This window comes from Dermochelys coriacea, chromosome 6 (genome assembly GCF_009764565.3).
Source record: "Dermochelys coriacea isolate rDerCor1 chromosome 6, rDerCor1.pri.v4, whole genome shotgun sequence".
NCBI lineage: Eukaryota > Metazoa > Chordata > Testudines > Dermochelyidae > Dermochelys > Dermochelys coriacea.
The window spans coordinates 103,816,823-103,961,001 of NC_050073.1; the positions used below are offsets into that span (position 1 = coordinate 103,816,823).

The following is a 144,179-nucleotide window of genomic DNA, read 5'->3' on the forward strand; positions in this document are numbered from 1 at the left end:
ACCTGGAGCCTGTTTGGGTCTTTGGACAGATCTGATACAGCTTGTGAGTTTTGAAAGGATTTGGTTCTAAAACAGACAGATTTTTTAAGTGTGATTATGGATGGAAAAGTGACTTTGTGAAAGGAGCCAAAAATAGAGAGGATCAAGCCAGATCTTGTTCTGCCTCATCAGCATCAGTTAAGATCTGATTGCATCATGTTTCATGATGTCTGAAGACTTATTATTTATTTATTAAGTGGTCTAGGCGAAGTCAAGATGCACTTACAAAAAAGTAGCACAAACAATACAAAACTCACAAGAGCGTGGCCTTGCTGACTCACAGTAATAATTGCCCCCAAATAATTATTTTAACAACCCATCCTCCCACCAGCCAGTAGAAATTAGGAAACTCATAGGAAGAGTTCATAAATACAAGCCCAGTTTAAATTCATGGGCCAAATTCCTGATTAAAGCAACCAAAGAAAGCCACAAAAATGTTACTGAGGCTGGAGAAAGACTTCTGGCCCTAAGAAAACTGGAGTGCTAGTAAAGAAAGCTTCTTGGAACAGCAGCAGTAAGTGGTCCTGATGAACCAACGGGGATATCCCGGATCATACAGATACAATCCAGAGTGACTGTGGCAGAAGTTATTTTTTTCATGCCCGGAGAAGGTACAATATGGACATATGGTTCTGTTACTGAAAACAAGCTCAAGCTTTACTCAGTACTCACTCAAACCACAACCTGAGTTGTCTGGGTTTGTCCATTGTTAGGAGGAGTGGGGGTAGACTGGTAGATATTGAAAAAAATCTGAATGATCTCAAGCTGTGAAACATGAAGAGAGAAGTGACTGGGCTAAAGCGTTTCCAGAGGGATGCGTGAACTTATTTTGCACCAACTCAAAAACTGAGGGCACAACAGAACTTATTAGGTTGGGATTCTGATTGGCTCTGGCACTACACAAGTTCAAAGTTGCGGGCACTGCTCACTCTTCCCCATACTCCCGCACAGACCTAGATACAAGGAAAATAAAGAGAAGGAGAGAGCACAGACTTCAATGTAGCTAGAAAGGACATATATTTTAAAAATAAATTGAAAAATAATGGGTTAAAGTTAGGAAGAGGAATTGTTTCATGAAACACAAAACTATAAATATTATCAAGGTGGCATAAGTCCCCCAGACACCACTGTGTTCTCCCAGATATGATGAAATCTAAGCTTTGAATCCTAACTGAGATCCTGTACTGGTAAACATGCTGCTGGATTTTCTAGAAGTCACTGAACTTTAAATCTACAGTAATATTTAGGTATGTTGCTATTCTCATATGAAGAACTGAAAAACAATGAAATATTCTCAGTGGTGAAAAGTTAAGCTTTTAACTATAAAAAATGATCTGAAAGGGCACAGAAGGGGAAAATATCAGTCTGAATTTAGAGTAAAGTTGACTTAGTGAGGGAAAATAAGAGGCCAGGGAAGCAACAACATCGTGGTTAACCCACATACTAAATATGTTGCATATGTTGCATCCGATGAAGTGAGCTGTAGCTCACGAAAGCTTATGCTCTAATAAATTTGTTAGTCTCTAAGGTGCCACAAGTACTCCTTTTTTTTTTTCCACATACTAAAGAAAACTCTCTGAGCACTCTGGTTAATTACAGAGAAGACATTTGTTTCTGGTGAATTTAGTACAAGATAGCTCATTATTTAACTGGATGCAGAAAATGGTTAATTGATTTACTTAATCAACTGTACTTTTATGTAGTCTTATTCTTTGTCCTATCGATATCATTAAACACATTTTACTTACTCCATTCAATTTGATTCATTTTCTGTTAATTTCGTTTCACAGTATCAATGTGAATCATTTAACTAGGTCTTTCTCTTTTGGGTGAAAAATCATTAAAGGAAAGAAACCATAGTTTAATTTAGTCTCAGTAAGCAGCAAGCTGATGTTTACAATAAAATCAGCCACTATCACTGGCCTTAATAATTGTGACCCAAGCAGTTTAAACAGATGTGGACATATCTTTTGCTTTTTATTCCTTACACTTTAGGGCCTGATTCTCATTAACATTAAGGCCCCTTTGCACATTCTTAGAACGGGTAGATAAAGGGGCCATAGAGTAAAGGAAAATCAGGACTTTAGTCTTTTTGCATTTGTTTAAAAAAAATTCAAGTGAAGACTGCAGTTTACATGAGCTATTTTAAAAGAAATGACAGCATATTAACAAGATAAAAAGTGAAACCCCAGGCTGGCAAAGGGAAAAAAAGACCTTAATATTTAAGCTGTCTTTATTCCCCTTTTTGAAATACCCTTAAATAATTTATATTCTGTATCCTTACAGCACAAATGTGACCTTGCAAACCTTTAGTTTTCAGCTCAATAAAGACATTTGCACTTCTTTATTTTCTGCACAACTTACTCGAGATTAAAAGCAGACTGTTGTAAACCATTTCAGAAAAACACATAAGCATGAATACAGCATTTAATCTTTTGGTCATATGGGAGATGCTACCTACACTTAGCTAACTTGTATGTACTGAAGGTCTGATTCATGGAAGTTGGAGACAGAGAAATGGAAAGCAGGTTGAGCGGGAAACGTCATTATTTTTTACTATCATCTGCACCAGAATATTCAAAATTCACCATATGTTCATGTAAGATTCTTGGCCAGATTCATTCCCAGAGTAACTCCATCAATTTCAGTAGAATTATGTCAGGGATGAATTTTTTCTTCTGTATATTTTTAGAAAGTTTTAAAAGAGGGGAGAAAAGCATAAAGAAATCCAAAATATTATATTGCTTTGCAGGCAACCAATTTCACAATGAATACTCTGAGGAAGGGGTTGGATAGCAAGCATGCATGCTGACACAGAGTACTTATAATCTACAAAGCACTTTTCATCCAAGGATCTCAAAGCCCTTTACAAAAGTGGGTATTTGTTAACTCCATTTTAGAGATAGGGAAACTGAAGTGAAAGATAATTAAGCAGTTTTCCTAAAGCTACCCAGCAAGGAGAGCAATACAGAGAACTCAGGTCTTCCAATTCTCATTCCTGGATTCTATCCACTGGACTGCATTATACTCCGGTTAACATTAACTGCTATGAAGAAGGACTTCTGTTTGATTAATCTTTAGTCCTTTAAGGGAAGCAATACCCTTTGCAAAGCTATAGTTCAAGGTCTGCTGGTGTTTACATTACATATCACCACCTATTTTTGAGGTTTATATAACTCAGCCATAAAAAATTTGCTCCAGGGTGAATGTTGGCACATCACATCTCAATCCAGGAGCATAGCTTGTTTTTTATGCTAACTCTGAAAAAAAAGAAAAAGGTTTGGCCATTTTATGATAGTTAGTGACGCTCAAAACAGTGAGAAGATGGTTTGATTCAAACTAGTATACCCAGCCCTAATCATGCTAAGGACTGACCCAGATCTTAACGTAATCTGAAGCACTGGTCGTTAACATTTCTGGAAGTCTCTACTTTTCCTGGATTCACTGGGACTGGAAGGAGAAATATTGTTGAAGCAGGTTGTTTTTAAAAGTATTTTGACTGATCCAAACTCAAAGTCCTAGACATTTTGTGAGAGAGCTTGAAGCCACTAGGAATTCCAGACCAAAGAGATTTGACTCAGATTTGGATAAAGAGACAAACTTTTGGCTTATCTGAATCAACCTTTCAAGACGGGCTGGCTTTAGCGTGAGTTCATGGGTTCACGCACAGAAATCATGAAACCAAGGATGGAAAAACAGGAAAGCATACATTTCTCCAAGCCAGTGCAGAGGGGAGGTTGTGGAGAAAGGGGGGTTGGAGAGTGAGACCCCCCACCCCCCAATTCACACTGCAGTGGTGGTTTCTGTTCCATGGGACTGGGACTGACTCCTTTATCTGGGCATTGTGACTGGGCACACAGGGTCACAGAGCCACTCAGGTTTGGCTTGGCCACCCCCTGTTGTGACAGGGGGGCAGTTGTGCCAAACTTGAGTGGTGCTGTATCAGATCACAACGGCTGGAGCAGGGAGCTAGGACTGTCCTTCAGGACAGGAGCCTCTGCTGCAGGATGAGTGTGGAGCAGGCTCAGTTTCCAGCCCCACCCTCTCCTACCAGGGCCTCCCCGGGCTGGGATTAGGGGTGCGGTGCTAAAACATAAACTGCTTCTGAGGATGGCTGGTGTCCCCTCTCAGCAGTTTAGTATACATTAAATCAGGCAGCTAGCTCGGCCCAGGCTTTCAAGTCTTTTAAAGTCCACCTATCATTAGTAGTAGTGGTAGCCCCAACCCAAATAGTTAGTTGGGACACTGTAATTGGCCTTAGTTGCATGTGTACTGTAAGTAAACATGCAACTGAAAAGTCATGGTTTGGGCGTTGCTGCAGCAGTTAGGTTGTTAATTAAGTGCTGCTGCTGTTGCTTGGGAGCCTCCTGCTGGAATGTGCTGTTCCATGTTCACTATATGCATCATGGAGCAGCTGCCATCAAGGACCTTCCCTGGAAAAGCGACTCCATTCACCTGCCGGCTGTGTGCACTGCATAGAAGTGGGCTCAACATACAATTATTTTTTGCTCTGATTACATTTGCTCATGTTTTTGAGTGACCAGTGGCTCAGATGCCCCAAATTCACAACCACCATTAACTGAGAGATTTCAGACGCTTCTTCCATCACCCCCACTTCTGCAGTATCCCAGTGGAAGGGCTGAGACATGGCTCAGATGTGATGAATATAAAGGGGATTCTTCTCTGAGGCTGCTGGAGATGGAAAACACCCTGAAGTCCCTCTCATTCTTTATATCACTGAGTAAACATGTCCTTTGTTATTACTAATGTATAGCACCCAATGAGTATGGCACTTCACAAAGAAAAACAATCCCTGTCCCAAAAATGATTACAATCTTACTTATCAAATCTGCATTATCTATCAGCAACACACAAGTCTCTCTCAGTCCTGGCCTAGACTAAACAATCATGAAATGGAGTAACTCCACTATACCGTCATAATGGAAAAAAGGACTTTTTCAGTGGGAATGGATTGCATGGCATTAATCCAGGCAAACCTGATTTTAATAAGGACTCAGGGGGACTTGCAAAACCATCAGAATATCAGGATTTCACACCAATGAATTTTGCCTTCAGTCTTAATTTTGGATACTGGACCAGGAAGGAATTTCAGGTTTCATAGGAATTTGGATACTTAGGGGTTTGGAAAATAGGGTTTTTATCTTTTTTTTAACCAAATAATCTCTTTGTTTTTGTCAGTCTCATAATATCCCATTTCTACAGTGTATGGAAACTAGGACCCATGTAAAACATATGGAAAGGGCTCAGAGGTGTCAGTGAAGTCAAGAGAGGACTTTGTTCACGAGGACTCTCAGCCCACTTCACTTGAGCTTTAAGATTTGCTACTCTTGAGGAATCTATGGAAAAAATTAAGATCGCTTTTTCCCACAAACACATCTTGCTACTCTCAGCAAGGCATGCAACCCTCATTTTCCCTCCTATAGTTCCTAGACAGGAAGGCTCAATATCCTCCTCTTACCTTAAATTGTCTTCTGAAAGGCCTTGTGTTGATATGCATCCCCACAATGCCCTTTCTCTCACACAAATCTTTTATCCTTTCTTTCATAGATCCATAGGACTGGAAGGGATCTCAAGAGGTCATTTAGTCCAGTCCCCTGCACTCATGGCAGGACTAAATATTATCTACACATTCCTGACAGGTGTTTGTCTAGCCTGCTCTTTAAAATCTCCAGTGATGAAGATTCCACAACCTCCCTAGGCAATTTATTCCAGTGCTAAACCACCCTGACAGGAAGTTTTTCCTAATGTTCAACCTAAACCACCCTTACTGCAATTTAAGCCCATTGCTTCTTGTCATATTCTCAGAGAATAAAACAAACACTTTTTCTCTCTCCTCCTTGTAACAACCTTCTATATACTTGAAAACTGTCATGATGTCCCCTCTCAATCTTCTCTTCTCCAGACTAAACAAACCCAATTTTTTCAATCTTCCCTTCTAGGTCATGTTTTCTAGACCTTTAATCATTTTTTGTTGATCTTCTCTAGACTTTCTCCAATTTGTCCTCATCTTTCCTGAAATATGGCACCCAGAACTGAACACAATACTCCAGTTAAGGCCTAATCAGAGCGGAGTAGAGCAGAATTACTTCCTGTGTCTTGCTTACAACTTCCTGTTAATACATTCCAGAGTTATGTTTGCTTCTTTTTTTTTTTTTGCAACAGTGTTTTACTGTTGATTCATATTTATCTGGTGATCCACTATGACCCCCAGATGCTTTTCTGTAGTACTCCTTCCTAGGTAATGATTTCCCATTTGGTATGTGTACAACTGATTGCTCCTTCGTAAGAGGAATACTCTGCATTCATCCTTATTGAATTTCATCCTATTTACTTCAGACCATTTCTCCAATTTGTCCAGATCATTTTGAATTTTAATCCTATCTTCCAAAGCACTTGCAACCCTCCCACTCACACCCCAGCTTGGTATTGTCCGCAAACTTTTTAAGTGTACTCTCTATGACATTATCTAAATCACTGATGAAGATATTGAACAAAACTGATCCCTGTGGAACCCCACTTGATATGCCTTCTAGCTTGACTGTGAATCACTGATAACTACCCTTTGGGAACAGTTTTCCAACCAGTTATGCACCCAGCTTGTAGTAGCTCCATCTGGATTGTATTTCCCTAGTTTGTTTACGAGTAGGTCATGTGAAACCGTATCAAAAGCCTTACTAAAGTCAAGATATACCACATCTACTGCTTTCCCCTCATGCACAAGGCTTGTTACCCTGTCAAAGAAAGCTGTTAGGTTGGTTTGACATGGATTTGTTCTTGACAAATCCATGCTGACTGTTACTTAGCACCGTATTATCTTCTAGGTATTTGCAAATTGATTGCTTAGTTATTTGTTCCATTATCTTTATTTCCATTATCTTTTAAGCTGACTGTCTAATTCCCCGGATTGTCTTTATTTCCCTCTTTATAGATTGGCACTCTATATGCCCTTTTCCAATCCTCTGGAATCTCTCCCATCTTCCATAACTATGTCTGAAGGCTGTCCTACTTCCTTATCCTAGAGGAGCAATTAGTAGACTTTTGGCCTCCAAATATCACAGAAAATATCTTCAGAGAACTAGGGATATATTAGGCTATGTTAATTGGTCGGGGAATAAGAGGGCAGTTTGAACTGGCTTCAGTGGCATAAGAAGCCAGCAGTGGGGGAGGTTTTTGAGATATGGGGTGTCTCTATTGAAGTCAATGAGCACTTTGACATTGATTTCAGTGGATCCAGGGTTTCACTGAAGCTCTCCTCTCACTTCTTGGAGCGAGAGTTTTGCAGTTATTCATTTTTCTCCTTTTACAAATGATGAAAACAAAGCTCTTTAGTATGTATGTTTATAATTCTCAGCATCAGGAAACAACAACAAAAAGATCCTTGAGATGTTGTCAGCTTTGCAATGTAAATGCTACAGGCTCCTTTGTATTTTTCCTGCCTAATAACTTTGGATAACTTCCTGTTTACTGTCAGTGCATCTAATGCATATGTCAGACTGGTGCAGCACTGACATGATATAGCCATTAGACACACATTGATAGCAAAGAGGAAGTTACTTGATTCTGACAGAAAAAGACAATTACCCACAAGTAGTAACAACTAAGGATGTCATGTGACTGCTCTGCTTCAAAACCATGTATCACATGGTGATAACACAACGTTTAAGAAATCTTGGGAGATGCTGGGACTGTAGATCTTGTCCTCATGCCCACAAGCTTTCTGCATTAACATGCACACCTGCTTCAGTCCCATCTACATCTGAGCATGCTGCTGAGCTATGTTTTACTGTTACTCTGGATTATATTCCACAGTATTCAGTGTGATTGCTACACCCCAAGATCATCATGTTATTTTTCCTTGCAGGATTAAGTGAGTGCATGCTACTCACATTTAATCTATTTTAATGTCTTTTCAAGACCCAAAAAATCACTCTTGGTACATTTTCCCCCACACACTTTTCTGTTGTTTTTGCCCACCGTGCCATAACTACCCATAGAGCTGAAGTCATAAGAACTACCATGTTACATGGTAAAAAGAGAATTCACAAAACAGAAAAGCAGAACAATTTATTATACATGTCACGTGTTCATCAGCCTTCCCTTAAAATGCAAGAGTGCAGTGGATTAAGAATGGGAGCTACATAAATTGCTGTTGATGATGTTTTTAAGTACAGCACAAAAGTATCAAAGGGCATCAGATCTTTGAAATTAAGGAAGAGCAAAAAATGTCATTTGGCAATGAAACAATACAATTTAATTTGGGCCTTAAAGTGAGTTTTGTGAATCTGTTTGCTAGTTTGTAAACTAGCCCTTACACTGGTATACTGTATCTGAGGTATCAAAAGGTAAGGAATCAGTCAAAGTCCTATACATATGTTCTTGCCTTTACTAAGATTTGCATAAATGCCGACTGTGCTACCTGAAAGCGTTCTTGTCTTGATTTATGGGTGTGTTTGTATTGCTCATATCATAAATCTTCTCCTCCAAGACACTTCTGTTCTGGTATTTATTGACCAAAGACAATTTGCTTTAAGAATATTTTGAGATCTTGCCAGATATGCACTAGGGGATATTTGAGAAAACATACAGTACTCAGATGAATGAATATAGGCAAGTGCATGCGCTCACTACCTGGCTAAACATTTTACCATAATATTTGAGTGCCCTATTTTATTAAGAGAAATCTATGTCTTCATATGCATCTATTTACTATAGTCAATTCATTAAGGCCAAATCAAAATAAGTGCTATAAGAAGATAATTCAGGCTTGCAATCTAAGGCTGGTAATTGTGGTTTAGTGGACAAATGCTTAGGTATAGATCCTGTGTTCCTAAATCCAGCTCAGGTCCTAGCATTGCAGCCTCTTAATGTCAAGACAGGATGCCAAAAGTTACCCTGTAAAGGCCCACATTTCTAAATGTCATCCATGCTCTGCTCTGCTTCTGAGGAGGTTGTTTATTTATTAATTATTATTATTGTTGTTGTTGTTTGTTGTTCTCAAAGCATATATATGGTTCAGATTGATGTCAGAGATCCATTGGGCTAGGTGTTATACGTACAAATAGTAAGCCAGTCTAGGTTACAATCTAAATAATCAAGACAGACAAGGTTGGAAGAAAAAGTATTATCCTTGTTTTATAGATGGGGAACTGAGGCACAGAGACTAAATGACTTGCTCCAGACCCGCCCTTCTCCCCCCCCCCCAAGAGTCTGTGGAGGAACCAGAAATTGAAACTCCATTCTCCCAAGTCAAAGCTTAGCCTCTGACAACAAGAGCCTCCTCCCTCTGTTATGAAATTGTCTATATAATTTCAGACTGACAAGAAAATGGAGCGAGGGTGGAAGAGAGAGACTGTTCATCACCCAGAGCGATCACAGTTAACAACTCTGCCATTACCAGTGGATACATGTAATTAACAAACCATTCAGTAGACAACCCTGAATGAAAAGCACAAATAAAGCTGGAGAGTTCCTGGTATAACAATTTAGTTTTCTTTCCAGAGCAAAACAATGTGGCTGTGTGTAACCTTTTAACTTTTTTCCCCTCCTTTCTTCCTCTCACTCTTATACCGGATAATTATTTATTCTGTAACTTAATTAGCTAATTAGACATATGTTGTGGTACTTTTAAGAAGGAAGACACTTTATTTAGTTGCTGCTAGCACGTGGGTTTGGTTTGGCTTCTATGATGTGGGTTTGTAATATAATAATTTTTCCTTATAGTGGTCTTAGGCTGTATAATATATTTAACTAATGCTAATTGATATTTTAATTATTAGGGATAGATAATCAAGCTGCTTTCCTTCAGAGTAGTTTTGTACAAACTTTCCTAAGAATGTATTTAAAGTGTATCTGTTAATTAAGAATATCAGACACCTGTATGATTCCTACAATGCTGCAAAAACGTGGGTGCTGTTTTTCATGGCAGACACTACAAGTATGCCTACACTGTGATAAAAAAAAAACCATGGCATCAAGTCTCAGAGCCAGGGCTAAGTGGGCTTGGGCTGAAGTGCTAAAAATAACAGTGTAGACAGACAGTCTTGGGTTGGAGCCCAAGCCTGAACAACGGTAAATCTGAGAGTCCAGGCTCCAGCCCAACCCCGAACATCTACCCTGCAATTTTGTAGCCCTGTAGCATAAGCCCTGTGAGCCCAAGTCAACTACCCCAGGCCACCTAAGGCCATGCCACGAGTCTTTATTGTAGTGTCGACATAGCCTGGTTGTCTTTTCAAAAGCATGAGGACTTGCCAGACGCCGCCCGTTAACTCAGCAGTATCCAAATCTAGTTCTGGAACAGCCTTCCAAGGGAAGCAGTGGGAGCAAAAGACTTATCTGGCTTCAAGATTAAACTTGATAAGTTTATGGAGGAGAAGGTATGATGGGATAACATGATTTTGTCAATTAATTGATCTTTAACTATTCATGGTAAATAGGCCCAATGGTCTGTGATGGAATGTTAGATGGGGTGGGATCTGAGTTACTACAGAGAATTCTTTCCTGGGTATCTGGCTGGTGAATCTTGCTCACATGCTCAGGGTTCAGCTGATCACCATATTTGGGGACGGGAAGGAATTTTCCTCCAGGGTAGATTGGAAGAGGCCCTGGGGGGTTTTCGCCTTCCTCTGTAGCATGGGGCATGGGTCACTTGCTGGAGGATTCTCTGCTCCTTGAAGTCTTTAAACCATGATTTGAGGACTTCAATAGCTCAAACATAGGTGAGAGGTTTATTGCAGGAGTGGGTGGGTGAGATTCGGTGGCCTGCATTGTGCAGGAGGTCAGACTAGATTATCATAATGGTCCCTTCTGACCTTAATATCTATGAAAATAATATCTAGTTTGCACCTTTGAGGCACAACCCTTCACTGAGGAGTGCAGATAGAACATTGCAGTGAGAGCCCCAGGAGGAATTCTGGCGTGTTTCTGGGACCTCACACTACAGCACAAACTCTACCACTCTTTAAATAAGTGCAGTGTGGGGTCCCCATTGAACCAGGCCAAATCCAATGGCTGATGTGGGGGGCGGGTTTGAGGTGTGCTGGGCTGGCTAATGACACTGGCACATGGATCAGTTTTCAGAGTAGCAGCCGTGTTAGTCTGTATTCGCAAAAAGAAAAGGAGTACTTGTGGCACCTTAGAGACTAACAAATTTATTAGAGCATAAGCTTTCGTGAGCTACAGCTCACTTCATCGGATGCATTTGGTGGAAAAAATAAAAACTTTGCTCCCTAGCCACACTGTAGCTAGTCTTGTGTAGAGGTGCATGGGGAGGTGTCTCCTCACACCTTCTAAACACTCATGCAAAGCCCTAGATGCTAATTTTAGCTGAACCCATTCATAGGTCAAACTGTACATGTCCATGGGAGTACCCTAATATTTGTCCCTTCTTTAAGTTCCAGATAGTGAAGCTGAAATCTAAATTTATACACATTAATACTCTCTATATTAATACACTCAAAACACACATTCCAAGCTAGCCATTTTTGTATTCACTAGAATCTATGCCCCATACCTGAAGAATACAGAAGAAAAAAAGGAGGGCCTTTAAATACCTCTCAGAAACCTTAACAGTTACAGCAGTTCCTACACAGTCAGCTGAAAAGTTGCTCTGTGCTTTTCAGCTTCCTGACAGTTTTGAGATTTAAAGGAATTTTTCTGCCTCTTTTTCACCCTCCCATTCATATATTCTTCATGGTGGTGGCTGTGAAAAACAAACCCCTTTCCCTAAGGGATCAAGGAAGGAAATTCAACAAGTCACTGCCTCTCCCCTTTCATTTTTTGTTTAGTTTGGATGGTCTCTGAAATAGGCTGGAATGCAAATGGAAGATGTTTGGCAGGTTGACATTTGTCTGCAAAACTGGGCAACGTGCCAGCTACATGGAGAAAGCTGGAGTGGGTATATATACAGCAGAGGCAATGATGCCAGAGCACTTCAAACACATTCTCGCGTGAGAATTGTATGCTGTCCACTCCATTCCTCCCTATGGGTGAAATCCAGCCCTCTGCAAAGGGCCATGGCACAACATCAATTCATCACTTAAGCCCTGGGTTTAAGAAGTGCAAAATCCTTGTGCTGGTCTCTACTGCACAGGACTGGATTTCACCCTAAATAAGAGTCTTGTGCTGTATAACAGGTGTCATTACCAAGATTATAGCCACCTATTGTGAGGAGAGCAGAACATTGGCATTTAGTTAGGTGGACTACAGTTCCTGCAGTGCATAGTTGTCTTTTATTCTGCATATCTGTGAAGAATCCACACATGTGAGGAGGAATTCTTAACTTGGGAAGAGATCAGGGCTGACCCTCCTTTCATCCTTGGAACGGTAACTATGAACACACAGTACTGGCAACCTAATTACTGACCTGATGGGTGATTAAGAAGTTCCACAGATGTATCTGGCTTGGTGTGCTGATGGCAATGTTTTTATTATATACAAGCACAGTAATCTGATATACTTTGATTAGAATAGACAATTTTTAGATGGAGAGGTTATCATTTATTATTATTATCTACATTTCTAAAGCAGGCATTTAGTAGCTCTCCACTGGAGTAGGAAGTGATTCCTAGATGGAGGATGCAAAAAGAAAAGGAGTACCCGTGGCACCTTAGAGACTAACAAATTTATTAGAGCATAAGCTTTCGTGAGCTACAGCTCACTTCATCGGATGCATTTGGTGGAAAAAGCAGAGGAGAGATTTATATACACACACACAGAGAACATGAAACAATGGGTTTATCATACACACTGTAAGGAGAGTGATCACTTAAGATAAGCCATCACCAGCAGCAGGGGGGGGAAAGGAGGAAAACCTTTCATGGTGACAAGCAAGGTAGGCTAATTCCAGCTAATTCTAGATGGAGGATGTCTTTGTTAACAAGGTCAACACCATTATTTTGTATTGTTTGCATTAATGCTTGTTGGTTCGCATGCAGTGCAGGGTACACTGCATGTTTTAACTTCAAAACAATCGTGTGGCACTGGGTCAAAGAAAAGCAGAGGGACTAGGAGAGCATGGGGGTGCCTGAATGTGAATATTACCACTATAAAATCTCAGTTTTCATAGCAAACTACTGATACTATGAGCAAACGGTCTCCATAACATGAACCAGTGCAAGGTCACTTTGAGTCTGTGGTTTAGCTTCCTTCAGAGGGCATCTGCTCCATAAATAAATCTCTTTGCATAGTGCATTAAATTAAAATGTAGTGCAGCGTGCTGAATGCAGGAAATATGGTTTTCAATTAAAAACCTCTTCACAGTATGCGTTTTAGTGCAAAGTTGCTGAGTGCTGGGATAGGGACTTACCAAACAATTTGTGAGATCATCCCACCAACTGTATATTATCCTCTTGACGCACACACCTCCTGTTAGCTGCAGTGAGTGCAACAAGACTGTGCTAGTGGAGAGAATTGACAAACTGAGATGCTTCCCATTGAAATTAAGGTGATTTTAAGAATGTGGGGTTAACAAAAATACAGTTACTTTTCTACGCAAAGAAAGTGAATCAAATGTTTACATTATATAATTGCTTTTTCTTGCTTTGATAAGGAAAATTATCTCTGTAAAGTGCCAATTCTAAAACACATACTTGTATACACTTGATGAGCATAAGATCTCTGCACAACTAAGGCTAGATTGATTTTTTTTAAAATCATATATGCAATTGAGCTGAATATTTTCCCCCCTTGCAGTTGCTGTCAGGAGCCTTTGAGATGAGGAGTTAACTCTGTCAATTGTGAAAGAAAGCATCAAATGAAAGCAAGTATGTTTCAGTATGTGAACAGGATGTATCCAGCAAGAGGTTTATTGGAGGAAATAATTTAGGGAGCTCAGGAGACAGGTCTCCCTCCTTTCCACCTCCCCCCCCCCAACTCCCAACATTTGTCTGGTCAAATCACAGTTCATAGATCACAGAAAGAACCATTGTGTTAATCTAGTCTGGCCTCCTGCATAATACAGGACCTAAGACTTCCATGACTTCATTCCTGCTTCATATTTAAGAGCTGTGGGTTGAACTACAGCATCTCTTTCAGGAAAAATAATCCAATCTTAATTTAAAGATTTATATTGATGGAGAAACCACCACAGCCATTTGTAAATTGTTCCAATGGTTAATTATTGTTAAAATTTTGCACCCTATTTCTAGTTGGAATTTGTCTGGTTTCAACTTCCAGCCACTGGATCTTGTTCTATCTTTGCACACAGCTGTAAATCTGTTAATAGAGGACTCTTTAATCAAGCATACTGGATGGTACTGTGGTATTTAGGTAACCCCAAACATAATCTGTTTGGTGGTAAAACCTGGATTAGAGACCAAAACAAAAGAGCAACCTTCTGCATTTCCGAGTATGCTGCCCTTGTTCAAATCATTTACAACAAGTAAGTTGGGACCTAAGAACAAACAGAAAATAACAGAAGCAAGACGACTTAGATTAACTCTCTGAGACAGATTCTGAGCTAATAGTAAAGTGATGTAGCTTGTTTAAAGTTAATGGAGCTATGCCAATTCACACCATTGCCTCATATCTTATTACCTCCTTATTGGTCAGACTCATCATCCCTTCCTCATCTCTCTTCTCTTGGGTACCCATTTTACAAGCATCTTTTAGAAGTGTCATCAGGCTGATGGGGAAAAAAATCACATTTCAAAACTATCATGAAAATTTTCGACATTTTTCAACCGGTTCTCCTGGCAGAGTCATGTTAACTCTTCAGGAGCAGGGGAAATGCTAGTCCTGAAAGGTGTAAGGTTCACGTCTCAGCTCAGGTACTGGTTTGTAATGAACTTTGATCAGATGAATATAGACACCAATTGTCAGCAAGGATTGAACCTGACAATATCAGAAAAGAAAATGTTCCTGTCATTTAAGCTAATGGGATAACAATTTCCTGACCGAAAAGCTCATTAAACCCCCCAAAAATTTTGACTGAATTTTGTCTCAAAAATGTTTAGGGGGGGGTTTTGGGTCAAAAAATCAAATTTTCAATGAACATTTTCATCAAAAAGTCAATATTCATATTTTTTTTCACTAATTCTAGCTGTCAGTAATAACCGATTCTTACACTTGCAGGATCCAGCCACTAGGGGAGACGTAATCATACTAAGGCCTAGTCTACACTACCACGGTAAATCGATCTAACTTATGCAATTTCAGTTAGATGACAAACGTAATTGAAGTTGACATAGTTAAGATCTACTTACCGTGTTGCCTACACTGCACTGTGTCAACAGGAGAGCATCTCCCATCGACTTCCTTTATGCTTCTCGGGGAGGTGGAGTACACAAATCGATGGGAGAGTGCTCTCCCATTGATTTAGTGTGTCTTCACCAGACCTGCTAAATCGACACTCGCTGCATCAATTGCAGCAGTGTCGATCTACCAGTAAATGTAGACATGCCCTAAGCCAATACATTGTAAAACCATCCACTGTCACATGGAGACAACTTCCGCAACAATTAAGGTTTTCAGTGGTAGTTGTTTCTGTTGATAAGCTACGGGCTAGGTGGGGAGATTTGCTGTTGACTTCAGTGAGGGCTAGGTCCTTTCCCAAAAATCTTCCTTTCTTTGCTTACGGTAAGTTTTGTGTTTCCTTTTTGTCTTTTATCTCCCCAGCCTTACCAACCACCAATAATCTCTCTTTATGTCTCCTTAATTTATCTGCTTCCTCCCCCACTCCCCCCAATCTTTCTTTCTCTGCTTCTCTCTCACACTTTACCTGCATTCCTATAATCTCCCCATTATGGCTCTCACACTATCTCTATCCCTTCTCCTGAGTCTTCCTGCTTGCCCCATCTTTTACTCTCTTCCAAGTTACCCTATTTGGAAACACACTCTTTTCCCTCCCACATATCTTCCTCTCCTCCACTGTCACTTTTCCTCTGTTGGTCCCTCTCTCACATCATCTTTCCTCTGTCTTTCACTGAGTTCTCCACACCACAGACCATTTCTCTCCTTTTCCCAACACCTCACAGACCTCTCAAGTGGAAGGGTTTTCAGGAGTCAGAGCCCCATTTCCCTCTCCTGCAAACTCTTAAATATTCAAGGCTGACCACCCCACCCCCTCCAGTTTGGCCCCTCTCGGGATTTGTTGCCAAGTGAGCAATGGAATGTGTAAGGTCCATGAACCCTTTCTGCTGTCCTATGCCTTTCTCCTTCAGGTCAACTCTCTTTCCACACTCCCCACGCTGTTGATACTACCCCTAACCCTTCTTGATTCTGACAGCATAAGACTTTATAATAAATCTGTCCTGGTATAACAATATTGCATTTTAAATCACCTTTATTTTTATAACTCTATCCCTGCCCTCTTTTTGTGACACACAAACCACATGTGCACTACTCAGATGACTAGTAAAGAGAACAAGTTAAAGACTGCAAAACAGAAACTCACTGCATGTAATAAATGCATTTGAGCCTGATCCTGTTGATTTGACAATATGTTTTGGAAGCTACTCAGCGCCATGCAGGAATGGGTCTTCATGGAACAGAACATGAGAATCATGCACTGACAAACTAAACTCTCTTTGTCTTATATGTGCAATTGTATTCTAAATTGGACAAGCCTTTTCAACAAACCAAAGCTGAGGGGAGGGAAAAAAATGTGAAATGAGTTCTGTAAAATTTCACTATGAGGGCTTTGTTTCACAGTCATGCAGTGTCTTAATTTCTACGGCATCCTACAACTTCTGACACAAACAGTAAAAACTGAAAACAATGAGTGGGAGAAGTGTGCACACAACCTACTGTATTTTCTTCACAGATTTTGTGTGTGCACTTTTCCCCCCCACAGTGTTGTGTGAAAGCGCTCGCTGAGGTGCTACAACCTGAATATTAGCTGTAGCTTTGTTTCAGTATATTTCCTGAGAAACATTGGAAGTGATTTTAAATAAAAATAGTAAATAATAAATAGATAGATACATAAATAAATAAGGAGGTTGGCTGGGCCAAACAACTCTCTTAGACCCACAGGCCAAAATATTGAACTGTGATGCCTGCGAAACTCATTTGCATTTGAGATTGCACTGATGCAAATGAGATAAGAAGTGAGCCATACAACATTTGTTTAATTTTTGGTAGATAATGTTTGCCTAGTACCTTGTAACAGCAGCAAGATACACTCATGCCACTTTTCTTATCAAATTATGGTCAACGTTATTTCCAACACGGATACTGAAAGTTGGCAATTAAATAAGTGGCGTGATTTCCAGAGTGACTTCATACCTATAGCTGCCTTTGCCTATTTTTGTATGTGTAAAATTTAAAACTCATTGGGTTTCAATGAAATACAGAGATGAACTAACTCTCTATATCATAACATTCATCAGTGGTCCACGTCTCCAAAATAAGGTGTAGTAGCTCTTATCTATTAACAATTCAGCAGCCACAGAGTGGTCAAGAGTAAGGATGGGGAGGTCAGAGTTGTGTTGCAGAATAATGAGGCTCTTTGAATCACCAAGAAACTTAACAGACCAGAAGAAGCTGCACAGGAGGCTTTCAGCTGGGTCAGGCCAACAGCAAAGGAGAGACCCAAAGAGTCTTCATAGCTGGGGGGAGAGGAGGGAGGAAGGAACAGATCCCAGATAGGGGACATACAGTCCCAAGGCATTTCAGCAGAAACAAGAATTCACATACACAGTAGATGTCATAAGACATAGAGCAGGGCAAAACATGTTGAGGCAATGAGATATAATACTTCAAGGCATTAGAGTGCATGGACAGTAGGGTGCGTGAAGGAATGGTTGAGATCACTATGTAGTCTAAAAACTAAGTAAAAGAAAACCTGAAAGCAAAAGACAAAACCTTGAAACCCTGAAGCTTGAGTAACTATGCACACAAAAAATTCACAATAAAGTGAAGGCATAAAAACCAAATGCTACCAAGCCCACCCCAGTCAGCATAGGTGCCGACTCCATGGGTGCTCCAGGGCTGGAGCACCCACAGAAAAAAATTATCAGGTGCTTAGTACCCACTGGCAGCAAGCTCCCCCCAGCAACACCTGCCCATTGGTGTCCCCACCGATCAACTCCTCTCCCTCCCAGGTCATCTGTGGGGACTGGATTTCTGGATCTAATAGCTTTATTCTCTATTGTTCCAGCTAAGAACTAGGTTCATTAGCTCAATGGCAATAGCAGACACATAAGCATCTATTATGTGATTTGATCACTGATGAGGACAAAAGAATGTGGATTACACACTCTTGGTAGCCAAGGGAGCTTCAGAGGTTCACAGTCTCTCAAATACCTGCAGACAACCAAATTAGGGATGTCATAACACCAACACAATTATAAATCCTGAAAAATATGAAGGAATAAACCCCCACAAGGGATAGACAATGAAAGAATCATTATAGTAAATCAGACTTGAGAAAGGAACAAAAATCAATATGGAAAGAAAAGACTGGAAAGATAGATTTTAAATGCAATTGGTTACTCCATGTGGATATGTGAATGTCAAGATTTTCATTGTATAGATGAGTTTTATACTACTTAATGCTAAGGCATTTTACTATTCAGGTCTAAATCCTACTCACTTTACTTATGCAAGTCAATGTAATTACTTACATCAGTGAGGCATGAAGGGTTTGGCCTCAAAAGTCAACAAATCTTTTATTGGACCAACTTCTGTTGGCGATAGAGACAAAGTTGGTCCAATAAAAGATATTGCCTCCCCATCTTGTCTCTCTAATATCCTGGGAGCGACACAACTACACTACACACATGGTCTATACTTGACCTTTGGTAGTCTCTGCTAGACTAACACATGCCTTTGAACGCATGGTGATAATAGGCCTATCATGATAGAATGAAGTCTCTTGAGTATGCTATTTCGCAAAGTAATACATGGGAGGATGGACCTAATTGTGAGCTCAACTGTGAAAAGTGAGAATAAGTTCATAGGATATCACAGTAACCTATTACAACACATGTTGATGGGGAAAGGTGCAAAAGTGAGACAGAAAGGCTGACTTAGTCCAAACGAAAAGGCCAATTGATATAACTCAAGGACTGTATTAAGCATGCTTGATAAACAAGAAAAGTGCGGAAGCAGAAATCAGTGAATCAAAATCAGTGTGTCAGAAACTGGGGCTAACTGGTGAACAAAATAATGAGAGGATGTGGTATTTTAGTATTTTGGGGTCCTCAAAAAGAGACTTTAGGAAGAAAATCTAGCTACCGTATGCTCGTTGACTGAAAGACAAGAGAAACAGCTGTCTGCCAGCCAATGCTGCAACAAGCTTTGTTATTATGACTGACTGTCAGGGGCCACAAATCTTGAACATTGGTCCATATGACTCGTAGACATTAGTAAGCTCCAACTGCTATCCTTGTAACAGTTTGATAAGGCAGAAACCGAACCCCAACAGAGGACTCTAGTCCTGGAACCTGATTGGTAGAATGCTGGGGGTCCTGACTGGTCCACACCTTCACATAGATCTACCACAGGAACAGGATGTTGCCTGTGCAACTGGGATTCACCCTGCTCTGGACTGTGTATCTCCTGCTCCTGAAGCTGGACTTTCTGGCATCCCAACCTAGCTTGACTCTTTCGTCTGACTTGTGGTTCCGATCTCTGGTTTATCTCCTGCCTCTGACCTCCTGATCTAACCTGACTCTGATTACCAATTCATGATTCTGTTCTCAAGTTTGTCTCCTGTTTCCGATCTCCCGGTATCCTGGGACTCCAGACCTTTTTCACCCTAATCCTGAGCGATGTCCTGATCTGACCAGACCAGGTCAGAAGGAGGGAGCCTCCACCTCTACCAGCTCCGGCTGAATCCCAACCACCATCTGGGATGTGACACTTCATCTCACCCCTAAACACCCATCCCTTGTGACCTTTTCCTTCCCCCACTTTATTATTTTCTTTCTTTCCTCTCTCTCTCTTTGCCTTCTATTAATAAGAGTCTGGTTTAGCTTGCCAAGATTGCATATTTTGCACCACTGCTGTAAGCCTGTGACCAGAGAGGTACCTAAAAGCAGTGCCCTAAGTAACCCAATGCTGATACAATTTTCCAGGTCTGGAGTGGCTTATAAAAGAACTGTGTGCAGGGCCTATTTTTTCAGCAGTGAGGTTCCAAGTGAAAAAAATCAGCACCAGAGACAGAAGTTGCATTTTCTATCTTTGCTCTCCCCTTTTGTGTGTGTGTATATTGTTTCATCTTCTTAGGAAATGGGATCAGACTTTTAACAACAACAACTCCAGCGCATCTCCAGCACATCATAATTAATAGGCAGCAGGTTTAAAACAAATAAAAAGAACAATCAACCTGTGGAACTCCTTGCCAGAGGATGTTGTGAAGGCCAAGACTATAACAGGGTTTGAAAAAGAACTAAATAAATTCATGGAGGATAAGTCCATCAATGGCTATTAGTCAGAATGGCAGGAATTGTGTCCCTAGCCTCTGTTTGCCAGAAGTTGGGAATGAGTAACAGGGGATGGATCACTTGATGATTACCTGTTCTGTTCATTCCCTCTGGGGCACGAAGAACTGGCCACTGTCGGAAGACAGGATACTGGGCTAGATGGACCTTTGGTCTGATCCAGTAGGGCCATTCTTATGTTCTTCTTATGTTCTTATCTCAACTAGCTTCTTCTCTTTTCCCCAAAAGGACAGTTATTACCATCTTTGATACCATCTAAAAGATTGCCAAACAAGGAGTTTTTTCCTTCTAAAAATTCTCTCCAACTAATGAAAAAGGGGTCTTGTTAAAATGATAGCTTTGTTTAATACTTAACATTTGAAATGCTGTAATTTTTCTTCTTTTTGTCTGAATCTTTAATAAAAGGTTAAAAGGATTTTTAATGGTGTGTTTGCCATGATAGTAAACAGGTTAAGGTCTCTGTATACCAAACCTTCTTTAAAACTGTTTAATGAACAGTGACTGGGTTATGTTAACACCTTTGACTCTTTGGGCCCATATATTCCATCTAAATTAACACAACAGCACCAAGCAAGAAGCAGGGAAATGTTTTCCTCTGGAAGAGATTAACACTGGTCACTGCTCTAATTTAGTGCATTTAGTGGTAAATGAGGGAGAAAGACTCTTAACAGTTTAAATAAGCAGGTCCAGATAACTTTCATCCAAGAGTTGTAAAAGAGCTTGCTGAGAAGCTTCTGGACCATTACTGATGATTTTCAATAAGTCTGGGAACATCAGGGAAGTTTCAGAAAACTGGAAGTTGCGCCAATATTTAAGAAGAGTAAACAGGATGATGCAGGTAATTCACAGAAATATAGGGCTGGAAGGGACCTCGAAAAGTAATCAATTCCAGCCCCCTGTACTGAGGCAAAACCTAATAATTATAGGCCAGCCAGGATCCATAGATCCTGAACAAGATAATGGAGCAGCTTATACAGGACTTGATTAATAAAGAATGAAAGGAGGGTAATATGTTTAATGCCAATCAACACAGGTTTATGGAAAATAGATCCCGTCAAACTTTTTTTGATGGAATTACAAGTTTGGATGATAAAAGTAATACTGTTGATGTAACATACTCAGACTTCTGTAAGGTGTTTGACCTGGTATCACATGACATTTTGATTTTAAAAAATCAGAACAATATAAAATTAACATGGTGCACGCATTAAATGAATTAAAAGCTGGTAGGTCTCAAAATTTAACTGTAAATGGGGAATTACCATCAAGCAGGTATGTTTTAGTGGAGCCCGGATGGATCTGTCCTTGGCCCTTTGCTATTTAACATTTTTATGAATGACATTTTACCACTGGTAAAGTCTGCAGATGACACACAAATTATAAATAACAAAGACCACAGGTCACTAATACAGAGAGATCCAGATCTCTTGGTAAACTGGGAATATGCAAACAATTTAATACGGGTAAATGTATACATCTAGGAACAAAGAATTAGAGCCATACTTACAGATTGGGGGACTATATCCTGGGAACAGTGACCCTGAAAAAGATTTGGGGGGGGATTTTGTTGTGTTGTGGTGGATAATCAGATAAACATGAGCTCCCAATGCAATGCTGTGACCCAAAGGGCTAATGCAATCCTTGGATGCATATAAACAGGTGAATCTCTAGTAGGACTAGAGAGGTTATTTTATCTCTGAGTTTGGCACTGGTGTGACTGCTTCTAGAATACTGTGTTGAGTTCTGGTGTCCACAGTTCAAGAAGGATTTTGATAACTTAGAGAGCTTGAGAGAAGAGCCACAAGAATGATTAAAGGATTAGCAAATTTCCAATGATAGACGCAAGGAGCTTAATTTAATTTATTTAACAAAGAGAAGGTTAAAGGGTGACTTAATTACAGTCTACAAGAACCTACATGGGAAGCAAATATTTGATAGTGCGCTCTTCAATCTTGCAGGGAAAGATATAACATGATTCAATGGCTGGAAGTTGAAGCTAGACAAATTCAGCCTGGAAATAAGGCATATATTTTTAACAATGAAGAAATTAACCATTGGAACAATTTACTTAGGGTTGTGGTGGATTCTCCATTGCTAACCATTTTTAAACCAAGATTGGCTGTTTTTTTTAAAAGATCTGCTTTAGAAACTATTTTGGGGCAGTTATATGGTTTGTGTTATATAGGAGGTCAGACTAGGTGATCACAATGCTCCCTTCTGGCCTTGGATTCTATGAATCTGTGAACAGTCATGCAAATAGGGCAACTGATGCATAAAGGTTAATATTTCTGCAGCTCTGTACTATATATGGTATTTCAGTATTTACACTGATAACTCATATTTGCTAAATTTGAGTCCAAAGCATATTTTACAGATCTTCTTTTCCTTATAAATTTACTGCATGAAACACCAATAATGAAAGCCTACAGACACAGATACAGTTTTCCTTTGAGGATGCTGTGGGTGTTAAAACATTACATTTTGGGTATGTACCTTTGAAAGATCTGAACTCAATTTTACATTAATCTAGAACTTTTACAAAGCCTAGAAGTCATGGCAGGAATAAGGGAGAAGTAACTGGACTCCCCTTTACTTTAGATTTCTATGGAAACTTCTTTTCATTGCCAGACCAGGTCCTGGTCTTGCACTCTTTTGCTAAGACACCAAGGTCAAACCACAATTAAAGTTTAATCATCTGTGCTGTTCTTTTTATTTTAAAATATAATCCCTATGGTTAAAAAAAGACAGAGTAAAGAGTTGACTAACATATATTTATGAGTATTTAATACCTTCAGATCTAACACAATAATGACAATTTCTATTTGGCAAAGTTATGCATGCTAAATACATTACTGATCCAGTCCATGTTTAGACTGCTGACGTTACAATTATTTCTATATCCGAGCATATTTGAAATTTAAACCTGGAAGAATTTGAAATATTAAGCATGCATAATCAAGGTTTAATGCATCAGGCATTTGTGGTGAAGGCATTTTTTTCTTCTCCTAACTCTCCTGTAACACTGTTAAATAATTCTTTTACTAGGTCTTTACTACTGTTTGGCTTCATACAATTGATGGATAAAATAATCAACATACTTTAAGCTCCTGACACATTTGATTCACAGATACATTTCATTATCTTTCCCTTACAGGTAGGCCACTTTTATATCTCTCTTTTCACAAAATAATGGTACATTAGGCATTATTCAATTTAACATGTTGTTTTACCTGGTTCAAAAACTAATTAGCTCTGCCTTCACAAATAGGAGCCTCAGTGAAAAACAAATAGGCTAGGTCTGTTCTCTTCTAAAGAACTAATAAAAAGTTAAATTAAACATACTGTAATCAAAGAAAGAACATGTCAGGTCTCTTCAAGGACTGAGTAGTTTGTGGGTTTGTTTGGATTTTTTTTATATTGGGGGATTGTTTTGTTTTGGGGTTTTTTTCCAATTCTAATTTTTAATAGCTTCAGCTTTTAAACACAGAAAATGTGACTTCTTTTGCTAGATGAAAAAAAATGGGCAGGATTCTCAACTGGTGTAAATCAGCATAGCTTCTTTAAAATCAGTAGAGATATATTGGTTTATACCAGCTGAGGATCTAGCCCAACTTGTATGTAATCTAGCCAGGGAACCTTCATGGTTTTACAAATTATGCAGTCTTGTATCTAATGTCTTTCATGATTAACAGAGTTGTCTCATATTGTAAATGTTGCTGTTTTTCTAGTCTAAGAATATATTGGTTAAAGTCATCATATGGAAAAAAACCCCAATGTCTTGATATAAAAGAGTTCACTTAATTTTCTTCATAACTATTAAAGAATCCAGCGGTGGTACAGTGCTCAGAAACCACAGAGTCCAAATGATATTACTGTGCAGAGGTGGGAAATGAACATCAAGTTACCCAAAATCAACACTGTCCAGGAAGAAAACTTGCATCTCACAAAATAAATTACTTGTAACACTAAATGTCTATATGAAATATTAAAGTTTTAAACTGTTCTGTGTTACCCATTTTAAATACAGTCACCCAACTTATGCTGCTACTTCTCGAACCATATCTGAAAGTGAACAGGCACACTGCATCACTCAGATGAAGACTGCAGTGAGAAAAATAATCTACCATCAAAGCAAAACACACAAATACATAAATAAGGACAGTGTTACATAAAATATCAGCAGTACTGGAAAGTATGTAAACGAGTAGTTAAATACGTAAAGGTATTTTTCTCTTCCCCCTTTCCAAACTGTGCTCGGTTTTATTTGGTAATTTAAGAGTCTGGTTCATTAGGCAAATATTTATGAACTTGTCTTTAACCAAAATCCCATCCATAGCTGCACCTGAGAGTTACTCCAACCTCAAATTGGAATAACTCTCGGGGATCAGCAAATTGTTTGCATAGCCACGGAGGGGGAATTAAAAATCTTGTTGAATCAGGATTAACAGTCCACAGGAGGACGAGGAAGAGAGCTCATTTCCATAAACTCTGCATCTCCCAGGCTTCTCAACTCTCCATGGCCTCCAGACATGTGTGATGCCACCCCACACACACACCCCACCCCACACACACTAAGAAAGCATTACTGGAGACTGCAAGAACTGGATCCTAGCTAAATCTGCTGGGATGGGGCACAGCCAGCTTCAGCATCAACCCCAGCCTCATGGAAGGTGGCAACTAATATTGACAAGACACATCCTTTCATCACAGCTACACCTTTGCCTGTGTCATAAACGACATTGTCAAACAGGCTGAATGTTGCTGAGAAAACATGCCACATTTATTTTCTCCTCCTGATTAAAGGTAGAGCATATGTTTACACTGTGTGATTTTCACACTGTGCATCGACATTGAGCTATCTACCTGCACTTATTGTGGTCTACGCAAACCTTCTCATCAATGACACACAAACTTTGCAACTCCAAGAACTTCACCGGCAAGTGAGTTAAGTACATCTAATTTTCATACTCATGGACTTAAATCCCCACCAAAACATTCACAGCCATTATATCTGCTTGTGTTTGTGTCTTCCATGCTAGATGAATGGATAATGCCGGTTGGGTTTAAAAGCAATTAATACTGTAAGGTGACCCTCACAGCACTGTAACTTCCAAGGAAAGACAGACTAGGGCTGCATTAACTTTGCTGCAGAGTCCTTTTGGATTGTGAATCGCCAACCCACACCCACTGAGAGGATTCCAAACTGGCTACAGACATAATGTGTCCCCAGCAGCATGGCTGCAATAGAGCTGTATTGCCAGGGGCACCAGAGCCAAGGTAGAGATACAGGGTCTAAGCCTCCACCAGATCCCCAAGCACCTGGTCTTCCAGGAACAAACTACATGACTCCTTGATGGGGAGAGAAGGGGGGGGAATCAAACAGCCCACTCTCAACTGGAGTGCTTGGAAGAAACGCCTTGTTGCGAAACTTGTCATGGCTCCATCATTCCCTTAAGGCTCTCCTCTTCCAGGTTTTACTGTAGAAGGGACCAACCAATCTGGGTCTTATTTTAACTTGTGACAAATTAACCTACAACCCAAATGCAAATGTTGTGAGTAATGCCTGGGTCCTATCCCCAGATTTATTACTCTGGTGCTGGATTCTACACCTTACTCACAGTGAGTAGTATCCTGGTATGTAAGTAGTCCTATTGATTTCAGAAGGACTGCTCACAAAGTAGTATAGGGAAGCATGGCAGAATCAGGTCCAAGCAACTGGAGATCCAGGGGATGGAAGCTAATATTGTATTGTATTGTATTGTACATGTTTCTGGTAATTGTATTTATGATCTTTGGGGAATCAGGAGCACAACATCCATCAGCATTAATTGTGGTTATACAGCTAAATCTCTACAGCATCGTGTAGAGATGTCCCATACTGTACTTCCCTGTGTACTTGCATTTGTTATAAGATCTGTTGTTGGATGGATTATAAATGGAATCAGCTGTAGAAATCAATGTTTGAAATGCTCAAAAAAACAAAAATGCAGAACACAGCTGTGGGTGTCTCATTTGAGACTCTGGCTAAAAGTTAACCAGCTTGAGTTCATTTCTCTTGGAGATCCTGCGATTATTCACCAGAGCATCTTTGGAATTTTTGGAATGAAAAATGTATGAGAAAATCTGGCCCATTTTTAAAAAACGGAAATTTGTTGCTAACATGTTCTAATTTTCTTGCAATTTTTGACAGAATTTTAATTTGGGGGGTGTTGGTTTTTCATGTTTCTGTATTGCCAATTGTGGTTGATCATATCAGTCATTTGGGCCTCAAGATTGCCAACATTTACACAGGTGTTTTATTTTAAGCACCTGTGTAGTCTTTATCCTCCAAATAGAACACCTTGGTTGAGATTCTGTGATGCACTTTTTAGAGACTTTAAGCTCCCTTTGTACCCTCTGGATTCTGGGCTGCTCCAGAGAGTGGAGAGGCTCTTAGTGTAATTTAGATAAATAACCCTCAAGGCCTGTCTAAACTACAGCACATCCTCAGACTTATGGATGTCTGCCATATCATCTGCATTTGGGGAGTTCTTCCTGAGCTAAATCTGCGACTTTTATGCCCCTTCATGCCAATCTAGCCCTTTTACCAGTCATAAAGAGGATGAAGCTGGGATGATGATCTCACCGCTTGTGTTTATTGTACCTGTCCCCCAGGCCCATCTCCTCCTTCAATTTCCTTCCCAAAACCTACCTCTGTAAGCTTGTTTATTAAGAAGGGGCGAGATCCTTAGGCCCTGCTCCATTGCATTTCCACCCCCCCTCCCACCCTTATATGGCCCTTGCATTGGGATGAAGATGGCCAGATTCACACAGACCCTCCCAGTCCTTCCATAGACTCCTCATTCCCAAATCCCACCTGCTTTTTGCTTGGTGCTTCTCAGGAGGGTCCTATGGAGGTGAGCTTGATGCTGAGCAAAGGATATGCACCCCCTGTATATCCTATAAAATCTCTGCTCCCCACTCCCTTGCAGCAAATGCAGGAAGGGCAACTGTGTAATTTCAGAAGAATGGTCATATTCGGTCAGACCAATGGTCCATCTAGCCCATCATGTCTTCCAACAGTGGACAATGCCAAATGCTTCAAGAGGGAATGAACAGAACAGGGCAGCTATCGAGTGATCCATCCCCTGTCATCCACTCCCAGAACCAATGCATATAAGTCTATGAGCCCAAATGTCATTCAGCAGCCTACATTACCTTCCCAGCATTAGCACCACGATACCAGGGTGACTGGTTCTCTCCATATATATCTAAAATTGCTAGACTGATGATGATGTGTAATAGGTTATATACTCTTCATAGCACCAGTCTTTTAGGACATTTTTTGCAGATATTTCCTTTGTTGTCTTTAGAAACTGTGCAGTGGCATATGGCATTAGTGCAAACTGGTGCTGATACTCGGAGGCCATGCCCACTGTGTCAGGATTTTAAATATTACCACAATCAGCAAGTAAGAAATAAGATATGACAAGGAGTGTGATACTGTAACATAACAATGTTATGTCGAGGGACACCTGTGAGAGAGGAGGTGAAACTGAGTGTATTCAACTGCCCAAGGTGTGATTTTTATCTCAAACTATAATGTATTAATGTGATAATAAAAAGGCACAAGACTGAAACAAACCAGGTCTTTTTTTAAAATGTCAACATGTTTATGCTGTAAGAAATGTGCAGTTTCCTGCCTCCTAAACAGAATAGTTTTAAAGTTAGTGGCTGTAATTTAACATCTCTCTCTTTCTTAACCAATCCATTAGCAGTTGATTCCATTTTCCTCAGCTGGATTGTGAATCCAACATTCTTTTAGCACCAAAACCTGCCTTGTTGACCTCCAAAACTGCAGGACTGTGTCTGATTTTGGTTTTTTTGTTTTGTTTAAAACATCAAATATTAAGAAATGTTTTAAAGAACAAATACAGTATACAGCTAGCTACATATTCTCATGACCCTTTACCTCAGATATGATCATAGGCGAATTATTAACAATCCCCTAAGCTTCCCTGACCATACAAAAACTAAACAGATTGAAACAAAAATAAAACAATATTCACTAGACTTTAAAAAGCACTGTCACTTCGCTACATGTGTGTACAATGCCGAGTACAATGATCCCTAAAATAGGGTCTCTGTCTCACTACCATAGAAACAATATATGCAACACAACAGATACTTAATGAATTAAAGAAAGAAAACCCATCATGGCCCTAATTCTGAAGGTGCTGAGCACCCTTTATTCCCAGGGACTTTAATTTAACCTCATAGGAGATGTCTGAACATTTGATGATCAGGCCATTAAAATCAAATCTTCCTTCTTTAGCAGTTCTTCCAACAAACCTCACAGTATTGCTTATTTTCATACGTTCATTCAAGACTCCTCAAGATAATCCATTCATGTCTTATAAAATATGTTTGGAGAATATGAACAAGCATGATATAGATATTGTCACAAATGGCTTTCAAGAACATGCTCAGTTCTGATGTCCACTTTTGGTGCGGACTGGAATCTCTCTATTTCAGGGTTATGAATAGAAAAACCAGGCAAACCCTGATCCTTGTTTTCCCTGAAACATGCCGTAAGTGTCTCCTAGGTCATGTAGACAAGATAACGAGTCGTAACAATTTTGGCACATACAGTCCAATTAGCACCAAATGAAAAAACTGAAGCAAGAGGACAGAAGGATGTGGAAACAAACAAATGCTAAATGCCATGCTATGATTATTGCATTATTTATTTAACCATTCACATCCCATTGAGATGACACATCTCAGTTCTAAAGCCATTCTGCTGCTGTCATCAGCAGTGCTTGAGCAAGGGTCTTAGCACATGCTTAACTTTAAGCATGTGAATAGTTCCACAATGGGACTACTCACATACTTAAAGTTAGACACATGCTTAAATATGTTGCTGAATTAGGGCCATAGTCTTTAAGCTACACATTAAACCCTGCCTGTTTATTTAAGCTTGTGATGGACTCTGAAGCCTGCTCAACATGAGGCATTCTTCCATCAGCCCCTTTTTGTGGCTAGCATGCAAAAATGTTAATTGACACCTTTACTCCTTATCATTTCAGCTTGATTTATTTTCCTTGTCTCTCTCCCACACTGGGTTGTCCTACTTCATGTCTTGTCTGTGTAAGATTCACTGAACCTGAAGCTCTGTAAGGCATTATTTCCCTGCTTTCCTTCCCTTCATAAAGCATTCAGTTATCAGGACTCATAAGCTGGGTTTGATCAGTGCTTAGATGGAAGACCTTTACTAGAAAAAACAGGAAGAGGTGTTTGTGACCCAGTAAGTGGTACTATTCTTCTGCATCAGTATTAAACTCATGCTGCAACTTGGTAGTCAGAAGAGACTGTGCTGTTGGAGGTGCTGTATTTTGGATGAAGCATAAACCTGAGTTTCTGACTACTTTAGTGCATTAAAGACCACATAGTAAAATTCACAATAGAAAGATTATTGTCCCCAGTGTTCTGTCTACTTTCCAATTTGGATAATTAAATCCTGTGTACCTACATTTCCTCTGTAGTTTCAACTAGATACATTTATTTCTTGCTTCCTGACTTATATTTTTGTGGCACAATGCACTGATAAACAATTGTCATACTCCTCTCCAGAGACAGGTGCATGGGAGTTTAGATACTACAATGGTGAGAATTGTAACATTATATATATATAAATAAATTTCAGTCATGGGTGAAGCGATTCATAGATACATATGGGACACTTCAGGATGAGAGGCAGTTAATAAACATAAGAGTGATGTTATCATGCTTTGTATGAAGGATGCTATGTAAGATATTAATGTATTTCATTAAAATGACTCTTAATGTCAATATATAGTGTGACTGCTCCATGATTTCTTACTTTAGTAGGTGCTTTACTAGAAGTTATAACTTTACATTATTCAACCACAACATTCTCCATAGTAAATGTTTTGTCTCTGTTATCAACTTACTTATGCCCCATGAAAAACCATTGCTATGGTGATGAGTATTTTATGGTACAGTATTCACTTAATTATAAAACTGTTGAGCAGATGAACTAATGTTGCTTTCAACTGCAGAATTCATTTTTGAAATTAAAATATATGCAAATAAATGTGCCATAACCCATTCTCAACAGACAGCATCTCAGATTGATAATTATTTTTGTGTATTAAAAATGTTAGAGTTAAATGTAAAAGTTATTGCAGTTGATATTTAAGAGGGCTTATTTTTATAACTCTAAGGTAATATATACCTCTGTTATATACTGAAGTACTGTGTGGTGTTAAAATGAAAAGTTACAATAGAAATAAAATGCTTTCTATTTCTAGACTGAGCATAAGATCATGCAGAAGAAAAATGTAAGATGTGGCTTTATTAAGCATTTATTTGTAAATAGCATCATCCTAGGAAAAATGACATATTTAGTTTTCTCACTTTATTACCACTTCCACGGAGTTCAATGTTTTTCTTCAAATCATTATGATTATTATACTCAGTCTGAGCATTTGACACCTGCTGTTTCTAAACTTGATCATAAATGTTTCTGCATATATATCAGTACACATACGAGGAAAAAAATCCTGACTACGATAATGTAAGGAGATTATTTTTTTTAAAAATGCTTTTCTCAATAAGCAAAATCAGCTAAACCAGAGGGATCTGGAATCTGGAAAGAACAGGATATGTGCATTCAAATTAGTAACAAGAAAATTATGCTTGTTAAAAAGAGAAAAAAAATCCTGCTACCAGAGGAAGTGAGAGTGGTTGAATCACCTCAATTAACTCTCTACAGTCTGAAAGAAAAGCAATGAGACTAACACGAAGAAGACGAATAGTAAAATTGTAAAAAAAGTTCAGAAATGCTTGACTGAAAAAAGCTTTACATAACATGAGTAAGAACAATATGTGTAATGTTGTAGTTTAATTTTTATTCATTATTTCAATGGGAAAAAGAAAAGGGATCAGATACTGTTTAATATCTACTAGGTTCTAACCACCAGAGCTTTGCATTTAAAATTATCTGAAAGCTCTTCTCTCTTGCCTATTCCTCTTAATTTGCCTCTTCTTTTCCTTTTTATTTATAATTGGATAATATAATATTGGAACTGTATGATTAACTTTGTAAGGCCTTTTGAGATACATGCTTTATGGAAGATGCTATAGTATATAAAACAAGGCAGTATGGTGCCTTTTCTGATCACTAATTAAAATAGACAGTGTGATCTTTTTTTTTTTCTGTGTTTCCTAAAAGTGAGAGTCTGTGTTTCCTTTAAGTTAACCATGGACTCCATTCAGCAAAGCATGTAAGCACAAGCTTAATTTCAATCATGCTCTCAAGTTCATCGCTATTCAGCGAAACACTTAAGCACATGCTTAGTTAAATAGGCGGCATCCTGAATCAGGGCCACAGATCCCAAAACTATGGGCCTGGTCTTGTGAGTTACTAAGGGCTCTCAACTCTCACTGGATTTCAGCACTTTTGTACTGAGACCAGAGATGCAATAATAAATGATGCGGTAACCTACCCAGGGAGGTTTAGATACATTCCCTAAAATTGATGGCTATTCATTGAGCCAAGGGTAAGACACATCTGTTTGCTTTGATTAGAGGCAGGAGAAAATTTATCTCTTGAATTTGCCAAAATTTGGGGGCAAGGAAGAGGAGATCAATTTTTGGTGCCTGGATCTGGAAAGGGTACTAGTGGTTCATCCATTTCCATAGCCAACCCCCAATTTCTGTTTCCTGTCTTGGGTTAATGGATGGTGGCTTACTGCAGGTAAGTGTTGGTAGAATGAGGCAAGGTTTACTGCATGCTTATATAGAATTTTGCTTTGTGGAGGACAGTTGCCTTCATGTTTTCCTACGTTTGCCTGCAATATGAATGCTGTTGTTTGCATTTTATTTTATATTATCCCCCTGACATGGGAAAAAGCAGGGACAAGAATTATTTAGAAGAGAAAGGGAAGTTATGTTAGTAAAAATCTGTTACAAGGAAGCAGGGGAAATTTGGAAAGTTACCAAAGAGAAACTTGAAACCCCTCACCCCATTTTTCAAAAAGAGGAGATACCCTGCATGCATGAGGCCTCTCCCTTCTCTACACGCAGATCCCAAGGGTATGTTTTGTCTCAAATGTTTTAATTTGATATTACATTTTAAATATATTACATTTTTAAACCTCCAATTAAAACGAATATGATTCTTTATTAAGATTTCTAGTAAAACCAAAACCTCTATTGAAATTTCAGGACATCCAAACTATAAGGTGAGGCTAACACCCCTTACATTTTAACTCACATTTGTTGTTTTGATTTAAATCTTCTCAAATGTGTTCTTTTAAAAAAATTATTCCGCAAAGGATTGTGAGGAGCTTCAGCACTATGGGCAGAAGGTGATATTAAAAGATAAAATATTTGTGTTTTCCCTGGTACAGTCCTGAAAAATAAATAAAGGGTAATTAAAAAAATGCAATATATCAACTTGAAACACTCAGTAGGGACTTAACCTGCAGGTTTGCTAATGCCAGGTTTCCTATAGGTGCACACTGCAAGCTGGAAAGTTATTTGCATCCAACTTTGTTCAAGTGAAGATCACAGAAATACACTGTTATAAAAGTCTAAAGATCCTGATAGGATGCTGCCAATCTTTAAGGATATCTACCAGATAAATAAGCTTGTCACTCTGAAATCTTATTTTTTTATCGGGTTGTTGGTGAATACTGTAGAGTTGTTTCTACTTCTGAAACATAGGGAAGGGGAAAAAATCCCATAAATAATAAACATTATATATGCCTAATACTATTGATTTCAGCTGGAGCTGAGAGCACTCAGCCCCATGCAGGAGGCTCTTGGAATGGCAGAATATGCCCGTAAGCAAAAGGAAATACCTCACTGATTGCTCTTAACTATAAATGCTATCATTTCAGGGGACATAGCACAGAATGTCAAATATGTCCAATTCAAGCCCCCATTCTTGCAAACACTTATGCATGTGAGTAAATTTATGCAGGCAAGTAGCCTTATTGAATTCAATGGAGCTACTTGTGTGAATAAAGCTACTCGTGTGTGTAGGTTTTTGCAGGGATGGATCTTTAGTGTGAATATTTTCCTCAAGCCCTTGTTTCCCTGCACTAGCCACTTTCAGGCATGTGAACTGGATGTACACACATATTCCCTCATTCGCAAGCTTGCAAATGTTTCCACTCTGTGCCTTTCTAAGTCATTTTCACTTTATTTCCTTTTAGTAGCATGAACTTTTCAGTACGCCCAGCACCTGTCCCTTTAATATAGCACACAGGGTTCTTTGCTCCATACTGTACATTATCCTCATTAACACATATCAGTCAAAAGCACTGTTAATTAAACTGGCAAGATGATTACACACGCCTCCATGTGCCCCCTCAGAGCATCCGCTTGCCAAGATTTTTTCCTCCCTCATCTAAAGTGGGTGGAGAAGGCCCTCCGTAAAGCAGGATGTAATGTTTAAAAAATATCGAGGCACATTGTTTTCTTTGAGCAAAATGCCCTACACTTCATTACCAGTGCTGCAAATAAATAAATGCAGCACTGACACCAATCTGTAAAACTAACACATGCATATTTGATCTGTACAAACACTGCATATGATATGACATTTCCTTTCAAAACGCCCTTACAGATACAAAATTCAAATTAGAATGCACTATCCTTGGACTAATGAGTGTGTCATAAATAATTGATTAAAACTGGGCAAAACCCTGTGGGATTTTGTTTTTTCAAAAATTTCATGGCAAAAAGCTCAGTCATTGTCCAAATTTTCTGCCCAATTTCATTTCATCCGGCAATTTGGGCTGGAAACTTCATTGGCATCCATCCAACTTTTCCATCAGTTTTCAAAAGTTATAGTTATTTCCGCAACAGTTGAAGGAAACCTGTAAGGAATCTTGCCATTTCAATGGGCTTTGGATTCCTAAACAAGTATTGGGAAAGCAGAGCTGGAGGCTGGGGAAATGGATATTTCCGCACTGGAGGATAAATAAAAGCAGGCAATGGTGAGCCCTGAAGTAATGATAACTTATTTTTCTGGTACACACACAGTGGTCTGATAGCTACAAGATAAAACATCCAACAATCTTGCTAGCAGAGTGCAATTCAAGGGAGCGACAGGAAAATACTGGCTTCTGGGGAAAGCAATGAATTTACAGGAATCCCACACCAAGATTAAAAATATGTTTGTTTACTTCATAGAGAACATGCATGCTTAAACTCATGGGAAACTGGACCAGTATTCAACTGATGGCCAATAGCCATCGTCTCAGACAAAAGAGACATCTTTGAACACTGAAGAGGCAAATTATCAGCAAGCTCCTAAAAATTAGAACTGTGTAGGAAAATGGTTTTGCAGGTCAGCAAGAATTTGAGATTTTGAAAATTTTCCCCTCCCAAATCAGGATGAAAAATCAAAAATCTCAGTAATTGTTGTGACTCAATAAGCTGAAATTTTGGGGGAACTGAAATGAAACATTGCAATTGATCCTATCATTTTGAAATAATTCATTTCAGTTTACTTTTTCAAGGATTTTGGGGGGAAAGGGTTGTTTGTTTTTAGTATAAATTAAAGAAAAATCATTTCAAACCAAAAAATGAAATGTTACATTTCAAAAACATTAAAATAGAATATTTTTTAAAAATTTCAACTCTTTTTCTAATAGGGAGATTTGTTGAAATCCATCCTTTCATTTCAGCTAGCCAGCATTTTCTGATGAAAAATATTTTGTTGGAGAATTCCCAACCTGCTCTACTGAGAATGTTTTAAAAAGCTACCAGTTCATTAGAGATAATCACTCTCATCTCATTACTAAATAACAGCAGAGTTGATGCCTTAACCAATTTCAGAATGGGAAAAAGAATTTTGGCAGAAAGCAAAGAAAACCCTCTACCCCTAAAAATTTCTAAAATTGAGCCTTTTTTTGGTGTAGGTTTTGTTTTTTTAAACTTCAGAGATGCTCAGTTCAAGGAACAAGCATAGCAGCTCTCATATTGAAGGAACCAGATTCCTCAGCTCTAGTGCCAACATAGGCTGCTGAGAAGGACTGCCTCATCCTCATGTTGTCCACATTGCTTCATAATATTTAACAAAAGCGATATCATTATTAGTAGTAGTTATTATTATTTGTATTATCATAGCACCTGGGAGCCCCAGTCATGGACCAGGACCCCATCGTGCTAGGCACTGTACAGAGACAGATAAAAAAGACACTCCCTGGCCCTAAAGGATTACAATCTAAGGCCTTGTCTACACTACAGGGAAAAATCGATCTAAGCTACACAATATGAGTTACTTGAATAGCATAACTCAAGTCGACGTAGCTGAGATCTACTTACCGCGGGGTCCACACTACACATTGTCAGTGGAAGATGCTCTTCTGTCGACTCCCCTTACTTTTCTCGATCTGGTGGAATATAGGAGTCAACAGGAGAGCGATCTGCAGCCGATTTAGCCATCTGCACTAGCGCTAAATCGACTACCGATACATCGATTGCCGTGCATCGATCCCCCGGTAAGTGTAAACAAGCCCTCAGTAGAAGACAAGACACCACAGACTGACAGGGGAGTACAAGGAAATAATGAGACAATATTGATCAGCATGATAGGCTGTGATCTCAGCAAACCAGCAGCTGACTAATACTGGGCTAAATCCTCAGCTAATGTAAATCAGTGGAGCTCCACTGAAGTCAATTTACACCTGCTGAGGATCTGGCCCACTGGCTTTTGTATTTTAATATTAGATATCTATAAAATGCAACATTAAGGATTGACTGTTAATTTCCTTTTAAAGATAAAATTTACTGGACTTTTAATTATTTGAAATTTGGTTGAGAGCTCAGTTTACATGATAAGTTTTAAACAGTGGAGCTCTGCCAGGTTTGAATAATCTATGTGAGAGAAAAAAAACCTAGCATGTGTGTGCATGCACACACACACACACATACAAGTATTAAAAGGCATTATCATGTGTGATGAAGATAATGAAAGCTACTTGCAAAATGGATCACTGTTTTGCATCAGTGCAAAATTTATCACTTGACTTTTGTACTGCTTTAAACCTATATGCCTGGCTGAAAGGATAGATTGTAGCAGGGACACCTTCTCCAGGTGATCTTGGATTATTTTTATAATGCAGGCAGAGGCCGCCAACCATTCCTTTCAGTTTTGTTATTAAAATTACTATCTTAATATTTTCAACATATTTGCAAGCAGTGATCAAGACCAAAGCTGTCCTATGAACTAAAATCACTGCTGGGCCTGATTCTATCCCCTTTGCAAGCAATAATAATTTTGACACTGAATTAAACAGAAGCAGACCTATTGTATAAGGCAGGGGTAGTCAATAGGCAGATGATGGGCCAAATCTGGACCACCATGTGCTTTCGGACAGACCATAAAATCTTTTTATTTACTTATCATCATCATTATTGTTTATTATTAATTATTATTATTATTATTTTCTCTGGAGTCTGCACCTTGACGAAGAAATTTGGACTTTGACAAAAAATAACTGACTACCCCTGATCTACAGTCAGAGTTCTGCAATTGACTACAGGCTAGTACAGTGCTGCACCCACGCACAGTTGCAGACTCAAAGCCCACTTCAATACCTAAATTCTGAGAGAAGGGTTTAAACTCTTTTTACTAAATCAATCCCCTTCATGTAGGCAGAACTGTCTCCTTGATGACTCCTCCTCATACCATATGTGCAGAACCATGTGTGTGGACTTCAGACACAAAGGATAATTGAGGCCAAAGCATATGAATAATAATAGCTACGTCTTATGTTTTGTTTTTTATCTTTAGATCTGAAAACGCTCTGCAAAGGAAGTCACTATCAATATCTCAATTTACAGATGGGGAAACTGAGGCACAGAGCATGACTTGCCCTGGGTCAACCGGCAGGCCAGTGCCAGAACTGGAAATTGAACCAGATCTCCTAAAGTCCAGCCCATGGCTTTATCTGCTAGTCAACACTGCTTGAACATGTATCTTTGTCATTATCGGTGAGTAATAATTAGTTATCATTATAGGGATTATTATTACATTAGTGAATGTTTTGAATATTGTGTTTTATATTATTATGAAGGTGCTTAAAGCATCAAAACCCATAAAAAATGGCTAAGGAAACAAATTATATTATGTATCACTAGGCTGTGTGATGTAATGGAAGCAATAGGTTTGATATAAGCACAGATCACATTGAAAATGATTTATAATTCTCTGAAGTGTATTGCCAGGGATACAAGTCTTAGCAAGACCTGTTATTCTTCCTTTGAAACCTACTATAAATATATGTCTACATGGACATAGAAAGTCTTAATTTCTCTAAATTACAACTGAGAAAAAGCAAGCTGGAGAAGGAAATGTAGCAAGCCAACCCAATGGGAATTTTCCAATGAATTCCAAGGGAAAGCACATTGGAATAGTAGCGATGGAAAACAGAGCAGAGTGGTGTGAAGGGACTTCAGGCACAGAGGCCATATCTGCCATCTGTTAGTTTTTTCCATTTTTACAAGGCTTGAAAAAGACACTCGCCCACTTGCCAGGAGCGAGTGGGAAACATTCTCTGGTGAGCACAGGCAGCCGCAGCAGCAGTAAAGTGAAGTTTACAAGAATGTGATCCATTTTACTAGGAATGCTTAGAGGCTGCTGCTGTTGAGGAAGAAGAGCTGAGGATAGAACGGACAAGAGGAGAAGAGAGACCCTCTTTTCTCCCCATTACTCTAAGGGTGGGTACCAAATTACTAGTATGAGAGCGACTGTAATAAACCAACAGATGGGGTTTAGAAAGAAATTCTCCTCATTCCTTCCTCTGGAAGCATCTGGCCCTGGGCACTGGTAGAGACGGGACACAAAGCTTGCTGCACCATGGTTCTGATTTAGTATGGCAATCCCCATGCTCCTATATTCCAAATGAGTTAAAATCATATTAACATGGGAGTGACTATGCTAATAGTGGTGGTAAGGCTCTGAGCATGCCCGCTGTGAATGACATCCTCCCAAAAGCCAGGACCGACTCAGGCTGAGCTGAGTCCTTTTGTAGTTTATTTTTAAAAATTCTCTGCTTTTTCTTCTGACAAGCTTGGCTTTTGAGTGTTTATTAATCAATACAACTCAAACGCTGGTATTAGGTGTAGCATTCACATCCTGAATAGAACAAAGTATAGAACACGATCATATCACACTGCTACTCCATGCCAGTGGTGCAACTTCAGAAAAATGTGGGGGGGGGCAAAGTTGTATAGAACATTTTATGCAATTTTATTATATCCTGCAAAGTCAGGGATGAGGAGTGGAAGACATGCAGACCTATGAAAAGTCAGAGGAGGGCAAACCAAGATCTGTGGGGGACACCTGCTTCCTTACCCCATAGCAAATGAAGCCTCTGCTCTGTGCCTTACAATGACTCCCAATGCAATTCCAGAGAACGTTTATGGTTCCATCTCCAATCCTCAAAACCCTCAGATCTAGTCTCGGATCTAGCAATCTCCAGGAGTTCTTCACTTTGCACTCCCCAGAAATGGGATGCTGTGACTAACAGGACCCAGGTAAAGGTTTCTGGGGCAATATATTCTCAAGGAAGGGCCCCAACAATGGCACCTCTTGTAACAAGAGATCAGAATGAGTTCAAGTTTTACTGCCTTTGCAACACAATGCAAGGCTCTCCTACTTGCACAAACCTTGCCATGATTCTATGGTGAGGGTTCAATAGAAACTCATATAATGAAAAATGGAGTGATGGTGAGAGGGGAAAACCAAAAGAAATAACAGAGGGTGAGAAAAGAAACAGCGTTTAGGGAATTTGAAAAGCCAGGATGATCTGGGAAGAAAGAGAACACCTCTGAATTGCATCAGAGCTCTCATCTTAGTTGGACACCAATCAAGCAGTGGTGGGGCAGCCTCTTGGCAGGGCTATGTGAGAGCTGATGCTTTGGCAAGGAAGAATAACACGGAGGGGCTCTCAATTACGTATATCACAGAAACAAACACTGGCTACACGACCTGCATTGGAGCAATAGACTGAAAGGGAATATCCTGAGTACTGAGAAACCCTAATCTTCTTTGGACTTTCCTTTAAGGATCAATTGAGTATACTAATCTAATGTTCAATTGGTGCGCCTAGGGTTTTTATGACATTTTCAGAGAGCCCTAGCTATTTCAGACTGGAAATAAGGCATATATATTTAACTGTGAAGGTAATTAACCATTGAAATAATTTACCAAGAGATGTGGTGGATTCTTTATCACATTACATTTTTAAATCAAGATTGGGATTTTTGGGTTTCTAAATGCTATGACAGAAATTATAGGATTGATGTAGGAATCACTGGGTGAAATATTATGGCCTGTGTGATGCAAGTCAGACTAAACCAGGGGTTTGTGGCTTGTTCAGGGTAAACAGGCATGGCCGCTAGCAGTTCCCAGTGGCGTCGGTTCACCGATCCCAGCCAATGGGCGCTACGGGAAGTGATGGCCTGGCCCACACTGCTTCCCGTAGCTCCCATTGGCCAGGAATGGTGAACTGCAGCCACTGGGAGCTGCAAGGGCAGTACCTGTGAACGCTCAGGTAAACAAAGTGTCTCGCAGCCCGCCAGGAGTTTACCTTGAACAAGTTGTGAACCATGTTTGGGAACCTCTGGACTAAACGATCATGGTAGTGGTCTGGCCTTAACATCTGTGAATCATCTTTCAGTTTGATCCATTTGTTAGAGTGTATGTTGGAACCCACCAAATGGTAGCAATCAATGGATCTAGCAGATTGCGCACCTTCAGCTCTTGCCTGTTATCAGTGGCACTGCACACCTGATGTGCTGCCAAATAAAATAACTGAAAATTGCTGATGTACCCCCACAATATTTCAGCCATTGCACTGGTTACTGGGAATGAAAGTGCTGGAAAATTCACCAGAAAACCTATCCTTGCAAATGACCCAGGCTGAATTTACACAGTCAAAAAGTTGAGAAAAGCTTGTGAACTTTGATTTTAGCTAAATTTGAACTCCGAACCATTTAAAGTTCTTCCTACATCCCACCTCCCCAGGTCACACACTTACGAAGAGATACTGAAAATGTTGCAAAGCACCCAGGTTATCTAGGAAATTAAAATGGTTGTCATTTTCAGTAGACCTTAATCCCACCCCCTACCCCCCAATTAAATATGATGGGCTGTGATATCATCACTTTGAACTAAATTCTACACCCCTCTGCAATTTAAATGGCTCAACCACATATGGTACATTGGTTAGACACATTCATTTCTTACAAAACCTGCCAAGTCTCAATATTATACAATTATCTGCTGTACGGATAGAGGCACCTATAGACACAGATTTTTTTTCCAATGTATGCACACAGCCAATTTTACGGTAGAGTCACTAATATCTCTGGATCATTAAAATATTTTTCACTCAGTATATTCATAACTATAACTAAATTTGTGGATTCAATGACATTGGGTTGTTCCAGAAAGCAGCCTAGCAGTTTTCATGACAGACAGAAATAAAAAGCAATGAAATTATGCTGATTTTTAAACATAATTTTCCAGTAGTTTAAAAAGAATAAGTTTTTCATTTAAAAAAGCCAGCAGGATCAGCAGGCAACTAAGTTCTGTTTTAGTTGAAAATCAGTGGGAGGGAATATAAAGCCATATTTTTTCCCCCTAAACGGAACTGAAGCTGCAGTTGTAATCAGCCAAGATTCTTTTTTAAACATATTGCAAAAGAGGTAGTTTTTAAAAATCCATATAGCAACATATCAATTGCAAATTTGCTTTTAGTAGCTCTTCTTGCCATACAAAGAAAGCTATATATTTGGGAAGGCAGAAAGGGGGGTGGGATGTGTAAGTATAATTGTGTTTATTCATTTAGATTTATAAAAATCTCTATAGACAACCATCTTACACCAGGGCCATCCCAAAACTAAATGTAAAGTACTGCTTATCCCTCCTTGAAGATAAAGAAATGTCCACCCGCTAAGTGAGAATAATAAAACAAAACCAAATTCCTCCAACCCTCAGCTCGACCTTTCCTTAAAAGGACAGGGCGGTGGGGTGGAATGAGCTTTGCAACTTGCTATGAAGGGTAACAAATAAGGACTATGGTGGAACAAATGTGGGAGAGAGCAAAGGACCCACCATAAGGAACGTTCTTGCAGAACCTTCTTCCTGTTTATAAGGCCTGATCCAAAGTCCGTTAAAATCAGTTGGCATTCTTCCATGAACTTCACTGGGATTGGACCAGGCCCACAATGAAGAAGTTTCACTCTGAAAGCCTCTACTGATCTCAGCTGAGGAAGCATTACATGGAAAAAGGGGTAAATTTTCAGGTAGGCAGGTCCCAGGCCACTTAAGACTTCATAGGCTAACATCAGCATCTTGGAATCCATCCAGAAATTTACTAGTGCATATTCTAGAGCACTGGTGTAATATACTCTTTAGTTGAAATATCATTTTAAGCAGATATTGTGCACTAGCCTCAGTTTCTGAGTGGACTCAAGTGTGTAAGATATAGAGACTTTCCCAAAGCCATAGAGGAAGTCAGTGGCAGAGTGAGAATAAGAATTCAGGGGTTCCTGACTCCTATTGCATTAGATTACATTGCCTGTCTAAAACACAAGAATTGTTTATGCAGACTGGAGATATAAAAATCCACAGGCACAAAAAACTGGAAGCCTCTTGAAATATGTCTCTTTCTATGCTTTTTTTTGTTATTAACATTCTGATTTTAAATGTTTTTTAAACGCTGTTAATATAACAGATGTAAAGTTTTATGATAGTCAAGCCACTTGCTGCAGGCCTTCTATGAAAATATGCTGGGCCACTAAACAATAAGGCTAGGGATGCCTCCTAGAAAAGAAAAAAAAACAAGGAAGGAATAAAAGGGCATCCTTCACACTTTCAAAATGAAATTAAAGGGCTAATTATCTCAAAAATTCATAATGATATAAGATAGAGCTGTTTGAGGTTGTTACTTTTTTTATAAGCATCCTGGAAATCTTATTAATAGATATATTATTCACAAGGTTTAATTTAAAGCAATTTTATCTATTGCTTGAAGGGATTTTAACCCCAGTGAAGCAGGGGGACAGGATTCCTGAGATACCGGAATTTTTAGCATTTCCACATATTTAGTTGATGTGTGGAAGCTCTGATACCTATCACACAGAAGCACTGAGCTGTTTTTAGATCAGGCTGGAAGACATGTAGGGTTTAGAGAACATATTGAAAACTAGAGAAGAGCCTGAACTTGATATGCACCCTCACTACGATTATACTTCTGGTCAGATTTGAATCCAGATTCCTAATTTTAAAAAGATTGTACCATGCAAGAAGAACCAATTTTAAACTTGGAGATAGCTCTGATATAGACTGAGATCTGCATGTGAATTTTGCATATTAGGCCCATCTCTATTTTAAACCAACTTTAAAGAAAAATATGTATTTTGAGCTTTAGCCACACCATTGGTTGATTTCCGGGTTGCTGTGTTTGTCTATGCTGGTCTGAATAATAATATATTATTTTGAATCCATGATTTTGGTTATGAAAAAGGCAAGTTTATCAAAGACAGTAAGCATGATACTTACTAAAAGTAATTCCTGTTAAGGTTTGGTCACAGAAAGGTAAAAAAAGAGACAGATGGCCTCCAGGTTTGACACTTAATTGACCTGCAACTGTTCTATAGTCCAGGGAATAATTGCCATGTAAAAAAAAGCATTAAACTATAGACACTGCGATTCCCTCACCCTGACAATAGCATTTGACATCATTAAGGTGTAAGCGTGTCCTGCATGGCTGACCAAACCAAGCCTTGGGTCACTTTAATAATTAAAGAGATGAGTAAAATCAATAACTCCAAGCTGTAGCAGTTTACAGCACAATAACTGGTATCATGTGGTATAAAGGGCAGTAACAACCTCCTACTTATTAAGGCTGGATGAAATTGATTGGTAAAATTGTTCACTAGTTTGTTTTCAAGCTCTTCCCAGTCAACTTTTCATGAAATTTCAATAACTTAATGATTTCTTTTTTAAAGTATTGGGTGTGAAATCTACTTATGCTTTGAAATGTCAGAGATTTCCCATGGCAGCTATCTTTGGCAATTTCTGGTTTGTGGAGGAAAGACAGGGACAGCCAGATCAATCCACAAACAGTGCTTCATTCAGACACATTGATAATAGTACTATACACACAGGCAAAGTAAGCCAGAAACCATGCATTCTGGTTCCACATCCAGAAGAGAAATGGAAAAATGTGCACTCCTACTCAAAACAGAAGGATATATAAATCTAATGGAAAACTTTAAAACAAGGTTCACAGCACAGAGACTCATCCATCCTATCAAATCCAGAAGCTCTCCTTGTTACTCGCCCTTCGGCCCACTGGAGTAGCACAGGCGCAACCAATCATGGAACCGGAAAGAGTTCTATGTTACATTTAAGACCAATTAAAATCAATTAGCCCTATCATACATTCAAACAAGTATATGTGGAAATGTTCCTCTGAATTTTCCAGGGTCATCCTACTGGGATGTGAAAATCTCTCATCACAGAACTTGCCTGAAAATTTTCAATTTTTTGTAAAATTTCACCAATTTGATTGAAGGTTCTGGAATCTCAAAAACAGACACATTAAAATCGAGGGAAGGAGGGAAACAAACACAAACAACCAAAAATCATTGTGAATATTCTGATCACCTCTAATACTTACATGTTTGGAAAAATGAACCTCTAATTTATTATTCTCTGCATCAAAGTTACTCAGGTGTATAGCTAACTAGCTAAATTTTCAGCTCATGTAAATTGGCACGAGCTCCACAAAAATATGAAGATTTAAACCACCTGAGATTCTGTCTCCTTATTTCACATTTGAAAGGCAAAAGGTAATTCAGTGGACAGAGCCAGGGGCCAAGGTCTCAGGGTCACCAAGAAACACAGCAACCTGATTGTTTTTTGGTGATTTCCTCCTACTATCCTGTTTTTAGGGCTCATGTTCAACTTGTCAAAGTTGTCATAACAGTAACCTTTTGCCATCAATTTAAACTGAGCTTTTAAAGTTGCTTGTTGTTGAGTAAAGAATCATTGCAGGCCTGTAAATGATAACCCTCAAACCCTAGCTTTTGTTGGCTCACAGACCTCTTAAATGAAATAGAGTGTGCAGCAAAACTGCATCAAGATTAAAGAGCCTAACTGGTGATAACTTTGAATGATTTTATCTTAATAAACTTTCTGTACTTGATTAGCCTGGATAAACAAGATATAGATCACTCATGATAAGTGGAAAACTACAGATAAACTGGTCATCATTTCAAGATTAAAATGCCCTTCTATTCAAAGATTGTAATCCAGAATCCTGTGCTGATTTTTAGTCTATTTTCATATGGCCTCTAGCTCATGAAGTACAAAAATGAATTTCAGAGTTAATGCTTTTGCTTTTTCTTTAACTCACTCCATAGTACCTACTCTATGCATTGTAGACGTCCCAGAATACTGCCTAATCTTATGGTGCTCTAATGTAAGGGTTGCTTCGGCCTAGTCATCTATGGCTCTCATAGTGTGCTAACAGTAGGCTGGCAACAGAGGTCAGAATTCTTTTGGGGTGCAGAGATTGATGAAAATTAGAGAGATGTCCATGATATGCAACTGAATTCAGATTTCTCTCTACTTCAGGGAGTGGGGATGGTTGCATCTGGGGTCCAAGTTTGGGTCCACTTTTCTTAAATTAGAACCTTTCCATTGCCAACATTGCCTTCATTTAGCACCCTCTGTATTTTCAGTGTTATAAAGTTTGTTTTGTTTTTTTCAGTGTCGGGAAGAGGTATTAGCAACACACCACTCCCCCTCATGGTAGACCTTTCAATTCTGCCAAACGTAGCTAGAGTATGGAAAGCTGTCCTGCGAGTGACAAGTGGCAAAGCAGCAGGTTCAGATGGCATTCCTGCAGAGATCTTCAAATGTGGGGGCCATGGGCTGATCAGGAAACTCAAAGGCCTCTACTTAAGGTTTTGGGAACAGGAGGCAGTGCTAGAGGAACTTAAAGATGTCAACATTATTCACCTTTACAAGATAAAAGGCAATCTTGCTTCTTGAGACTGCAAGAAAGACACTTGCCCGAGTCACACTAAACCAGCTTTTGGAGAAGATACTGCTTGAAAACCAGGGTGGGCATGGTACTTAATACATGATCTTTGCATCTAGCAAATTCAGGAGAAATGATGTGAGCAGAATCCAGACATATATAATTTTTTCGCACTTTTATTAAGTTTTTCACTCTGTAAATAGAGATGGCCTGCGGACAGTGCTCTTCAATAAGTTTGTCAATATTGTTAAATCTTTTCATGCAGGATTGACCAAAGCCGCTTCTCAGATCTCTTTGTAAACATGAATGGAGTAAAACAAGGGTGTGTTCTTGCTCCAATATTATTCAGCATTGTGTTTGCAGCTGTCCTAATAGATGCATGTAGGGACACTGATTGTGGCATTTATATGCAGAAACATCTGGCTGGATGCGTCTTGAATCTACATCGCCTGAATGTGAAGACAAAAGTAATGAAGAAAGTTATTTGCAAATTACTGTTCACTGATGATTATGCTTTATTGGCCCATAACCTCAGGGACATTTAGGTGCTCACTGACTGTTTTGCGAGTGCAGGAAAACATTTTGGCTTAATGATCTGCCTAAAAAAAGCCAGAAATCATGGTCTAGCCTTGACTGGAAAGTATTGCAACTACTCCATTTGTGTCCATTGACAATGTACTGTTGTTGAAAATTTTGCTACCTAGGCAGTGTCATTTCACGAGATGTAATGATTGACGATGACATTACAAAGTGCATTGGTGCAGCTAGGGATGACTTCAGAAAACTTCAGCATTGTCTCAGAAATGAACAGACTGCAAACAAAAATTAATGCTTAGCTCACCATCATCATCACTACACTTCTCTATATGGGGATTACTGACCAACGACACATAACACACTTCAATCTATGATGTCTACAGCAGCTAACAGGAATTCATGGCAAAATTTGATTTCAAACACAAAGGTCCTTGAGTGCTGCAACATCACAGACATTGATGATTTCATAGTTGTGCAGTCATACCGTCTGACAGTAGAATACTAAAGGCCATCTCTTATGGAGAATTGTAGAATAGAACTCGTTTTAGGGGCAAACCAAGAAAATATTATGAAGAGACTCTTCAATGTCAACCTCCAATCTTCCAAATTGCCCACAACACCAGTGAGCTCTTAGCCCATGATAAGATCCAATGGCAGCAGCTCTGCTATATCAGACTGAAAGATTTTGAGAGCTCTCAGATTACTGCAACCAAAGAGCAGTTTGAAGCATAAAGCTAAAAGCAGCACACATTCATCTACAATTGTCTTCATTTGTGCCACTTGCAGATGGGCATGCCGGTCTGAAATTCATCTTTGGTCTCATCTCAGGACCCACAATAAGTGACTGTAGCTCATTCATTGAATGCAACGGGAGATTCAGCCACTTACCCAGAACTGTAAATTAATAAGAATTAGGATTGGAAGGGATTAGGGCTGGAGGTGATTCTAATCCAATCCTTTCTACTTCATTGCAGGGATCGAATAGAATGAATTATGGCAAAGTAGTAGTCTCTCTGTACTTAAAGTTGCAGGTAGTGCTGATGGAATCTATATTGCTCTTCTTCAATTCCTCTATCATGGAGTTGGTTTTGGAGTATTCCTAGATAACTATTTTTTTTGTTTCTTACATTCAACCCATGTCTATCTATTTGTGCATTTAGAGCGACCTCACCCTTGTAGTATCGGGATTCTCCAGTTCAGACCTTACACTCTTCTGTCCCATTAGTTAATATTTATACTGTGATTGGAACATGGAAATACTATATGAAATGTGTTACTATTAAAACTATTATTATGATAGTTCCTTCCTACAATACTTATTCATGTAATACCTTATATTTCCATCTCAACTATACACTATTTATTACCTATGCATTAGTTCCTAATTTTTAAACCCTTATCACTTAGCCCACAAACCATTTCCAATTAAATATGTCCCAATAAAAAGATCAAATCCCATATTTGCTCCAGAAGAAAACTATGATTAAATTTCTTTGCCTCCTCCGGAAAACATGTAATTCTTCACTCCAAAATATACTACTGCTTCTTCTGCGACACCATCCACTTCTGCTTCTTCAAGACTAGACGGACAGATTCTTTCTTCTTGACAAAAAGAAAAGGAGTACTTGTGGCACCTTAGAGACTAACAAATTTAGTCTCTAAGGTGCCACAAGTACTCCTTTTCTTTTTGCGAATACAGACTAACACGGCTGCTACTCTGAAACCTGTTTCTTCTTGACATATCAGATCCTGTTCTAGCATAAATTCCTGGGTTATCAGCTGGTTCCTGCCCCAGTGGCTGTTCTAACAAACTTGACAAAGCTCTGATGTCTGATCTAGAGTCCTTGGCATTGCAGTGTTCCATCACTTCTTACTTCTCAGTCTTTAATATAAATGTCTTCCTCACAGAGTAGTAAGCTCTAGTAATTCATGCCCTCATAATTATTCCAGAAACTTCACTGCTTGGTCCATTAGGCATCTTACAACAAATGGTGTCACCATACATGAGCTTTAGATCCCAGTATCACGTACTTATTTAAGTCCCATATCATCTCTGTACTAACAGCTTTCAAACACATCTGTGCTGTACACACGGAACCAGGAGATTCTAGTTGTGCTTCACTACACTGCCTTTCTCTGTGGTGGCTATTTATCTCAGTCTCTGGTATACCAGGTGTCCTATTCAAATTAGCTCCAAACCTTCCAGGCATACAAGTTTCTGTTTGTCCATCTTCTTTTGGGGGGGTGGGGCAATTTCCATGCAATCCTTTACATCTTATTTATATTACCCCAGAGGTAAGCAGACCTCTAACACAGCTCCAGGAGCTTTATAAATCCTTCATCTCCTCCTTCCTTTCTCTCAGCAGCCAACCCAGGCTTAGCATCCCTTCCTCTTTTATCTTGATTTCCTCTACCAGCTATTTTCTTTCTGACCTCTTCTATGCCTCTGTCTTCTCATACCAATTTCCTTTCTAACTCTAATCCACAGTCTCAAAATCACCATCATCAAATTTCACACAAAACTTCTTTTTAATTCATTAGCATCTGTGAGAGCACAGTAACATAAATTAACCTTAAAACTTCCCAGTCTACCTTTTCAAAATTTTAGTCCCGTCTGAGTTCTCTCCCACACACACTATTTATTGTGACATCATTTATGGGGTTTATCTTTACAGAAGAAAAGAATGAAGCAATGACCATATATCATTTTAAATTGCTTTGGTTTGGTAGTTCTACATTTTATGAATATCAAGAGATACACACACTAACAGGAAAACTAGACGGAATATGACAGAATTTCAAGTTGCTAAAGATGATAAAGAAATTGCAATACCAGATGTGTCCAGTTGCCATTTAGCGGCTCAGGTAGTCTATTTCAAGCAATGGGTGGTAGGTCAGAAATTAATCTACTGGAGACAAATTGAACCTGCCAATTCTGTCCCTCCACATATTCAGTCACTCTCATTGTTATTTTGGATTCAATGTTGAAATACCCCTTGATGGGCTTTTTTACTGAAATGCTAGAGTAAGAGCCATGTGTTATCCCTTCTTTCTTATGTATAGTAATGCAGGTTTTCTCCTTGCATAACAAAAACTACCATTGACTCCGATGTGAGCAAAGTTGGGACAATGCTGAACATCAATGAAAAATCCAACCTGGAGACACTATACTGTTCAAGATAATGTTTTTATATGCCCTGCATTAGTTATGGCATATGAATATGAGCAATTATCTTTAATAACTAAAAGGGTGTGGTTCAGTTGGACAGGCATTCACCAAACCTCCCTAAATGTGAATTTAATATCTTTCCTAATTTACATTTGTTGAAAGGTTTCTCAACCAACAATTAGTGTCTTCGGGGGGGAGGAAGCATGTTTGGTCTATGTAACTTAGGGTATGTGTACATGAACATTTAGTTTGCACCAAGTTGGAGTGTAATCTACCCTGCACTAGTCTGCTGTGCACTAACTGTCTGTGAAGATCCTACTGCTGCACTCTAGAAGTTCCTTAGTGCAATTTAATCTACCCCACTTTGAAATGGAGTTGATCAAAGTCTACTAGGGAACTTTTTAGTGCATAGCAGCAGGGTCCACGCGGACACTTAGTGAGCAGCAGGTAGGGAGACCAGATAGCAAGTGTGAAAAATTGGGACGGGGTGGTGGGTAATAGGGGCCTATATAAGGAAAAGCCCCAACCATCAGGACTGTCCCTATAAAATTGGGACATACGGTCACCCAAGCAGTAGGTTAGTGCATGGTAGATTTACACCCCAACTTGCTTCAGACTAACGGTATGTCTACACTATGAAATTAGGTCAATTTTATAGAAGTCGATTTTTAAAAATCGATTTTATACAGTCAATTGTGTATGTCCCCACTAAGTACATTAAGTCAGCGGAGTGCATCCTCAATACCGTGGCTAGCATCGACTTACGGAGTGGTGCACTGTGGGTAGCTATACCAGAGTTCCCGCAGTCTCTGCTGCCCATTGGAATTCTGGGTTAAGCTCCCAATGCCTGACGAAACATTGTTGCGGATGGTGTTGGGTACATGTGGTCAGTTGCCCCTCCCTCCTTACCTCACTCCCTCAGCGAAAGCAATGGCAGACATCATTTCACGCCTTTTTTCCTGGGTTACCGTGCAGACGCCATACCATGGCAAGCATGGAGGCCGCTCAGCTCACCACTGCTGTTGTGAGCATTGTAAACCCCTCACGCATTATCTTGGAGTATGTGCAGAACGGGGCTAAGAGACGCCAGCACGAGGATGATTGTGATGAGGACATGGACACAGACATTCCTGAAAGCACAGGCTGTGGCAATTGGGACATCATGGCGGCAGTGGGGCTGGCTGATACAGTGGAATGCTGATTCTGGGCCCAGCAAACAAGCACAGACTGGTGGGACCGCATAGTGTTGCAGGTATGGGATGATTCACAGTGATTGCAAAACTTTCGCATGCATAAAGCCACTTTCCTTGAACTTTGTGAATTGCTTTCCCCCGCCTTGAAGCACAGGAATACCAGGATGAGAGCTTCCCTGACAGTTGAGAAGTGAGTGACGATAGCCCTGTGGAAGCTTGCAACACCTGACTGCTACTGGTCAGTCGGGAATCAATTTGGAATGGGCAAGTCTACTGTGGGGACTGCTGTGATCCAAGTAGCCAATGCAATCACTGATGTTCTGTTATCAAGAGTAGTGACTCTGGGAAATGTGCAGGTCGTACTGGATGGCTTTGCTGCAATGGGGCTCCCTGACTGTGGTGGGGCAATAGACAGAACGCATATCCCTATCTTGGCACCGGACCACCTTGCCAACCAGTATGTAAACTGCAAGGGGTACTTCTCAATGGTGCTGCAAGCACTGGTGGATCACAAGGGACGTTTCACCAACATCAATATGGGATGGCCGGGAAAGGTGCATGACGCTCGCAACTTTAGGAACTCCAGGCTGTACAAGCAGTTGCAAGAAGGGACTTACTTCCCAGACCAGAAAATTACTGTTGGGGATGTTGAAATGCCAGTAGTTATCCTTGGGGACCCAACTTACCCCTTGCTCCCATGGCTCATGAAGCCGTACACAGGCAGCTTGGACAGTAGTAAGGAGCAGTTCAACTATAGGCTGAGCAAGTGCAGAATGGTGGTAGAATGTGCCTTTGGATGTTTAAAAGCTCACTGGTGCTGTTTGCTGACTAGTTTAGACCTCAGCGCAACCAAAATTCCCATTGCTGCTTGCTATGTACTCGATTATATCTGTGAGGGTAAGGGGGAGATGTTTATGGTGGGGTGGGAGGTTGAGGCAAATCGCCTGACGGCCAATTTTGAGCAGCCAGACACCAGGGCGATTAGAAGAGCACAGCTAGGTATGCTGCACATCAGGGAGGCTTTGAAAACCAGTTTCATGACTGGCCAGGCTATGGTGTGACAGTTGTGTGTGTTTCTCCTTGCTGCAAATCTGCCCTCTTTGTTGATTTTAATTCCCTGTAAGCCAACCACCCTCCCCCCCTTCGATCACAACTGGCAAAGGAAATAAATAAGTATTGTTCTGAAACCATGCATTCTTTCTTTATTAATTAAAAAAAAAAGTGAGCTAACTGACAAGGTAGCCCGGGTGGGGTGGGGTGTGGGAGCAGGGAAGGACAAGGCCACATTGCTTATTGTAGCCACACTACAAATCAAAACTGTTAGAATGACAGCCTTCTGTTGCTTGGGCCATCCTCTGGAGTGGAGTGGCTGAGTGCCTGGAGCCTCTCCCCCGTGTTCTTGGGCATCTGGGTGAAGAGGATATGGAACTTGGGAAGGAGGGCAGGTGGCTATACAGTGGATGCAGAGGGGGTCTGTGCTTTTGTTGGCTTTCCTGCAGCTCCAACAGATGCTTCATCATGTCCGTTTGCTCCCCCATTAATCTCAGCATCGCCTCCTGCCTCTGCTCTTCGTGCTCACTTAATGCTTTCCTAGCCTCTGCCACTGAATGCCTCCATGCATTAAGTTGTTCCCTATCAGTGTGGGAGGACTGTATGAGCTCGGAAAACATGTCATCACGAGTGCATTTTTTTCACCTACTAATCTGCAATAACCTCAGGGACGGAGATGATAGGGGGAGAATAGAAACATTTGCACCTGCAGGGAGATAAAAAGGGAGAGTAAAATTTATGATATATTTCTGGGAACAAAAGGGAAACTCTTTCACAGTGAATCAAACAATTCACAGCAGACACAACATGTGCTTTAGGCACAAGGTCGCATTTTGCCTTTAATACTGAGCGCCTGCTAATATGGTGACATATCACAAACAGCGGGGCAACAGAATTCAGTTTCCAGGCAGCCATGGTAAGACTTTTGGTATGCGGGGTTGGCTTCTTATGCCTTCATAACATGTGGGAATGGTTTCAAACTGCAGCACCATCCTTTCCCATAGCAAGCAATGCCGGCTGGGTTTCACATTTAAAAGGAGGGGCTGCAGTTTTCAGGTGGATGTGCAGCACACACCTCCCCCCATCCCACCACATGACTATTCTCTGGGATGATCCCTTCACCCCTCCCTGCTGTGTGGCTATTCTCCGGGATGATCCCTTCACCCCTCCCCCTGCCGCGTGGCTATTCTCCAGGATGATCCCTTCACCCCTTCCCCTGCCGCGTGGCTATTTTCCAGGATGATCCCTTTTAGCCAAGTGCAAACAACCCAGCATGAATGGGGTCCTTTTACTGTTCCCTTACAAAAATTCCCCTATTTCAACCAGGTGACCATGAATGATATCACTCTCCTGAGGCTAACACAGAAAGATATAGACTGAATGTTGCTTGAATGCAACCAAAACCCAGGACCATTCGCTGACATGCTTTGTGCTGCAATGTTTCCAGATTACTTGCTACTGGCTTGGCATGGTAAAGTGTCCTACCATGGAGGACGAAATAAGGCAGCCCTCCCCAGAAACCTTCTGCAAAGGTTTTCAGAGTACCTGCAGGAGAGCTTCATGGAGGTGTCTCTGGAGGATTCCCGCTCCATCCGGAGAGACATTAACAGACTTTTCCATAGCTGTACTGGCCACGAATGCATCCCGATTCTTCAGGGCAAATCTAACATTAAACACTATTGCTTTTAAACCCTGTATTGTATTTACACATGTGCACTCACCAGAGCTGCCTTCTCCGGCTTCAGGGTCAGGGATCCCGCCTTGGGAAGGTATTGGCTCCAGGGTGATGAAAAGGTCCTGATTGCTGGTGAGAATGGATTCACCACTTGCCTGCTGCACATTCTCCTCCTCCTTCTTTTCCGCATCCACAAAATCCTCCTCCCTGTTGCGTGAGACTCCCCACTTGCAGGTGTCCACAGACAGTGGTGGGGTAGTGGTAGGATCCCCTCCTAGAATGCCATGCAGCTGATCATAGAAGCGGCATGTAAGGGGCTCTGACCCAGAGCGACAGTTTGCTTCTTTTGTCTTTTGGTAGGCTTGCCTGAGCTCCTTAACTTTCACACGGCACTGTTGTGTGTCCCTGTTGTAGCCTCTCTCTACCATGCCCTGTATGATTTTGGAATATATGTTAGCATTTCTTCTCTTTGATCAGAGTTCGGCCTATACAGATTCTTCTCCCCATACAGTAATCAGATCTAGTGTCTCCCTTTTGGTCCACGCTGGAGCTCGTTTGCGATTCTTGGGGGACTACATGGTCACCTGTGCTGCTGAGCTTGCCACGCTGACCAAACAGGAAATGAAATTCAAAATTTCCTGGGGCTTTTCCTCTGTACCTGGCTAGTGCATCGGAGTTCAAAGTGTTGTCCAGAGCAGTCACACTGGAGCACTCGGGGATAGCTCCTGGAGGCCAATACTGTCGAATTGCGTCTGCACTACCCCAAATTTGACCCAGCAAGGTCGATTTTAGTGCTACACTGCTCACAGGGGAGGAGTACAGAAGTCGATTTTAAGAGTCCTTTAGGTCTACGGAAAGAGGTTGGTTGTGTAGAAGCATTCATTTTAAAATTAACCTAATGCGGCTAAATTCGACCTAACCCCGTAGTGTAGACCAGGGCTAAGTGTTCATGTAGATGAGCCCTTAGCATTTGCTTCTAACAAATGCATTCAAATAGGTGGAAAGATGCAGATGACATGCCATTTTTGTTGTCTTCTGGTGCCAGGTCAGCTGGCTCCATTCCTGGATGATGAAACTTTTATCTCGTCAATAGGCTTTCTATCATCCACTGGATGTCTGATTTAGCTTAGAGCACAAGATCTTTTTCAGACAGTCTATCAAAATCAGTGCAGTTTCCACACAATACCTTCTTCCTAAAGTCTGCATAACTACCATTTATTTGACAGTGCCCCGAAGTGTGTTGGGTGCTTTACAGTACACGAAAAAAGTAGGGTTCCTATTTCAATGAGCTTACACCTCAGTATGACAAATGATGAAATGAATGGTATAACAGGCAGTAGTGAAAAGATTAGGTGGAGAAAGATTTCAGCAATAAGGGCTCCAATTTAGCAAAGCATTTTAAGCACATGCTTATCTCTGAGCATTAGATTAGACTGTTTGATGAACTGGTACTAAGAAAACATGGCTGCTCATTTTAGTCAAGTGGTCAATTAAAAGTGTTTGATAGACAGACAGACACTGTTGTCCCTTCTTCAAACCCCAGTGTGGCCCCTCTGCTGAGCAGTAACAGGACTCTGGGCCCTTGCAGGTCAGCTTTCCAGTAGAGGAGAAATCAGTGATACAGGTTCTGGGTATACTCTAAGTGTAACTTATTTCATTTACACATATACACTTTTACTGAAACAGAGGCAGTCAAAAATAGTGGACAGGCAATCCCCTCCTCCAGATATCTCAGTCCACACACTAGTGTCCGGTTCCCTGGAAGGTGCTCTGCCCCAAAAACTGACTCTTGTTAGAGTGATTAAGGATGAGACCAAACCTTCCTGAAGTTTACCAGAGCTTCCATTCCCAAACTAGGTGCCCAGTTTTCAACCGGAAAGTTCAGTTGAAAAGGAGACCTGGCAGCGTCAGTCAGATGTGCTGACCGTACACGAAAAGTCCAGTTACTGTGGAGTGGGGGGAGGTGCCAGGTCATTAACCTGTGCCAGCCCCTGCTCAGCTCGGGCCACATCCTAACTGCAGACAGGTTTCTTATCAAGCTGCAGCACCTCCTATTCCAGCGCCAGAGCAGAGGGAGCCCAGCTGTGGGGGGGGAAGGGAGGTGGAGACCATCCAGAGAGCGACAATGGAGGGGGGAAGAGAAGCGAGCAACAGGCTCAGGGCCTTGGGAGACGAGGTGGAGAAGGAGCATGGCCTTGGGGGAGGAAGCGAAGAAGGGGGCAGGGCCTCGGGGGTCTGGTTACCAGCAATTAGAAAGGTGGCAACCTTACCCCAAACACCCTTGCGTAGCCAAACAATACAGGCATTTCTTTCAAGACTAAAAACTGGCTCGCACACTAAAAAAAGAACTTGGTAGACTCATGCAACAGTGCCACTTGCTGACACCTGTCATAACAATATTAATTAGGATTGACTCACTTGGGGCCAGATTGTGACATTTAGCTGTGGGCTGAGTAGGGGGCAGAGCAGACCGCACTGCTGTATAGGAAACTCAAGGAAATATCATGCTGCTGGGAAATACAATCCATTACCAAGTGGCCCGATATTCAGAGGGACTGTTGGGTTACACAGTAGCCCTGCCTTTTACCTGTCCCTTTGGAGAATCATTTGCCTCTGGGTCAGACACAGGGAGAAGCCACTGCACTGTAAACAACACAGGTCCTTGTACAGGCTGTTCAAAGAGAGAGACTTGTATAAGGAACTGACTGTTACAATCTGGCCATCAACCTCAGCCTGGACCAGTCCACACAAGAGATCCACTTCCTGGACACTACGGTGCTAATAAGCGATGGTCACATAAACACCACCCTGTATCGGAAACCTACTGACCGCTATTCCTACCTACATGCCTCTAGCTTTCATCCAGATCATACCACTCGATCTATTGTCTACAGCCAAGCGCTACGATATAACCGCATTTGCTCCAACCCCTCAGACAGAGACAAACACCTACAAGATCTCTATCATGCATTCCTACAACTACAATACCCACCTGCTGAAGTGAAGAAACAGATTGACAGAGCCAGAAGAGTACCCAGAAGTCACCTACTACAGGACAGGCCCAACAAAGAAAACAACAGAACGCCACTAGCCATCACCTTCAGCCCCCAACTAAAACCTCTCCAACGCAACATCAAGGATCTACAACCTATCCTGAAGGACGAGCCATCACTCTCACAGATCTTGGGAGACAGACTAGTCCTTGCTTACAGACAGCCCCCCAATCTGAAACAAATACTCACCAGCAACCACACACCACACAACAGAACCACTAACCCAGGAACCTATCCTTGCAACAAAGCCCGTTGCCAACTCTGCCACATATCTATTCAGGGGATACCATCATAGGGCCTAATCACATCAGCCACACTATCAGAGGCTCGTTCACCTGCGCATCTACCAATGTGATATATGCCATCATGTGCCAGCAATGCCCCTCTGCCATGTACATTGGCCAAACTGGACAGTCTCTACGTAAAAGAATGAATGGACACAAATCAGACGTCAAGAATTATAACATTCAAAAACCAGTTGGAGAACACTTCAATCTCTCTGGTCACTCGATCACAGACCTAAGAGTGGCTATACTTCAACAAAAAAGCTTCAAAAACAGACTCCAAAGAGAGACTGCTGAATTGGAATTAATTTGCAAACTGGATACAATTAACTTAGGCTTGAATAGAGACTGGGAATGGATGAGTCATTACACAAAGTAAAACTATTTCCCCATGGTATTTCTCCCTCCCACCCCACCCCCCACTGTTCCTCTGATATTCTTGTTAACTGCTGGAATTAGCCTACCTTGCTTGTCACCATGGAAGGTTTTCCTCCTTTCCCCCCCCTGCTGCTGGTGATGGCTTATCTTAAGTGATCACTCTCCTTACAGTGTGTATGATAAACCCATTGTTTCATGTTCTCTCTGTGTGTGTATATAAATCTCTCCTCTGTTTTTTCCACCAAATGCATCCGATGAAGTGAGCTGTAGCTCACAAAAGCTTATGCTCTAATAAATTTGTTAGTCTCTAAGGTGCCACAAGTACTCCTTTTCTTTTTGCGAATACAGACTAACACGGCTGCTACTCTGAAACAATCTGGCCTGTATTTTAAGCATTGTGGGAGAAAGGCGAGGAATTTATATGAGGAGAGGGGAGCAGCTTGGCCATCCAGAGAAGGAAGGGACATTCCAGGTACAGGGGACAGTATACAAAAAGGCACAGGCAACCCTTTGCAGAAAGTGGGTGAATGACTTATCAAACCTGGTGTCATTGGCAGAGTGAAGGGTGTCAGGGGAAAGCCGTGATCATTTATAAGTATGGAGCAGTAAGCTGAGTGCCATCTCAACAATTTCTTTAAAAAAAAAAATCTGGATGTTTATTGATAAAGAACACATAGGATTATCTATACCAGATTAGATTATTGCTCCACTTAGTCTATGTTACATCTGTTAGTGCCTGACTCTATAAAGGAAGGTGAAGCCTTTACACAGATGCACCTTAGCAACTGAGAAACTTTGTACAAGGAGTAAAATTCCTTCCTGACCGTTGCAGGTTTTGTAATCATCTTATTCCCTGAAGCATGTGATTATCCTTATTATCTTAGCTTTAACTATAAAATATTATTAGTGATCATAAATGTATTCAGCCCTTTTTAATCAAACTACATTATTTACCTTGATTACTGCCTGTAGCATTGCATTTTGTAGGTCAACTGTATCTTGCATATCTGAAGCTTATCCAAAATGTCCTGCAAATGAGGTCCAACATTTTATAAATCTTATAAGAAAAAAGTTTCCTGGCTAGTACTTCCTGCTTGTTTGAGGATGGCAGGAATACTGCAAGAATTGCGTGCTTTGAGATATTTCAGTCTTTTCACCACCAGTCCTGAATATAGCTGGATAAAGAAGCTGCATGTTTATGAAAATTAAAATATAGTAAAGAACAAAAATAAGTTAATCTCAGGTAAATATAGTAATCATAATAGTGCTAGTGATTTCTACAGGTCTGTAGATCTCAAAGGATGTTACAACTGTGGGCAAACATCATTTCTGACATTCTACACATGAGGTAATTGACCTGCAGCCAAATTTTCAACAGCAGTCTCTAATCTTGGGTGCCCCATTAGACACACCTTGGGCCTGATTTTAATAAATGCTGAGCACCTGCAGCTTCCATTGACTTTTGCTGTCACAATAGATGTTCAGCACCTCAGAAAATCAGGCCCACCAAAATAAAGTGTCACCCAACATTGTTTTGATTTAAGAGAATACAAATTTCCTCAGTAGCAGCAATGTTGCAAATAAATTACGAGTTCTAATTAGCAATTTGAAATAATATTATTCAAGTACTAGCATTACAAGTAATGCAACCCACTAGCTGACAAAGAAGGAGTTAACTGTAGCTTCAGAACAGAATTAATGGTCAGTATCAAAGGTCAGAAACAGAGAAACTGCATCCAAGAGGCCAATACCCTGCTCAGCACAAACTTGACCTCCTGCTGACCTGCAGCTGTCATGGAGTCCTAGAAGTCACTGGTCAGGTCCAAAGTGAAGCAATCTGACCCTAGAGCTCAGAGTTACCATGACAATGACCTCCAGCTATTATTTATTGACTGGCTTCTCTGCATGCTTCACTAGGCCTCTGGTCAGTGGTGAAAGATGTATTGATTATACATTAGTCTGCTAGGACTGGCTGGCATCATAAGCTTTTGAGAAATACATACCAACTCTCACACATTATTAGCGTAATTGGCATAATGCTAAAAGGACACATAAGATAGTTTTATTTTACCTGGCGGTCATGACATTCACTGATATAAAGGATATAATCACAGAAACTGAATAAGATATTAAATGTGAAATTTTGTACAAAAACTCTGAGAGCTCCAAGCTGGAAATATATACATTGCTTTCTAACATGTCACCATTTAATTTAGCATCCAAAACACTGTATCCATGCATGTTTTCTCAATTTATGTCAGCCAAAACTCTGAAAGAAGGGCATAAAAAAATTGGGGCTATTGTGACCAAAAACCACAGTAAGAAATGTGTGATTTTTTAACTGCTTAATTCACATCCTGTTTTCAAAACCAAAGAGTTAAAAAATAAAAGATGATGTGTCAACTGAGGCTTTTTAAATGATCAGTCTGTTACGTTTCACTGTGGCTATTGCCTTTATATACTGGGTATTTACAGATACCCTTTCAATTATAAAGCCATGAGAGAAAAAGGCACTTGCTATGGAAATATGAAATTGAATAAAACAAATCTATTTTTTCATATTCTAAATGCATGTAATAATTGAGAAAATGGAGGTTTGGGGTTTTTATAAAAATTCAGATCACTGAAACTCCTATGTATCAACCTGCGTCTTAATATGAGTCTTCATAATGTGTGGGAAATGAGTTTAGAGAAGTACTGATTAAGCAAATTGAGTGAAAAATAAAATTATACTTTTTTTAAGTGATTACTATATGAGAATGACAATAAATTTTACTTAGTCCATTTACTCTGTCAAATTCAAAACAGGATTACTCAGTTCTGTTGTGGTTAAAAAAAAAATTTAGTTTACAAAAAAAAAGAATCAAGTTCTGACTCTCTACTACCCCATGCGAAGAACACAAAAGCCCATTTTGGGAGATACAAGATAATCAGTGGACACATGCCAGCTGATGGAAGAGGCTGTATTACAGCGTGCCCCAGGGAATTCATATGATTCTCCTAGCCAGGTGATAAGATAATTTCTAAACTGGAACCAGCAGGATAAGAGCAGAGAAATAAGATGGAGATTTACATGGTCTGATTTTAGGTTGTCCTGCCTTACGAGCAGCCAGATGATTTAGTAGGAGCAGTTAAAGTAGGCTTGGCTTTCAGAAAGTTTGAATGACAGTTAATTGTGTTAAGTTAATGTCGGTCTTGTTGAGCCCATAGAACACTTTATTGATTGTTAACAAATAAATTTAAAGCCAAACCATAAAAGTCTCACACATACAGAAAGAAACATTATATGTATGTTTACTAGCAGCATATCATTCATTCTGATTAAAACAAAACACAGCACTAATGGCATAGGACAGCAGTTCTCAGCCTGAGATTCGGGGCTCCGTGGTTTCAGGAGTCCACCAAAATAAACCAGACAGCAGGACCAGTAAGCCCTAACCCCACCGCCTGGGGTTGAGGCCAAACCCTAAGCCCCCACATCCCAAGGCTGAAGCGGAAGCCCGAGCAACTTATCTTTGTATCTTTGGGGGGCCTCTTAAGGCATGGGACCCTGGGCAATTGCCCTGCTTGCTACTCCATAATGCTGGCCCTGGCTTTTAATCTACTGGATATGCAGAAAAACAGTTGTTGTGGCACAGGTTGGCCATGGAATTTTTATAGTATGTTGAGGGGGCCTCAAAAAGAAAAAAGGTTGAGAACCCCTGGCACAGGGGGCCTGAAAAGGTGCTGCTCACAGCCAGTCAGATGTTCAAATCCCCAGCTAAACTATGTGTCTGAACCACCTCACTAAGTGAATATTAAGGGAATTTGTATTTGCTGCGAATGGCATCTTTCAGCTGAAACAACAGACTAATGGCTCCAATGTGGCCCTTGGAACCTAAGCCATGTTAGGGGAGAGAATGGGAGGTGGGATTCTGCCTGCATGAATTTCCCTCTGAAATGCAAAACACCTCTTGGGCATTTGGGGAAAGGTTGTTCATTGCTATATCTTTGTAAGGGTGTAGTTAGCACTATGCCAGTGAAGCTCTACCAGCCCACCAAAGGGGTGAGGTCATTTACTGGCTCTTTCTAGACAGGGCAGTGTTTGGGTGAGGTAAGGAGGGGGAGAACATTAGTCCTATAGCTTCAGGGATGAGGACATAGGCAGCATAGTCAAAATTTACATTGAAGGGCATATCCTCATATTCTGGGGGTTGCTTCTACCTCTGGGGCCATTATCTCTGCTGGCAGTGTTAGTGGACCCTTCCCCTCTTCCTCCTGAGCAATTTGCAGACAAATCAGCGCTGCCTCTTCTATCATGAGCTAGAGGTGGGGACGAGGCCCCCTGCTATCTGCCCTCTTCTAGTGCATTGAATGTTTGTGCACGAGATAACACTGCTTGGTACTCCGGCCCTTAGGAGGATTCCTGCTTCTGGCTGTAACAATCCCAAACTTTCCACATATTTCAAGGCACAAATTCAGGAACAAGTTAGCATTTGTGCAAATAGAGCATCCTATGTTTGTTTGTGCCAGAGTGCAAACTCCTATTTTATAATGGTTCTTCATAAACACTGTCTGAATTTTCCAGAACCCATGATTGTTAGTCTATCACTCGAGCATCACTGAATCTGACCTCAAGAATTGCATACAGACAATCATATGACTGAAGATGAACAAAACAGAATCAGGAATCAGCAGATAAACACATCTCACCCACACCTAGGTAGCTCAAGGTTCACTGACAAAACAAAAGCATTCTATGGTGTGTAATAGAACCAAAATGAAAGTTGAAGTCACTTCCACCAAAGACAATTTTTACATTTGTAGAACAGCCAAATACAGCTGTTGTTCTACTATCTGACATAAAATCTGGTATGCACTAAGCCTTGCTAGCTTTAGGTCTTGTGAAACAATAATTCATCCACTATACTTCAGCCTGCTGGCACAAGAAATTTCAGCTACCGGGGGAAAGTTCCCCTTAGAAAGTGGAAAACTATTTTGCACATTTAATAATAATACAATTAAGACTCTTTTCACTTGGCAAAGTGTATACTGTGTAGGCTTAATTTTAGGCATAGTATACTCTAGACCACAGGTTAATAGCACAGTATGGATACCAGTGAAATAAACAATGCAAGTTTCCCCTTCTAAACCTGGAAAATACTTATGTGAGGCCAGATACAGAGTAAAAAGGAAAGGCTTCAAAAAGAACTACAGAAGGTTGTAATTAATACACTAGGCCTCCACACACACAAAAATAATAAATAATCATCATCATCAAGGCACCAGTCATTAGAGAACTCACACTTTGTTCCAAAATAAAGTCTGGGCATTTAACTATGATGTTCTAGAATTCCCCTGACACCAGAATACAAGCTATGACATTTAATCATTAATGGTCATGATCTCTCACATTAAATAAATTGAAATGTACAGTGTATATATTATGGAGGATGAAATGCACTGGCTGTCATGGTTTATAGTATAACAGCAACATTAATACAAAGTGATATTGTTAGGGTAGGTCAGAAATATGATCTAATCTGAATGTATTTTACTGTGCTTTAATTATAACATAAATTGATTATAATCTCATAAATTTTACACAAGTTTCCAGCCAATGAGCTAAATAGAAGCTCAGAGTCAGGAAGGTGCAGGGCAGAAGGCCCGGTGTATTGTGTCCACAGAGGATAAAAGCAGGCTTAATTGTCTCTGGGAGTGCTGAGGGAAGCAGCAACAGAACTAAAGCCAGTCTGTAAGCACTAGTCCATGTGCAGTGGGATGGAGTTCTCACCATGTCTGTATCCTGCCCACAGATACTCCCTCTAGACACTGAGCATCTCTGGAAGTACCAGCATCCCATTTACCCCCATATGTTTGCTCATCATCTGTATGGCTGTCCCCTACATGGATGTGTTGAGAGCCCAGGAGAAGGGCTTCCTGAATCCTCTGTCCCCAGTGTACCCACAGAAGGCTGCTATAATTTGCACCTGTCCTGATCAGTTTAAAAATTCTGGGATAGGCTGTGAAATCTATAAAGTTTTACACAAGTGATTCTGAGCCTAATGTTGGAGGCAGCCTTCTTGATAAGAAGTGAGACTTTTGTTGCTAGTGCCATTGGCACCACAATGGGAGAACAGAGAGGGGCGAAAGCCCCCTTTTCCTTGCTACCAACACATTTGGTAAAATTTTGTCCCCCGGCTGGTGGTGCTGCTGAGGCATCTGAGGCAGCCCATTGCCGAGCTGATACATCCCCTCCCACCGCCCAGAGAGAATGACAGTGGCTGAGAAGCTCAGGCTGCCACGATCCCAGCAGGCAGGCGATGCTGTCTGTCCACAGCTCCCACTTGCTGTACATAGAGGACGGGGGGGTGCCGAAGACTTGGAGCCAGCTCCAGGAGTGCCGTGGGAGAAGAGGGATACCAAGGAGCTGGCTCTGCAGATGCTGGTTTCAGGGAAGGGGCTATGGTGGTCTGGGGAATGGCATTGCCATTACCAGATCTTTGTTATTGCACAATCTGCGCAGGCCTCACCCAGAGCCCAAATGCCGCTGCCATCTCCTAGTAATGCCTGAGGCAATGCGGGGCATAACGCCTGAGGCAGAAAAGCACCAACCCTGCCCAGAATTCCAACTTTGTGGCACAGGATCAGATCTGGTAAGACCCGTTCCACATTCCTCTTGATCCACCCAACTCCAGCCCCTAAATCCTACCTACCTGAGATGTCTACCCCAAACTCCTTCTTCCACTGGAATCTCTTCCCCCCAAACCCTTTTATCCCACTCCACACCACCAGATCCCCAGCTCCTAAACTAGCCCTCCCCCCTGCCATAGCCTCCATACCAGCTTCTTATTCTAGTCACACCCTTGCCCTGTAGAATAGAACCCCATCCTGACACCACTGATCCTGTAATAGCCCCCCACATACACACCACCTCCACCCCATTGCTCACCCCAGTCCCACATAGATATAGCTCATGGCCACAATCCTGCAGATACAACTCTAGTACCCTCTCCTTCCTGTCAGCCTCCTCAAATGCACTCCACTGCTTGCCCCTCACTTTCCCATGCCCATCCCCAATCTCAGTTTCCTTCCCTGGCCCACTGCTCATATCCATCACTAGTTACAAAGGAAAGATGGTGGGTGGGTATGAGAAATATTTTTAGTTAGCTTGCAAAGCTGATACAATACAATAAAACTTCAGGAAATGTTTGGTATATTTTTTCACACCCACCTACCACCACCCCCATTTAATATCCCAGGCGTTGTCCCTCACTTGTGCCAAGAGATCCCACTGAAAGAGGCTGCAAACCAACTTTTCACCTGCTTTAGCAGTGGTGTAATAATTTTTCACTTTCAGCTTTGGTGTAAGGAGCTACTGACTTAAATTTGAAACTAAAAATAGCTTACTAAGACAGAGCTAGATCCTGCTCTCAGTGAAGTCCATAATAAAACTCCCATGGACTCCAATGGGAGCAAGATCAGGCCCTTGCTTAAATGAAAACCAAGTGATCTGAAAAAGTCTGATCAGGTGAATTACCTTATTAATTATTTATTATTATTATTTTAAACTTAAAATGAATCATCATAGTAGGGCAGTATAACCAGCAGCATTTTCAGACAAGGACTACACTCTTAACGGTGCCAGGAGGCCAAGACTGAAGTCAGGATTGAAATCAAGGCAAAAAGAATCAGCATAGGAAATAATTACACAGTGCAATGAAATTTCTATTTGCAAGTTACAGTGCTAAAACTTTTTATTAGGCTGTAATTGAGGAACTCTTTCAGATGTTAAGTACTGCTAACATCATTTAAAATATAAATGCTACCAGCTAACCTTAAGGCTTGGTATAAATCAGACCCGCACTGTATAAAAACTGTTATTTGTGTCCTAATGGGTCAAACAGAAGAGATGCACTCTCTAAAAGAGCTGGATACCAGATTCCCCTTTCATTGATCCAGGTTTCAACTCTGGTGCTTGAGTTTATGACAAAAGAGTTCACAACACTACTGTCAGGAAGTCGATAGTGTGATAGATACCCTATGCAGTTGGTCCTGTCTCTAGCACTTTAACCACGCTTTCACTGTGACAGTTATTACTGCTGCAATAAATTCTTCAGTAAAACAAATAGGCTCTCCATAAATGTATTAGTCCAGGCACACTATTTTGCTTAATATAACTGCAAGTCTTAAACAGGTAACTACCCTAGTAAATAGACCAATATATTTAGAAAGAATCATGTGTTTATATATGACATTATAGTAAATTACCTATAGTTCTTTTCAGATCAGGTTGCTTATTATTTATTACATCTTCCAGTTATACTTTTAAAATTCTCAAATAACTGCCAGTAGCCAAGATTTTAAAAATCCATTGTATATAATGTATCAAATTTTCCATAGAGGTTCAGAGCCTGAGTCCCATTGATTTTCAGTTAGACTTAATGTAAGGGGACTGTTGTCCCCTTATTAACATTCAGTGGGGGTGTTTTGGTTGGCTAGCTCTCAGTACTAAAAGGGGAAGGGTTTATGGGAAATCAGGACCCGAGACTGACAGCATCCAGGAACAAAGGGGAGAGGCCAATGCTCAAGGTCAGCTTGAATGACAGGGCGGGCAGGCTAATCAGGGAGTTAGGTGGCCAGCGAGGTCCCCTCCTCCGTGTGAGCTGGAATTGCCTGGGTCAGACAGAGTGAGGCCAAGCTAAGGAGAAAGCAGGGGTGTAAGCTCAGCTGGGGAGCAGAGCTGTGCCAGATCCAAAAAGAGCAGACCCTGTGCTGGAAGCAGAGCTACAGCCCCAAAGCCAGAGGCACAGCCCAGAGAGAGCAGACTTGCCCTGGGAGCAGAGCTGCAGCAACCAGAGCCGGGGGGCCAGAAAAGCAGCCCAGGAAGCAGATCAGTGCTGGGAGCAGAGTCACAGAAGCAGCCTGCAGAGCAGACCTGTCCTGGGAGCAGAGCTGCAGCAACCAGAGCCAGAGGGGCCAAAGAAGCAGCCCAGGGAGCTGGAGGCAGAGCAGCAGCAGTGCAGAGACCGAGTGGTGCAGCTGGGGCTGGAGCAGTCCGGAGCTGTGTGCGGTGAGCAGCTGGGGAAACCGAGGGGGACCCTGGGCAGCAGGCCCAGCACAGGGAGACGCCTCAGCCAAGAGGCTCTGCAGGCCAGGCTTGGATCGTAACCCCGACAGGGCGGGAGCAACACTGGGAAGAAGAGTCCTACCACTTAGAGCCTGAGAGCTTGTGGCCACCACCAGAGCAAGTGTCCAACCCACAGCGTCTCTGCAGCACAGCCAGGACCTGAGAAGAAGGTCTGGGACTTACAAGGAACAGACTGTGAACTGCCCGGACATTCCAGAGACACTGTTTGTGATGTTCCCTGCCACCGAGTAGGGTGATGCATTTCCTTTAACCTTTCCCATTTTTCCTTATTCTTTTTAAAATGAATTGTTGATTAAATAACTTGCATTTGCTTTAAATTGTATGTAATGGTCAGTGGGCCAGAGAAGTGCCCAGTGCAGAGGGAGTACCCTGGAGTGGGGACCCACTCTAGCCCCTGTCCCACAGCAGGATTGGGGGTTGAGCCCCTCCAGGAATCCTGGACCCAGCCTTGTTGGGGTTATGAGGACTCTGCCAAACAGGAGAGTGGAAGGGCAGCTCTCAAGGGCAGGGAGGCCACTGGGTAAAGGAAGTGGGAGCGAGGACTCGGGTCCTTTCGCTAGCCCACTTCACCAGGGTAGTGCAGAAGCCAGGAAAGTTCCCCACAAGAGCGGGACTATTCCCCCACTTACATTAGGTTCCTAAGATACTTAGGTGCCTTTGAAAAATTTTACCCACTGAATCCATGTTTGACTTTAGCAGCCACAGAGTCTCCTGAAATACATAATTTTACCATACATTTATGTTCAGTTATTACTATATTTTTGTAGATATGGGCCCCTGAAAGTGACTGCATAATTTTGTATCCAGTTAACTGTTGTCTCAAAGGTAACACCCCATTTCACTAGGATGTTTGGTGCATTACAGCAAGCCACCAATTAGACACTCAGTCCCTCTGTTTCCCCTTTTCAAGCTTCTTTGGATTGTTGGGCCCAAGCAAAAATACTAGTGAAGACACCAGGACTCTGCATAGTTTAAAATCTGGATCGACACGGGCTCCAGTTCATCTTGTAATTTAAATCTTTTGTGAGCAAATTTGTAAAGGCATAATATGTTTCCAATGATAATAAAAGGCATAACAAAGAAAGGAGTGTTTTCTGCTGGTAATTTTTGTCACTAGGCTTTGCAACTTTTCCCACGCATATTTCAGTATGCAGCTTCATTAAAGTCATAGGTCTAAATTTTTACCTAAACTAATTTATTAACTATTGTACAAATTCTCCCTTCCCCACCCCCACTTTTCAAGAAAAAACATCTACATACAGAACCTTTCAGGAGTGCTTCCTATATCAAGAGCCTTTTGTGTCACTTAGGCAAGATATCTTGAGACATCTATCCTTCAAGATTAAATGCATACCGTCTGAGTGACAGTTGCCACAATTGAAGTAAGCATTTACTGCTAGTGCTCAGCCATGCAGCTAACTGCTCTGTAGTTGGCTGTGGCCTCTGGAGGTGCAGGACACTCATGGGGGAATGCAGATAATTTTGTTTTACCCTGCAGGCATGCAGTTTCTGGCTGCACTGTGAGGAAATACTGTGCCTGCTACTTAAAGCTCTGATGAAAGGAACTAGAAAGACAAGGGCTCTTCTGACCTTCAAAAGTCATCTTATTTTATGCAGTGGATCTTCCAAATATTTGAGAAAACAAGCCCATTAGATCAGCAAGTGGACAGAAAGGATGAATGATGTCTGTCTGCTCCAAATGCAAACAGAAAGGATGAAGAGAGTGATAAAATGCTAGAGAGACAAGGTGGGTGAGGTAATATCTTTTATTGGACCAACTGCTGTTGGTGAGAGAGACAAGTTTTCAGGCTTACACACCTCTCTTCTTCAGGTCTGGAAAATGAACACACAGTATCACAGCTAAATACAAGGTGGAAGAGATTATTTAGCATAAATAGTTAACACATATTTCAAGAGACCATTAAGAGGCCTGTTAACACCTCTCCAGTCATAGGTAGGAAAGGAGAGGAAAAAAAGGCTGGGGGAGGGGTGGGTTAAGTGGGTTACAAATTGTTGTAATGAGCCATAAATCTAGTGTCTCTAATGAGTGCATGATTTTTAGTACCTAGTATCCCAGACTCATCTTTTGAAGGTGTTGTGGATGAGGACTGAGTGGTCAGATATAGAGTGATCGCTTGTGAGAAGTGTTCACCCCCAAATAGTATGGTGTTTTTGTTGTCATTTTTCTGAGACAGTTCATTTGAGAGCATAGTGATTTTCTCATTTCACCCCCATAGGTGTTATTGGGGCATTTTGTGCACTGGAAATGACATGTTGTAATAGGAAAGTATAGGACCCATGGATCTTGAAAGGTGTATTGTGAGGGGTGTCGATCATCGTAGCCGTGGAGATATGTTTATAGGTTTTGCGTACATTTCCCAGACCTGAAAAAGAGCTCTGTATAATCTTGAAAGCTTGTGTCTCTCACCAACAACTGTTGGTTCAATTAAAGATATTACCTCACCCACCTTGTCTCTCTAATATCCTGGGACCAACATGGCTACAACAATACTGCATTTGATAAAATGCTGGCAACCAAGACAATGGAACAATCTGTGTTTTATAAAGGGCAGCATATTTGACAGAGCTGCTAAAGTAAGGCCACATCCAGTACTACGGCCATGTAAGGCAGTGCTCACCATCTCCTTACTAATGTTCTATCCCTTCCCCAAAAAATATGTTTCCTCTTCCCTCTGACCATCAGAAATCAGGACTATTCCTACTCAGAGACCATCCCTCCTTACCTCCTTATTCTCATCAGGGATCAAACCTGCCCTAGCATTTGTTTAACTACTTGTAAGATAGTGGAATAATTCAGACAAGGAAAGACACAGATGCACTCAGTCACAGTTTTCCTCAAAGGACAATTGTTAATAACCAGAAATCTAATCAAGTGACCACTAGCATGTGCACACATATGCACAAAATGTAACAAAAAACTCCCACAGCCCAGGGTTCAGCCCAGTAATATGAGCCTGAATTTGAAGACTTTAACAAACACTGTCTCTTCTCACAAGCAGCGGATTTTTAATCCTTCCCCAGTATCTGTGCAAGGAGAGGGGAGAACCAGAACTGCAGTTAACTCTTTGTTCACCACAGACAAGGTAGTACCCCTAACCCTTTGTCACACTTCATAATGTACACACGTACATACACACTAGCACCATCTAAATATACTTAATTATTGAAGTCTTCATCCGTTTGTACACTGAGGCTTCTGGCTAATGTATATCTTATGCCACAGCCTAGATTTTCTGCATGAATAAGACTTTGGAGAGAGAATGATTGGGGGTCTGTTACATAGGATGTAGTACAAATATCACATAGAGGTCCAGGCAGATGAATTTCTGGCTAGTTTTATCAGATACAGGAACAGAAACTGTTCCCCAAAGGGAGAAAAAGCAGCAGACTCCCACCTTAATACAATGATCAAGGAGAATAAAATAAACTTTGCCAAGATGACACAAAGGTTTGCAGCAACATTCAATGTTATTTTTACAACAGCAGTTTCTTCAGTTATTCTTTATTACAGTCTGAAGAGGTTTTCTTAGTGTCAAGATTCACACCATGCTGTTTCAGCTCCTTGCCACGTAACTATTGGCCAGAACAGAACCCAGAGGGATATTAGCAGAGCTTTGCAAGTTTCAGGCAGATATTTTGTTGTTTCTGGTAGCACCCACAGAATGCACTGATAGGTGCTTTCCAAACAGTAGAAGGCAAAATCACTGCCCAAAGGACTCACAGCTTAAAAACTGACAAACCGCCTGAGGGTAGGAGAAAGGTTACAAAGGAGGAACATTGGTGTTGTGCTTAAGGCTGGGTCAAAGGAGATCTGGGCTTGATTCCAGATTATGCCCCAGACTTCATGTGTGATTTTGGGTCAGGCACTTAGTTTCTCTGTGTTTCCCATCTATAAAGGAGAAGAGAACTACTTCCTCTTTCCCATCCTTTGCCTGTTGTGTCTGTGTAGGTCAGCATCCTGCAAAGACTTATACGTGCTTAATTTTAAGTGTTAGGAAAAGTTCTATTTAAATCAGTGTGACTAAGTATAGCAGGATCAGGTCTTAAATTGTAAATTCTTTAGAATATAGACTGTCATTTACTTATGGGTATGTGCTCTGCTTCTCATAATGGGGCCCTTCTCTGGGGTTATTATAATACACTAAAGGGGCATTACTGTAGGTCAAGGTTCTGACAGCTGTAAAGTACTACATGCTGGAATTCTGTTCCAACACAAGGATAAGCCATATATAGAGCAATCACACTGCAGAGTGACAAGTATCACACATGCACCCCAATCCTCTCCTTTAGCAAAAACCATATGAGCGAACACATTCCTCTCATCACAGCAATAGTTTCCTTAAATGTTTATAAAACTACTTCACAATGCAGAGTGATGCCTCAAGTCATGGTCTCTCCTAAATCCTCTCTGTTTAGGGTGTGAACTTGAAACTATTTCAATTTCTTGGGATTTCATACATAGAATTAATTTAGTAAAATTTCACTTCTGGGGTCTTTTTATTCACAAAAAAACAAGATGGAAGAGTTACCAATTTATTTGCCAAAAACATATCCTTTCCATCCAGTCCTTGGCTTGTCCTCCTCAAAGAAGGCCAGTAACACCACCCACCCTCCCCCTCCAATCCATCTGCCTGGCCTCTCTATGGAGGAGAGTAGGAACTTTGAAGTTCACATCAAACATTGACTCTGTGATTTTTTTTTTCTAATTACTCTACAGAGACTTCTACATTCATGCTGCAGCCATTGCTGCAGAAAACTGGACTTCCCTCTTTTTCTAACCATACTGGACTCATATTTGCTGACATGTCTTTTCAATTAAACTAACCTTGAGCTGCACAGAAACAGGAAACCACTTTCAACCTCAAACCAATCCAGACACAGGAAACCAGGGATAGACAGAAGCAAGCTGCAGCTTCATCAACAACTGCCAGAGCAGCAAAAAGCAGCACTTGCAGAAGGACATCAGACCTCCCATTCGTGTATGCCCTGTTGAAAGCAATACACTCATCAGTTACACTTCGCAATCTATGATGCCTCCACTTCAGGAGCCTTACAACTCATACAGGTCACACTAGCCATCAATGTTTTAAGAGAGGATAACCATAGGTACTTGTGTGAGGGGATTGTTGGCCCCTTACTAAAACTAGGCGGGGGTGTTTTGGTTGGCTAGCTCCCAGTACGAAAAGTAAGGGGAAGGGTCAATGGGAAATCAGGACCTTTTGACTGACACTCCCCAGGAACAATGGGGAGAGGCCAATGCTCCAGATCAGCGTGATTGATAGGGCAGGCAGACTAATGAGGGAGTCAGGAGGGGTCCCATCCTCCATGTGAGCTGGAATTGCCTGGGTCAGACAGAGTGGGGCCAAGCTAAGGAGAGAGCAGGGGCCCAAGCTGTGCTGGGAGCAGAGTCACAGAAGCAGCCTGGAGAGCAGACTTGTGCTGGGAGGAGAGCTGTAGTAATCATATCCAGAGGGGCCAGAGAAGTAGCCCATGGAACTGAAAGCAGAGCAGCAGCAGTGCTGAGACACAGTAGAGCTGGAGCTGGGCCTGGAGCAGTCCAGAGCTGGGTGCGGTGAGCAGCTGGGGAGAGCGAGGGGGACCCTGGGCAGCGGGCCCAATGTAGGGAGACGCCCCCAGCCAAGAGGCCCTGCATGCCAGACTTGGAGAGGGATCATAACCCTGACGGGGCAGGGGTGATGCTGGGAAGAAGGGTCCTACCATCTAGAGCCTGAGAGCGTGTGGCCACCGCCAGAGCAAGTGTCTGATTCGCAGCACCCCTGCAGCACAGCCAGGGCCTGAGAAGGAGTTTTGGGACTTGTGAGGAACAGACTGAACTTCCCTTACATTCCAGAGATGCTAGTTGTGATGTCCCGGTGCCACAGAGCAGGGTTATGTGTTTTCCTTTAACCTTTCCCAGTGTTTCCTTTTTTTTTTAATTGATTGCTGTTTAATAAATTGTATTTGCTTTGAACTGTATGTAATGATCAGTGGGTCAGGGAAGTGTCCAGTGCAGAGAGAGCACCTCGCCCCTGCCCTAAGTGACCATGACAAGGTTGGGGGTTGAGCCCCCCCAGGAATCCTGGGCCCAGCCTTTTCAGGGTTATGAGGACTCTGCCACACAGGAGGGTGGAAGGGGAGCCCTTGAGGTCTGGCAGTAAAGGAAGTGGGAGTGAGAACTCAGATCCTTTTGCTAGCCCATTTCACTGGGGTAGTGTATAAGTCAGGAAAGTTCCCCACAATAGCGGGACCATTCCCCCACTTACTCTTGGATGTGGATGGAACCATCATTTAACTCATACAAAGTCAGCTGTGGTATTTATTGCTACCTACAAAATAAAAATGGGTATAATGTATTGTTGTAAGCTATGCTCAGTTTTGCCCATTTACAGAAAATTCACCCTGTACCAATGCAACTGTCCCATTGAAAACTTCATCTAAGTTGATATGGTTCATTAAAATATTTCAGCTTCAACAAGACAGCAGAAAAAACTCTTCTGACCAGATCAATTTGTAGAGTACAGACTCTTTGTAGATTACAGACATGGATATCATAGGCAGAGATGGGCAGGAAATTGATTTCCTGTTTTGCAAGAAAATGTGAGATTTCAAAACATTTTATCCTGATTCAGTATGGCAAAAAAGATTAAATCTCAAAAACTTTTTCACAATCCAAACACCTTCCAAAAAATTCGTAACTGTTTTTTTTTTCTATTTTGACTATTTGGGATTTTACTTTAATTAATGTACATTTCAAAACAAATGGTACATCTGAATTGAAAACCCAGAATTTTTCTATTTGAAGATGTCAACATGAAACATTTTTACAATTTTAAAACTTTTTTCAATAATTTTTTTAGTTGAGAAAGTTGGTGAAACCAACCTGTTCCTGAGGGAATGTTTGGTTTCAGGGAATTGGTGTTTTCTGGTGAAAAAAATATTTATGGGGAAATGGGGCACTTGTCATCACCATCACATTAACTAAATGGAGAGGCAGTTTGGTCTTGTTATTAGGGCACTGTATAGGGAGGCAGGAGGGATGAGTTCTCCTGCTGGCTCAGATACTTACCTGCTTGGATAAGTTACTTCATGTCTTTGCTTTCCCTCCTTTGCATCTCCTGTCTATTTAGATCGCAAGCTCTCTGGGGGAAGGGACTATCTGTATATGCCTAACACAATGGGTACTATTGTTGGTTGAGTCTTCAAGTCTCTACTGCAATATAAACACACAATAATGGACACTAAGGACATGTTAGGTGGTCATTGTGTAATTATTCATTTCCCCATTGAATTATCCAACGGTAAACTAGATGCACTAATGATGTGGATGGAGGTTGTGTGAACTCCCTGTTAACAAAGATGACTTCTGGGCCAAGTAACTGAGAATGACAGGTAGCATTCAGTTAAGAAATGAAAGTAAGTACTCGACAATGAAAACAGTATAACTATAACTGAAAAGAGTATGCAGCTAGCCTCTGCTTTGGCAGCATGGCGGTGTGGGTGGGGGGAACATGAAGATTCCCCTGTACAGCATTTTATAATTGCAAGCAAACATCTGACTAACTCTCTCCACAATCCTCAGACCAGCCCTGTGCATAGTGACATGATAATCACAGAGGGGAATTAGTTATAATTGTGTGGAGACAGCATACTATGTTTCATATCAACTCCAGAATGCTACATTTTGCTCCGCAAAGTAGTAGGTGAGCAGGGTGTTGTGGACCAACTTTTTGCTTAGAGAAAATAAGTCAACTTGGGGATGCAGTAATAATCCTTCCTGACTGTGCTAACAAGGGTGCAAACTCTTTATACTGAAAATCTGTGCTTTGCCTTATTCACAAATCATAAAAAAGAAGCTCTTAAAATTAACCTCCAGTGTGTTTAAGGTTTGAAAGTTGAAGGCCTCACCTACATTACAAAGGAGCCATTTACAACATGGTTGGCCTCTGACCTAGTGAAGATGGAAATTAACAATGTTGTAAAGTGTTGCATAACCAGGCTTAAAGCCTTGGGTATGTGAGATCTGTGGTTATGTTGGGCACGTCCAAGGCTCTAGCATTCTTATAACAAAGTTAGTTAAAAATCTGTGGTGTGGCTAAGATCTACACTGTAACTGGATTGCCTGACAAGGTTACATTTGTTTGCAGTTGTTGTAGCCATTTGGTCTTAGAATAGGAGAGACACAAGATGAGTGAAGTAATATCTTTTACTGGACCAATTTCTATTGGTGGAAGGGACAAGCTTTTGAGCTTCACAGAGCTCTTCTTCAGGTCTGGGGAAGGTAACCAGAGTGTCTAAGCTAAATTCGAGTTGGGACAGATTGTTAAATATAAGGGGTTCAAAAGATGACCCTGGGAACTTAAATATATAACTCTGCTAAACATTAAAAACAATGGTTTTATGGCTCATTACAGCAATTTGTAACACAATCTACTGCCTGTTCTCCCTTCATTGCCCACTTGATTTTAAGTGGTCTCCTGCAGCATGAGTGAACTCCTTATACTTAACTGACCCAACTTGTATTTAGCTTAGATACTCTGATTACTTTCCCAGATCTGGAGAAGAGCTTGGTGAAGCTCTAAAATCTTTTCCCTTCCATCAACAGAATTCGGTCCAATAAAAGATAGTATCTCACCCACCTTGACTCTCTCAAGGTTATATTTGAACTCAAAGTAGCAGTACCATTGAGGCAGCATAGATGTCAATAATGATATCGAGGTAGCAGAAAGTGTGAGACAAGTTTCTAAGCATCACTTAGCAAGGCAAAGCTACATAAAGGGAACAATGTCATCATTAACATTATCATCATCCTGGCTGACAATGTTCACACCCACAGAAAAATAGTGTCATTTATCAAGATGTCAGGGGTGGCACAGTGCTTTAAGCTTTAGAGGAAGAAGGGCCAGTCTCATCCCCATGTTTTTGTGAATGCTAGTTGTAGTTTGGACTTTGTAGATATGACCTTCTGGAAGGTAGTAATAAGATACACGCTTGTCAACACCTAATCGTGTCATCAAGTACATTTTTGAAGTTGTAAGTAGTGTTATTCTTTGCTTATGTAGGTCTCCTCTTTGCTTTGGGCATCAGACCTGCTGTATTATACATTACTAAAGATGGTGATTATTTGGGAATAAACCTGTAATCCATTTATTTATGGCAGTCATTTCTGGCCATACCCCATGTCCTGTGCATCTTGAAAAGTACATACTATCCCAGGAGTAACCGCCACATCCATGGAAGACTATATTTTCTCTTGTTTTTAAATAGTTATCTATAACTCTGAAAAGCAAAGATGGCCCTTTGCTGCACAGTTTGGATCTGGATCCAAAGTATGATAAAGATAAAAGGCCAGACACATAGGGTGTGGGTTTTTTTAAGTATTTAGGTGCCTAAAGACTCAGATAGACATCTAGTGGGATTTTCAGAAGTGCCAAGGTGCCTATCTTCCACTGATTTCAATAGGAGTTAAGTGCCTAGGTGACTAGGGTATTAAAATATAGGGATGTGCTTCTGGTCTCTCTCTAGATGGCAGGTGCTGTTCGTTTTAAGAAAGGAGTATTGCTGATCATGGAGAGAGCTAGGAGTGGGAGCTGAATATGGTGAGATAACGTGAGGCAAATGAATATAGAGGGTTGGGTTTTTTTAGGAATGAAAATATCATTTGAGAAAATAATTGGCAAAATGTTTTTAGCCAGGTGTGGTAGATTGAATAGTTAGGAATGTGTCTATTGCTAGCAGAAGTGAAAGCTGATGCTGTGTGGTTTAGCTCTTACTCCTTTTGGGGAGTAGCATCTCAGTGACATGACAACACTGAATGTTGTTGATAATCTCACACTGAGATGGTAATTCCTAAACAGATTTTTGTAGATGTGAGCTGTGTCAGAGAGTGACATTAAAGCTTGTTGGACACCACAGTCTCTAAGGGTATGTCTACACTGCAAGTAGATGCCCGCAGCTGGCTCATGTCAGATGACTCAGGGTGCAACGCCAAACATCTACATTGCAATAGCCCTTTAGCCTGAGCCCCATGAGCCTAAGCTTTGGGACCCTCCCCACCTAGCAGCATCCTAGACCCATACTCCAGCCCACACCCAAATGTCTACACCCCAGTTAAACAGCCCCTTAGCTCAAGCCCTGCAAGCCTGAGTCAGCTGGCACAGGCCAGCTGCAGGTCTTTAATTGCAGTGTAGACATACCCTAAGTAAAAATTTAGCCTGCAGGAGGATCAGAATTATTGAGCTCAGGTACAGGTATCAGGTATTTCTAGGATGGTTTATCTCTAGCTGCAAATCAGACATGAATGAAAGAGTGCATATAGTAGCCCGAGAGCCTAAATGGTTGTATCATATCATGTATGTCAAATATATATAGGCAGCATCACTCCTCTTTTCTACCTCTTCTAAGTCCTGTGTTCAATTAAGAAACCTTCAGTTATCAAGAGATACATGTTAAACTGCCTATGTATAGAAATGAAAACAAAAGAATATCTCCCTTATTGTATTTTTATTCATAATTTTTAATTTCCATTATTATGAAAAGTTGCTTTTGATTAGAAAAAGGTGAGTTAAATGGCTTGTTTCACTTAAAAAGTATCAGTTTGTGTTTGCATTTCTTGATGTGGGATGTTACACTAAATTATTCATTTTTACAGAATGGAAATTAATTATTGTGTGCGAAATCCCAAACACATATGGTCACAGTGCTGTTTAGGATCTGCCTCCTGCTATGCTTCAGAGATTCAAATTTGGAGGTAGTATGTTATTTTCCATGCCAAGACCACCTATGGTTTTAAAGATACAAGTATCTGAAAATTAGCATTTTCACAGACAGCACATGTTCCAGCTTTAGTATACACTGACTACTACGTCTTGTAACTGCATGCATTAGAATGGATGTTAGTAGTCTATAAACGTAATTTCAGTTCTCCTAAAACATACTGACTGACTGCCCTTTTCTACATCTACCTTTAGCACTATATAATATCAATCTCTTCTTTGGAAAACCTTCAAAATGTCTCTTGACTGATAGCAATCATTGGCACTAATTAATTTCAGGGGTCAGTTGTGAATAACAGGTTTGTCATGGTCAAGCACTCACTTACATATGACCAGGAAAGTATGCTGAAATGGTCAGTCATTCTGTGAAAATCAAAGAAAGCCAGTTCAAATGGGAGAGAATTCATGACTCTGTTTATGAATGCATCCAAGCCACTTAACGTCTGAAATTAAAGGGTCTCTTGTCATGAAGGTGCTCTGAAGAAAGAGGACAATGTAACTGCATTTTTAGCAATGGGGTCTATAAACAGAAATTCATCTTCCTTACATAGCTATAAGGAAAGTCCCTCTTCAGAAACAAGTAGAACCAGAAACTGTAACCCACTAGTTTTTATTGTGCAAACAAAATCAGATTAATTTCTAGTGTACTCATTATATAATGTACACTTATTCCTTAAATCTTCACCAGTGCCGCCATATGTCAAGTTATAACCAAAATAGGGAGAGGAGATTCTGGATTAAATAGAAAAAATAGGGATAATTATTTCCTGTTTGCCATTATATTGATTCAGCTTAGTGTCCTGATTTGCATTCCCTGCAATATATAACTAAAAGAAGAGTGAAGAAAAAGGAATATACTCAAGGGATCTATTCTTCCTTCCAAGAAAAGAGTAGCTCATGATTTTTATGCCAACACACTCATTGATAAAGATTTATGTTGTAAGTATTCTAATCAAACACATCAGTGAATGTTCATTGCATAAGGCTTTTATAATTGTATGCTATATATATATATATATATATATATATATAAACTCAGTTAAAACAGTGAGGGAATATTTATGTAGGAACTATATCTGGGAATGTTTACTGTAGGAATTCTTTAAAAGCTTGTGAGACATTGAGCGTGAAAATGCTACTTGATTTACTCACTCAAGTAATCCCATTGGTATTCTCTGAGTTTAGCAACCAGGATTTGACCAACAAAGAACTTTTAAAAAAATATAGCCAGTTACATTTTGCACATTCATTTCTCTTACTCATTTGACACATAAAATAATAAAATTTGCCATCCATTACTTACTCATGATCCACCATCAAGGAGTATTTGAACTGCAGTATGATAAAATGTAACATATCACATCTTTATATGAGGCTTAGGCCTAATGCCAAAAAAGAATCACTTTACCTCCACATATAATTCTTCTCTACACACATATCTAGGTTCTTAGTCTTTATAAGAGGGGAAGGACCCATTAGGTTAGCAAATCTATCCCCCACAGCAAATACAGGAGAATATAGTCCTGCAGATGACATATTTCTAGCCAAATAGCCTGATGTGCATAGAAAACATGTACAAATCTGAACATTAGACTTTCTAGATGCTGGTAGGGGTGTCCCAGAAATCTTACAAGAAAGGCTGTTCTCACAAAATTTCAAGCCACATGAGACTCAATTAGTTCAGACACTAAGTCTGGTATGCATTGCATACTTACCCAAACCAAATTGAATCATTGTTTCTTTTGATTATCACACATCACTGTTAAAGAAATTGGACATGACCTACATGCTGCATTTCTTTATCATGCATATAAGATCATTTTGATAATAAGTGAGCAATTAGAGAATGTATATATGCAAGACTAGAGAAAGGAGATAAATATTTGACTTAAACGATCCGTTGTACATAAAACTGTGCAGAGGATGGAAGTTATGTTTTGCAAAAAGCTTTAGAGATTTTGAAAGTTGTCTTCTTTCCAAATCAGAGCAAAACCTGAAAATTTCAAAATGTTCCATGAAGGAAAATTCTGAAAAAAATGATTGGATTGATTGAAATGTTTTGGTCTGATATTTGAAACGTTTCAATTTTGCCTTTTTAAAAAATCTTGTATTATAGTATATAAAATAAACTGAAATGAAAAGTATTCTCAAAATTTAAAAAAAAAAGAATGTTTCATTCTGAAAATGTTGAAACAGGACATCTCAACATTGTTGGAACTTTTTTTCTAGTTTCTTCTGAAACAAAATTCTGGCACTATCAACCCAATCTCACAAAGCATTTTAATTTAGTATTCTTATAATCACAAGAATAATTAGTGCATTATCCCCCTTCCATCTTTAGTATAAGTACAGTAGGCTGTACAAAGCAGTGTAAAATATGTATCTGAAGGGCTTTAACCATTGGACAATAAATATCAGCTTAACATATTCTGTATCAGGCTAGGTGTCTCAGTTGAAGACCTTAGCAAAACAGAATAGAAAAGTCCATGTAAGTGATTATGGATTTAACAGTAAACCAGAGAGTAATTTGTATCTCTGCCATTTCTAATTGATCCATCAAAAACATTAATAAGTAGGTTGAAATGGAAAAAAATTGAAGATAGATCAGTAACAGGAATACACAATTCATGGTTATTGACAGCCCTATTAAGCATGCTACAATGTTATCTAGTGTGAATGAACATCTTCCAAAGCTCTATGGACTCATCAGTATGACCATAAAAAATAGGAATAGTTGTCTCTAAAAAAATAATTTTCTTCTGAAGGTACATTCTGTCATACATGAAAACTAACACCCCAGTTTATGCAATACAGAACAAAATTAATAGTTCAGTGACCAGATCTGTAAGCTAATTTCATGAGTTTTGAACTCAGAGTTATCAGTACAGTTAATTTTTTATTAAGACAACTTGGTGTGAAGGCAAGAGTCCAGGGATGTACAACATTTCATCCAGGCTCAAGAAGCTGCTAGTTCAGGGCTTTACACATAATTGATTGCATCTCCCCTCACCATTTACATTGTCAATCACAAGATACATTCACTATTTAAAACTTATAAATAAATAAAACACCACCTACCCCCATCTGCCCCTTAATCTAACCACATGCAAATGCCCAGTTTCTTACAGGTATTGCGGCACAAGGGTATCTTTTGTTTGTAAATTGAATTGGATACATAAGGATTTATGCAGTTTCTCTGATAAAAATAACTGATTTTTTAATTAAATTATTTTTAAAATATAGACACCTTTCTTATGATACAGGTGCATAGCAGTCATTCATTTCAGTGGGGGTAGCATGTGTTATTTATTGTTTTTGGCTTTAATTATATTGAAGCAGCACCTAAACACCACAACCAGATTAGGCTCCATTGTGCTAGGATCCGTATAAACCTAATGACAATCCCTGCACCATGGTACTTACAATCTTTATAAAGAAGGAGGTATAGAACTGTGTTATTTCTTTTCTGATAATCTCATATTTGATTCACTTATTTTAAATCATTCAATGGACATCATATTTAATGGAAGGAACCAAAGACGGACACCGATGCATGCAAATATGGGCCAGAGAGGAGTCAGGGCCACAAATCATCCTAGACAGTGTGTCTACTAAAGTGGAGAGGAATTAAAATTACTGGGTGAAATCTTGGCCAAACTGAAGTCTGTGGTAAAACTTCCATTGATTTCAATAAGCTCAGGATATCATCCATTGTGCATAACTAGATGTGTTCATGGGTTCAGAACAGCATTTTTGATTCTTGATACATCATATACTACAGTACAGAACTAGCATGATAGTAAAATCATTAAACAATCTAATGGTCTGTTCCAAACAGGAAAGACTCCCATTGATGTTAGTGGGGTTTGGATCAGGACTTAAAACTGATACTAAAAATATTTAAGCCCAGGGAGTTGAAGAGCCAAACTTGCTCAATAGTTAGGCCTAAGCAGTGAGCAGCATGAGAAACTATGGTGATGAGCACATTAAAAATACTGAGACAGAGAAAGAAAGAAACAGGTTGCTAGATAAGTAACAAGGTTACGTGGTATCAGTCTACAGGTGATGTATATTAGAAGACAGTAGGTGCATGGAAGCATGCAGTACCTTATTCATTTTCATTTTGTTTGGGAAATTGGTATATTTCCAAACCATTGGTGGAAAGCAAAGCAGTGGGCCAACATGCTATAGTTCACATCTGATTCATGAGAGCAGGATTAAATATGCCTGCCATCAACACTTATATTTTGTTTTTTACATGTAAGCTGATAGCATTGTGTATAAACAAAACAATTATTATTTAGGTATGATATGCTAAGACATTAGTTTTCCTAGCAGAGCACAAGCTCTGGTAAGTATAGGTGGTTGGTTTTTTGTTTTCTTTTTCTTTTCCTGGGGTAAAATAGCCCAGCTTTACAGAGTCCAAGTACCAGTGAACCAGTTTAGTCAAACAGCAGGCACAGTAGGTAGAATAATCAGGGATTAGGTAGTGATCATACTCATGATCAGGCAATATAGGTAAGTGGAGAACTATCAATACACAGCTGACACCAGAGTTGTAAAGAGCCATCCCTATCTGCTTTCACCATATTAATTTAAAACTTTACTGGAGACAGTGCTGGCCAATGCCACCTTATCAGCAAATTTAGAGGGTGACAGCCTGTGCTGAAAAGTGAAATAGCCTGTAATTTGCTCTGCTGGTACTTTGTCAGCCAAATAGAGAGCGGGGTGTTCAGACAGTTTCTAATTCCCATACCAGCAGGTTGTGCCTAGCAATCAGTCATGAAACAAAAGGGGCCACAAGTCTACCTGTATTTACCTACATCATTACACTCCAAAAGGGAAAATTATGAACTAGCAGTAAAGTTATTTGTGTGGAATGTTTTTCTTTCACTGCTTTCTTATACTGAATGTACTATACTGTTTTGGAATAGTCTGTTTACAATTGTGCTCTCTTTACAGTACTAGATCCTCAGGTAATATAAATCAGAGAGGTCAAGGGAGCTTCTCTAATTTATACTAGCTAGGGATCCGGCGCAGTGTATTTTTCACTATAATAATCTTTCAAATGTGGATGTCCAGTTTTGAGAACTTGGTAGAGCAGAACATGTGATATAATCCGTAACTTGAAACAACAGCTAATTGAGTCATTCGGTGCCTCTTCGTTAGACTTAAGAAACTATGACCCACCCATAAATGAGACTAGTATGATAGCATTTAATAAAGCACAAGTTTGTTACATATTACAAAGGCACAACAACAAAATTGAACAGGCACACTCTCAGTATGAGCCTGTCGACTATTTTGCACTAAGTTCTGTCAATGATACTGCCTGGATGTGGCAGTAGTTTAGATACCAATTCTAGATCACTTTCTGGACTTGGTTGTTAAGGGAGAAGGCAACCGCAGTTCACACTGTATGTAACTGTAAAAATACATGTGTGTTAAGCCAAGAATGGACCATCATTCTACGTTGATTCCCTAAGAGCCAAAACATATATTTTAAATCTCTGTAAAGAGCCCAAAGAATTGGAGAGACAAAGCAAGAGATTAATGGATCATTTTAGGCATCTAATGAGAATGAGGGTATATCTTAGACACAGTTCTGTCAATGATACTGTCTGGATGTGGCAGCAGTTTAGATACCAATTCTAGATCACTTTCTGGACTTGGTTGTTAAGGGAGAAGGCAACCGCAGTTCACACTGTATGTAACTGTAAAAATACGTGTGTTAAGCCAAGAATGGACCATCATTCTACGTTGATTCCCTAAGAGCCAAAACATATATTTTAAATCTCTGTAAAGAGCCCAAAGAATTGGAGAGACAAAGCAAGAGATTAATGGATCATTTTAGGCATCTAATGAGAATGAGGGTATATCTTAGACACAGGTCATAAAACTGGCTCAAGAATAACAACAATACATAATGACTGTGCAAAGGAGTCCGCATTATCAAGCTAATAGTCAGGAAAAGATAGATGAGGATGGCACAGTATTCAGAGGCAGCCCCTTGTGTATCATTTTTTAAATTAATTCTTAACATGCAGAGCTGTAAAAAAAGATGATTTGTTGAGACCTAGGGATGATTTCTCTCTTAGATACTTCTGTGTTTTCATTATGGCTGATGATGTGCTTTCTTCTTAATACATGTCCTCAGCGAATGAATACACTACAACAGTTTCCAATGAGTTAGTGAAGTCTATTTTGGCATAACAGTGTGTTTCAACAAACAACTGAACATGTTGTACTGTACTAGCCTGGCTTCATATACTATACAGTGAATAATATATAAAGATGTGAGATATGCACATGGAAGTGCTGAGAATGCTCTTTATTTCCTGGATCTAATCATCTTATGTGGCTCAGAGTTACAGCATTCTACCCTGACCTCATGGTCAATCTCTGACTCCAATGGCTATGATTACATATGTGAGAATCCTTAATGTGTGTGCCCATTAAACACATGAGAGTTTCATATTAAGAAATGGTGACGTGGACACTGCAAATACAGGGATACATTGTGCCATTAAGGCATAGGCTCCATGTGGGAGCTGTGCAGAACTGCAAAACCCAAGGGAAAATGCTGAGAGGCATTTTGCTGTGGTCCTGCCCACTCTGAATTGGCTAATGCTGTAGCAAGACAAACCAGATCTGAAAGAGACTTCCGAGGCTTCCTGCACCATTGGGAGTCCTCAGGTGGTATAAAGCGGCTACATGGGCTTTATGCTATCCTTTCTGTTGCAGCAAAGAGCATGGGGTTCCTTGCATGCTCCCTTCCCCCATGTAAGGGCCAAGACAACCTGCCCACGGCTAGTGCATTTAATTGAAATATTTGGAGGATTTTTTGGAAATATAACTACAGCCCTTTTACTAGAGAAATGGGGGAAGAAACCTCCAGCACGTACACAGTACATACCGTGGGGCTCATTCTACTTGCCTTTCTCACTTGACTTCAGTGAGACAAGTCATATAGGTGAGTGAGATTTGGCTTTTTGTGCACACGGGCCCTGCTGCAAAGGCCGTTCACTGACTTCAGGCTTATGTTGTGCATGGTTAAGAATAAAGCAAAATGAGGGCATTGTCTTCTAATGCTGGTTTATGCCAAGCAATTGACTCAAAATGTAAGGACTATGTAAAAAACTTCAGAGAGTTTGTCAGACCATGAAATAAAATTTAAAACCCTTGAATAAAAGTTTAGACCCATCAGGGAAACAATTTAAAGGGACCGTCCAATTATTTTGTCATCATGTTTTTAATACTCCTAGTATTGTTCATAATCTCCCTTTATAGCACAGGATGAAAAATGAAAATTGTCCCTTCCAATGTTGTCCTCTTCCACTTACTGAATATTGTGTATTCCTGACTTTCTAATACAATAAACAATCAATATGGCTTTCTGCATGTTTACTTACAGCCTGATCCTACTATTGATCTGCACTCAAAGCTCCTCTTCACTTCAGTGGGAGTCTCATATATGTAAGGACAGCAGGACTTAGTCCTAATGAGTTTCTGCATCAGCATTATCCATTATATATGCAGGATTCTGTACAATTCTGGGAATAGTGTCAGCCAGTTAAATGCTGCTGCATGGCAGCAGAGGGACCCACACATTTTTTATAGTGTGACCCACTAAAATAGCCCTTGGCACTAACCTATTAACCCATGTGCGAGATAGGCCAAGGAAAAAAGTTGCTAGAAATTAAGAGCAACATCCAGTGGTTAAAGGAGACCTAGGAAAGAGATACAAATATATGTATATTTCCATTTTATTCTGACTCAGTTGTGTTTTTTGTTATGGGCCCTTTTGATATTCTCTGATGAGTTGGATACAGTGTTTGATGCATTCACATATATATTTGAAGTTTGCTGGTTTTCCCAAATTTGGCACTTAAATCCTAAGGAACTTGCACGGGTAACTGAAGCTAATTTCACATCTCCCATCTTTGGGTGAAGCAAGCTTCAGGAGAAACGTTTTTAGGCTCTTATCCTGCAACTTCATACCAACCTCAAATGTTAAAAAAAAAAACAACCCAAGATGTAGGACCTATAATATCATCAGATTGGCTTAATTATCAGAAAGCTTTTGAAAATAATAAATGTTGGATTTTTTTGCCTGGTGGTTTCTGAGCCTTTAGAGTTCGCTGAGGCCAGGTTTTCATGTTTTTCTATGCAATTACAAAGAGCTAGACACTCTTCTTAAAAAGCTGGGGATTCTCAGGTATTCAGGCGAGTATAGCAGCGGGAGCTATAAGAAACACGCCAGTTATCGTAAGACCGGGCAATGTTGGGACTGTTGTGCTAGTATTGAAGCCCTCACAACAGAAATTGCAGGACCAAGGCTTCGGTCAAGATCAAAGAAAAGAAAATGCTACCCCATCACTAATTTACCTCAAGTTAAATGGGCAAACAGGCTAAGCAGTACCCAAATATCACAGTCACAGTTATTTTAAGGAGTACTTACTTCTTTATATATATACAGAGAGAGAGAGAGAGAGAGAGAATACATTAGCATTCAGCAGAAATTGTAGATATGTTTATTGCAAATATTGTTCAGAAAAAGGTCTGTTCACTGGTCAAATATATTTATAATGAGGGACATATTTTCTGTGGGTTGTGTAAATAAGTGCACCTTCTTGGAAACCCCCCCAAAAGCCCACTTCTGTGCATGCAACACATACAGCCCATCAAGTATCCCTGTCTATGATGCTATATATGTGTTAAATTACAAAGTCAGTGGGAGTCTTTGCATTGACTTCAAAAGGGCTTTGGGATCAGGCTAGAGCTGACTGAAAAATTGTAAGTATTTTCCATGAAAGAAAAGAAAAATTTCCATATAATTTTTGGGTTCTTTGATAAAAAAAATTAAAATGAAAAAACCCTCAACGTTCATTTTTTGGAGTGGTCTTTACTTCAACACCCTTTTCCTTCATTCCTTTTGGCAACTGGAAATGGAACAGGAAATTAGAAAAAAGAGAAAAATGTGAAAAGGGGAGAAAAAGAGGAAATATTAATACTAAAAATTGTTGATTTCCTTTTTTCATTACAAAACTGAAGAAATCAATGAAAACAATGTTTTGTCAAAAAGTCAGTTTTGTCAAAAATCTGTTGTAAAGAAAACATATTGATAAGTTCTGGATCAGGCCTTTAGACCCTGATCCTTCAACATCCTTCATCTGGGTAGACCCCTCATGCCTGCAGGGTTCATTACCTTAGGACTCAACCTAGGCAGAGATCCAGCCACACAGAGCACCAGTGTGGCCTCCTATGAGCTCAACATTGCTACCTGACTTGAAAACTCAGAGGTTTTTAATTTACTTCCATAACCAAGACATGATTTTGAGTACAAAATAGAATAATAAAATTGGTAAATGAGGGAAAATAGAATGCACAGGGTTAAAGGATGAGGATTTTAAAAGCATCCACTATGTTCAAAGTGCTTTACAAACAGACACACAACACTCATAAGAGGCAGGATATAGGTGTTATTGTCATTGTACCCATTTTAGAGATCCAGAAACTGAGGGTGTATCTTCACTACCCGCCGGATTGGCGGGCAGCAATGGGTCCAGCGGGGATCGATTTATCACGTCTAGTCTAGACGTGATAAATCAACCCCCAAGTACTCTCCCGTCGACTGCTGTACTCCAGCGCCATGAGGGGCGCAGGCAGAGTTGACGGAGGGAGCGACAGCAGTCGACTCACTGCGGTGGAGACACCACGGTGAGCCGATCTAAGTATGTCGACTTCAACTACGTTATTCATGTAGCTGAAGTTGCGTAACTTAAATCGATCCCCCCTCCCCCCCCAGAGTAGACCAGGGCTAAGACAAAGTGAATTGCCCAAAGCCATACAAGAAGTTAATAGTACCTGATCCCCTGACTTCTACTCCAATGTACTAGATAATACAGCCACTCAACTATAATTAGGGCATTACCAAATTCACTGGCATGAAAAACGCATCACAGACCGTGAAATCTGGTCTCCTCCTGTGAAATCTGGTCTTGTGTGTGCTTTTACCCTATAGTACCCTATACACAGGGGAAGCCAGCATTTCTCAAATTGATAGGTCCTGACCCAAACGGGAGTTGTGGGGGGGGTCCACAAGATAATTTTAGGGGCCTTGCAGTATTGCCGCCCTTACTTCTGTGCCGCCTTCAGAGCTGAGCGGCCAGGGAGCAGCGGCCGTTGGCTGGGTGCCTAGCTCTGCAGGCAGCAGCGCAGAAGTAAGGGTGGCAATACCATATCATGTCACCCTTACTTCTGCGCTGGTACCTTCGGAAATGGGCGGCCAGAGAGTGGCAGCTGCTGACTGAGAGCCCAACTCTGCAGGTAGCAGTGCAGAAGTAAGTGTGGCAATGCCCTTCTTACTTCTGCACTGATGCTGGCAGTGGTACTGCCTTCAGAGCTGGGCTCCCAGCCAGCAGCAATTGCTCTGTAACTGCCCAGCTCTGAAGGCAGCGCCGCCATCAGGATCAGCGCAGAAGTAAGGGTAGCAGTACTGCAACCCCTCGTACAATAACCTTGGGACCCCCCTACAACTCCTTTTAGGGTCAGGACCCCTACAATTACAACACTGAAATTTCAAATGTAAATACCTGAAATCATGAAATTTACTATTTTTAACATCCTATGACTGTGAAGTTGACCAAAATGGACTGTGAATTTGGTAGAGCCCTAACTATAATATAGTCAATAATATAGTCTAAGACTATATTTTGTATTTGTGTACATTATATATCAAAACAAACAATGCATGCATCTTACTAGAAATACATTTTCTCTGTCAACCATAAATACGTTTTTATTAAGCTTATTATTTTTATAAATGTCACAATAATATTTAAGACCCTAATTCTGCAATCACTTATACACATTTAAGTTTCAGCACGACACTCCCATTGAACCACTCGCACTAGTCGCATTCTTAAAGGTAAGCACATCCATAACTAAAGCACTTCATCTTTAAAATCTAGGGGCTAGATTCTCTGTTGGTATAAGTCAGTGTAGCTCCTTTGACTTCAGCAGAGTTGTACAGACTAACAGTAGCCGAGGATCTGGCCCTAAATTTAATCTATTATCTGCCTGGAATATGTACAATTATTAATTAACATGAGGACCTAACTGCAGTAATGTTCAGTTGCTTGTGTTTTCCATACCCCAGAAGGACCACAGGTTTTCCACCCTACCATAAATAGTCAGTCCTAAAAGTATAGATTGTTTAAATAAAAAGGTCAATGAAACAGAAATAGCTCTCTAAATAGAGATATTGTCATGAAAGGCTTGATCAAGTGTAGTCACAGCAAGAAGGAAAAACGCGGAAATATTATTTATGTATTTATTTTTAAGTCATAAGTATTGATTTGTATCCAAAAGACCACTATAATTTTCTGTAGTAGTTGTGAAAAGAACAATGCACAGGCTGTGAGAACAGTTAATGCTTTGGACATAGGGGTTGCCATATTGTAGCCTCTATAAACTCAGTTAACCCAGCTCTCCAAATATTTATAAAGACCTTGTAACTACGTATGAGGAAGGGGAAAGTGAAGAGGAACACACATATAAGGCCTTAGAGGAGTGAAATTCTATCAGGCCTGGTCCTTCACTTTGCGAGTGCTAATAGCACTCAGTATCCATATACCACAGCACTTTTCATGTTCAAAACCCTTAATCTTCACAACATCTCTGTGACTTTGGTAAATTAGCAGTGTTGTCAAATTCCATGTCACTACATTTAGATCAATAATTACACATAGAATGACCCACTTCTACTATTTTACAAATGGGGAAACTGTCAGAGAGGTAAAGTGACTTGGCCAAGGCAATGGAAGGAAATCATTATCAGAGCTAGGACTAGAACTCAGGAGTTTCTGGTTCCATATTTTGTTCTTGTTATTCTCACCATGCTCCTTATCTCTATTTCCTTTTAGTGCACTTTTTGGCCGCTTTCAAAGCATCCCAGTTTCCACCTTAACTGGAATAATACCTAGGACCTGATTGTGCAACCCTTACTCACATAACAGCCCTTTCTCAAGCAAGTGCCCCACTGAGTATAGGAGGACTACTTGCATGCATTGCTCTAAATTGTCACAGCACCAATGAACTCAACCTTTCATGTAATTTTGCTTGAAAAAAGATCCCAACAACATGTATGTAAGTTATGGGGAAAGTGACCATGAACCCCACCAGGTAGTTTGAAAACTTTATGCAAAACTTCTAATTCCATAAGGTTCATGGATATCTAATTTATACTAAGAAGTATGACTATCTTATGGCTCTACACTTTCTTATAATGTCAGAATCACACCATTTTCTGTATTGCACAACTCAGAGCTTGTGTTCTGTTGTTAAAGAAGGGATCATAATGTACTGTGAATGGGCCACAGAACTCTTTAAATACTTCAAAAAGAAAAGGAGGACTTGTGGCACCTTAGAGACTAACAAATTTATTTGAGCATAAGCTTTCGTGAGCTACAGCTCACTTCATCGGATGCATTTCTACTGAATGCATCCGATGAAGTGAGCTGTAGCTCACGAAAGCTTATGCTCAAATAAATTTCTAGTCTCTAAGGTGCCACAAGTCCTCCTTTTCTTTTCGCAGATACAGACTAACATGGCTGTTACTCTGAAACCTTTAAATACTTCAGTGTATCCATTTCAGTAAAACTGACCTATTTCTGTAAATGAAGAGTGCTCGTTTTTTCCCGGATAGATGTGCAAGAATGCCTCACTAACAATTACTGGGGGCCATGGGCAAATATTTCCTACACCTATTGTACATAATAATTGTCATGAGAAATTATCTTCATATCCTTCTATGCCTCCCATTTGCAAACAATAGTCTGTATGATGATATCATCTCTATTGCTTACAATGCATACATATTAGTCTAGTATACACACAGATTTCCAAATGAAGTCAGCATTGATAATCAAAAGTTTATTCCATGTTTTTTAAAACATGGAATAAAATTTTGATTATCAATGCTGACTTCATTTGGAAATCTGTGTGTATACACCAGACTAATATAAAATTGTTTCCAATGCCTCTGGCTGCATATTATTCCTGGCTAAAAGTACATAGTAAAAACCTCCTACATTACAGCATAAGGCCTTCTTGTATACTAAAAAAAAAAAGAAATTAAGCAGTCACAAGCATTAATAGTCTCTGTAGTGCTAAACTGAGATGATTTTGGAGTGTGATATCACATAATATGATTGCTTTAAGAGATGCTTCTTTGTAAACCAGAATTTTACATTGAGAATTATAAACAATTTTATTCCCATTTCTCTTAATCCTAAAATATGATAGACGTGCACCCTGTCATGCTGTTTTCTATAAAGTGTGTGTGTGTTGTTAAATGTACATGCTTCTTGTATATAACACCTGTACTGTTTGCCAAACTGCTTCTCTTTATAGCTAATATACAGAAAAATAAATAAAATTAATTTAAAATGCATCCCATTTTGTTTTCTGGTACCTAAGAAAGCAAACTTAATTGTGCTTTATATGAAACACTTTAAAACATATTGCATTATTAAAACACACCAGAAAGGCAAAGTAGTTATTTCACTTCCTTTTGAGTATCCCACAGTCCTTTAATGCTTAAGGCTAAAATGCTAAAATACTGAAAACAGGTGTATCTTGACCCTTTCAAGATCTGATAGGATCTGACTGGATCAAAGGCCAAGGTCACTTGAGTCATAAGATTGGCTGAGTGATATTATTTTTGTCATGGTTCCAAATTGTTGAGTGGTAGGACTCTGAATCTGGCACATGAGAATCAAATGATATGATAGTCTAGTTATTAAATATGACAGATAGAAAAAGCTCTATGTTGCACAGCTACTCTGTGATTAGTACCCTATATTTTACAATGTCACTGTTCTGAATGTTGTAATACTTCCAAGACTTTCAAGAACTGATGGGTTTGAATTTAAAAGAAATAATAAAAGAAAATATAGATGAAATATAGCAACATCCCTGTTAGACTTTACAGGTTATTTTCCTAAACAGCACTGTAGTTCAATAATTCAACTGCAAAGCCAGTTCTCTTCCTCCAGTTTTTCTGAGGGATAAAAGATTAACTAAATTTATGGATAAACTAGTATGAAGTACTGAGGGAAAAAGCAAAAAAGGTTTGATGTATCATCCAATTTTCACTGCCATGTTTAAAGCCTGTCTCCATTTCCCTAAAGGAAACCTATATTAAAGCTGAATATTCAAAGGTGGATGAATCCAACCCTCCCCCCAAAAAGGTGAGACCAGCTATTTCACCCCAACTCCCTCTAATTTTTATATGTGAACAATTTCAGGGTAGTGTGGAGTAACAGCAAGTCACATAGCATATCGGTTTATGCATCTGTAAAGTGGGTATAAAATCACCTTCCTCCCAGGTATGCTGTGAGGCTTCATAAGTCAATGTGTATAAAGTGCTTTGAGGTCCATTGATGAAATATTATGGCAGCATGAAGTATTCTAAATAGGCAATAAGAATGTCCATTTTTGCTCACAAAATGTGGCTTTTGTTCCCCCTCTTTGAAAGTAGGCTCAGAATCAGAAACAACCAAACCTACAGAGCACAACTCAATTATCAGCATTACATAACAGCACACAAATACCAAACCCATTGAGTAGCCATGCAAAAAATTAGAATGCAATCAGGTATGGTTGCAATGAGTAGAGAAATAGGAAAAGTCTGTGACTATAGTATGTTAGCATAGGTTTAATTTCTAATATGTAGCTGATACATACAGAAAGCTAAGAAAATTATATTAGAAAAGAACGGAGATTATATGTTCACAACTTAATGCTTTGGGTTGTTTCTTTTTAAAAGAAAGAAGAATGCTTTTCACAGAAAACAATACTCATAAAAGGACATGTCTGGACGGGCAATAGCAGCTACTGTACTTCAGACAAGAGCTGGAAGGAATGATGGTTTCTGTTATGAGTAGAAATGGGCCCCCTGGTCTCAAAGAATGTGTGCATGATGTATAATAGATACCTGTCTGATATAATTAATTATATTTTTCCTAAATTTAACATTGCCTGAAGGGTGAAATCATTTTGCTTGGTGAAATCCCTCATGCCACACAAAGTGTGCGAGCAAGCCAGATTTAATTGCTGTGATAAAACCACAAGACCGACCAGGTTTGCATTAAATCTATAACCACATCTAGTGAAGAATAGCTTTAATCACCTTGGAAATGGTGACCACAAGATAATTAAAGGGAAAGTGTTCTCATTAGTAATTATCCTGGAATATCAAATCTCAGTTTATTGTGAAGTCCAATTTAAAATGTCTTGGCATGGTCTTAAACTTTTCCTCTATTTTTGAGGTTAGTCGTCATCTACTAGAACTTTTTCCTGGAGGCTGGGAAAAGACTTCTCTCTCCTTGTGCAACTTCACAATCTACTATTGTGTTTACCTAGACAAAGGGGTCATTTACTGGGCCATTGACAATATGATCAAAGAAATGCAAATAGCAACATTTACACTTTTGCTTTCTGTTCATTTTAGGACACACTTAAAGCCACTGTCTTTCAATCCCAGGCTTCCTTCACCAGTAAGAGTAAATGTGATAATACTTTGTTTTAATATACATTATTTCCCCTACTGCCAACACCACTATCTCATTATGACACCAGCATCAGCTCTGCCAAGTGGTAGCAGATGTCTGGGATCTTGCAGGTTGGCTTCCCAGTAGAGGAGAAATCATTGATGCAGAGCCTGAGTATATTGTAAGCATAGCTTAGAATTTCAACATATACACCAGCTCTGGAACAGAGGTGGTCAAACAGCAGGCAGGGCAATCTCTTCCCTCAGGAATCTCAGTCCAACACTAAAGCCCAGTTTCCAAGTGGCAACTTTGATTCAATTCTTAAGGCAAAGACCAAGGCAGAGAGCAAATTTTCCTGCTGCTCACACAGCTCCCTCTGCACAGAACCTTGTATAACAAAGCATGTCTTCCAAGACTTAGCATTTGCTTGCATGTTCAGAATATGAATTTGGAAGATAACGTATACAGTACCAAGTGGTAATTGACAACTGCCATAACAATACATGTGCAATCCTATAAGATTATTTCCTTTTGCAGCAACCCTCAACCCCTCAAACAACTTGGCTAACAGTCTAGAAGGAAAGATTTCTACCCTCGTGTAAACTGATGCCTTTGAAAATTCAGATGGAGCTGGGGGGGTTTTTTTTAGCTTGGCAAAGTTTGGTGGAGTAGGTAGTCAATATCAGGCTTGTAATGAAAGTCTTGTTGAAACCTTATCTACAGTAAATGGTAGTGATCAGCATCACTCGGTAATAAAAAAATTGCAGAAGGCTGTTTTTTCTTTCTTTAAATGCAATTTAGTTTTCTTTTCCTCCCAGTCTTATTGTGGGTTTACTTAGCTATGCTCCCCTTCAGGCAGAAATGGAAACCAGAGGAGTTGCATTCTTTCAGTCGATTTCTGACAGCGAGTGTGGCTGCATCAAGCTAAGTAGTTAAAGTTTTGCCCATTACTCTTCAATGCAGCTGTGCAGAACTTAGCTGTTTGGGATCATGGTGGTTAATATAGACCAGGGGTAGGCAACCTATGGCACGTGTGCCAAAGGCAGCACACAAGCTGATTTTCAGTGGCACTCACACTGCTCGGGTCCTGGCCGCAGGTCAGGGGGGCTCTGTATTTTAATTTAATTTTTAAATGAAGCTTCTTAAACATTTTTAAAACTTTATTTACTTTACATACAACAATAGTTTAGTTGTATATTATAGACATAGAAAGAGACCTTCTAAAAAATGTTAAAGTGTATTACTGGCACACAAAACCTTAAATTAGAGTAAATAAATGAAGACTCGGCACACCACTTCTGAAAGGTTGCCAACCCCTGATATAGACCTTTTCCTGCAATTTCAGGGCACGCTCACTAGGTCTGTAGTTACTGAATTTCCCGCTAAATGTACTACTCACTCAAAAGCACTGTTTCTTCTGGTTGTGTGATACTATGCCATTTGCATGATATATGAGGAAAGAGGTTCATCCAAAATTGGGCCAAGTTCACTTTGAAATGTTTGCAAACCACAGCAAAACTTTCAACTGATTTAAGATGAGATTTAAGTCCATAAAGATACCAGGCCATTTTACCTCAGTTCAGGTTTTATATTGCATGCCTCTTATAGCTGTAGTCTCAAGGGAACCTATTCCCTTCTCCAGAGGGGATTTGCATACTCCCCATACAAGCAAGCAAATTATCTTTTTTATATTGCCATAAATCCTGGAGCTTTATGTTATGTCCAGGGGAAGGACAATCAGCTCATTAAGGGCCAATTCCTTCCCCCTGCACAGGCATGTTAGGGCCCAAGAGGCAGCAGAATGATTGCTCCTTCAGAGGGTATGTAGCAGAGCAGGAGACATCCGCATCCCTCATCACAGCACAGAGTGGGCTCAGTCCATGCCCTGCAGAGGGGATGGAGCAAGGGCACAATGGCCACACAGAGAGCACTGGAGGAAGAATCCATTCCAGAATCCTGTCCCTAGCAGGCAGTGGTTGGCACCAGATTTCAGATAGTCAGCAAGGACACCAAGGACTGACTGACATTGAGCTACTGTTTCACTCCTAGATATGGTCCCTTCGATTCAAGGTTGAAGCACATTAGCAGAATATAGGCACTGCATATATTCATTCATTTTGAAGATCTACAAAAAAACTTCCACTTCTAGACTCAGACACCTTTCATACCACTAAAAAACAAACAGCATAAAAATCAGAGAAGTGCACAGTACCTACATTTTACTGCAACTCTGAGCACCCAGATAGTACCTAGAAAGACTTGTATGGATTTGGTTTCCAGGAACTTTAATGTTGTGTTTTGTTGTGATGAAATGGTATCATGAGTCACATTAGCAATTGAGTTGCCCTTCCAGTTCTGTTCTGATAATTAAATACTGTAATAATAATACTTTGTGCTTACATAATACCTCTTATTTGGGGAGGGCAGAATGGTTTACAAAAGGTAAGTATTGTCCTCATTTTATGCATAGGAAAACAAACAGGGGTTCCATAATTTGCCCAAGGTTACCCAGAAAATCTCTGGTAGTTGAGAACAGAAACCAGGTTCCCCCACCTTCTCTAGCCCCTAGACCACACTGCATCCTCCAGTTCTCTGTTATCTGAGCACTTCCCTCATGGACTAAGCTTTCCTTCTGTTTAAGCCTACACTCTATACTCTTTAGTTTTCCCTCTATCCTTTCAGTCTCTCCTGACCACACAATGGCCTTCTAAAGGGAGAAATGTTCTGTAACAGACAAGATGGACTTTCAACATTTTTGTAACAACTTTCATTCTAAAAAGAAAAGTAGATGTAAAGAATAGCCTAATTTAAGATCTAAGGACAAATTCAACAAGTCTCCTTCAGCTACAGCCCTCATAAAGGGACAGCTTGTTTCTACCACAGCTAACTGTTGCTTACGTCACACAAATAACAAACACTGAGAGATCCCTTTAGTTCTCATTTGATCTCTAACCCTTTACCCAATTTCCTTCCTCTCTGACTCTCCCTGCCAGACTGAGCCTCCCCTAATTACACCTTTTATACTGTGTGCAGGGGTACGAGTAGGAATTAATTAACTCCCCGCAGCTGGCCCAGCTAATCCCTACAGGCTCTGTAAACCTCTAGTCAGAGAGTAAGGGTTAACCCATTCCCTCCCAGTGACTAGGTGGGGCCTATACACCTTCTCACATATACATGTATTTATATCAATTTACATATTTCAGCTTTCTGGACCCATAAAATCTTTCAAGCAACAATCTCAAGTGCCACATCAAAAAGACACAGGGATATATGATTTAAAATTAGAAAAATATCTGCAACACATTAAAAACCAAAGTTTGTGTTTATGACCATTATTGTAGATCCAGTCCATGCAAAACTGATCTTGTCCTGCAGAAATTACCCAAAGAGAGATCAGAAGGAAAGCAGGGCTGGTGCTTTTCATCATACAATAAATTTTGTGTCATTCATGCTTGTACCTTGCAATAAATACGTTATTGAATGCTAATAGTAATAATAATACATGGCATTTATATAGCACCTTTCATCTGAGGATCTCAGCACTTTGCAAACAGCTACAAACGTCACAGATGCTAACAACATGGCCTAGGTTCTTTTTGGGTTAAAACTTTCAAAACTTACATACCATATGAGCATGTTAAAACCAGGAATGAATGTGTCTGTGACCCCACAGAATTCAACATGCATTCAGTTTTAAAATCTGGTGCAAATATGTGGCCACACTGTGCAAGTATGGCCTTGGAGTGTCTGGAATTAGAATATTATTGTTACTTTTTTTTCTTCACTCAGCCAAGGTCTGCACTGGTACATGGACCTAGACCTTTCACAGCCCCACAAGAGATCTGAAAACTCATTTTCCCCAGAGGTGGGCAGCAATGACAAGAAAGAGGGTTTGACCAGGACAGTCAGGAGAATCCCTGAATCACCCTTAATGCAGCCTGCACCATCAGTGCTCATGTTGAGCTCTGCCACACACTAACCCTAGATTCAGAGCTAAATTTCCTCCTACAGTATTGTTTGTGGATGCACCCCTTGTAAATAATACTGCACATGTATGCACAATTAGTGACTATGAGGAGCGATTGCTGAATGATAAGGGGATTTTAAAAAACCCAATGGATTGAATCCATCTGCTTGGCAGACATATGAAACACTGTGTGGTCATTATATATTGGATTGGGGAACACAACATAATAAAATCCTGGCCAGATCTTTAGCACTCAGTTAAATGAGCCAGACAAAGACCTGCTCACAAATTTCACATACAGAACTGAAAATGTTCATGTGTACACACTAGCTAATGGAAGGTGGTGTTGTCTAGTGGGTAGGGCATTAGACCGGGAGTCAGGACACCCGAGTTCTGTGCTCTGCATGGGTACTGATCTGATGCATGACCTTCATCAAGTCACTTCACCTCTGTTTGTTTTTCTATTTAGATTGTATAGCTCTTTCCATCACTGGAAATTGTTAAATCAAGATTGGATTTTTTTCCCCTAAAGATATGCTCTAGTTCAAACAGAAATTAATTCACGGAAGTTCTTTGGCTTGTGTTATGCAGGAGGTCAGATTAGATGATCACAATGGGCCATTCCGGCCTTACAATCTATGAATCTCTTTGGGGCAGAAACTGTCTCTTAATATGTGTTTGTATAAGGCTGACACTATGGGGCTGCAACCTCATCTTGAGCCTCTAGGCATTACTGTAGTAGAAATAATATTAGGAGTAGTTTAGACTCAGATCCACAAAGGGACTTAGGAGTTACCATGCTAAGTAACCACTGGACTCTGGGATATTCTGAGGTGGGGCTCTCTCAATCTCTTTTGTTGAAGCTGCCCCACTTGGTATCAATAATTAATATGCATTGGCTCAGAAAGAGAGTGAAAATGCCTACATAACCCAGACTAAACACTTACCTGAAGGATGGGAAACACCTGTTAAAATCCCTTCTCCTCATCAGGTAGAGAGGTCCCCCACATCCCAGACGTGTCCCCTAACCACTGGGCTAAATGTTACAAGGGAGACCTGCAGCTGGCTACTTGGGGTGGAGTTAGGCAGGCCCAGAGCACACCTACAGATCAGGGCCTGCAGGGTAAACAGGCGTTGCCAACCTGATTTAGAGATTGCACTGGGGTTTAGATGTGCAATAGGGATCTGGGGCCCTGCCTTTGTGCATGCCCAGAGGCAGAAAATTAGGTGCCTAAGGAACTTTACTGTGAAAGTTTAGATGTTGAGTGAGTTTAATCACCTACAGAGTAAGGCAGCAGCCCAGCAGAGGTTTTGTGGATTGCAGTAGCACCTAAATCTGGGATTAAGAAACCTAAATCTGGGATTTAAGGGCCTAAATCCCTATGTGGATCTGGAACCTAGTGTCAATATAATATCAGACAAGGGAGTATAAAGAGCCTGTTAATCAGCCTTTTTAATTCTGGGGTCCAAATGCCTAGCTCAGCACAATGCTCTTTCTTGTACAAAAGAGGACACAAAATAATTTTGAATATTCACTTTGCCTGATCTCGCCTTCTGTCCCCCTCTTATGCGCCTTCCCTCCCTCTGCCTGATTCACTATCTCCCACCCCAAAGATGACTAGTTCATGTTTATAAAAGTTAGGTCACCCAGTCAGGAAATAAAAATGAAACCATGTGACCTAGGTAATGGGTCACACACAAGGAATAACTTCTAACAAGTAACCATAGCATGTGAATTACAGATCATTCATAGGGTGTCATTTGTTAACAAAAATTATTCAAACAATTACAAATAATGAACGAATTTGGAGAAATCACAATCAGTTCAGAGACAATTCATTTACAGAAGAATTGAATCTGTCAGATGAATTATTTGCTAAGAATAGTTTCACCAGCTCTACTCATAAAGTAACTAAATCCAGTGAGCACACAGTGCAAACCACTATAGGACAAAAGTATTACATAATATCCATGTGTGAAAGCCAGAGAGATTGCAAATCTAAAAAGTCATGCTAATCATCCTGGAAAATCATAATGTAAAATTAACATGCAAGAGATTCATAGATATTAAGGTCAGAAGGGACCATTATGATCATCTAGTCCAACCCCCCGCACAATGCAGGCCACAGAATCTTACCCACCCACTGCTGCGAAAAACCTCTCACCTATGTCTGAACTATTGAACTCCTCAAATCATGGTTTAAAGACTTGAAGGAGCAGAGAATTCTCCAGCAAGTGACCCGTGTCCCATGCTACAGAGGAAGATGTAAGATAGCAAGCAAATAAATCCAGGCATCAAATTCAGCCAGAATAGTCCAGATTGGTGTTTTGCTTCCTTGTTGATCATGTTTTGTCTCATGGATCTGAAAATGTAATTTTTGCAATGCACAGACCGGAGCTCAGAATTCCCTTCAAATACATGCACATCCAAGCTGTAGAGATGAGCTGAGGAGGTGATATGCATGTGTGAGATATGTTTAGGCTAGAATGAGGGGGTTGAATTTTGAAATTAGGATTGGTGTTTGGGATTGATGGTACCAAAAACTTGTGAGGTGTTCTCACAAGACTTTTGGCCCAAATTAGCAGAAATCTCTTAAGATCAGCTGTGTTCATGAGCTCAAACATACAGGAGTTTTGGATCTGTCCCAGAATCAAAGCTGTAAGTGCACGTTCAGATCCAAACACACACAAATCAGATTCCACATTCTGCTCTAGGCCAATTTCCAGTGGCCATAGCTAGGTCACTTTTAAAAAAAAAACAGTTAAAATCCATTTCTGGTAACTACTGACAAGCAAAGTACTCACCTGTGCTTCAGTATTTCTGTTTTCACTATAGCCATTCACTATGTGAGTGCAGGTTGGGATCATATTTGGAGCCTTCTTAGGAATCTATTTTTCTTAATTTAATCAGAGAGTTGTTCTTTTCCACTTCCTTTATTTGAAAACAGCTCTGCCATTTTGTCTTCATTTTCAGCCAAGAGTTAGTTCTGACCACGTTTCAGGCCAGGAGGATATTTATTAGATGGGACAGTGGTTCTCAAAGATGTTTATATTGGTGAACAGGTTTAAACAGGGAGTCCTTCATGAACCACCTTCACTCTCAACCTCCCAATCCCAATCCCATACCTTTCCATCATTGCCTTGGGGGAGGGGGGAGTGGAAGTATTATTAGGACAGTATTAGGGACAGGAGATTAAAATGCACCTACTTTACTGTGAAAGGTATAGATGCTAGGCTATGCCTCCTATTTTTTACCTGCCCCTGTTTTATTTCCTCTTCCTGGGACAAATCCTGAAGTCAGTGAGAATAGGAGTGGGCTTCAAGTAGTCACAAGCATCACTGTTTGAAGACTGATGGCTGCCTACCACCTCTGACTGAAAAGCCTCCATTGACCAACCCTAAGTGTGCCTTGGACCACAGTTTGACATTGGGTGAGATAGGATAACTCACTCATTTAAAAACTGATGCCTGCTCTTCATTCTCAGGAGCTTTCTTTAAAGGGAGATGATGATAACTGACAATACAATTGCTTTAGGCAATGCAATATTTCCTTTTAATGTATAAGTCAGTTTGCTTGGCTGAAACTTCTGTACTCCTCATTTCCACTGTGCTGGGAGCCACCTAGTTGCCACTTTCTACTCTAGAGGCAGCTACTTTTCAGTGGTGCTTTGAAGATGTATGTTGCAAAGTGCTTTGGGATTTTCAGGATGGAAGACACTATTGAAATGTGAGATATTGTATTGTGTCCCTGATTAAGATTATTATTAAACCTTCTCTTTGTATTAGCCAGTTCTTCTTTTCATGACTCTTAACAATCTCTTTACTACTGAAGTCAGCAAAATGTCATCAGTCCTTTCAAATTAGAGATAGGACCCAACCAGATTCATTTAAACATCATTATCCAACCCTGGGAGATTTTAATGAATGGGACCTGCATCTTACTCATCCCTAAATTTGTAAAACAAAACTGATTTGATTTTGCAAACCTAAAAATGTCCTTAAATTTGCCTATTTCTATATGCAGGATGGGTTAAAACCAGAACCATTTAACTGAATCATTGCCTTCCCTCAAAATTGTGGGGGTTCAAATACAGCCAAATCACCAATGAACTTAGTTTTGTCCATCTGTACTTCAAATCCCAACTTTAGTGTAGCTCTAGAATATGGCATATTGTGAATAAAAAGGCAGTCTCTTTTACTGTTCAGATCATCTGAAACAAAAACAGTAATTAGAACACACACACACACACACACAAAGAAAATCTTTATCAGCCTAAGTTAGTCCAAAAGGTCCAGTAAGGGAACAAAAAAGAAGGAACAAATGCATTGTGCGAGCAGCCTAGTCATTAACAGCTCTACACAGAGATGGGAGCTTAACTAAAACATTATTGTTGAAATGAAGAAATAAAAAAAGCAACCCACAATTATAACATTCAATTATTCTATTAAGTGAAATTAACTATTCTTCTTGTTCTTTAAAAAGAGGAAGATAAAGCACAGGAACCAAATAATTAGGTCAGCTGCAATGAATTCTGAAGAAAGGCTGTCTAGACTTCTATTTTCAAATTCAAGTGGTTGGGTTTTGTGTGTGTTCGCGCGTGTGTTTGCTCCTTTGAATTCTCAGGGTGGTCACATTAATAAATTTGCCCCGGCAGGTAGAGCCAAGTCTGAATCAAGGTGTAGCATTCTCACTTTGATGTCGGCTGTCACACTTGAATGCCTCTGGATCTCTTTGGCTGCCGTCAAGTCTGTTGTCGTGGGAGACCAGGTAAACCAGAGCTGTTCTGCTCTTTGGCACAAGTCGAAGGAGAATTGGTTCAGACTTCTTTGAAGCTGTGAGGTATTCTGGTCTTTACCAACCATATACATAAAATGAACATATCCAGTAACAAACTTTCAAATAAAAACACATGGCTTCTCACTGGGCTCTTAACAGAGAGCAATTATCAAGCATCTGTTTGAAAAAGGCCCTCTAATTAGGAACCACACAATGGACCAAGATAAATAGTGTATTGCAATATGTTTAGCAAACTAAAATGCAAAACACAGAAAAACATATAGAGGAGGAGAGGTGGAGGAATACTTTCTCTGGCTGGGAAGTTGTTGGACATTTAGAGACAGAGAGCAGAGAATTTCCCCAGCTTTTCCTCGCCTACAAACAAACAAACAAACAAAGAAATACACAAACAATGCAACACCCAACTGTGGTTATTACTATTAAGGACCTTCTTTTCTGTCCGTAAACCAGCATTCTAAAATGAAGACAATGTAAAAATAAGAATCCAACATTGGCTTTTTCTTGGGCATAAGGAGGCTCATTTAAAAGAGGGACTCACTAGATAAAGCCTGTTATTTGTTAGTGTGATGTATGTTAGGAACTCCCATGGATCACATCTCTGTTTAGCTCAATGGTTCACAACATGAAAACTTTCATACACATTGTTCTAAAATGTCTAAAATGTTTCCATTTTTAAAAAGAGGGTGAAACCATGGTTGAATGTTCTTAGAAACTGGATCATTGCATTATATTCTAAGGATGATATTGTGGAGTAAACTACAAACTTCTCCCTGGAGCACTAAACCCTGAAGGTGCAGGCATTTTAATAGAAGTCTTCAGTCTTTTGTATGCTAAAGACCCTATCCTCCAACCTATACTCACAAAAGTACTCCTTGCTCATGGAAGCAGACACACTGAAGTCACCAAGAAGTTTTGAGTGAGCATTGAATAAAAACTGGGTAAGGGTCTCAAGATTTTCCCCATTTAAGATTAAATGAAATATGGAATATGAAAGTACAAAAACAGCTATTAATATTTTAACCTCATTTTTTAAAATCCAACACAAGTGCATAGTTTACTGATTTATTCCACTCCCTCATACTTGCCATCTCAATACCAGACCAAAACTAGGACTAGAAAAATTCTTCCAAAGCCACCTTAAGCTGAACTAGCATAATAGTAAGGTCTATTTAACTTGGGGGTGAAAGGAGGTGGTCATGGAGAAATTTGAGCAAGCATATAAAATCCAATCAAGCCCAACTGCTGGAATTCACCTTGTTACACAGGTCTCCTGACAGAATACTGAGCAATATAGACATAGCTACAATATACCACACACTTTGAAATAAAAAAATAATGTAGAAAACACTACAGGTAAGAGTGCACTTATTTACATCTTCTGGAGCTAAAAAGTGATAAACCGCAGTTGCTATGGGAAAACAGATAGTAAATTATTTCTCAAGGAATTTCTAAAGAAGTCTCCAAAGATATTGAGTGTAGCTTACATCCAAAAAGCATCTTATGTCAGGAATAGCCTTATGACCATTTCTAATTAGACTTAAATTTGCAGAGGATTAATGTCTAAATTGTACTGGGAGGCACTACAGTGGATCCTGATTTGGGAACTACGTTGCAGTCCAACAACAAAAGCTTGTGGAAAATGATCCAGGCCATTTCATCCTGTGACAAAGAGGCATCACACAGCATTATACAGCACCAGGCTAGTCATTTGAAGGACATCCTATTGCCTGATGCATTACAGTAGGCTGACTGAAACTCTTGGGCCAATTTAGCTATGACATCTGTGGAGCTATTGCTCTGGTCAACTCAGTTACTTGAGTGTACAAGTTGTCACATTTTCTCTTTATTTGGATTTTTCTGCATGATGTAAATGTTCAGTATCACGTTATTATTTATTATTATTAATTAGCAGTAGTATTTCTTTAGTGCCTAAGGGCCCTAGTCATGGATCAGGACCCCATTGTGATTGGTGCTGTACAAATAACGAATTATTATTATGTCACTGTTAACAATTATTGGGCACCTAAATAGCTTTAATGATCTAGATCTAAGTGATTTAGGAGCATAAGACCAATTGGCTTTGGGATTTAGGATTTTAAGTCAATTAGATGTTTGAAAATTTTATCCTATATTTTCATACTACACTATTCAAATTTACTAGTCAATTATTTAGAAAGGAAAGAGTAAGAACAAAATGTTCCTCAAAAGTACAAAGTTTATAGCATGATATACAGACAGTTCTGCTCACTCCTATCACGGATGGCCCAACTATAATACCCTAATTTAATTCATTAGTTAAAGCTTATGCTAACTGGAAGGATAAATCCAGACAAAAGTCCCCTTTTAGAGCCATACCCAGATTTAAAAAAAAAAACACATCCAAACAGCAAACAAAATTCATGCACACATCATAGTACCACTGAAAGACAGAAGATGCATTTTGGGTCATTCAGTCTCCCTGCCAATACAGAAGCATTCCTTGCTGTACATTCAACTCCACCATAAATGTCCCAAATAACTGGGCTTTCATTGCTTGGCTTTCAAATCTGTTCCCTAGCCCTACACATCTCACTGTCAGCAAGTTTGTTCCAGAGATTCAGCTTAAAATGTTCCCTTTCTTTATTTCATCCCCTTCACTCCAATTTTTACCTCCTGGTACTATCTTAAATAATTCCTCTTCCTCCTTGCAAAGTCCAAGCCAAATGGACAATAAGCATAAAGGTCTTAAAAAGCATCTCAACAGAGCAGAATTTGTTTGTGTTTCACTGTAGTTCCTTTTTTCCAGACTGCCGACATCTCTGCAGGTAGCACTTTTGCCTCTGGGCAATAGGGTCATAGGTTCATACTACAATAAAGAGGAAAAGGCTGAGGAAACTTCCTTTTCTCCTAGCCTAGCTGTACATGTGTGCTATGCACTGTATTCCTCCACTGCTTCCATCTGCTACATAAACATTTAATATCCCATGACTGTGTTGAAGAGCTGATAAATTCTGACACTTTGGCCCATTTTCTCTCATAAACCTACAATAAGTAGTAGTATATCTGGGATGGACTGTTTGGCAGCAGTATTCAGGGTCTGTATGCATTTCTTCAATGCATTTTCAGTATAAACTATTTAAAATTCTGAACTGAATATCTTTCAGCAATTATTGACCTCACTGTCCTCATAAAATAGAAATCAATCCACCCCCCCATCCTTCCCCAAGCAGCATGGGAATTATTGAGGTGAATATTTCTGCCTATGTACAGTAGGTCAGAATTAGTAAAAAAGATAAAATGGAGGTTTCGTATTGTCAATTTAACATTAATTACCTAAATCTCTTTGAGGACATGTAACAAAAAACCCCGACATTTGTGTCACAAAGATTATGAGAACATATTGCCAAATCATAGTATTGCTGTGCTCTTAGACAGAATTCAAATTCAAATCCGGACTAAAGATGCTACATCTGTCACCCTTGCCCAGCAAAGCCCTCTTAGGTTCAAAAGTTAGCCGTCCTCCTGCCTTCCTGCACCAAATCTGCTCCTCATCCCTAGAGATTACTAATCCGGATTTCTCTGCACACAGTTGACAGGGAGAATAAAGCTATTGTGCCTTCCTAATAAATCAGACTAATCACACATTTATAAAGAGAAAATTAGGAACATTCTAGTTCAGCCATTGATAGTGAACAGTAAATAAAGAAATGGCTGGAACAGTTTTTAAATGTGTTTATATTTTAAAGCACCATTATAAAATAATTTGTAAATAACTACATTTTGGACTGGCCTGGTTGTCCAGTAATCCTCTCCACTGCCACACAGGAACCCAAAAAGGAGCCTTAATGGAGACTTTCATTTTGGACACATCTATACAACCAGGAATACCAGATAAAATCGTGACAGGGCCAGCTTAATTGTTCTTCCTTCAGAAGTAAAGGCGGAATTCAGCATCCATTGATTACTGGGAAATGTAGGCAATGCAATTATCTTCATTGAAATTTAGCAAATATAATTTTTATTATTTTTATTGTGGTAGTGCCCAGCAACCCAGTCATGGACCAGAACCCCATTGTGATAGGTGCTGTACAAATACAGAACAAAAAAGACGTGCGCCTGTCCCAAACAGTTTACAGTCTAACTAAGTGTCCTGTTTTAAAACTGTGCCCGGGATCTCTAAGAATCTCAGGTAGTGACGGCTTCAGTTTTATGTCTAACCCAAAGCATAGCACAGTCAGCCCCAATTTGTCCCATAACAACATGCAGGGACATAAGTTTAGTGTGGGTTCAGGGAAAAGAGTGCTGCCTATTGGATCACCAACACCACTTTGTGTGACATTAGGTGTTCCTTAGCAGTCTCCTACCCAAGTATTGACTTGCTTCTATCCTTTGCAGGCTCCCATTTACTGAAGTCAAAGAGAACTGAGGATGCTCAGCATTGTGCAAGAGATGATCAGCACCTCAGAGGACCTGGGCCTTAATAGGTGAGATATTATTGGAGCTACAGGACTATAGATATAGCCATACATTAGCAGAAAAATCAGGTGTGGATTCCATCTTCATGTTGTATAATGCACTATTACAAGCAACTTAAAACTGTTCTTATTTGTAGTTACTTCTTTGAAAATAAAATGACTTTTATATTTCATTTGCTGAAAATCTCTAGTTTTTGCAAGCACCCAAAGGCATGGATATTGTTAAAAACTTGTGACTTTTTGATTTTTATCCATATATTTGCAATCTGTTCAAGCATCCAGAAAAGGAATGGTAAGAGACTGTGCTAATGCTTTTAATATTAACCTTTAAGCTTGGTCTAAAATGAAATGAAAACATAACATTCATATGTAAATCCTGCTACGTTTCAAGTCCTTCCTTCCCTTCGACCCTAACTCCCTAGTAATTCCAGCCACAAAACTGCAGGTTATTAAGGAGAGAGAGAGAGCGCACATGTAAAATCCTGTAGAATTTAATAGGAAATTATCGTCTTTCTATGGAATTTTATATCACAGAGAATTATGTGTGTCTTCTTTAGAATTCTAGGGGATGGCATACAAAATTCTAAAGGAAAAGATTCTCTATTACATTCCATAGAGTATCTCAGTAATTTTTGAAGGCCCCTATCTCATTTCTGTAGCTTCGTCCCTAATCAGTTGTGTAGCACTTTCCCATAAGGGCTTAAAGGAGGAAGAGTAGGTTGTGATCTGTTTTGACTGAGTTAGATAGGCTGTGCCTTCACTAAGAGAAAAGGATCTTATACATTAAAATAATAGTGGGGACAAGACAGCTATAGTTGTAACTTGTTAGCTAGGTGAGGACCAGGTAAATACAGCATGAAAACCTAGGGTTTACCTCAAAGAGTATTACAAGGAGGCGGGTGAGAAATTGTTCTCCGTAACTTCTGAGGATAGGACAAGAAACAATGGGCTTAAATTGCAGCAAGGGAGATATAGGTTTGACATTAGGAAAAACTTCTTAACTATCTTAACTACTAGGGTAGTTAATAGGGTTGCCAACTTTGACTGAAGCTATCCCAGAGATTATTTTTCCACAACGTGGCATAATGTCATTTTCTTAAAATAGCCTGTTAAAATCTGGATTGCTTTCAATAGTGACCTGGAGATCGATGCCAATTCCAGGTGACTCCAGCCCAATCCTGGAGGGTTGGCAACTCTAGCAGTTAAGCACTGAAAAACAATTGCCAAGAGAGGTTGTAGAATCTCCATCGCTGGAGATTTTTAAGAATAGGTTAGACAAACATCTGTTAGGAACGGCCTAATTATTACGTAGTCCTGCCTTGAGTGCCGGGAACTGGACTAGATGATCTCTCGAGGTTCCTTCCAGTCCTACACCTGTATGATTCTATGACTCAATCAGCTAACACATGTTAAAACTAAATATTATCTTTATCTATGGTTCTAAACCTGCTCAGAAACTTTATATGTTTTGCCTATTGCCTTTCAGATGTCACCAGCCTGAGAAAGTGTGAGTATGTAGTGAATGTTTCCTTTCAACCCCTCTCACTGTTCCTTTCTCTAATTTATGCTAAAAGATCATCATCCTTTCCTTGCGATGTTTGATTATAGACATTTCCAAAGCCAGAAAGATCCTAAAGTTACAGGGTAGCTTGCGATGACCTCTTAGTATGAACGAGCAGGAGAAGGAGATGAGTGTTGAGAGAGAAAAGCTCTTGTTTACAAACATTTCTCTTTAATTATTAACTATTTTATGGAAGAAAATAGCCACAAATACATGATTGGCAAATTGACTTATGTTTAAATAATGTGTCTAAAGTTTGACTGAGCACAGAAGTTCATCTTTAAATAAACAAATAGTCCCATAATGTTATAATCATTAAATATAAACAACGAGCAGCCATGCTACCAACCTACCACACTAAAGTTATGCAGGCACATCTGAGTTTCCTTCAGCTATTTCTGTGAACTGTGAAGAGGTTCAGACGAGGGGAATTCAGTTAAATGCATTATGCTCACAATCTTTTATTTCATTGTGTTCTTTCCTGCTGTAGTTAAACCCACTGGCATAGTGAGGTTGCTAGGAAGGGGAATGGAAGACCATTTTCTAACGTTGTCAACATAAAATGGTAACATGTGTGCTCCCTCTGAACAGAGAGCAGTGGGGATATACTTCAGCTTTTCAACATTTGCTGTAGTGTTTCCTTTAACACCTCTTGGATTAGCTCTTCTCTCTGGGGAACAACAGAAACAGGCAGGTAAGCAGGGGTTTGTTTTATGTTTCACTAGAGGAGTGCTTTCTTCTGCCAGTGGGAATGTCCCTCTGTCTCTCCTGTGTTCATCACCATAGTGTTTAAGCACCTTAAAGGAAAATAACGAGAGGTTCATTGCCATGTGGTCTCTCTCCTCTCCAATTTGTGCCTGTGAGGAGGTAATAGATTTTCATTCGTGGGGGGGGAGGGGGAGTTCTGTTTACTTTACTGATGGAAAACTATGGCAGACAGCTTTTGCATTTGGATCTGAAGATGGTGAGAGGTTCACGGTCACTCTGATTTCTTCAAAAAGAAAAGGAGTACTTGTGGCACCTTAGAGACTAACAAATTTATTTGAGCATAAGCTTTCGTGAGCTACAGCTCACGAAAGCTTATGCTCAAATAAATTTGCTAGTCTCTAAGGTGCCACAAGTACTCCTTTTCTTTTTGCGAATACAGACTAACACGGCTGCTACTCTGAACCCTGATTTCTTCAGGAAGAGAGCTCCAGAATCAGAACTTAATCACTTAAAAACAGAATCTTATAGCTGAAAACTCTGGCTTAGATCCCTATTTCAGCTGACGATTTCCCTGTGCTAGGAGAATCCTCAGACATTGCCTTAAGGTACTTTTATGTCTTATTTGCACAACTGGAGATTTAGGATTTAGGGGGGGCCAAAGAGCTGGCCCCGTTTCTCCAGCTCTCGCAATTCTCACTCTTGTTGTGGAAAGCATCTTCCTTCCTGAAGATTGGAGCTGTAGTGGAAGGTCATGGCTACAGTGTGAGAGGTGTTAGGTTTGTCCTAGCCCATGGAGAACTTTGAACGGCTCTCCTGCAAAGTAACCTTGGGAAGGTCACTACTCTCTCTGTGCCTCAGTTTCCCATTTTTAAAATAATATTTACTCCTTTTGTAATGCACTTTGAGATCTGCTCCTGAAAAGCCCTACATAAGAGCTAGGTATTATTAATTATTATTATTATTGAAGATTAGGATCATGATCTTGAACTTGATCCAGTGTTTAATGTAGAACCAAAGTAGAGTTCACAGCACTGTGATCAGGGGCTTCCCCTTGCCAGTAGTTTTGTGTTCTGGACTGGCTGGAGGTTTTCATATATTTTTGATATACAATATAAATTATATTTATAACGGAAAGGCCTAAAGATTCTTTAGAGAAGCATCTTTCGGGGCTGCCCCCTTTCAACTCACAGTTATAGCACTGAAATTCACATTTGCTGCCAAAGGGTAATCAAGTTTTAATGCAAATTTGAGAAAGCAAGAGAAACTCTGTTGATAGTTATATAAACCAGGAGAAAATCTGTAAAATAATCTGGGGTGAGTGCAATACAAAAATAAAAGAAATTCCTGCTCCCAACAATAGGATAGTGTAATTTGGACACAGCTATCAGGTTAATTAACTGTCACATTAATTGGGCCTGATTCGCCACTCATAGCACTTTGTACAATTTTTACACCTATACAATATGATCATTCTTCTACTTACTTATGACAATTGTAGCAGTTTATACCCACTTTGCTCTTTATACTGTGGGAAATGGCTCCACAAGGTGCAAGATCATGGAGAATTAGACCCTATGAGTTTAAAAGACATAAGACAATTTTACAAAGGCTGGGAAATGCTATAAAAATCATTGATGAAGGCAGGGTAGAAACATTGGGATAGAGCAATTAAAAGCCTTGATTTACTCCTCCCCGCATCCAGCATATGGCCGGGATTTGGACCAGAAACAAGTGATGTCTCCATAGTGGAGTCTGACTTCTGACCTACAGGACAATGGAGTCACAAGCTATCCTGAGACTTGATTGAGAAGCCACTTCAACATTTCCATAAGTCATTCTGCCATTGCAGATCTGTCACCATTTTGTCAAAGTTTTGCAGAATTCTGTTGACACGGTGTCATCTCAATAAATGCCAAGTTAAAAAATGAGTTGGGGCAGGTGCAAGCACAGATTTCAAGTCTAACGTGTGGGCTGCTGCATGTCTTCTGACATAATCTAGGCTCTCATATTTGATGTTTTTCTGGAGCCGTGGTGAACTCTTCCATCATTTAAAATAATCAATCTCACTTAACTAATTTGAGAAGAAAAAAATTAAAATCAGAATCACTGCTTCCCCTTGCAAAGCATCCTCACCCAAGTTAGGTCTGTGAAAAAAATAACCTAACAGAAATTTGAGGCCTGATTCTTCTTTACCACTTCACACTGACCTGGCTGGTAAGAAGACATTAAATTACATTTATATCCACTTTAAGGACCCTTTAAGCTTGCAGGAGTCGTGTAAAGCGGCCTCAGTATAGATGAGGATTCAGGCCATTCTTTTTAAAGCACCTTTGTAGTTAATGTGTCATGCATACACGTTATTTTCAATTAGTTGTTTTAAAGGAAGCATGCTGCTTTTGAAAGGCCAGCAACATTGGACATGGACAACACTGGAGCTAAAGTCCACAGAACATATCTCTTGTCTCATACTTAGGCTGTAAGCTCCTTGAGGCAGGAACTGTCTTTTTGTTCTGTGTTTGTACAGCACTTAGCACAATGGGGTCCTGGTCCATGACTAGCGCTACTAGGTGATACAATAAAACCAATAATAAATACTAATAGTTAACTTCATTGTGGGTCCACTGATGTGCAAAACATGAAAAACAAAAGGTCTAATTATTCCTGTGCCTCCAGAGTATGAGCATTAATATTTCTGAATGTTTATATGAGGGCTCGCTATATAAACAGCTGTCCCTTTAAGACTAGATGTGGAAGATGAGTAATGATCAAGTTTCTGTCACTTATTGTAAACCTCTCTCATTGAAGAGCCTCCTTATTAAGAAATGCTGTACAGATAGAAATCACAATGATTAGAGATCAAGCAGCCCACTGCAATGGGAAGACAGTAAACGTTGTAGTTCTGATATAACTAAAACAAATGGCAGCATAGACTGAATATTCCCTTCTATGGTACTGACTTCATAACTTCTTCCACAGCCTTTCTGAAACAGGTTGGTGGTCTCAGTCCAATTCTTACTGGACAGATACCTTTGCCTCCAAACCTTTTTCAGAACAGCAGCTGTGTTAGTCTGTATTCGCAAAAAGAAAAGGAGTATTTGTGGCACCTTAGAGACTAACAAATTTATTTGAGCATAAGCTTTCGTGAGCTACAGCTTATGCTCAAATAAATTTGTTAGTCTCTAAGGTGCCACAAGTACTCCTTTTCTTTTTCCAAACCTTTTGGCACAGTTGTTAATGTTCTCAGCTGTGAGCCTGAAGACTTAGGCCTACCCCTAAGAGATGGCGTGTGCTTGCTTGTATACCAGCTTGGAGGTGCTTTGTGCCTCAGCCCCCTTAACAAGTATGCCATCTGTGATAGTGGCTTTGATTATCTGTCTGGTAAGGACTACACTGAAACTATTTATCTCAAATAGGCTAGAATAACCATAAAATAGTAACAACTTTTGGTCATTATTTAATTGATCAGGATTCATATCAGTGGCAATGTGGTGAATGGCTCTGTATCCAATCCCCTGAGTCATCCAGTCCCTCATATATATTCTATATTCTTCCTATATGTTCCCTTCTTGTTCTGGACTCCTTCCCAGGCAACAGCATGAAGGAGATGAGTTAGGAATGAGATGTAAATAACAAGGGAAGGGTTTACAGTTTTGTACAGAGAATTATGCAAATTTCAGTTTTGCTAGATGGAGTTTGGTGGTTTGCACTGAATTTCATCCAAATCTAAAACTCAGAGCAGAACTCAAAGGGGTTAGAATCATATATATCAAAACTGATGAATGTATTTGTATGAACCGCTGAAAAGTGACACATAACTTGAGCCTAAGCAGACTTGTGACTGGATGACTAGCGAAGTTACCATAGACAATAAATGGGAAGGGATGCAGATCGGGATTAGTAAAGAATATGTCAGAGGTCTTCTGATCAATCTGAATTAATTCAAATCAGCAGTGCCAGATGCTATTCAGCTGAGGGTATAGAAGGAATTAGCTGAAGAAATCTTGGATCCACTGGCAATTATATTTACAAACTCATAGATGACATGAGAGGTCCCAGAAGATGGGCTAACACAGTGCCCATCTTTAAAAAAGGGGGGGGGAGGAGCAGGAGAACTATAGACCAGTCACCCTGACTTCGATACCTGGGAAGCTACTAGAGCAATGTGTAAAACCTTCAATTTGTGAACATCTGGAGGACGAAGGGGTAATCCCTAGCAGCCAGCATGGATTTACCAAGAACAAATCATGCCAGACCAGCTTGAATCATGCCAAACCAGCTTGATTTCCTTTGTTGACAGGGCAACTGATTTGGTGGATGGGGAAAGGCAGTGGACATAATATATCGGGACTTCAGCAAGGCTTTTGACACAGTCCTACATTACATTCTGATAAGTGAGCTGGAGAAACGCAGGCTTGACAGAAGTACCATTAAGTGGATACATATTTCGCTAAACAACTGCAAACGAACTATTCATGGAATGATGCTGGATTAGAGGTCTCAAGTGGGGTTCCATAAGGATCTGTTCTGGGTCCAGTGTTGTTTAACATCTTTATTAATTACCTGGATGTAGCAATACTGAACATACTGATCAAGTTTGGCAATGACACAAAGCTGGGTGGGTGCCAATACTTTGGAGGACAGAGCTAAAATTCAGAGAGATCTTGATAAATTGAAGAAATGGGCTATAGATAACAAAATGAAATTCAACAAAGACAAGTGTACGGTGCTCCACTTGGGGAAAAAAACCCAAATGCACAAATACAAAATGGGAGATAACTGGTTTGGCATCGACACTGCTGAGTGAATCACAACCTCAACACAAGTCAACAATGCAATGCTGTTGCAAAAAAAAAAATGCAATTTTAAGTTGCGTTAAGCGAGGCCTAGCATGCAAGTCACTGGAGGTGATAGTACCACTCTACTCGGCGCTGGTTAGGCCTCAGCTGGAGTACTGTGTCCAGTTTTGGTCACCAATGTATAGAACGGATGTAGAGAAACTGGAAAGGATACAGTGGCAAGTGACAAGGATGATCCAAGGGACGGAATGCAAGCCATATGAGCAAAGGCTGAAGGAAGTGGGTATGTTTAGTTTGGAAAAGAGGAGTTTAAAGGGACATATGATAGCAGTCTTCAGATATCTGAAAGGCTGCCATAAAAAGGATGGAGAAAAGTTATTCTCTTGTGCCACAGAGGGCAGGACAAGAGGCAAAGGGTTCAAACTGCTGGATAGCAGAATTAGATTAAATCTCAGGAAAAACTTCCTAATGTAAGAACAGTATGACAATGGAACACACTGCCTAGGGACAGTGATGAGCTGCCAAAATCTTAACAACCGGTTCCCTATAAAAAGTTCTGATTTAAGGGATATACCCCAGTATGTATTTTTTGTACCAGCAGGGTTACCATACGTCCGTATTTTCCCGGGAGGAATTTTTAAAATTTAAAAATTCCTCCCGGACAGTGATTTAAGAACCAAAAAGCCTGACCTGTCTGGGAAAATATGGATGTATGTTAACCCTGCCTAAAGTTCTTTTTTAAAAAGATGGGCCTGAACTAGAAATGAGTCCGTTTCACATGTGTGGGTCCACACCACTCTCTGGGGGTGTGCTAGGGTGACCAGATGTCCCGATTTTATACGGACAGTCCTGATTTTGGGGTCTTTTTCTTATATAGGCTCCTATTTCCTCCCCACCCCCGTCCTGATTTTTCACTCTTGCTGTCTGGTCACCCTAGGGTGTGCACATGTGTGGGTCTCAGCTGCTCTCTGCCCTCCTCATTGAAGCAGGTGTGCAGGGTTACTGCCCTGGGAACTGCAGGGCACCAGTGGACGTGGAGCCAACTGCAGACAGGGGCATGAGGCAGGGCTAGCTGGAGGCAGGGGGTGCAGGGCTGGCTGCGGGCAGGGCAGGGGATACGGAGCTGGCTGGAGACAGGAGGTTGCGGGGCTGGCTGGAGACAGGGCAGAGGCTGACTGGAGGTAGGGGCTGGCTGCAGGCAGGGCAGGGGGTGCAGGGCTGGCTGGAGACAGGGGCTGGCTGTGGGCAGGGCAGGGGGTGTGGCAGGGGCTGGTGTGGGCAGGGCAGGGGGTGCAGCAGAGGCTGGCTGAGGGCAAGGCAGGGGGTGCAGCAGAGGCTAGCTGTGAGCAAGGCAGGGGGTTCAGCAGAGGCTAGCTGTGAGCAAGGCAGGGGGTATGGGGGTGGCTGGAGACAGGGGCTGGTTGCGGGCAGGGCAGGGGGTGCGGCTGGAGACGGGGGCTGGCTGCGGGCAGGACAGGGGGTATGGCAGGGGCTGGTGTGGGCAGGGCAGGGGGTGCAGCAGAGGCTGGCTGTGGGCAAGGCAGGGGTACGGGGGTGGCTGGAGACGGGCTGGCTGCGGACAGGGCAGGGGGTGCAGCTGGAGATGGGGGCTGGCTGCGGGCAGGGGATGCGGGGATGGCTGGAAGCAGGGCAGGGGATGGCTGGAAGCAGGGCAGTGGGTGGCTGGAGACGGGGGTGGCTGGAGGCAGAAGGTGTGGGGGTGGCTGGACATAGGGGCTGGCTGCGGGCAGGGCAGGGGGTGCAGCAGGGGGTGGCTGGAGGCAGGGCAGGGGGTGGCTGGAGGCAAGGGCTGGCTGCGGGCAGGGCAGGGGGTGCAGCAGGGGGTGGCTGGAGGCGGGGCAGGGGTTGCCGGGGGAGGCTGGAGGCAGGGGCTGGCTGCAGGCAGGGAGTGCGGGGGTGGCTGGAGGTGGGGACTGGCTGCAGGCAGGAGATGCAGGGGTGGTTGGAGGCGGGGGCTGGCTGCAGGCAAGGCAGGGGGTGCAGCCGGGGGTGGCTGGAGGCAGGGCAGGGGGTGCCGGGGGTGGCTGAAGGCAGGGGTGGCTGCAGGGCAGGGGGTGCAGGGGTGGCTGGAGGCAGGGGCTGGCTGCGGGCAGGGTGGTGGGTGCTCATGGGGAGAGCGGCTCGGAGCAGCCCAAGCAGCAGGACGCAGCCCAGGCCCAGCAGAGCAGCTGGGGACCCACCAGGCAGCAGCGGGAGCCCCAGGGCCAGGGGTCAGAGAAGCAGCAGCAGCAACAGGGCTTGTGTCCAGGTCCAGGCGGCAGCCCACATGGCTCCTCCAGCGCAGCGCCCCCGGCGGCCAGAGGAGGAATTACATCACTTCCCGGCCGGAGCCCATCAAAGCGTCAGCACTGCCTGCAGGGAAGCGAGTTAACAACCGGTTCTAAAACTGCTTCAAAATTTAACAACCAGTTCACGCGAACCGGCTCAAGCTCACCAGTGCCTAGGGAGTCTTCTTCACTGGAGACTTTCAAAAAGAGACTGGACAGCCATCTGTCTTGGATGGTTTAGATACAACAAATCCTGCATCTTGGCAGAGGGTTAAACTAGATGACCCTTGTGGTCCCTTCTAACCCTATGGTTTTATGATCTGATGACTTCAGTTTTATGGGCCCTATGAGAAGTAACATATGCAGATCTCTCCACCACTTATGCCCCAGCTGCCTTCTGCCTTTCTCTGATCTCCCTCAGGCTGAGACAAACCCAGTCCTCCTCACCTCTTTGTATAGTACCATAACTTCTGGGAAGTCAGGAGGCAGAGACAAAGTGCAATTTCCCAAGTAAGGAGCAGAGCAGAACAGCTAAGGAATTCAGTCCACATTGACCCACAGGTATCCAGAAGGGATCATAGATGGAGAATCGGAGATGCTTCTCTGACTGGTGGGTCACGTGTGAGCTGATGGCATTAGGAAGATCAGGACCCTATTCAGCTGCATAGTTTGCACAGACTTAAGATCACCAGTAACTCTAGCCAACAGAAATACATAGACATCTTCAATGATTTGAACAGAAAGCTCCAGTCATTAAGAACCTGGTCAGGATGTCTTTAGGATTAGGATCTTTGATAATTGTCTGAGTGTGCACAGACAAGCACATTTTGAAAACCTGGTCATAATTGACACAACATAATTGTCACAACACCCCGATGAGGCAGGTCTGTATTACTGACCCACAGTTTATAGGTGGGGAAGATGATGCAGAGAAATTGAACACATTATTTTCTTAAGCTAAGTTGGCATAGCACAAGACAAACTGCACACACCAGGAAGGGAACAGGACACATCAGAAAGTATTTATCAGTTACTTAGGAAGAAAAAATACAGTAGTGCTAATGTTTCAGACTTGTCCTGCCAGCCTATTAAACCCAACATTTGATGCCACAATGCCCATGAACTCAACAATCTTTCTACTCAGTAATTATATAAGTTGTAAAATGTCATCTTTTTTCCCATAAAGGTTAGCCTGGGTGGACAAAGGTGAGTTACTTCTAATATTGGCAGCTGGGTTACACATGCCACGGGTGCACGCACACATGCACAAAAATCCTCATTATTAAATCACAGAGCAATTAAAAAATTCAAAATTTCATAAGACCCCACATAAAAGAAATACAAGTGTTTAATGATGGATTATAAAGTGAAAGTGAGAAAAAGTAAAAGCTCAGCTGTCTCAGGGGCTTCCCTTGTAGCCTGTGATACTGAATTCTGTCTTCACCCTCTCACAAGCCGCAAAAGCTAATAAATTCCTGGCTCCCCTGCCTGGGAGCCAAGGCCGATTAATATCTGCCTACCTTGTTACCTAATTCATTATGGAATAGCAGTTAATTTGATTTGATATTATTTTAATAAAATTCTGTAATATATTAGATTGTTTCAGGCTATCAAAATAATTTTCCAATTATTACGGTTACTCAAGCAAGTCTTTTTTTCCCTTCATGAGCGGCAGTTGGTCTGACTCAGAATACATTAGCTCCTACAGCTTCATCCTGGCCAGAGGAATACGAAGTATATGCATGATTACACCAGAAATGTTATTGCCAGTAATGTGAGCCTGCAGATCAACGCAAAGAGTCCACAGATTGATGTGCAATTACAACCCCCATGACGTCATGACACAGGCGATTGCCCTTCTTCTACAACTGCACTAATGAATAACAAAATCTTTTTCTTATATCCTGATTCTAGTGGGTCAGAGGTAGCAATATGCTGAGCTATAGTGGAATAGATATTGTATCGCACCGGGAGCTCGCTGTTCTTATTTCTTCGGCCTGTAGTGGTTGGTATGACATAACACAACTGGGCCAGCCTCCAAGGAGTGAGGCTGCTGTCAGCCACTCTCACAACTTTTGGCCACCTCACACAGAAGCGACTTGAGTTTCTACTTTGCAAGCAGCTGACTGCTCTTTCTTCTGGATAAAAACAAATGCATGAGAGTCCGTGAAAAGGGGACACAGGAGTGAAAGTTTATTTAAATAGAAAAAGGCAGCCTAGAGAAAAGAGCAGGTGAAAACAGTGGAGTTCCATTTGCAGTTGTACCAGATGTCATAAAATGTCTGCCTTCATACATGAGAGCATCTTGGTCATAAGCTTCTGGGGTTAGGATAGTAGATGAGATAATCAGTTTCAAATGTCTCAGGCTTTTGTTGGGGATGGATGCCAGTCACCCTCAGCTGTACATACCCAGTCACATACCTAAAGAACTTCATTGGTTTAGCTATTTTAAAACATGTTTGTATACAAATAGAAAACAGGAATATAAAATCACATAGCCCAAAAGCCTGCTCCTGTTCCCATTCAATACAATATGAGTTTTCCCATCACCTTCAATGAGAGCAGAATGAGATCCTCATTTATCATTTAAGATGTTCACAATATAAACTTAATTTATAAGCTTCAAATTCAACAGCTGAATTTCATGTTTGCACGGTGCTTGTCCCAAAGGGGTCTTGATCCCAACCTGGGTCTCTGGGTGCTATCCTAATATAAGCTTTGTTACCAATAATATTAATAAATACCAAAGTATGATTTAAAGCATCCTTAATTATGTGTGATAATAAAAGAGATTGTGTGGTAATAGCTTGAATGCCTATGGACATAGGAACTGGTGGGGCCACATGCCCGTATCTTAGATGAACACTTAGTGTACATCTTGACACCATCACCTCTCTATTGAACAGTAATCTCTGACCTTGCTGTGGCCCATCCTATGACAACGTTAAAGTTCACTGAGGATCACTGGGCTGTTTCCAGTCTTTCCTTGCATGGATTAAAAAGAGAACTGCCAGTACCTGATTTTCAGGCTTCCGATCATTTTTTTAAATGATGGTTTTCTGCCTTATACAGTGCATCACAGTCCATTTTTCATATTCTGCCTCCAACATGGTTATTCCTATTCCATTCAGTTATCTTAAAAAAGTGGTGGTTGACCCATGGGATGTATGTCAAATATGATTTACAACCCTTTTCATACTTCAGCAGAACTCAGTGGAAACATAAATGGATCAGAACATATCCTACATACGTGGAGAAATACAGCTTCTTTTTGTTTTAGTATTTGTAAATTGCCTTATTATTTCCATTGCTTAGCTATCATTAGGTGCATGAAATAGCACTGCTAATAGCAGGGGTGCTGCAACTACACTTATTGTACAAAGAGTTTATTATTACAAGTAAATTGTATGCAACCTGCCAAGTGAAAGCACTATCATACCAAACCCAGGGGTTAGTGTAATTTTTTCCTCCATGCATCAATGTTTTTTAACTTAAATTCCCATTCTAGTGGGTTTAAAGTATTGAGACAAAAAGGCTATTGTCTATCAGAAGGATATTAGTGAAAGATGACAAAAAGGAAAAAAAGTGTGCCTAATATAAGATAACTTGCTACTGTAATCCTCCAAGATAAGAATATTTTTACATTTTCATTTTAAAAATCAATGCATCTCTTCTCCAACTTATATTTTTGCAAGTACTTACTAGATAAAAATATAACAAAATTGTTGGCTTGTCACAGAATTCACATACACAAAAGGCTGCTTGAAAGCATTTGCTATTTTAAATATACAGATTTCCAAAAGGAATCTTCAAATATAATATTTGACAGCTAAATGCTGTGGCTTCTAATCTATCTATCTATAGCCTATTGTCAGTTCTGGGATATTTATGTCTTTTTACATTAATAATGAAATTAAAAGAATTTTTAAAGGTAACTATCACATTTTTAAAAAAAAGAAAAGAAAACAGCCAAAGTTTTAAAAGAATTCTACATTATATCATGAAAAGATCCCAGTGTCATTAATGATAACTGAAGTTCTTTAGACACTCAGCATTAGTGATACTGAAGTGAATTAACCAGAAGACCTCAAGCTTCTTGATCTTAGGTCTCAATCCTGAAACTCACACACGTTGTCAATGGATCTCAGCACATAAGTAAGGTCTGAATAGTGGGGCCTTTACTATATAAAAGCAAGAAACAGGGTTGGTTCTCATGATTCTTGCATAGAAACTGGTAGGTTTAAATTCTTTTCAACATCACTACTGCATAATCAGCTAAAATTATTGTAGATCCTAGAAATTGCTACAAGATGGTTATAAAGTCTTTGTGTGGACAACTTTTCCATTTGATGGTAAAACTGGAAGGTCTTATCACTCTTTTATAACTTTCCATATAATTTTTATGAACACAAACATAAAGCATCAAAGACTGCAGGCTGAAAACTTCTCTGTGATCCAAACCAAGTGGCAAAATTAAGTCCTGAAAAAGTTAAGATTCACATCTGGTTTATGGTCTACTTAGATGACTTGGCCTGAGAACATAGCACAGGAGCAGACTGATGCAGAATAAGGCTCAAATTTAATAATCAAGCTTGGTTACTGAATACAGCTATAAAGATGGATGAAATGAAAAGTTAGTATTACATGTCTCCACTCATCACATAACAAAAGAAAAGAAAAGAAAAAAAAGGTATGTTTTAAATTGAAAGGAATGGGCCATGCTGAAGAGACATGAGATATAAACAATACGGAATAAGACATTATTGTAAACAAGGCCATATCAAATACGTTGGAGTGATTTATCAGATAATGGGAGAGAAGAAACTTAGGCCCAAATCCCGCAAACACTTACACATGTTTCACTTTGCATACATAAAAGTTGAAGGTTGCAGAATCTGGCACTTAGACTTTACTACTTTTATGCCAATGGACAGCACTGCCAGAATAGTTACCATCTGTTCCCCACCCTATTTCCTCTTCCCTCTCCCTTTACTCTACCCTTTCCTTCCATGTTCGCCAATCTTCTTTTTTGCCAGGAGAACCACTATGGTACCTCTATTCTTCTAGACCTGCTCTGATTGCATGTCCCATGACAGAGTCTGTTTCGGATGAGGTACATTAGAAAAGGCCTCTAATGGAAAATTTACATACTGTACTATTACAAAGCCCTTGAAAGGCTCTCACTAGTCTAGCTTTCTTTACAGCAGCTGGGAAATGGGCTTGACAGAAAGGAAAATCCAGGAAGTGACAGAGAGAAAGGTTCTCATATTAAACTGATGGCAGCCCAGACAGCAAGGACTTCACTCTAGATCTAAAATGCTTTCATTCCATCACTAGACTTTCTGGATTACTTCTTAGACCTCTAACTAGATAATCTTCACCCTGGCCACAGTGTGCCCTGTTATCATGTCTGAGTGTCTCACCATCTTTAATGAATTTATCCTCACTATGCTGCTGTGAATAAGGAAGTATTATCATATTTTACAGATGGGGAACTGAGGCACAGAGAGGCTATATGACTGGCCAAGGACACACAAGGACTCTATGATGGAGCAGGGACTTTAATCTAGACTTCCCAAGTCTTATGCTACTGCCCTAACTTCTGGGCCATGATTCTTCCCCAGATAGAGAAGTCAGTGACTATCAGGCAGAAGCAGATGATGTACCCTGTTTATCAGTGTACCTTCATGTTTCTGATGGATTGCACTCTAATTGCTATTATACTTGGAGAAATAAATACATACAATGGGTAATACTACTAACAAACAACAATCTTTGACATGTGCAGTGACTTTTGGGCATATTTTAGGCACTGTATTAATTGTTACAAATTGTTTTGGTTAAATACATATCACATTATGTCTCTGGCATGCCAATAAAAATATAGTATTTCACTTCAGTAAAATATATTTTATATATTAATTTTATTTCTGGGTATTTTTTAAGGAAAATAACAGCATGAACAAAATTCAGGAGGTCAACAGTAAAGTATCTTGCAGTATAGAAACATACATCTGCACTTCCTGTATAACGACAGATATAATCAGCATCCGGATAAATAAAAAAAGGTCAACTAAAGGGCAGATCTGAACTCATCAGCATGGAGGAAAGAGCAGTAGATATGTTAGTCAATGCATTAATGACAACAGATTTCTTAAAAATGGAAGTGTTCTGTGGCTTTACAGTCCTCAGATTATTCCATTTGGAAACAGAATGTCTAGTCTTCCACTGAGCAAGTGAGGAAACTTGTCCATGGAAAGAAAGGGGCCTTATTCTTCTTCCTCTTACACAGGAGTAACTACTGGAGTTATGAAACTAGGGTGAGAGCAGAATTAAATTCAAAGCTTTCAAACAAGGTTTTCTCCCAAATTAACATTTGGATTGTTAGCAGCTGAAGGCAGATTTTTATAACTAAAAATATATGACCACTTCAGTCTGAGATAATCTCATGTTTTCTAATATATACATGATTGGGGTGGTCCAATACTTGGCTGATAGACCTTCAGGGAAACCTGCCAGTGCTACAGCAGCAGTGATGGCTTATTCAGAGATGAAGGATGGTTCATTGATTTGGACACTACCCTAGAACTTGGGAGACCAGCATTTAAGTCTATGTTCTACCTCAGAATTCATAGTTGACCTTAGTCAAATGATTTGACCTAGATTTTCAAAGGTATGTAGCTGTGCTCAGTGTCACAACAGCTAACTGATTTAGGAACCTAAATCTCATTTTCAAAAGGGATTTAGGCACCTAGTCTAAATCCCACTGACAGAAGGAAGTATTTCTTTACACCATGCACACTCAACCTGTGGAACTCATTGCCAGGGGATGTTGTGAAGGTCAAAAGTATAACTGGGTTCTAAAAAGAATTAGTCGTTGATGGACCCTATCCTCTATGAATTGATCTATTAGCCAAGATGCTCAGGAACACAACCTTATTCTCTGGGCATACCTAACCCTCTGACTGCTAGAAGCTTGGACTGGATGACATGGGATGGATCACTCGATAATTTCCCTGTTCTGTTTATTCCCTCTGGCCACTGGCCACTGTCTGAAGACAAGATACTGGGCTAGATGGACCATTGGTCTGACCCAGTATCACCATTCGTGTGTTCTTCTTAGCAATTGTTGTAGTGTTGTTGTGCATTGTTAAAAAGTTGCCATGTTTCACCCCAAAAATCGATGGGCAAAGTGATTCTTTAGTATTTAAAGCACATTGCAGTCTATTAGGGTGAAAGTTACTACAGCATATACACATGAAATAAGGCATGCACTGAAAGGTTTCGTTTCTCAGGAGCATTAACTACAGTTAATCAGACCAAGTTTACTTGGAATTGAGCCTTAGTTTGATCAGAAAGGTTATGAACTTTAACAAGCTCTTTCACCATCTTAGCAAAATCCATATGCACAGCAAAACCTGAAACCAGGAGATACTAACATAGTTGCTGGTTTCACTGTGAACCTTTCTCACAGTTCTGCCTCAGTGGACAACTGGATGACCTCAAAGATGCACCAAATGTAATACCGCACTTCAAATATGAAATCCAACGAGTGTGCAGAAGTTCCCACATTGAAACTTCCCTTTGGGTAAATTAACCTAGCAGGGTGTAAAGAACAGTGTAGTAGAGTGTAAGAGGGAGCCCATTGGAGACCCTGGACTCATCAAATGTATGGAAGATAGAGCAGCACTGGGGAGGCTCACAGTGAATTGGATGATTATTACTGAATCTTTCTCAAAGCCTTTATAAATCTCTAGTGATTCCTCTTCTTGAAGCTTCTTAACTTACAACGATCTGTTACTTAATGCACTGGCCTGATGGTGAGGAAGTCTGCATTGCTACAGGCTGAATATGTGATGTCACTTAAAGTATCTGTGTACTACTTTCTCCATCTGTAAAATGAGAATAAAAACACACATGCGCCTCACCACCAGCCCTTGGGAGGCTCAATTCATCAGTGTTTGCAAAGCACTTTGAGATCCTTAAAGAGATTAGATGATAAAGTACAAAGTGTTATTGTAGAGACTGCAGAGACTCAAGGCATGTGGTTGGGGCAAATACAAAGCACTCCATTTCCTGTTTACACAGTCCTTTACCTCCCTTGTATATGCCCCCTAGCAGCCACCCTGAATAATGGCTCTAAATATTCACAACTAACACCCAGTTGTTATAACTGGATAATGTTACAATACATGAAATATTTTCCAATGTTCCCTATTTTAAAACTAACGATGGATCATACCTTTGGAAAAGAAGAGCATGGGGAACTGTATGTTTTGAGGGCAGGTCATAGGATACATGTAGTCTTTATCTGATAGGATTCTGACATGAAATCAGCCCAGATTGCTAGGCAATGTGACGAAAAGTGTCAATAGATCAATTCCAAAAAAAGTGACAGCAATGTGAATTCCAGCAAATACATCAAGAAGTGAATGATCATGAAATAATTAATATGTAGAGGAAAAAGTACTGATGAACCTCATATTTAAATCCTCCATCCAATGTGAAGCTGCATAAAGAAGGTTAATGACATGATGGCTGGACTCAAAAGAGTAGTATATAACATAAAATCAAGGATATTTTTGCATCCTGCTATTAAGCACTGATTGGACCACATTTAGCATTATTATGCCTGATCCTGATCTCAGTTACACCAGTATAAATCTAGAGTATACCCACTGATATCAAATCAAAGTCAGAGTCACTGGAATAAATTCTGATTTACAGTGATGTGACTGAGACTAGAATTTGGTCCATATTGTCCATTTAAGGGCACTTTATATAAAGGAAGATAGAAATTCAAGACAGTACAATGTAGTGCAACTAAGTTGATAAATAGAATAGAAGAGTTTGAGGAAAGAGTGACAAAATTGGGATTATTTAGTCTTGGAAGAATAATAAAGATGCTTAAGAGGTGACATGACTGAAGTATTTAAACTAGTTAATGGTTATTATAAAATTAAACGTAATGCTCTATTAATGTCGAAAAGACCAGAACTAGGGGATTTAGATTTAAGTAAAAGGGATATATGTAAGAAGAATTTAAGGAAGTATTTTTTTTTTACAGGGAAACTGTCAAATATATGGAATGGACTTCAAATTCAGATATGGAAACAAGCAACATTCATATATTTAAGTTAATACAGTATGATTATTTGAAACCTAATACATTTATGTGATATCAGTCAGCTTTGCGTTCAGGAGTAACAAACCACCCTTCACGAAGAGCTAATTTTTCACTGATTATTTCCACTCACATAGCAAGATCAAATCTGAGGGCCAGATCTTAAATTGGCATAGCTCCACCAAGCTACATCAGTTACACCAGCTGAAGATCTGGACCTTCGCCATGCTCTCATTCAACAAGACCGACTAACTCTTATATCTCGAGAGGTCAGTTCTGAGACACATTTGCAAGGGAAGCTTACACTACTGTTGTCAGGGCTGAATCTGTTTTATGAGTAATTAAAGGATTTCAGTCTCCAGTGCAGTCAATCTGGAACCTTTCACAAGCACAAATTCACATTAGCAGAGGAGGGGAAAACCACAATAAAAGAGAAAAAATAATAATTTCATGAAAAAAACAAAAATAAGGGCTGTATTAATAATCTATCATTGTTCTTATCTCACTGAATCATTAATGGAAAAGATAAAGTCATTCCTATTCTATTCTATATAGGTTTTTATGCCATGCCCATCACCAGAGTTTCAGATCCAAGGTCCAAGAAATCGGCCTTTCATTTGGAGCAGAAAGTGACGAGGTTTATGACAGTACTTCATTCCTGGGGGAGTTCATTTCACAGTCTCAGACCACCCCCAGAGAAGATTTTGTCTCCTGTACAGACAAGTTTTACTCTTACTGTTGAGAGATCCATTCCCATGCAATGTGAGAGAGATCAATTTGGAAAATGTCCGAAAGGAAAATGTCACAGAATTTTCCTTCCATAGTCCCACATGCAGGTTTTTTCCCTGGGAAGTAGCTAAACCCTTCTATCCCTCCCACCCTTGTATGGCTTAAAAACAGGATTAGGGTAAGAGAAAAACTGAAGTTGGCTAAATGGGTGGCAATAGGAGAATGTGTGTTAATATGTTATCTTTTTCACATCCGATTTTATTACAAAACCCAGGTGAAGTATCATGTCAGTGATCCGTAAAAATCCCAGAATCACCTTCTAACCTCAGAGTTCACACCATGGCAGTAAGTGTGATATCAAAACTTACACACATAGAGACATCTGTGCTGGAAATATCTTATCAACAGCAGCATGTGGGTGCCTCTTTTGTGAAACTGTTCCTCAAATTATAGCTTTTGGGGATGATGAGTAGTAGCAGGTTAGGCATAATTTTAAAGCAAGATCATGGATGGGATTTTGAGATCATGCAACAAAAGTGCCACACACAGAAGTGTGGGCAAAGAAATAAGCCAATACTTTCAAAAATAACTAGTGACTTTGCATATCTCTGTTTCTGAATGCTCAGCCTAAGACACCTTAAAGGGGCCTGATTTTCAGAGAAAAGTTGCCCAGCATTTTCTGAGAATCAGGCCCTTGTAGGGTGTCTGAATTTTGGACCCCCAAAATTGAACCACCGCAAATCACTATTCACTTTCAAAAATCTTTGCCTGCGTCTTTATTTCCTAGCTCTAATCACATGATGTGTCAGGATTATAACACTTCATATCCTTGCCAAATGACACAGTCAGGTTCCACTAACTCCACTGGCTATTGATACAAACCACTCTTGGTGGCACTAGTCCATGCATGCATTGAGCTATATGGAATAATAGGGGCTCCTGAGAGCCATGCTTGCCAAAACACCAGTACCTACTGCATGGTGGAACAACTCAATGTAATATGTTGGAGCAAAGCTCTTTTGGAAATGGTTTCTTTCATTCACTTGAACAATTTGAATGTATACTGTCTGAGTACATTGGGAGTCCTTCTACTGATCAATATGTAGACTCAGTAGATGACATTTTAGTTTAATTGAAGTCAATGGGAGTTTTACTGTTTACTTCAGGGAGCTTCACTCAAGAACCTTCATGAGTCTCTATAAATGACTACATTGATTTGGGTTTCTCAGTCTTTTAGTTTTTTCTTTTGTATTCATCTTACCCCCCATCATTATGGTATCTGAAAGCCTCACAATCTTTAATGCATTCAGCCTTACAACACCTCTGTGAGATAGGAGTCACAGAAAGACTTTCCCAGGGTCATACCGGAAGTCTGTGGCAAAGCATAGATTTGAACTGAGGTCTCCCATGGCCCAGGATAGTGTCCTAACAAGTGGACTATTCTTTCCAATGTTTACAGCTGGTTAGGAAACAGAATCTCTGTCCTGTGAAAAATGTCAAGATTTTGGAAGAATAATAAGTCAGACACCAACTGAAATGAAAAGACAAAATTTTGAATTTTTGACAAAAAGGAATTCAATTTTGAAACATTTCATTTGGTAAATTCAAAACATTTAATTGCAATTTCAACCTTTTTTATATTTTAAAACCATTTTGGATACGAAATAAAGTAAATTTTCAAACAAAATGAAAAAATGCAACTTGCCATTTTGAAAATGTGGAAACATGACATTGACATTTTTCAGACTTTTTTTGATTTTTTTCACAAACATCTCGTGTTGAAATCGATAAGATTTCACACACACACACACAAAATTTGGTTTCTTCAAAATGACATTTTCCAACAAAAAACTTTTAAAAAATTGACTAGCTCTAGTTACTATGACAGATATGGCTGTTTCCCTCTCATAGTTCCTTTATCTGCCATCTCCTAAGAGATGAAACAGAGCTAGTATCTGCCTATGTCAAAGTATTTACCTTTGTGTGTTCTGTTGAAGTTATATTTGTATATGTCTTTATTGACATAACAAATATGTTTCCTTGAGCCCATCTCTACCGCTGTACACCCATGTGAAAGCCAGGCACAATCGATCTCTTTATGGGTTACCACTTTCTTCTCTGCATAGGTGATAAATAGGAGTCAAGTAGGAGTTTCTGGTTATAGATGTGTCTTATGATGATAGCCAGTTTTCCATATTCAGTTTAAGTACATAAGCATTTTAGCACTATATCCATATGCATCTCACTTCCTATTATGCCATCCCAAATATTGTACTAAGCCTGCTTTACTCCCCAATGATTACACATAATGGGCAATGTCTGGATGGAACTATGCTGCAGGGCTGTGAGCAAATGAGCAATCTTGAACTTACAATGTTGGACAGCCCTACAGTTAACAGAATCCACTTGCATTCATAGAATATCAGAGTTGGAAGGGACCTCAGGAGGTCATCTAGTCCAACCCCCTGCTCAAAGCAGGACCAATCCCCAATTTTTGCCCCAGATCCCTAAATGGCCCTCTCAAGGATTAAGCTCACAACCGTGGGTTTAGCAGGCCAATGCTCAAACCACTGAGCTATCCCTCCCTCTACTATTATTTCAGGCAGTGAGAGTATTAAGTGTCACAGAGCGGTCATTTGATGGAAATATCAGAAACTTAGTCATATTAAAATTTTATTACCAAATGCTTCTATGTCACCTGAGTCCATCTTTGCCTTTTCTGTGCATGAATCTAGAGAAACTTTGGCTAAAATTGGTATGCTAAATAACAATTTTATTTTTGGCATTGTAAGACAATGCCATCTCTGGGCATGAGAGCCAGTGGCGCAGAAGGATGTTTGGGTTCTTAGCACGACACATGAAAGGGGACTGAAAGCATTTTGGTAAAGGAAACAAAAAGGGAGCTGGATAGTTTAAAGAAAACACACATAATGGATATGTAATGTTAAGAACATTTACTTGAAAAGCTGTGTCATGCCATCTTTCTAAACTTCCACAAATGATCTGAAATTAGAGGGTGAATATTTAATGTAAATAATATATGGAAAACAGAAAACCATAATCCCAAAATATCAAACCATATATCAAATCTCTTCTCCTTGAATTTCAAAGGGGCAACTTCTGCCCCTATAGCAGCTTGATCTTGAGCTTACAAAATGCGCTTTAGATTTTGGGTGGGGGAAGGAGCAAAATTTTGTGGATGAATTTAACACCAGCACTCTTATGTTGTGTAACAAAACTAATTAAATTAGGGTGTGGACTTTTCATCATCTCAAACTAAGCCCTGGCCTGCACTACCAACTAATGTTGGTATAACTACGTTGGAAAATCTGTACCCCTGAGCAACATAGTTATACTGACCAAGATCCCAGTGTAGACAGCCCTGTGTTGACAGAAAGACTTCTCCCATTGACAAAGCTACCACCTCTTGGGGAGGTGGAGTACTTAAACCAACAGGAGAAGCTGTGCAGTGGCAGTGTAGCTGCAGTGCCGTAAGTGTAGATAAGCCATCTGTGCTGCAATTTTGGTCACGCCTGCTAATGAAGAAGAAGAAAGAAGTAGAAAAAGTTCAGCGAAAAACCTTTGGAAGATGCAGTGTTATCTACTGGATAGAATACTGGACTGAGCGCAGGGGATCTGGATCCTATTCCTGCCTCTGTCACTGACTTTATATGAGTCACTTCACCTCTGGTTTCTCTCTCATCCCTTGTTTATTTAGCTTACAAGCATTTGGGAAAAGGAGCCATCTCTTCCTATGTGCTTGTACAGCCCTTAGCACACTGAGACCTCAATGTGCTACTATAATAAAATAGTTAGTGACATCTTGGGATGATAGCAGTGTGGGTGTGTGCGTATCTGTGGTAGGGAGGGAAATGTTCCATATGAAGAGATTTAAAAGACGAGGACTATTTAATTTAGGAGGGAGAAAAATACAAAGAGATGTTATAGATATATATGAAACGGGCTAGAGAAGGCTATATGGGCTCTGTCCCTTAACCTGTCCCATGACATAACAACATTTCATGAGATTAAAAGGTAAGAAATTCAGAAGACATGAATGCAAATACTTCTCTACAAACAATTAGCCTGTTGAACACACAGCTGTAGACTGTTACAAGGCAAATAGTTTAATAAGGTTTGTAAAAAGGATTAGAAATATATTGGTCAGTATTATGTTCCGATCTATAACTGTTGTAATTTTGCAATGGTAATGGCAGCATTACATCATATCACCCTATCAAAAGGGTTTTATAAATAAAGGGACAACCCATTAAATACCTTGGTAACAAAGCAGGGCCTGATTTCACAGTATTGCAGTGGAAACAGGTGAAAGAAAAGATGGTTTTGTAGCTAAGGAAGTGGACAAGGCCAAGGACACAGGAGATCTGAGATCAATTCCCAAGTCTACCATAAACACCGTGTGTGACACTGAACAATATTTCATTGCTGTATGCAGTGTTGTTGTAGCTATGTTGGTCCCACCATGTCTCTCTGACATTGAGCAAGAGATTTAGTCTCTGTGTCTCAATTCCCCATCTGTAAAATGGAGATAATAATACATCCTCTCCCCCATGCTTTGTCTGTCTTGACTAGTTAGACCGTAAAGGTGAAATCCCTGCTGAATTCAATGGGAGTTTTGTCATTCATTTCAATTAAGCCAGGATTTCACCCAAGCTCTTTGGGGCAGGAACTATTTCTTACTATGTTTATGTCCAGCATCTAGTACAATGGAATGCTGAACTCAGTTGGAGCTGCCACGTCCTACTGTACTGCAAATAATAAAGGTTAGTGTACATGGGTATTTTTTTTACCCATTGTATAAAAGTCCCTGCAAACTCAAAGGACTTCAGAATATTACATTAAAAATAGCTTTTTATTTTTGCAGGATCTCCAGCATTTTCTCTGTGCAGACTAAGGGCTAACAGCTCTTCATCGTATTTACAGGAAAAAATGCACAGTGCTAACTAATCGCCACATGCCATCGGAGGAACTTCTGTTTTTAATAAAACCAATCTGGTCTAGATCAATGATAAGGGGGCATAATTTCTTCAACTGGGAAGCCAGAACTTTGAAAAGAATCATATAGTCAACACTAATCTGAGATCAGGGTCTGCAAGGGAAGCAGAAATCAGTGGGTTTGCCCTTTACGTGAATAAAGGGTATTGTTCCCATCAGGGGGAAATGGTAGCAAAGCGCTTCCACCAAGGGAAGGGGTAAGGTTTTGCTGTAAAGAATATGGTGCTCCTGGAGGGTGAAATGTCAATGGATTGGATTTCTTCCTGCCCTCTTCTACCATTTCTGCCCCCTCGTTCTGATGTGGATCCCTTTTGGGGGGTGTATAGATATTGGCTTCCCTCAACCCCCATAGACTACACTCTTACATCTACTGGGTCCTGGCAATTCTTTATATATTCTCTATCCAAATGATTCCCTATGGCACCTCTCCTGCAATTCGGTCTATGTGGGTGGCCTCATTGTGTGTGCAGAGGCCCATTCAATGGGGCTTTGCTTGGGTGCAGCAGTTCACCCCAGGAAAAAGCTGCAGGATCAGGGCACTGGTTTTCTTTCCCTCTGCTACATATCTATATTTCCCCAGGATCTTCTGTCTATTCCTTATGTACTTTGCTGCAGAGTCAGCCTCCATATTCTCCACTCTGAATTCCTCCCAGCTATACAATCAATCTAATTTTACTGTCCATTGTTTCTGTATTAATGCATTAGTGCATAACAAATTGTTAAACAGAGGGAAAATAGAGTTGTCTTTGGACAGTACAGATCCCAAACGGATACTGCAGGGAGGAGAAGAAAAAGACAGCAGGTGTCTGAACAAACCAATTGTCATATTTGGACTGAAGGACAGTATTCAAATGCTAGACTAGAGCTCAGTTCATTTTAAGCAGCTGTCCAGTTGGATAGCTACTATAAACAGGGTGGCTTGTAACAAGAATATTTATAGCTTGAAGCATTTCCAAATATTTAGGATGAACTGAAAAAAAAAACAAATAGACCATCATCAGTACTGTTAACAACAATAAAATTTGAGACTTATATTGTGCTTTTGTTCCATAGATCTCAAAGCACTTCATAAAGGTGGAGATAGGTTATTATTCTTATTTTACAAATGAGGAAACTGAAGAACAGAGACATGACATGGTTTACCCAAACTCACATCACAAGTCTGTAACAGAATCAAGAATAGGACCCAAGTCTCCTGACTCCAGACTGATGCTCATTCCACTAGATCAGAATTGCACCTCAAGAAAGAAAGAAACTGAAACAAGACACTGTATAAGCTTAGACTTAAAAAATCAGAGTTAGTTTAATTGTGAAACAAAAAACAAAAATAAAAATCAGAAAATCAGTTTCTCTTGTATTTACCAACCAAGACCTACATTCACAGTTCTGCGCTTCCTCTGAGAAAGTCAAGCACCACACAAGTTTTTTCTTCTACTCCCTGCTACAATTTAGATGTTAGTTGAGATATCAGCTCTTGCAGAGGGAACAGATCTTTGAACTAAGGTCTTGGCACACACACAAAAAAGTGTGTGTGGGGGGTACTGATTTTCAGATATTTAGGTTTAGTTATAAAATCATCTGCAGTTTTAATCTGTGTAACCTGCACCTAGGGCCACCTTCAACAGACAATCCCTCTCTCCAGCTGTAAAATATCCCCAGGGATTCCAGAACAATTTTATTCAACATTTAAATAGAGATATGCTTTGGCTAAAGCATCTGACTTTAGCTGGTCTCTTGAGTGGTCACCTAGGACAGATTTCACAATATACATTCTGTTATAGATCTGAGATTTCAGAAGTTAACTCATAGTTACAAAACCTCTCAATTCACCCTTCAACCAGTGCTTAATTTGTGCCAGGGCTTGCCAGGGCTAAGCCCCAGCATCTCTAGGCTTGGCAGTTCATAGCCCCAGCACCTCTGGGCTTGCTGCATCAGTTATGACTGTAAAAAATTGCTTGAGTCCTAGCACATAATGGCTTGAGCCCTTTCATTATAAATTAAGAACTGCCTTCAATTTCTAAGCAAGATACTTTATCGCTGAATGGACGTGTGCTTTTGAGATCACTAAGAATTTTGTAGGCTCAAGGTCAAATTTTCAAAGGCGAGCACAATGACTGTGCTTGAAAAAGGGCATGCACCTCCAAGACAGTCATTTCTGAACACAAATGGGAAGCTGCATGTGCATGTACCCAGACGCACTCACATAGCGTGCATGCTGCAAGGGTCTCTCTCACCATACATACTTATACATATATAAAATCACACATAATATATACACCTGTTTTTATTTGAGATAAAAATATGTGCATATGAATTTACAGCCAAAAGCAAATGTTTTTGCTTTCATTTTCTTTAACGTTTATGGCCAGTTTCTCACAGCTAGTACTAACTCTAGAAACTTCCTTAGTTTCTGTGCTTTTATAGGGTTCCAACAGGGGATTGTCTAAAAGAACACCAGATTTTTCCTTTTATGCTACAGATGAAACCACCAGGATGATGAATAGGAGTACTTGTGGCACCTTAGAGACTAACAAATTTATTAGAGCATAAGCTTTCGTGAGCTACAGCTCACTTCATCGTATCCACGGTGTTGGAAAAACAGACAGACAAGACATATAGCCAACCATCAAAGTTACTTTTTGGCAAAGAGTTTAGTGAACAATCAACCGTTGTCATCTCAAAAACAATGCAGGTTCCTCTATGAAATGGTTTCAGAGTGTTTCCTCTTCAACATTTCCTCTTCAAAAAGGTCAAGTAAAATAGCATCTATCAAGAGGAGCATTTAGAAGCAACCAACCTGTTCTTGCCAGCCGCCATCAACTCATGGAAATGATGCTGGTGTATCTTGGGGAAAGATAACAGATCGTCTGTCTGCAGCGGAGATTGACTGACTAAGAGAAGAAAACACTGACTGAAATTCACAATCCATTCCCTTAAACGAGATCTCTAAGAGCCCTCCGAAGTCAGTAAAGATAATGGATTTCTATTTCAATGGGCTTTGGATCAGGCCCCTCAATGAAGAGTAGTGAAAAGATACACAAGTCAGTGAACCAATAGGAGAAATCTTTTGAAACCATACAAGATCTTCCTACTTTTGGAGCAAATTTCTGGAATCAAGAGTTATTATAATCAATAGATATTTTGTCTAAAAGAGATGCTATGGTTCAAACAGAAGTTATAGGCTTGATGCAGAAATTACTGGATTAGATTTTATGGCCTAAATTATGCAAAGGATGAATTAAATGATCCCTTTTGGCTTTATATTAATTAATCTATGAGTAAGAACACCCCCTGAAAATGAACAAAACATTGTTCTTTCATCCATTTATCAGTGCAGTACATTAAAAAAATCAAAATATCTTCTATGCTACAAATTCCTCATTCAAATTTGTAATCTTCCCCCCACGGCTCTATATCAAACATCTGTCTAGTTTTCTGACTTGGGAAATACACAAAAATATTTTAATGCATTCTTTGAAGGATCTCCATTCAAAAGATCATTTAGTTCAGGGTATTACTGTGTGAGGGTATGCAGTGAGCATCTGATAGTGAAAAGCAGCTGAGTGGTGATAATGTATATGACAAAATGGAAGGGACTACCAAAATATGGATTCTTACAGCAGAGAAGTTTAATATATAGGTCAACAAGGAAAGGAGGAAGAACTGGACATCTTGAAGGGCAAATCATACTACAATTCTATGCAAACCACTGAGCACAAATGACAAGTACACCCAGAGACAACACTCATGTGCCCAATAGGTTGTATAATCCCAGACTCTGTAAGAAACATGTAAACATCAGAGCTTTGCATTTGCATGCATTCTAAAAATGATAGAGGACCTTTTTTCCTACACGCTGTTATTTAATTTATTCACAAGGTCGATGTGGAAACAGTGTTCAAATGTTTTGGAAATACGTCAAGAACATCGTTTTATTTCATGGTATTGTAGTAGCATCTCATTATATTAGTCTAATATGAATGCAATACAATGAAAAAGCTATTGTGATGGCATTGTACTAGGCTAAATAGATAGAATGTTATTACAGTACTGTAAAAAGAAAGATTTATAGGTTAGCATTTGCATTGATGAGTAAGAACAGCACATATTTGGCTATTTGGACTCCCAAGGAAACTAAGCCTTTTGTTATATTCAGAGTAATCAGGCATTTGATAGTGAACAACCCTGCTTTTGCTAGGGAAAGCAGCAGCAAGGGAGAACAGACGTGTTGACTCAGCTTCTGGACGACTTCTTCTGTCATACTCCCCAGAGGTTTTATCCCCTTTCAACAAGAGTGTCAACATCCCTGACAGAATAGGATCCTATTGCACATCAAAAGAGCCTTTTTTTTCAGGTTGCACAAGAAAGGGGCAAAATTTTAATTGCCACAGCAATGCAGCCAAGTAGGAAACAAACCTACCTTGTGTGAACTGAAGAATGTTTTTGCCTTCTCCAAGATATTTCCTGCCATCAAGTGATGGTGGAGAGGGCTTTTGGTTTTGTTTTCCCTCGGTTTTCCAGTTATATACATTTGCCAACTCTAAGCAGCCATCAGTAGGGCACTCCCCAAAAAATAATATTTAAAAACAACCTCAGATTTCCCTTCCTGGGTATGTATGAATCAAGTCTGTCAGGATGCTATTTAAAGAAAAATAGCACTGAGTGGTTGCAACATAGTTAAGTAAACAAATATTTACTAGACAAGAAAAAACCCTGAGTGTAAGATCCTCCTCTGGCTGTGCAATCTTAAATGGAGCTATGTTGATTTACACCAGTTAATCTGGCCCTTTCTCATTAATGTAAATTTTAATGCCATTTGTTGTTAAATATTTTAACAACTTTTTGTTAAAAAAGTTTTTTTTTTCCTCTCCCAATCCCCATGATTATTGCTGGTGTCTCTCAGAAAGAGCTAACATTATAGTGCTGCCTGTTCCCAGCAGGAATTCAAGTCTGCTAATGATGTAGATTAAACCTCAAGAACTAGTGCTGCGCTATGGGGAAAGGGCCTGATCCAAAGCCCATGGAGGTTAATGAGGGTCTTTCCATTGACTTCCAGAGGATTCAGAACATTCCTAAAAAGAGAAACATTCAAAAATGCCTGAGATTAGGTCCCCAGTTCCCACCAACTGTGAGTAGAAGTTAGGTACACAGCTCCCTTAGGCACCTGAAAATCCCACACAACATGGCAAATTTCAAATGTCCCCTGTAAGATATATTCTAGGGTGGAATTTTCAAATGTGGGACTAACTGCATCCACTGAAGTCACTGGGAGTTTTAACCTTGACTTCAGTGGGAGCAGAGAGAAGCCAATCCTACGGGCTTTTGAAACTCTCACCCTAAAGTTTATTTGGTAGATGTGTTTGATAACTGGATAGGTCAGTCTGAAAGGTCGATGTTTAGATAACATTATACTGAACAGACCTCCTAGTCTAGCCAAGGGTCCAATCCTGCAAGGTACAGAGCACTTACTGCGAGGTACTGACTAGTGCCCTTGTGGAAGTTGAAGGCACTGAGCAGCCTGCAGGAGGTATTCAGCACCTCACAAGAGCAGATGGTTTAAGAAGGCATTCTCCCATCTACAGGGACTGTAGGTACAGCCCACACCACACCAGCTTTACCCATTAACATCATGCTTGCCTTCCTCGCCGGGAGTAGTGAAGCCCAATTCATTATTACTCATAGGAATCACAATTCCTTCCCTGCTTCTGCCTAGCTCTTGGGAGGGGAAGTAACTCATTCCAGCCTTGTTTACTGGGTGCAGGTTACTTCCTCCACTCGCGGCCACAGGCCACTCTAGCTATAGGCAAACAAGGGCATGTCTACACGTGCAGCGCTGCAGAGGCACATTGATATAGCTGAGCTGCTGCAGCATGTCCGAAGCATGAAGAAGCTCTACACTGATGGCAGAGGGCTTTCCTGTCAGCATAGCACTGTCCACACCAATGCTTATGTCGGTGTAATTTATGTCGCTCAGGGGAGGTGGTTCATTCACGCACATGAGCTACGTAAGTGATTCCAACATAAACTATAGTGCAGACATAGCCCAAAGCAGCTGCCTTGGGCGCAGATTTCTGGAAGGATTGATTATACATGGTACCACAGACCAGTCTATGGGGGTGTGAACTGCAGAGCACTTGAATGTGTAGTTCTGAAACTGCCCTGTGGCAACCTTGCTGGCACAAATAACATTGATGTAATCTGCTCAGGTCAGGCAGGCTGCAGGACAGCCTCATTCGGAGACACCCCTGTGCACATGTACTGCAGGGGTGCCTGATTTGATGGCAGGCAGCAACAGTGAAGAGGACCCTCCCATCTTGCTGGGCTTGGAAGGTAAGAAGTGGGAGCGGGGAGCTGGGCACTTGGTACTACCCACTCCCAACAGGGGTTTGCCTGGAGGAGGAGGTGAGGGTGAACCAGGAGCATCCCTGCCTCCCCACCTCCCATAAGCAACCAACTCCCTCCCCACTGCCTCCCACACAATCACCCTGCCTCCACAGGTATCCAGCCTATCCCAGCTCTCCCAGAGATCCCAACAATACCCCTGCCTCCCAAACAACCCTCACTGCCTCCCACACAACCACTCTACTTCCTGCGGGCACCCACTACCCACAAGCCCCCTGCATCATCCAAGTAACCATCAACCCCCTGCTTCCCACTTTCCCAAGCATTGCCATTTAGCTGGCTGGGCTATCCCATTCCTGCGGTGGGAGGAAAATGAGAACATAAGAATGGTCCTACTGGGTCAGACCAAAGGTCCATCTTGCCCAGTATTCTGTCTTCTGACAGTGGCCAATGCCAGGTACCCCAGAGGGAATGAACAGGTAATCATCAAGTCATCCATTCCCTGTTGCACATTCCCAGCTTCTGGCAAACAGAAGCTAGGGACACTATCCCTGCCCATCCTGGCTAATAGCCATTGATGGACCTATTCTCCATGAATTTATCTAGTTCTTTTTTGAACCCTTTTATAGTCTTGGCCTTCACAACATCCTCTGGCAAGGAGTTCCACAGGTTGACTGTGTATTGTATGAAGAAATACTTCCTTTTTTTGTTTTAAACCTGCTACCTATTAATTTCATTTGGTGCCCCCTAGTTCTTGAGTTTTGAGAAGGAGTAAATAATACTTCCTTATTTACTTTCTCCACACCAGTCATGATTTTATAGACCTCTATCATATCCCCCCTTAGTCATCTCTTTTCCCAGCATAAAAGTCCCAGTCTTATTAATCTCTCCTCAGACGGAAGCTGGTCCATACCCCTAATAATTTTTGTTGCCCTTTTCTGAACCTTTTCCAATTCCAATATATCTTTTTTGAGATGGGGTGACCACGTCTGCACACAGTATTCAAGATGTCTTCAGGAAGGTAGCATTCAACTCTGCTTCCCTGGTCTACCCTCCCTTTTCACAGTCTCTGGACCTCAGCAGCTCAGAGGAGCCCCCTACCCCACAGTAGCTTAAGCCACAACTAGACAGCTGCTACCCTCTTACCCCTGCAGTCTCCTCTTCCTCCTCTTCCTGCCCCTCCCCCACAGGAGGAACCTGACCCCCCCACACACCCAACCCCCAGCTCTCCTGCCTCCCAAACCAAAGCCCCCCACCAGCTCTGCTGGTAAGTGCCATGGCTGCTGCGCCCTCCGCCCCACAAGACTGGCTTTCAGGACTGGAGGCAAGCAAACTGAAGTTTTGCCTAGGGTGGCAGATCCTCTTAAATGTCCTCTACTTGCACCAGCTCAGCTCTACTCTCTTCTTCTCCCCATCCACTCTTGTCCACCTGCCCATGAACAGTACCAAGTAGGCAGCTGCTGTTCTTTCCCTAGTGTCTGAGCTGTGATGCAGGGGGTATTAACGTGGGATACACACCGGGATCAGGCTTTATTCCCCTTCATGGATGCCTAGTCCAGCCTTATTTATTTATTACAGGAGCAAATGCAAAGGTGTAAACAGAATGCTGTCACTAGTGCTCCAGCTGTTTTTATTGGCAGAACCATTGGTACACCATGCTCTGAAGAGCCTATTGCTATTGCCAACAGCCAAGGATTAAAATCCTGGCCCCATTGATGTTAATGGCAAAACTCCCATGGACTTCAACAGGGTAAGGATTTCACCCTAGGTATCTTAAAAATGCCAGCCAAGCTTGTTACAAGTAAAACATGCTAAGGGAGCCATGATACTGAGATAATATAATAATAAAATCTAAAGAAATAAAAATTAATGCCCTTCCCCAAGAAGCATTTTTACCCCCAAAAGAGAGAAGAGCAGAGACTCTAGGAAGTCCACTAGGGACTTTATTATAGCGATTGATTTTATGTGGAATGTGTGCACTCAGATATTATGGTGACAGGCAACAGTATAAACCCAATGTGAGAGAGAGAGGAGTCCTGTCTAACACTAAAACTCAGAGAGCTTCACATCTCAGAACAAAGACCTTCCCCTTCTCCAAGAAAATTACAGCTATCCTGTGGGATGCTGCTACATGACTACCCCACCCCACCCCCACCCCCCCGTTGATGATATTATTACTTCAACAAGCAAGTTAGTTATTTCAGTCTCTCTGTAATAAGACTATATCCTTATTGGACAACCTCTGGTTCTAAGACACCACCCCCAGGAACCTTCAGATATATCAACAATAATACTATTTTATATTTATTAATAACGCACCTTTATTTAATCATTAGCTTTTATCAGTCTCTTAAGTGTTCACTTTAGACAGGTTTCATCACATTTTAAGTAACCCAAAGAAACAAGTTTAAAACAAATTAAAGAGACTCCACCTCTCCCCACACCTTCTGATTGCACTACACAAGTCTTATTCATCTCATACCTTTACCTTGTCCCTGGATTACACATTGCTCCAAGGTCAATGATTCACTGAAGTCTAAACCGAAGAATTATTAAGAAATAGATGGCTGCTAAAACAGAGAGCAGATCAGAGTTTCCTTGTAGTGTGTTGGGAGTTTAAACACACAGCTCTTGTGAGTGTTCATGAGAGAAGTGCAGATATTTACCTGCACTCAGCAACAAAAATATACCTAGTTAGATACTAATTTCTGTTTATTCAGTATAAATTAAACAAATTCATAGTAAATCCATATATTTCAATTAACTCGATAGCAGGAGTCTATGGTATATACTAAAATGCCTAGATCTTGGTGTTTCCTAATACAGATAAACTTTAAGGTAGTGAGTGTTGCCTGATGTTAAGCAAATGACATTGAGAGTTAGGATTCATGTATCCTGTTCCCTGTTTTGCCACTAATTCATTACGTGATCTTGGTCAAGTCACATGAGGGCAGTTTCTAGTACTATTACAATGAAAAGCACCCTACTCCACAAATAGTACCATTCATACTAATGGGACTTCTTGCAGGGTAAGATGCTATTCAGTGTGAGGTAAGAGAATTACACTCTGGCCCTAAATCTCCATGGGACAAATTTGCAGGTGATTTTTGAGCAAATTGGTATAAATATACATATTTTTCCAGGCCATTCTTCATGTAAGTCACACTAGCTTAGAGTCTCTTAGGGCTAGATTCTAGGGCTGTCAATTAATCGCAGTTAACTCATGCGATTAACTCAAAAAATTAATCAAGATTAATTGCAGTTTTAATCACACTGTTAAAAACAATAGAATACCCATTGAAATTTATTACATATTTGTGGATGTTTTTCTACATTTTCAAATATATTGATTTCAATTATAACACAGAATACAAAGTGTACAGTGCTCACTTTAAATTATTTTTATTACAAAAATTTGCACTGTAAAAATGATAAACAAAAGAAATGGTATTTTTCAGTTCACCTCATACAAGTACTGTAGTGCAATCTCTTTATAGTAAAAGTGCAATTTACAAATGTAGACTTTTTTGTTACATTGTAACTGCACTCAAAAACAAAATAATGTAAAACTTTAAAGCCTACAAGTCCACTCAGTCCTACTTCTTGTTCAGCCAATCACTTAGACGAACAAGTTTGTTTACATTTGCAGGAGATAATGCTGCCCACTTCTTATTTACAATGTCACCTGAAAGTGAGAACAAGGGTTCGCATGGCATTTTTTTAGCCAGCATTGCAAGGTATTTACATGCCAGATATGCTACACATTGCCCTTCATGCTTTGGCCATCATTCCAGAGGACATGATTCCATGCTGATGATGCTCATTAAAAAAAGCACTACAGTACTTGTATTTGGTGAATTGAAAAATACTATTTCTTTTGTTTTTTACAGTGCAAATATTTGTAATAAAAATAAATATAAAGTGAGCACTCTACACTTTGTATTCTGGGTTATAATTGAAATCAATATATTTGAAAATGTAGAATACATTCAAAAATATTTAAATAAATGGTATTCTATTATTGCTTAACAGCCTGATTAATCGCACGATTAATCGTGATTAATTTTTTTAATCGCTTGACAGTCCTCCTAGATTCTAATAACAATACTCCCAGGTAAATATGAGGTAAATCTATTAGTTTCATATTTAAATTAGTGAAAATGAGAGCAGACGTCTTACTCCTATGTCTACTTCCTAACTTCTACCACTTTACACTTTCCTCTGCCTTGTCCCTGTATGTCTTGGTTCAGTCATCTGCAAAACTTATTTCAGAGTAGCAGCCGTGTTAGTCTGTATTCGCAAAAAGAAAAGGAGTACTTGTGGCACCTTAGAGACTAACAAATTTATTAGAGCATAAGCTTTCGTGAGCTACAGCTCACTTCATCGGATGCATTTTGAAAATGCATCCGATGAAGTGAGCTGTAGCTCACGAAAGCTTATGCTCTAATAAATTTGTTAGTCTCTAAGGTGCCACAAGTACTCCTTTTCTTTTTGCAAAACTTATGTAAGAATCCATACTATACTTACAGGTATACAGTATAATAATTAACAGGTTGAGAATATGGTTTGAGACACTCAAACAAAAAGTTCTTTCTGGGCCTGATCTAGAAAAGAACTTCACTACATGGTTAACTTTAAGCATGTGCACAAGTGCTTCATTGGACCAGAGTCTAAGATCTCAGTGTCATTATTATTCTGTCTTCCGAACCAATTGATTTATGTATTCAGTTGTTTCTGGTGTAAACAGTTAGTAATCTTTTAAGATTTCACTGAGATTTTCTGGAATGAATTTATGATTTAAAGTGAAACTCACAGCTTCAATCCAAACATGTTAACAGAAAAAAACCCCATGGGAAATAAAATCATGAAGAAATGGCTCTCTTTTTAAGTGTATTGACTAGGTGGCTAAGAATGCATCATTTGAGTTCCCAACATTTGTGTTGGTTCTGCTCATTCAATTCTGCCCATTTCATACCAAAAAAAAATAACATAGTGTGAAAAATTGGAGTTAAGATACAGAACTACCAATCTCGGGGTTTTTTTTTTTGTTAGCAATAATATAAACAATGAAAGAAATCCAGTAACCTACTGTATCTAAATAGGAGAGGACTTTCATTTATTCTTACCCAGATGGAAAGGCATTTTTGTTTAATTAAAAATGCAAAAGGTTGACTGTTTACCCAAAAGAGGTAACTTCAAGGATAAAACCTTGCCACTTACTAAATATATACTTAAATTGCGATGTGACCAAAAAAAAAGAATTATTGGATTGTATGGCAATGCATGCACACAAATATACACCCCTGAAGATCAAGGCCATAAGAAAGAAAATGAGAGCAAGTATCTAGTGGGTGAGTTTCGAAGAATAGTCCTATTGGAAATAATTACAGTACTCTAAAAAGAGGGAAGATAATTTAGTGCCATTTCAGCTGACTAAAGTGGTTGGATTAACTGCTGACATGAAGTAAAGTGGGAGATTTTTGCAGAGGAAAAGATAAAGTTCTAGTAGCATATAAACTTTGTTATTACCAATACAAAACCTTTGTGATGATAAATTCAAATAAAGGCAGTTACAAAAGCAAGCATTTGAGTCTTGAAGCAACCACCTGCGCAGAATAAACTAGTTTATTACTGACCAATTAGCATTATTTTTCCTGTGCAGACCAGAGTGTTGTTATACTGTTCTGTAAAATGAAAAATTAAATCAAAAGAGGTGTATTACTTTACAAGTGCTACATACATGTACTCTCCCTTCAGTTTTCCTCCATACAAAGCTATGATCAGAAAAAGTAGATATCTGACTATATAAAATAATCCAAAAAAGAAATACGGTCTAGTGGATTGAACACAGGAATGGGGACCAGAAATTCCTGGGCTCCAACTTTCCAACTACACATAAGAAAAAATACAATAAATAATAATCTTTGATTGGAGAAACAGATTTGGGAAGCAATGTGGTCTAGATAGGTTACAGGACTGGGAATCAGAAGACCTGGGCTCTATCCAGTCTCAGCTACTGAATGACACACTGTGAGATGCTGGGCAAATTATTTCATCTCTCTGTGCTTCTCTTTTCCCTCTCACCTTTTGCCTGCCTTATCTATTTAGCATGTACGCTCTTTGGGACAGGGACTGTTCTTAACTATGTGTGTATGTAGTGCTTTGTGCAATGGATCCCTGTTACTCTCTCTAATGCTAAAAGAAAAGGAGTACTTGTGGCACCTTAGAGACTAACAAATTTATTAGAGCATAAGCTTTCGGATGCATCTGATAAAGTGAGCTGTAGCTCACGAAAGCTTATGCTCTAATAAATTTGTTAGTCTCTAAGGTGCCACAAATACTCCTTTTCTTTTTGCGAATACAGACTAACACAGCTGCTACTCTGAAATCTCTCTAATGCTGTTCTCTTTATTTATGATATTCTGAAACCCATACTTTTCATACTTCAGAGACTTAGTCTGCCCTCATTCAGAATGTGTGATGACATCACCTCCTTTCCACTTCCTTCATCATCTTCACAGGCTTCTTATCCATCGCCAAATTTAACTTAAAATTGTCCCCCAGCCATCCAAATCTCTGGATGAATTTGCTCTATTCTGTCTCTGATTCCATACCTATAAGTTCACTCACTCACTGAATTTCTCCATTGTTGGACTCCTCTCTGGCCCGTGGCTGTAATGAGATATAATTGGGCCATGCTATTTCACTTACGCTACCATATGCTAGAAATTCCCTCTTCCTCTGAGTTACTGAACCACTTTCCCTCTTAATCTCCCTTTAGAAACTTACTTTGCTCTGTATTCCCAATCTTTTTGTGAAAATGGGAGGTTCATATATATGTATAAAAATGTTTAGTATTACTTTATAAAATTGAGTTCGTATTTTTACAAGGGATTGTGATGTGCACTATACAGATGATTTTTTGTCCATGTATTGGTAGCTGTGATCAAATTAACAAATTTTAAAGCTATCATATTTGCAAATATATGGGTGGTGGAGGAAACATTTCTCCGTTTAGAGGCAAAGCCAACTCTCCACATATGATTTAGACACTGCTTTACACACCATATGTCATTGCATACGTCCCTGGAAAATCTGGGCAGTATCAAAGATATCAAAAGTTGCCATTTTACTCAAGGATATTAACTTCCAGGTTGATTTAGTAAATTTGAAATGCCCTCTGGGAGAGGAATGGAGAGAAACCAACCATTCTAGTACAATCTTAATGGCATACACTGAGAAGATACAGATGATCAGTTCTTGGATAGCTACAATGTATCAAAGCTATCCAGTTTCCCATCAGTTTTCCTATCCAAGAAAGCTATTTGGAGCATGGATGTAAGACAGATTGGCACAAGCAGTCAATGATTGGCCAGACTTCAGGTCTACTCTCTCCAACCCCCCAGTATTTTTAATTGGAAAGAAACATTAGAAATCCGCAGTCTGACAGTTAGATGGCTCCAGCTTTCAGTTTCTGGGTTAACAACACTTGATCAAGGTAACCGGTATCATCCTCACAAATGGGCTTTCTTGTTCGGCAGCATATACAGCTGAAGAAGATGCTGAGATGTTTGAGGAGGTCCTTTGAACAATAAAGTCTGGAGATTTGATTGGATTATGGGTGTAAAAAGTTAGAGCTTCCTTCCTCAGAGGAGCTAACAAACAATAAAGGAACCCTGAACTGGGTCATATTTTTTTCCTCTTTTTTTTTTCTTCACCAACAAAAGCTTGGCCCTTCAAGGTGCTGAGCAACCTCAACTCAAATGGAAAGTCACTGAGTGTTCAGGGTGCTCAAAATCTCCTAAGAGACTCTTGGCACTTCACTGGTTTGGGTCCAGTCCAGGAAGAAGATTAAAAGAAGACCATCTACCAGGATGTGAAGAAACAGCACCTCTTGTGGTACAGTACTAATTTAAGAGAAAGATTCTGGCTAAAGGAAGATGATCATGAATAAAATAATAGTAGAACCAGTGCATAATATAGGTTAGAGGCCTTAAAAGAGGACAGCTACTTGTGGAGAGTCTTTCAAATTTACTTCACAGGTGCCTGCA

At 40.2% G+C, this 144,179-nt stretch overlaps 1 long non-coding RNA gene across 1 annotated transcript; it reads left to right on the plus strand.

Annotated features, from left to right (window-relative positions):
• The first annotated feature begins 23,544 nt into the window (after positions 1-23,544).
• On the plus strand, positions 23,545-95,730 carry LOC122460711. The gene is made up of 3 exons (XR_006282167.1): positions 23,545-23,595; positions 37,258-37,457; positions 95,687-95,730. It is a non-coding gene; the product is annotated as an uncharacterized LOC122460711 (long non-coding RNA).
• The last annotated feature ends 48,449 nt before the right edge of the window (positions 95,731-144,179 follow it).